The sequence below is a fragment of the Mastigoproctus giganteus genome, chromosome 6 (assembly GCF_048544385.1).
Source record: "Mastigoproctus giganteus isolate SK-2022 chromosome 6, ASM4854438v1, whole genome shotgun sequence".
Taxonomy (NCBI): Eukaryota; Metazoa; Arthropoda; class Arachnida; order Uropygi; family Thelyphonidae; genus Mastigoproctus; species Mastigoproctus giganteus.
Genome location: NC_143580.1, coordinates 12,976,500 through 13,120,678, shown reverse-complemented (window position 1 = coordinate 13,120,678; position 144,179 = coordinate 12,976,500). Strand labels below are relative to the sequence as shown.

General features: G+C 35.1%; 1 protein-coding gene across 1 annotated transcript; it reads left to right on the top strand.

Annotated features, from left to right (window-relative positions):
• Nucleotides 1-26,847: 26,847 nt before the first annotated feature.
• LOC150083925 (ras-specific guanine nucleotide-releasing factor RalGPS1-like) lies at nucleotides 26,848-129,908 on the top strand. Its single transcript, XM_090375622.1, has 16 exons — nucleotides 26,848-26,913; nucleotides 39,431-39,538; nucleotides 41,277-41,327; nucleotides 42,290-42,373; nucleotides 50,877-51,059; nucleotides 59,431-59,554; nucleotides 70,043-70,174; nucleotides 77,057-77,150; nucleotides 83,676-83,879; nucleotides 93,455-93,487; nucleotides 96,167-96,267; nucleotides 100,694-100,748; nucleotides 108,006-108,105; nucleotides 115,369-115,461; nucleotides 119,358-119,558; nucleotides 129,879-129,908. The coding sequence occupies exons 1-16, from the start codon at nucleotides 26,848-26,850 to the stop codon at nucleotides 129,906-129,908; spliced, it is 1,659 nt and encodes a 552-aa protein (XP_090231748.1).
• Nucleotides 129,909-144,179: the final 14,271 nt, after the last annotated feature.

Here is a 144,179-nt window from a genome sequence, read left to right as displayed (position 1 = left end):
ACATTTTACACTTTATATTCAAATTCTGCAACCCTTATGTCTGAGTGACACAATGTCTCTGTTATTCAGTGATAATAACATTAGTCCTCTTTGTGGACTAATGTTATTAGTGGACCCACTGTTGTTTTTATATATTTATCAATGATATTGATGAAGTTATGTCAGGCTTATTGACCAAGTTTGCAAATGATACAAAGGTTGGCAGAGTTGTTAATGACAGTAATGGCAGTGTGCTACTGCAACAGGATCTAAAAAATTTGGGCAGATGGGCTGAGAAGTGGCAACTGAAGTTTATTGACAAATGAAAAGTACTGCATATGGGTAAAAGTAACTCCAGAAGAAAGTACCAACATTGTGGTACTACACTTAGGGTGGTAGAAAACGAAAAAGACCTGGGAGTGATTGTGCAGTCAGATATGAAGTTTTCTGAGCAATGCAAACAGACTGCCAGAGCAGGTCATGCAGTATTGTCAATGATATACAGGAATTTTGCTAGCAGGGAAAAGGAGGTGATTATCCCTCTGTATAAGGCAATGGTCAGGCCACCCACACCTTGAGTACTGCGTACAGGTCTGGAGGCCTCATTTTAGGAAGGATGTAGAGTCTCTTGAACATGTACAGAGAAGGGGAACGGAGGGGTGGTCTTACCAAGAAAAGCTTAAGTTCTGCAAATTGCAGCGGCTGGAGACTAGACACCTGCGAGGTGATCTGATGGAGGTGTATAAGGCCTTGAATAGGTTGAGCACGCTGAATTCTGATGGGATTCTTCCGGTTGCTCAGATTACGAACCTGAGGGGCATAAACTGAAATTGGGGAAAGACAGTTGTAGAATAGATATGCAAAAATTTGCCTTTTGCCAGTGGGTGGCTAATTGCTGGAACAAACTTCCATCTGTCGTTGTGGAAGTTGATAGCTTAAATAAATTCAAGGAGGAACTGGACAAATTTTTAGAGGGAATGGTTGTGTGAAATTTTTTTTTTTTTTTTTTTTTAGCTGATGATACATAAGCTCATACTCTTGCTGCTTACTTGCATCACATGCCTCTATTACTACTACTATTCCCCCTCAGTATTTGCATTTAATGATTTAATCAGTACTTCCAAGTTCCATCAAATTTATTTACTATGCTCCTAGCATTAATGTACATGGAAGTATACGAGGACCTGTTTTTCTCTTAGTTGCCTTAACACAGCCCTTGTATTTGCTTGTTTCATGATGACTCATGAAAGGAATTTCAAACATGGTTTGAAATTCCTGACACTGATTTTCAGGCTGCAGCATCTTCTAAAGAAGCAGCTCAAGATTCATATTCCCTTCTGCCTGTGGTTTTTTTTTTTAATTTATTGGTCTGTGTATCTCTTCTCTCCCCCCCCCCCCCCAAACAATCATCTTTCTGACCCACTAACTGTGCCTTGATAGCATGAGCAAATATTCTTGCATCCCTTGTATTTAGTTGTATCCCATCCCTGTAAAAACATTCTCTGGTTAACAACCAAGCTGAAAAATATTCCACCGATGAGTCTTGCATAGGCTCTCTAGGGCTGAATTGATTGATAAAGCTCTCAACATGTAGTCCTTTTTATCATATCTTGACAGGGTTGTAGACACTTTCAAATTTAGTCCTAACTCACAACTTTTTTCCATCACTCTGTACTTGTTAATTCGGTGATTCCTTTCTACTTCTGACTCTTTTTTGCTTGCTCGCTCTCTCTCTCTCTCTCTCTCTCTCTCTCTCTCTCTCTCTCTCTCTCTCTCTCTCAGGGTAACTCGGAAATTTTGTTTTGGCTGGTGCAGCATAAGCCTTGGGCTTCCTTGCACCATATGGCTAATAATATCGGTATTGAGCATGTTCAATGCCGATGGGATTCTTCCTCTTGCTCAGAATAAGCACCTGAGAGGGCATAAATTCAGATTGAGGAGAGATAGATGTAGGATAGATGTACGGAAATTTGCCTTTAGCCACAGGGTAGTCTGTTGGTGGAACAGACTTCCATCCCTTGTTGTGGAAGTTGATAGCCTAAATAAATTTAAGTCTCAGCTGGACAGGTGTTTATTATTTATTTTTTTCTTTTTTTTTGACTGCTGCTGCATAAGCTTGCTTTCCTGCATCACATGCCTCTACTAATGCTAATGCTAATAATAAGTCCTCAGATCTAGATTAGGATGAGTGGGAGGGAAACTCAATGCAGAACAAAATTTTTGAATAAACTAGATTGTTATGATTTGTACTGGTGTCAGAAAAAATACTGTGGTAAGAGTATTCTAGACACCTCATCATTGCTCAGGAATCAGATGATATCACAGGGATTACAGTACAGAAACTATTGGCAGGTGGTAATCATGCTGTTGTTAGTTGGAAGATAGAGAAAGATGTTGCTGTAGTTAGAGATACAGGCACGGGTTTTAATTAAAAAAAAAGAGAAATATGGCAGTTTAAGATGCTATATGGTATCTTTTAATTAGGTAGATCACAGAGGGAAGGCAAATGCATTAGAATTATGGAATACCTTTTTAAAGCAATAATCACAGTAGCCATGAACACATATATTGTATTAAGAAAAAATAGCACAAGGAGGATGCTGAATGAGTATGGAGCTGACCAGTCTAATAGAGCAGGGAAAGATAGTATGGGAAAGTTTAGGAGCCAGAAATGTACTGACATCTACAACAGCTACAAGTATTGCCTAACCTTATCTGCAGTGGTATTGCAGATAAGGTTAGGAAGGTCAAGGCTGAGTATGAGAGAATACTGGCTAAGAGAGCAAAGAATGGGAACAAGGAGTTTTTCATGCATGTGAATATAAAGAAGAAAACAAATTAAATCAAACCCTCATGTACTACGTGTGGGAAAGACTTTGATAACCGAGCTGATGAATTGAATAGGTACTTTGCATCAGTCTCTACTGAGAAAAGACCCTTCATGCTGAGGAGAGGTGCAAGTTGGGCAGAGACACATAACATTAGTGAGTTAGAAAAAATTACAAGTGACTGTTTATTAGAAAAACTTTCACGCCTAAAGCAAGCACGGCTTCTGGAGGAGTGAACCTTAATGTTTCGATACCCAGTAATTTTGAGGCAGGTTGCCAGAGTGTATCGAATAATTGAGGTTAATTATGATGGCATCATTGGACTTGGGATAGATTCCTTTGGATTGGAGAAGTGACAACGTATCGCAAATACATAAAGACAGTTCTAAGAATGATGCCAGTAACTACAGACAAGTTAGTCTGACTTCAGTGATAGGGAAAATTTTAGAGGGAATGATTAAGAGAGCAATCCAGAGATATTTAGATAGAAATGGCATCCTGAAGGACAGCATGGTTTTGTTAAGAGAAAATCACTTGTAACTAACCTGGTAAGCTATTTTAAATAGTTACTTGTGAGCTGGATGTAGGGAACAGTTTTGACTAATTAATTTGGATTTTAGCAAGGCATTTAACTCAGTCCCTCATAAGAGGTTACTGTATAAGCTGGAACACATTGAAATTACTGGAAAGATTCTAAGGTGGATTGCAGTGTGGCTGCAGGGTATAAGGCAGAGAGTTGAGATTAATGGATATTCTTCAGATTGGTGTAAAGTTAGAAGTGGAGTCCCCCAAAAGATTGGTTCTTGCACCACTGTTGTTTCTGATTTCCATAAATGTCAATGCTATCACATTGACAAGAGTGATAGCAGGCATTATATCAAAATTTAGATGATAGTGAAAAGATTGATAAAGTCGTTAATGATCAGTGCCAAGCAGTGCTCCTTCAGGATGACTTGAAAGGGCTTCAACAATTTTCAGAAAAGCTGTGTTTTAATGCAACAAAATGGAAGATCTTATATTTGAGGAATTGCAACCCCAAAATAACTAATATGCTTGCTGGGGTCAAATTAAAAACATTCATATGGACACATGTGAAGTTCTCTGAGCAGTGTAAAGAGGCAGCCAGGAAAGCCAATGGTGTCCTCTTGATGATATCCTGTAGAGTTAGGGAGATCATAATCCTACTACATAAGGCAAATGTAAACCACATTCAAATGCTGTATTCAAGTATGTAGAAATCATCTGAAAAAAAAACAGCTTCTTGGAAGGGTCCAAAGGTGGGCAACTTGCATGGCGAGATTGGCAAAAGGTTGACTGTATGAGGTAAGACTTTGATTATGTGGGCTATAGAGCTTGGCAACATCTTAGAGGGGACCTGATTGAGGTTTATAATGCTCTTAGAAGAGTTAGTAAAATGAATGATAGCAGAATTTTCATTGTTATAAAGAATTTCAGAACTAAGAGCCATAAATTCAAACTACAGGGGGAAGAGGTTTAAGACTAATTTGTAGGAAGTTTTCTTTTAGCCATAAAGTTGTTGATTGCTATAACAAGTTGCCTCTGCAGGTAGTTGAGTCTGACAGTTTGAAGAAATTCAAAGGTTCACTGGATGGTCACCCACGTAAGCAGGGAAGTGTATAATTTGTACTTTATTATCTAGTTTTTTTTTAGGCCAAAGCAGCAAAAGCCTGTTGCTTTCTTGCACTTTATGACAAATACTTGTGCTACTTATACTTTTAAATCACTGGCCAGTGCCCAAATATTGATCTTGAGATAATTACTTGGGAATCTCTGGCAGAATGCGCTGGTCCCACAGGAACTAGTAGTTGTTGGTGACTCTATTGTCAGGGAAACGGGGAACATGCTTTGTAAAAAGGATAGGTGGAACAGGACCAGGGTATGTCTGCCAGGGGTAAAGGTTCATGACATTGTAGAGCAGATATCATCTTTTAAGGGCACAAAAGGTGATATAGTTGTACACGTTGGCACTAATGATATTAAGAGTAAGAGACCGGCGAAATTACTTAACAAGTACAGGTCACTGTTGAAAAAAAAGCCGTGAATTAGGGTTGAAATTGAAAGTGTCTGCAATTCTGCCCAGACACGATAGAAGGGAGTATATGATGAGAGCCTTGTCAATCAATTCAGCCCTGGAAAGATTGTGCAAGGCTCAAGGGATAGAATTTTTTTCAGCCTGGTCTGTACTTGTTAACAGGAGAGACTGCTTCTGCAGGGATGGGATACACTTAAATAGAAAGGGTACAAGAATATTTGCTGATGCTATCGAGGCAGTGTTAGGTGGGTCGAAAACTGACAGCTTGGGGAGGATACAAGGACTAATAGTTTAATAGTAGCCGCAGGCAGAGGTGAAGGTGATTCTTGCACAACTTCTATTATAATAAGTAGCAACCTGGAGCGAGGGGTGTTGGGGGTTACAGGGACGGATGGCAGTCATCGTGAAATAGGTGGGTATATGGGATGTTTTAGGGTAACTAGGAATAGAAATAGGAGCATGTATGATTGCATGTATACCAATGCTAGAAGTATAGTAAATAAATTTGATGAATTTGAAGTGTTGGTAATACATCAAAGGCAGATATTGTTGGGATAGCAGAGATGTGGTGTCACACAGATATAAGGAATGCAGAACTGGAATTCGGGGAGTACAGTGTGTACAGAAAGGATAGAAAGGGAGGTGGTGTTATGCTGTTAATTAAGAAAAACAAAATCAAAAGAAGTGCACCCAGTTGATATAGATGAACAGTGCACTGTTGAGTCACTTTGGTGTGACATAAGCACTGCGAAAGCAAAAATAAGAGTAGGAGTGTGTTATAGGCTGAATGAGTACAATGAACAATTGTACAGAGAAATAGTGGGCTAGTAAATTGGAATGTCTTGTAATGGGGGATTTTAACTTCCCAGATATTGACTGGAACTTTTGGATTGGTCACTCACACGCTAGTCAGACTTTTGTGGATTTATTGGATGATTGTTTTCTGCAGCAGCATGTTCAAGAGGCAACCAGAGAGAGAGTAATACTCTTGATCTGGTTATCAGCAGTGATCATTCGTGTATTAAGAATTTGCAGATAAAGGAACCACTAGGTGGCAGTGATCATAGTGTACTGATGTGCGATTTACTTAAAGATTTAATTATCAGGGGTAAAGGAAAGGGTTTTTGCTTCCGCAAAGGTGAGTACAGTGGTCTCAGAAAGTTTAAATTCTGTACAGTGGGAGCAACTGACAATGTTACCAACAGTAAATTCTAAGTGGGAAGCTTTCAAGGAATTAATTGTGGATGCTACTAAAAGTTTCATACTTATTAAGAAATATTGTTCAAGGTTTAGACCTAAATGGTTATCAAATGAACTGAGACTCGTAACAGAGAAGAAAAATGCATGGGATGCATATAAATTATCAAGTGACTCAGAAGCCTATGGCAGATGTAAGTTAGTCTATAATCAGGTGACAAAGGAGGTTAGGCAGGCGAATGCAGATTACGAGAAATCCTTGGCAAAAGATGCTAAGAAAAACAGCAAGGATTTCTTTACTTATATAAACTCCAAAAGGAAGGGGATGAATCTGATTGGTCCACTTGACATCGGTGGTTCAACTGTTGATGATCCTGCTCAGATAGCAAACAAACTGAATGAGTATTTTGCACCTACATTCACACATGAGGAATTATTAAGGTTTGAAAATGGCAGAAGGTTATCAAATTGTAGCAGGATACTTAATGATTTTGTAATAACTGAGAGCAAAGTGGAGGAGAAATTGTTGAAGTTAAACATAAGAAAAGCACCTGGGGTGGATGAGATCTATCCAGTTATATTAAAGGAGGCGGCAAAGCAACTAAGCAAACCCTTAGCCATAATTATGAGAGCATCCTTGGACTCAGGGGAGGTTCCCACGGACTGGAGATGTGCAAATGTATCCCCAATTCACAAAGGGGGATCGAAGGGTGACACGAGTAATTACAGACCAGTTTAACTTCTGTTCCGGGTAAAATAATGGATTCACTGGCTAAAGATGCATTGCAGGATCATCTAGACAAGACTGCAGCAATAATTCAGACACAGCATGGGTTTGTTAAGGGAAAGTCTTGTCTGACAAATTTGATTGGTTATTATGATGCAGTTACAAAGGAACTGGATGCAAAAAATAATTTTGATATCATATACTTTGATTTCAGGAAAGCCTTTGACACTGTTGTGCATGGAAGACTACTGTACAAATTGGAGCAGAATGGCATTAAAGGTAAGTTTCTACAATGGTTAAAAGGATGGTTGAGTGGGAGAAGACAGAGGGTGGTAATCAATGGGTCCTGCTCTTCGTGGACTAACGTTATTAGTAGAGTCCCACAGGGTTCGGTGTTGGGTCCACTGTTGTTTTGTATATTTATCAATGATACTGATGAAGGTATATCACGCTTAGTATCGAAGTTTGCAGATGATACAAAGGTTGGCAGGTTATTAATGGCTGTGTGTTACTGCAACAGGATCTAGAAAATTTGGGCAGATGGGCTGAGAAGTGGCAACTGAAGTTTAACATTGAAAAATGCAAAGTACTGCATATGGGTAGAAGTAACCCAGAGAAACGTAACAACTGTGTTGTACTACACTTAAGGTGGTAGAAAATGAAAAAGACCTGGGAGTAATTGTGCAGTCAGATATGAAGTTTTCTGAGCAATGCAGACAGGCTGCCAGGGCACGTCATGGGGTGTTGTCAATGATATACAGGAATTTTGCTAGCAGGGAAAAGGAGGTGATTGTCCCTCTGTATAAGGCAATGGTCAGGCCACACCTAGAGTACTGCATGCAGGTCTGGAGGTCTCATTTTAGGAAGGATGTAGATTTGCTTGAGCGTGTACAGAGAAGGGTAACAAGATTGGTGAGGGGGAATGAAGGAATCTTGTTACCAAGAGAGGTTTAAGTTCTGCAAATTGCAGTGGCTGGAGACTAGGCACCTGCATGGTGATCTGATTGAGGTGTATAAGGCCTTGAATGGGTTGAGAACGCTGAATTCTGATGGGATCCTTCCACTTGTTCAGATTACGAACCTAAGGGGGCATAAATTCAAATTAAGAAAGGACAGATGTAGAATAGATGTGTGGAAATTTGCCTTTAGCCAGCGGGTGGTTAATTGCTGGAACAAACTTCTATCTGTCGTTGTAGTTGAAAAGTTGAATAAATTTAAGGAGGAACTGGACAAGAACTGGTCATTTGGAGGGAATGGTGTGATTTTTTTTTTTTTTTTTTTTTTTTGGCTGATGCTGCATAAGCTCATACACTTGCTTTCTTGCATCACATGCCACTGCTACTACTATATCAAAACCAGCATTAGTTAAGTTTTCTGAGATATTGGTTTTTTTTTTTGTATTTAGTTTTATTTATCATATTGTTTTATGTTTGTTATTGGCATCATATGCATATAAATATATAAAGTATTTAGTAACCTCTAGAAAATCATATAAAAATACATTTGCAAAGTTATTGTGTTAAAACACAATACATTATGAATTGAAATCTTGCTTTTACACACCAGTTTGGTATGACAATTTAACTGCCATGCTGAAACTAAGTTCATAACCTGTTTTCAGCACACAGCTGAAAATGGAATGGAATGTAATGTATGTATAATTTCCAATGATTCAGTAGCCTTGTTAGTTGAAGTTTTGCTCAATATTTCTGTAGCCTTTACTTTGGCATATATCTACACAATGCAAAGTTAAACAACTCCACTGTAGCAAAAAATTGGTGATATTGCAAAGAGAGCTAATTTATTTATGACTTAACTGAAACTAAATAAGATTGGTGAGCTAACAGAACGAAACAAATGGGATTTTTCATTTTATACAAATTTCTTTATGCTAGAAGATATGTTAACAGTTATTGTGAAATTTTTTGTTTTGTTTTAAGGAAACTGTGTGGAAGCATCACATGCTAAGAGGTTTTTAAGCTATTACAGCATAACACAAAAGTTTGGAGGATGCAGAAAGGTCAGGGAATGACCACCGCATATCCCCGGAGCAATATGGCCTTAGTTGCTAATGCTCCTAAAAACCAAAACAACCAACCAACAAAAGTTTGGATATAAATTTTACCACAATTTTTTTTTTTTTTTTTTTTTAAGGCTGTACTCACTTTTTTTATTGCCTTTTATTTTTGTATTTTGCTACTGTTTTCATTTCATTCAAATTTTAGTTTTTAACATGTTAAGCAAGAAGCTCTCTAACACTTTTCACACCTGGAGAGAATCAGCACAAAATATCAGAAAGGCCAAGCACTAAAAATGGCACTGGCAGAAAAACAGGTGAAAATTACTTAATGAGCATCATACTTAAATCATTCAAAAATCGGATTGCCTGCAAACTATTAATGCTGCTTTGATGTGCCACAAAATAAAACAATTGCTTGACATGCCTCTTCAGTCTGAGCAGACTAGTCAAAAAACATCAAGAAACAGTACAGTGCTCTGATAAAAAGATGCCTTAGTTTGAGCTGTACGAGCTTAAAGAAAAGTGCATTTGCTTGTGAGTGCAGCCAAAAATATTGGTCACTGAGAAAGCTAATGAAAAATAAAATTCAGAAACAGTCTACCACATTGTAAAAAACATCTTTGGTTAAAGACTCACAAGCTCCAAAAAATGCACTGATGATGGATGCAGTAAAAGCGAATTGGCTGAAAAAATCAATGGCACTCTTTGTCTTCACTAGTTTAGCACATTTAAAATATATCTTTTTTATGACAAGATCTTTGAGATTGAGTAGGCTTTCAGTTCCCAAAATGATAGCATATGGTTGCCAACAATCAGAGTTGCAAATTAATTCTACAGAGTGTGTATAAATTATGCAAGCAATCATTACATGCCTATTTTTAGAATATAAAAATTTATACAATCATTTGATTATGACTTGCTGTTCTTTACAGGTTGAGTCAAATTACAAGTCTTAAATCAATGTTATTACTTACTTTACTTTATAATATATTGTGTGAATTGCATAGGCCATGTGTAGCTGAGTGGTATTGCACTCCTCTCATGTGTGAGAGTACAGTAATGCACATGCATTTGAGTGGACCCATGGTTCAATTCTGTGTGACTGCTGAATACAGCTGATTATTAACAAAATAATTAATTGTACACTACTCTGAGCTAGTGGTTGTTCTGGAGTATAAACAAGAATATATGTCTGACTGCAAGCTTCAAGCTTTCACTGTTTTTTGTTGCTGCAGGGATTGAGGTTGCCCAAGAAGTGCCATAAGCATATTTCAGACATTTACTTTTGTGGTTGTAGGATACTCTCCTGATCAACATTGTAACTTCCAACAAGACTTGGTTCTATCTTATAAGGCAAGAGTAACACACTATTGGTATTACAGACGGCGCCTCCGTAGCCAGGTGGGAAGGAGCAGCAGCAGTGTGTAGCACACGCTTCTTGATTAGACCGGGGTTCGAACCCATCACCACCAAATACGGAGGATGCTGAAAGGTCAGGGAATGACCATAGCATATTTTGGAGCAATATGGCCTTAGTTGCTAATGCTCCTAAAAACCAAATAACAAACAATATTGGTATTACAGAAATTTTCCCTTACATCAACACTGAAGATAACCTCAATATTTATATCAGAACATACTCTACTACTTTTTTGCAGAGCATATTGAGAGTTTGTGTTACTCACTGAAATTTGCACACTTCACTTTGGTTTGTGGCACCATTCTCCACTTTTCTTAGTACTTTAAGATTAAATTCTATTCGTAAAGAATGGTTGTAATGGTAACTATTGTACCTGTTGTGGGCACAAAGTTGTAGGTTCACTTCTTTATTCAAACAAAACTGTACTTTACCACATCATTGGGTGCTCCTGGCTGTTCATCCTCCACTTCCATTTTGTGCAATGAAGTTCTCTGAAATGATCATTGGAGTTGCATTGTTGTCCTCTACCATCAGTAAGGAGTTTTGTATAATTGATCTTATATAGATGGTACCAAAATTTCTTTCTCACCACTTTATGCATGGTGGATTTGGACCCTGCCAACAACTGCTGTACATCCCAGGCACCTTGTGCATGTGGCAGCTTTTTCCTCTGAAACATAAATGAGTTTCCTTATATTCACCAGTATTATTATTTTGTTTCGTACAAAATGTTTAAGCAGCCCAATCTTTAAATTCAAAAAATGTGGTAACAATTATATATGGGATTCAGCATTACTGATGAAAAGAGAGAAAACTACCTTTTTTATTTTGCTCTCTGCCTCTGCTTTAAAGTGTAATTTAAGGAAGGACATTGAACTTTTTGAAAGGTAAGCAACTCATTTAGTGTGAATAGCAAAAGGATGTCCATGTGAGGAAAAACTTTGAAGGCGAGTTACAGAAACTAGGCATCTTGGAAGGGAGATCTGATATTGAATGACTGGAATTTTCATATTGAAAAGGGACACAGAAACCTAGAGGCATCAAGTATTGGGAAAAAACTAATACATGAAATCTTAGGAAGTTTACATTTTGTCTTGTGTGTCATCAACTGGAATAAATTGCCTACCTGGGCAGCTGGATCAGTACCTTCAACTTGTGGGAAAATTATGCTAAGAGGAATTAGATTGTACAGACAAAAATTATTTATTTGTTATTGTTATTTTATTTTATTTTACTTTATTTTTTTGACTTAGATTCCTTGCATCTTTTGGACTTACTAATGCTATTGCAAATTTGACTTTGCATGTTATTCTAAATCATTCACCTACAAATATTTGTATACTCTTTTTACTTCTTGGTAACTAGCCCCCCCCCATTCACTTTCTTATATTTGAAACAAGTTATCAAACGTTGGTATTTAACATGTTAAAATGTTGTTACAGTACATTGTTGCATATTTTATTCTTCGGCATGTATTGGTGTGACTACCATGGAGTTTAATGACCTATGAGGTCATTAAACTGGTGCATTTTCAGGATTTTTTTGCATTCAGTAGAACCTCGTCAATTTGGACTAAAGGAGGGAAGGGACAGGCCAAATTAATGTTAGGTCTGAATTATAGAATATAATTAAATGTAAATATTTTCAAGTTATAGTTCATAAAAATAAGCAAATTAATTCACATTCCAGCAACGTGTTAATTGAGATGAAACTTTCTTTTTCCTTTCATCATATCTGTGTCCTGATGGATACAGATATGATGAAAGAAAAAAGAAAGTTTCAGAGTTTTAAGATAAAATAGGATACAAAGGATTCAAATAAAAGAGAACATAAATGATCTTTTAAACAATAAACTTTGTGTTAAACTTTAATAACTAATATATTTAATTAGATATAGATGGTCCATCCCCATTTTCACTGCCTTGTTTAAAAAAAAATTGCAATGTTGAGTAACGATCCTGTTGCATTCCTGTTTCATAACCAAATTGAGGCAACTTCTGCTTTTGTGTAATACTTTTCATTCTTCTTTTCTTTGCTTCCCTCTTCATACAGATTTTTTTTTCTCTTGAAATTCTGTTGTTTCATTCATCGTCTAAGCACATTTTATGTCTTCCAAATTAAATATCCTTTTAGAAGAATATTCAAAACAGTGGGTAAAATTTATTTATTTTACCTAATTGAACCATACCTTCTAATAATTAGTCCACTACTTTAATTTTTATTGGTCTGCATGGGTTGACACATGCTTGTGGATTAATTTTGAATTTAAAAGAATTACCCACATATGTTCTTCTAGATAAGGAATTTTGAAATTAGAAAGTTTCAAAATGCAACTTGCAGCTACCACTTTCTCAGGATAGTTTCTAGTTCATTCACAGAAGTTGGCCATTTTGGTCTGTCTTTGGTTAAGATCATGGATCTGGGCTGGCTAAGGCCAGTTCATAATACCATCCTCAAACCACTCTTATTATTTAAGCCAAGATAGTTCTCTGCACAACAACTAGCAGTCTAGGCATATATTGCATATGTCTGAGTTAGATGATTCCAATATGTACATAAGGCATGGTCAAATACAAATGATTTAAATACATAAAATAAAACCTATATTTTCCAACTAATATTTATAAAAACTTCAAGAAACAAAAAATTACTTAATCTTTACCAAACAAACAAGAAAAATAAGCCGATTTGCACTCTACTATAGAGCAGATCATCCATCATCCCAACCTAAAAAATGGTACAATTCCAAAGTTGTGACCTTGAGATATATGAGTTGGTTAGACAGTAACAGCAAACTTCATTGTGGGTATGATGCATCTACAGTAAACTATTCCTTGGGCATATGGTACATCCATCTGGTTTGTGACCTGTGTTATGATTTTTAACAATATAACTGTCTGCCACCTGTTGCAAGGTTCATGGTTTCTGCTCTTAATGCCATGACTGACAGTGGTTGGAGTTGAGATGTCAACTTGGACTAAGAGCATGATAGACATGGTGTCCATATCCCATGCTGTGCAGTATCTTTCTAATGGTAGTTGGTTAATTATTAATCTTTATGGAAACCATTAATGGTTATCTACAAGTAGGAGTGCATTTATAGATTTGCAGGTCTTTGGCAAAATATTGATGTGGACGTCCCTACAGAAAGCGCTCAATTTTTCAAATAATGATTCTTGAAAAATAATTTCAGGCATATATTTATACATATATATATATTTTTTTTAAATATGGTATAATGACTATATATGTACTCTAGACCACAGCCACCCACAGAACTCAGGGGGCCCAGTGCAAGAATTAAAATTTGTTCCATCTGGTCTTCCGTGCTTGGACTGCAGTGGGGAAAGCACTCTTTGTTGGAAATTAGGCTCTTTTCAGTTGCTGACCCAGATGTATTGCACTACTGCTCCCCCTCCCCCAAGCACCATCACCACCACTACCACAAAGATTGGCCCTGCTGTAGACTAAGGCTACCTTGCACTCTAATTTAAAAAGATAACCTAATTAATACAGATGAACATGAGCCAGAAGTTTTAATAGGCATGTCCAACTTAAATCCTAGACTAGCGATGGCAAACCTTTTCCAGCTTGTATGCCATGAATAAAAACTGACTGAAATTAGTAAATAGTCTTTACTGATTAAAGTTAAAGCCCAATGGCTGTTAGTACCCTGTCTTCTTAATTCTTGCTTGCTAACAAGAGCATCTTATTGACTCATCTCACTATCTGTTTGGTTAAATGATTATAGAGGTGAAAGAATTTAAAAACTCACGAGATGTTAAGTTTGTTTAAAAGAACAGAACTTACTCATTCTGAAATGCATTCCAGTTCAGGCCTGAGTACTTTTTAAAACCAAAAATAAAACTGATTGCGAACTGAACTTAAAAACCGAATTCCAGAAGAAGTTAACTTCTATGAAAATTATTAATCCTAGCAATAAGAAAGTTGTGTATTTTCAAGTTTTACTCATTTTCAATTGCCATTAATTTTTGGTTTTAAGAAATGGACACTTGAACTGGAATGCATTTTAGAATGAGTAAGGGTGATTTCTTTTTTTTTTAACTTGTTTTAATTTTTTTAAAATTTCTATTATGATTATTTAACTAAACAGATAGTGGGATGGGTCGCTTAATAAGGAGCTCTTGCTGTTTTTAATGCTGAATTAATATTAAATAATCTTTACTAATACTGTATTATAAAAACAGTAAGAATATGCAAAAGGTTCTAACAAGAACATTTGCACACAGACTTTGGTTTTCACTGTAAGATGTGGCTGCTGTGTGCCAGTAAATTTTCTGTATGTGCTGCTTTGTGGCACTTGTTCCATCGGTTTGCTATCACTGTTGTAGTTAATTAAGGCATAAATTTTTTGCCCTTCACCAGGCATTATTATGAAATCAGTTCATAGTAGATGCCTGGTAAATTAAAAAAAAAAAAAGTAATAAAACAAATATATATATATATATATATATATCGCATTAAGGTCGGTCAATTTGCCTGTTTTACTGGATGAAAAACGTGAGTTTCTAGTGGGAAAACCTTGCTGTCCTCACCTGTGACTGACTAACTCAGCCACAGAGTGGAAAAAAAAAAAAAACTTAAGTTCCTTGTGTCATTGATGGGATTCAAACCCAGGCCTTTTTCAGGTGGTGTTGGAAGGACAATGATTATAACCACTGCACTACACGAAGACCTGGTAAAGTATAAACCATAAATTTAGAATGGTCTATTCCAATTAGACAGTGGATGAATTTTCAACAGTCTTTTCAGCTGGAACTGTAGTAGTTAGCATCTCATTCAGAGGGAGTAGGGTTTTAACTGATTAGTTATTCCAGGCTTTTGAGCCCACAAAATATGCAAATACAGCCAATGAACACACTTATGCAGTAATTTGTAACAAAAACCACTGTATCATGTCGTTTGATTCAAACAAAAATCTGAATAGAAAATAATATAATTAATTATTAATAAGTTTAAAACTGGGGATAAAAGTAATTAGTCATGTGCACAAAATATTACCACACAATCTAGTTTTATATTTCAATCACATAAATAACTAAAAAATAGGTCACTGTATTGTGTTGTGAATAAAAAGTTATTCCATTTATAATAAACATAGAAATTTAAGTGAGAAAATTTGCAACTATAGTAATAGGAATAATAAACTGTAGCTCTCAGATACCAAACATTAATGCAGTTCTACTTCACATGTTACCACTGTAATACCTAACTTCCGAGTGAAGTGGCCAGTACAAACTGATCATATTGTTCATTGTTTAGAAACTAATAGAAACCTTTTTTGGAAAACAAAAGTGCCAGAAATACTGATCTGTTAAACCCACATTATCGAACCACCTGACCTTCCCTAAACAAATTTATTTATCACTTCAATACATACCTATACTTATGTAAGTGAAAATACTATACTTAAAAAAGTTTCATAAAAATTAAAATATTTTTCAATGCTCTACCAATATAACAAATACCTTAACCATCCTTAAATTCCTGTCCATAATTTGCTTACTGGAACTAAAGTTTGGAAGGGTCCCTTAGGAAACATCCCCAGTGCACCCACATTTGTATGGCCCTGGCTGTTAAGACAGTTCATGTAGGATAAGAACTTGGTCTTAGTGAGTCTGTCGTTAATATATTGGCCCACTTTAATAGGCAGCATACCACTGGATGACTGTGCTGCCCAGTGGTATGCTGCAGTTGTATTACTTGTTGCTAGATTGCTTTTCAACTCTTCTTTTTTTGCTTTATTACTTGTTTGAAAATCAACAAGAACATGCTCAGCATGTTCTTGTTCTCCTAGACACATTTAAAATTTATCCAAGAGTTGTTTGATGTGTGGCAGTTCCCAGAAAGATGAAGGAAACTGAGTGGTGTGATTAAAACCAACATATTAACTTGTGGTTCTTAAGAAGACCCATTCTGTTTTTGTTCATTCTTTGTTATGGTTATTTATGTAATTTTTTTGTATAGTATTTCAAATGCTTAGCATTTCCAAAATAGATCAGTGTTGAGTGATTTGGTTTTCAACTATTGAAGGACAAGAATCACAAGCTTAATTCATAATGTTGGCTATGTATTATGAAAGTTACTACCCAAAATTTTGAGAAGGTAGAGAAAGGTTGTTCTTTCAGGCTGATCCTGCCATGCAAAGTCTGTTAGCACTGTTGTAGACTTTTGAAGATTGTGCAGTGCATAACAATTAGAGAACTTTTAAAACTGCTGGACATCATAGAAAGTTTTCACTCCATTATTGAAGTTTGTTACTGTAACATTGCAGCACACTAGATTCAAAAGTTACTGAAACAATTTGTGAATGGGATTATCATTTGAAGATTGCTATCACAAAGAGGGTTATGAATTTTTGAATAAGATTGTAGAAGAGTCCCTGGTGACATCATTTTGAACTGGAGTTAAAAATGATGGCACCAGGTTTATAGATTGGTATCCATGCAAGAATTATTACCATGGAAAAGGACAGCAAGGAGGATCTCCCCCTTTATTGGGATTTTTGGGGCCTGGTTGCATTGCACTCCACCTACACCCATGGACCAGCTCTTGCTTATACAGTACTGTTACTGTGAGTTGGGTCTACCTTCCCAGAACTATGTAAATTAAGCATTCACCCAGTCCTTAAAAGCCATTTTCTCTGGGGCCTTTCCATAGGGTGTGGAGGGCTGTATTTTCTTTTTGCATCTCAAGGTCACTCACAGAACTTCCCACTCCGTATTAATGTTATGAAAGAGAAGGTTTAACAAGCAACTTTGAGCCACCTGTTATTTTTCTTTTTGCTATATCACGTATTTTTCGAGATTCTAATCTGTACCCCGCCAAAATAAAAATTATCTATTATTAATGATTCATTATGGCATAACATATCGGCTGCCATAAAACAGATTGAAGATAAGCACCTCTTCTCAAACGTGGGAGGTGGAGGAAGCAGTGCGCACACCCACTCACTTTTCTTCATAAACATTGAAGTCCAAATTTCAATTCTAATTATATTGCTGAGAAAACCGTTTTGCGGAAATTAAAAAAAAATATATAAATAAATAAAAAAGTAAGGTGAACAAGGGAAATGAAAGATATACGTTAGGCCGTTATCCGGGGACGTATTTTGTTATCTGACTTGATCTCCACGGCCCACGGAAGTCTAAGTCGGATAGCAAAAAAAAAAAAAAAAGAATATGTGGAATCCGTTACAGGTGTTGTTTGTTTACATTTTGTAATGTTCCTACCCTTTAATTTCTCAGAAACTTCGTTTTGCCACCTATGCTTTCTTCATACTAGCTCGCTCTCGCCATATTTCAGTAATCCTTGTTTTGCTATTGTATGGTTAATTTAACAGTCTTTTTCGATTTTTATATATATATATATATATCCGTGTGTATGTCTGTAAATATACATAAACACGAAAAAAGGTGCTCAAGTGTCAATTTTAATGAGTCCTTAATACATGGAAAACCAAGGAGATGACGTCTTGCTTACAAGTGATGTTTTCAAATTTGTGTAGTGTCATCGCAGGAAGGAAGGAAAACCAAAAAGTGAACTTCTTGTTTTGCTTTTTTATTTTTTTTTTCAAAAAATGATATGCAGTTAAATTTTATATTAATTTTATATTAAATCTTCTAACAGTGTACTTTTAATAATCTGAATATAAATAAATTTACGTCTTTGTGACATATGAGTCTTTCTTTCATTGCGTATTATCCGGGAAATTTTATTTCCCAATCGCCTCGTATAAATGGGAGTTCGTTGTATGCTGGATTCCCAAATTGTTTAATTTCTTTTTTACTATTATAACCTATAGAGGGGGGGGGGGGTTACGTGGTTCTCTCTTTCTCATAAGTAGCCAAAGCTCCATTATCGACAAGTTGTCGCTTATTGAACTATAAAAGAAAAACTATTCACCACAGTTGTTCCAATGGTATGTTGTCTCATCACAAAGCGGGTTGACAGTTGTTTCCACACTGACAAAACCGCTGATATCGCCCTATAAGAAATACTATGTTAAGGCCGAAATCGTTTCTTATGAAAGCTGAAAATCAAAAGCAAAAAAAAAAAATAAATAAATAAAATAATAATGCAACGTCCGGACCTAGGTGGAGACTAGGCACCTGCGAGGTGATTTGATTTAGCTGTATAAGGCCTTCTTCAATGGGTTGAGCAGGCTCAATTCTGATGGGTAGTCTTCCTCTTGCCCAGATTACGAACTTGATGGGGCATAAATTAAAATTGAGAAAAGACATTTGTAGAATAGATGTGCAGAAATTTGCCTTTAGCCAGCGGGTAGTTGATTGATAGAACAGCTTCTATCTTTCGTTGTGGAAGTTGATAGCTTAAATAAATTCAGAGGGAATGGATGCGTGAAAAATTTTTGGATGATGCTACATACGCTTGCTTTCTTGCATTATATGCCTCTACTACTACCTCCGTCCAGGAAGTTGTATTTCTTTTTTTTTTATCTGGCTCGAAACCTGTAAGAGAAAACGCAACCTATGGACTACTGACCGTAATTTCCGAATTGGAAAACAAAAGAAAATCCAAAATTTGTTGTTTAATGCTACCGGGGCATGACGATTACGATATCTCGTTACGCAAATCGGTGGTATGTGCGATGACTGTGTGATACTTCATTACCTTTGGAAAATAATGTCGTAAACATCACACTCCAGTTGAGTTTCTGAAGTTACTGGTACTTCGATCAAAAATAAGAAAATGCTGTAGTATAAACACGTTTCTTATAACGTTGAGATGTTGCGTTCTCAGTAAAATCTAAAATGAGTTTGAAAAATTCAAACAATTTCATGAAAAGAAACTGTGGCTTGTTTTGAAAAACAATTTTCTTTTACATAGGGAAAAAAAAAAAAAAAAAACCGACGACGTTTTTCAAGAAATATATCCAAAGTTCTTTGTAACAGAACTCAACTGTATTTACAGTAACAGATTCTCAGTTACTGTAAATTGTGAAAATTTTTTATGCCTTTAGCAAAACAAAAACTCGTAATCGAAAATGAAAATGTACTTTCTCCAATTTTCTATGTAGTGCTTTGTTCAAGGTGTTTACTTGAATTTGTTTGTTTACTAAATTCCACCGAGGTAGATGCATTGTATTTTTATGTTTACTGCTGCTGTCATTATACTTTTTAAATAGATTAGGATAACTTGGGTGTGGTTTTGTCTATTTTTTTTTTTTTCCACAACATGCTGTTTACTGCAGTATTCTGTATTGCTGTTTGAAATAACGGTAGTGGTTGAAAGATAGCGACCCGTGATTCATAATTGACACTATCTCTAGCTGTAGTCACTTGACAGGCACGCCCACAACCATTACGCTTTTCCCTTTATTTTTTTCTTGTTTTTTTTTTTTTTTTCGTATGCATAACAAGTAAATATACAGCATTATTTCCTTATGCATTGTTTTATTTCGGAGAAGTTTATTTTATTTTTAAATAAAAGCCTGGTAATTCATGCGTCCATTCATTCATTAATTAAATCTTTCTGGTGCGCATGTATACAGAAAAGGTAAACAAATTTCAATTGCTTAGCATGAAGTGCTCTTAATTTTTAAAGTGTTTTAAAGTGGCTTTGGTTTCATTATACGGAAGTATGTCATATCGGCAGACTCGCTTCGAAGAGAGCCTCAGAAATAATTTTTTTCGTCGTAGATTTTTCAGGTTAGCTTCTGATGATGTTTTAAATGTGACTGATTTTCTCGGTGTTGTTAAAAATAACACGCATGGGCGGGCCGTCCCGAGGGTGAAAGGGGTGCATTTCACCTGGGCGACAACGTTCAAGGGAACCTGAAACTTTCATACATATATGAAGAAAATTTTAAAGGGGCCGCCAGATTTCAATTGGCACCCAGATACCACATACCCTAGGAATGCCCCTGATAACCTGTTTTTATTCCCTCCCCCTTTTGTACATTACTATCAACCTAGCAGTTAATCTAGTTAGCTTTATAATTTTATATTATTGATTACCTGGTAGTGAAATGGTGCTTACTATCAATATTTTGAATTTGAAAATGCCACACACTGAATTAAAACAAAATTAGAGATCAAATGTGAACATGATCCATGTTTTGTCATCTTTGATCCTTATATTACACATGCTAAATTCCTCTTGAACATTTGTTTTTATATATGTATACGTATATATTATTATATGAGGTATATAGTATGTTGACAATTATTAATATACAGAATTTATGGGCTATTTCAGTGGCAATATATATACTACATCCTTAATGTAATTTATATACAGTATTAGTTTGCGGGGAAGAGTATCGTAAAAGATAGATAAAGCTATTGATGAAGGTTAAGTATAGACATAGTTAAACATAGACAGACACAAAGGATAATATACAAAAACTTATCAGTCACCCAAATTGTAGGTATACAATTTGGGCGACTTCCTATGGGGGCAATCACCCAAATTTAAAGGAAAAACAATGATAAGGGGTTCTCTGTTTCTGTAATGATCGATATACACCATGGCAAAATCAGTTTTGAGGTTATATAATATATACCAAATAACAGAATTTAGGATTATATAAAATATAATAGAAATTAAGAATTTTCAATTTTATATAATGCATAGTACACATTGATCATCATTAACCTGTCAGATCAACAATGGACCCCAGTAGGAGTCACCAAATTGTAGGTATACAACAATAACTTTTTGTATATTATCCTTTGTGTCTATGTAACATATTTTACCTATGTGTTCTCCATAGATTTACCTAGGTATATCTTTAATGATACTCTTCCCCATAAATCAATACATATATTTAACAAAATAATATTGTATATATTTATATATACATACATTGAATAGAAATATAAAAAAGTGGAAACAAGAAGGCAGATAAAAAAGTGGAATAAAGATGACAGAAAAATGGGACGTAGCTAGTGCAGTCAAAGGCAGCAAATGCTAAACCTATGCAGAGCATGGAACAATAAAGTGAGAGGAAAAAAAGAGGGAGATAGTGATAGAAGGTAACAAAAAAAAAATGTATAAAAGGGATAAATAATTACAATATTATAAAAAAAAAAAAACTCCTCAGGTTTTTTTACACATGCAAAGCAGAGGCATAACTACAAATTTTGACCCCTTCTCAAGCTCTTTAACAACTATAGCATACTAACTAGAACCCCACCCTTTTTTATCCTCCCTCCACACCATACCACCTAGAAGATCTCTTTCTTTCATAATGGTGGTTTTGCCACTTGACACCAAGTATACATTTTATTTAATCATGTTGAATTTATCATTATGAATTCAACATGATTAAATGCTATATCATATAATAATGTGCCAAACTAATATATTATAATTGAATTGTTAACATTGCTTGGTATGCCAACTCTGATTATTTTGCTTTCGTATGTATTTATTTTATTTTAACAAATGACTGATTGTATATAGAATATAAATCTTATATATATATACACACACACAGGGTGATTCAATACCAGTGCGACAAACTTGCAGGACAGGAGATGTAGGGGGCACAAAGACGAATCAGAATCGCATAGCATTGCAGGGCAGAAATGCCTTCGTCATGTGGTAGAGGACGTTGAACGGGAGGTCGCGTGAACAGCGATCCCGCTGGAAGTCAGCATTTACGAACCGGTTCCCGAGGCAGTAGGATAGACGAGTATTCAAACATTGAACTGGCCGACATGCACCTCTCGTATGGAGCTGCGGACTGTAACACAGTCCGCAGCTCCATACGCTTGTACCAGGAACGTTTCCCGCACAGGCATGCTCCTCATCATACGATTTTCGCACGTGTGCACAGAAGATTACGTGAGACTGGTTGTTTCACGAGAGGTACCATGAATCGAGAGCGAACGACGAGGATGCCAGACAACGAGGAGAATGTCCAACATCTTGCAGAAGGCAATCAGAGTACGAGTACTCGAGCGATAGGCCAACGATTGGGTATTTCCCAATCCACTGTATGGAGGATACTGTCAACAAACCAAATGAGTTCATACATCTGCAACGCGTCCAATCATTGGAGCCTGCGGATTATCCACTCCGGAGGACTTTTGCTACTTGGTTTCTTCAACAGAAATGGTTAGCAAATGCTGACTTCCAGCGGGATCGCTGTTCATGCAACCTCCCGTTCAACGTCCTCTACCACATGACGAAGGCATTTTGGACCCTGCAATGCTATGTGATTCCGATTCGTCTTTGTGCACCCTACACCTCCTGCACATTTGTCGCACTGGTAGTGAATCACCCTGTATATATATGGAATATAAACCAAAATAGAATAAAGTGAAATAAGGAATAATAAAACAAAAATATAAAAATCATCATAAACCATAGCACATACTATCTTTTCAAGAAACCACAGCACAATCTGGGTTTATGGGAGCAAAGTATTTCGATGGCCACACAGTTCAGTTTATGGATCAAATGATAATTTAATATATGTTAATTTCAATAAGAGTATTTTAGTACAACTGAATTGAATAGTAATGGTTTTGACACTTAATTGCGCTGGTGTACTGAAAACTGCAACTTTTACCCACCTGAACCCTTATAATCAATAACAAAAACTGAATAAAGCTTACTACCTTAACACATTCTCATTTAATTTCTGAACATCTGAAATAGGAGTGCTTATATATATAATTTATTTATTTATTTATTTATTTATTTATTTAGTGATATGAAGTTATGTCAGCTAGTCAAAGAATTATTTAAAAAAAAAAAAAAATATATATATATATATATATATATATATATAAAGTTTTATAAACATTGTAAAATGTGAAAGGGTTCATTACCCATTAAAATATAGTTTTAAAGTTAAAATTTTATATTTTAATAATTAATATATATGGGTAAAGAAAGTTGAGTAGTAGTATTAAAATAAATGAATGTAATCTTAGTTTATGATGGGATAAACAAAAAATTTTATAAAAAGTTTTATACACTGAGTGATCACTGAATTATGACCACCTACCTAATACTTCGTAGGTCCTCCTTTTGCCCTCAGTACAGTAACTATCCGACGTGGCATTGATTCAACAAGATGTCAGAAGCATTCAGGAGGTAGGGCCAACCAAGCTGTGTGTAATGCGGTCGGCAATGCAGGTGTGGAGGTGATTGGTGTATCCAGACCCCTGATATGCCTTTCCATAGTGTCCCACAAGTGCTCTATGGGATTGATATCAGTGGAGTTCAGAGGCCAATCGATATGCTGGAAGTCAGAACTGTGTTCCTCAAACCATTCCTGCACAACAAGTGCCCGATGGCTCGGCGCATTGTCATCTTGGAAGACAACATTGCCATTCGGGAAAAAGTGTAACATAGCAGGGTGTACACAGTCAGCAAGCAGTTAATGATAGCAGAGACCAGTGATACGTTGTCCCACATGCACCAGGGGTCCAAGTTCCTGCCAGTGAAACATGCCCCGCACCATACAACCACCTCCACCGGCCTGCACTTTTGATGCTATGCATGATGGATGAAGAGCCTTATGTTGTTGATGCCAAATCCGTACACGACCGTCCACGGTGTGGAGTAAATAACGTGACTCATCCACCCAGCACACCTTCTTCCAGTCTTCTAATGCCCAACTTGCATGCTCTTTGCACCAATCAAGTCTTTTACGGCGATGAACCTTGGGTAGGAGAGGATGCCGTAGGGGTCGTCTGCTGGTATAACCCATACGTGCAAGCATGCGATGCATGGTCATGCCAGATATTGTTCTGGGTTGCCCCATATTGTATTGGGTATTCAACTCTTCAACAGTGCTGCACCTGCACGAATTGTTGTACTCTGCACTCACCTCTAACATTAACCTTTCGCTGACCTTTGCAGTTTTGCCATCAGGTCATTCTTTGACCATTTTGATGCCAGTCCTGGTACACTTTAACAACGGCTGCTCTCGAACGTCCCACCAGTTCAGCAATTTGAGAAATCGAGGCACCAGCTCGTCGAAAAGCCACATTGTCTTTTATCAAAGTCCGATAAATTCTTCCTTTTACCCATGCTCAGAATTTTACTACCTACTGAACCACTGACACCTTATCTATGCTGTGTAGGTTGACTAACTCCGCACTCTTGTACCTCACATGGTCAACAGGTTGTATTCGGTTTTCATAGGGGTGGTCATAATTCAGTGATCACTCAGTGTATAGTGTCCACTAGTGATTCCATTTGACTCACTTTTTTTTTTGCTTCTCAAGTACAAAATATATATATATTGTACTGTTGTTTATTTTAATTCTGTGTGACATGATTTTTCTTCTTCCTTAATTCTGTTAACCTTCAAGATTTTCCCAGCTATGCGTGCGCACACACACACACACACACACACACACACACACACACACACACACACACACACACACACACACACACACTGTTTTCCTTCATTCTTTTTCCATTGATTACCATAAACTAACCAAGTGTTTCTTATCCTTTTGGCTTCAAAGGAATTCACCAAGGAGGTGGACCCTGAAACTTTATAATGTTTATAACTTTATATATATTATGAACTTTATATATATGGAGTAGTCTCCTTCAAAGTATGCACTAATTCCAACAACTTACGGAAGTTGCAGAAGTGTTGGCCCTTTCAAAGGCGTTTTAAGCTTGAGAAGCAAAAAAAAAAAAAAAATAATAATAATAAATAAAATAAATAAATAAATCAGAGGGAGCTGGATCCAGTGAGTGTGGGCAGGTGGGGGAGGGTCACTGTAATGGAGTGCTTTGAAAGAAATCCTTGAATGGAAAATACCAAAGGATATTGTCATGTTATGAGTGCCAATTCTCTGAAATCAACTTTTTTGGCCGTTTTCTCTTAACCTCATTGGCAATTACTGCAAAACTGGTTTGTAGTACTATGTTCCTAGTTCACTCTTTGACCATTGAAATAAATTCATAATGAATAATGCTCTGTAAGTCAAATTTGATAAGTGTGATCTACCCATTTCATTAAGTTTGTCTTGCTTTTTTCGGCCTTGGAGAAAATGTTGTCTTCCCATTGTAAGACTCCATCTGCTCCAGGGCCAAAAAAAACAAATGCCCAATCCTCTTATTAGAGGATAGGGCCTTTTTTCCCTGGTCATAGCCATATACCCAGTATTTATTATTAGTAATAATAGAAGAAACAAAGTGTGGTTCAGCAACAGCATGTTGTCAAAGATTCTGATATGAGAGACATCTCTGCTCTCTGTGATTATCATTGAAGATGCACATCACAAACTTGGCTGAAATGTGATGCATTCCTGAATCTTGTGTTAAAATTAATTGACATGTCCATAAGAAATGCCAATTTCACTAGTAACTTTGTGAATAGTTAAACATCTATCATTTGTGATCAGATCATAAACACAAGTGATTGAGTCATTGATTTTTGAAGCTGGACGGTAGAGCTATGATCATCATCTGACTGAATGGACAAGTGGCTCCTCTTTAAAATTTGAAAACCCATAAAAGTGTTAGAACAACACAATTTTCTTCAAATTTTTTTTTTTTTTTTTCCTAAAAATTTTTTTTAACATTTTATGGATTTTTCATTAATTTGAAACAAAATTTGTTGTAAATTCACTACAAAATAAAATGATTCATTTTAAAATGATTTAGAGTGTCTTCTATTCAACATGTTGTGACAAGTGGAAACTTGCTACAATGACACAGTTTTAAGATGCAAAGTTAGTCCCCGAACTTTTTTGCTTGCATTTCATGTGTGCACATATATATATATTTTTTTTTAACAAGAATATGTATACTGTGTCTGGATACTATATTTTATAGTTCAACCATAAGAAATTTGTTAAAGTTTGAGTGGGCCATTTTATTAAAAAGGTTGAGAAACAATCTAGCTCATTTCAATCCCATCCCATTGAAATTCACTATTTCCTGTATATTTTTAATACTATTACAGTATTAACACATGCATAAATAACCATACTTACACAGCATAATAATAAAAATAGCACAAAATGGACAGGAAGATATGAAAGTAATATAAATAACATGTTGGAAAATAATGGATAAGTGTAGCAATTCTACAATATAAGTGTACAAATTCTACTTTGGCTAGGAAGCTAGAAACCACCATGCCCAGATTCCCCCATTGACACTTGTCAAATGACCAGTTGTGTGTACACAGTGTTTTCCTTATTTGTAGGACATAAAGTGTGAGAGAAAATCCAGAATGTCACCTCAGTCTTGATTGGAAAGGGCATTAGACACTCTTCTACTCACATGATAAGATATCCTGTAGTAGTATTGGTTCAGATAGAACAAAGGGCTTTATGGATTTCTGTTTCCTTTTTCATTAATTTGAAACAAAATTTTTTGTGAATTCATTACATAGTAAAATGAATGGTTGAAATTAATAGTTGGACCATTGATCAAGGAGTAAATATTTTAAAGTTCTTGGTACTATTATCCATTTTTTGTTTATTTAAAAAAACAAAAACAGAATTATTTTTGAACATATTACATAGTGTTACTGAATATTTAAATAGAATATTTTTGTTTATAGGCACATGAAATTTGGCTGCTGCTGAGTAGGATGAATATAAATTACCCCAGGTATATTAAATTAAATAGTAAGTCAGCATAATGAAGTACACAGAGATGAATACAGGGGGCACCAACAGTGACAGGGTGTCTCTGCAGCTTAGAGAGGTGAGTTTCCATAGTGACGCTGTTCAATTAGGTAGGAGGTGGATTTTTATATGTGCTGTACTACATTAACGAAACACCAGCACTATTGATTATTATTTATTTGTTCAATTGCCACTATTATTTTAAATCTGCCTTTAGTCAAAGGTATAATCAAAATAATGACATTTATTCCAAAAGTAATTAACTGCTGGAATGAATTACAATCAATTACTTGCAGAGTGGAAAGATTTTTAAATTAAGGCATTTGTGAAACATTTTTAAATTTAAGGTGGGTGATGTGTTAACAAAAAAAAAAAAATTCAGAGGAATTGACATGATTATATTTATTTATTTTTTATTTTGTTGATGCTACATTTTCTCATTTTCATAAGTGACATTTAAGGTGTGATGTCAAAATTTTCAGATGTAAAGATTGGCAGGGTCGTTAATGATCAGTGCCAAGCATTGCTCCTTCGGGAACACTTGAACAGATTTCAGAGATAGTCAGAAAAGTGGCAGCTATGTTTTAATGCTGCTAAATGCAAGGTCTTACACTTGGGAATAGCAACCCAAAAATAAATTATACACTAACATATAGGTTAGTGCATGTTGTGACACTAACATATAGGTTAGTGTCACAACATATTGTGAAGATATTCACAATATATCTCATATTGTGTAAAATACTTTAGTATTAAAACGATGCCAATTTAACTACTTTTATAGATGGCTAAGAATTGAACTGATGCAATTGCACTAATCTATATGTTAGTCATTCTACCATGTAGCATGAGGCTGTTGCTGTAAAATACTTTATAGTATAAATTATACACTTGATGGGGTTGAATTAAAAACACAAAGAGGAAAGGGATCTGGGAGTTACGATACAGACAGATATGAAGTTTTTTGAGCAGTATAGACAGGTAGCCAGGAAAGCCCATCCTATCAATGATTTATTTAACATCATCCTGTAGAGATAGTGGGGTCGTAACCCCACTGTATAAGGCAATTTTAAGACTACATTTGGAATACTGTGTTCAAATATGGAGACTTCATGTGAAAAAAGACATTGAGCTGCTTGAAAGGGTCTAAAGACCAGCAACTTTAATGGTTAGATTGGCAAAAGGATGACTGTACGAGAAATGACTTCAATCACGTGGGCTAATCTGAACAAGCGGAAGTATCCCATCAGCATTGAGCCTGCTGAAACCATTCAAGGTCTTATACACCTCGATCAGATCGCCTTGCAGGTGCCTAGTCTCCAGATGCTGCAACTTGCAGAACTTAAGCCTTTCTTTGTAAGCACACCCCTTTGTTCCTCTCACCAATCTTGTTGCCCTTTTCTGTACTTATTCTAGCAACTCTACATCCTTCCTAAAATGAGGCCTCCAGACATGTATACAGTACTCAAGGTGTGGCCTTACCTGACCTGACCATTGCCTTATACAAAGGGATAATCACCTCCTTGTCTTCCATGTGCAACAGTATCAAAAGCTTTCCTGAAATCCATGTATATGATATCAAAATTATTTTTTGTATCCAGTTCCTTTGTGACCACATCATAGTATCCCATCAAATTGGTCAGACAAGACTTCCTTTTAACAAACTCATGCTTTGTCTGAACTATTGATGTCTTGTCTAGGTGATCCTGTATCACCTCTTTAACCAGTGACTACATTATTTTCCCTGGAACAGAAGTTAAACTAACAGGTCTACAATTATTTGCCAGTTCTAATTCTAAATCCCGGAGAGGCAAATGACGCAAAGAAGCAAGCTTATGCAGCATTAGCAAAGAAAAAAATTTCCACATCACCTGTTCATTCCCTCTGATAATTTATCTAATTCTTCCTTGAATTTGAAAATGGCACATCAGCAGTGAGGATTGAAGGAAGCAGTGGAAAATGGTTTAAAGTTAATTTAGAATGAGGAAGAGCTAGAGCTTATTTCTGCTTTTTACAATTTTCATGGGACCATTTATAAAAGAGCGTATGTTACCAACAAAGTTTAGCATGGGATATGTAAAAATTGGATTGTTATTATATGCAGATGATATTGTGCACTTAAATGGTAGCTTCAGAGATCTTAAAGACATCTGAATAAATTAGATATAGGTTGTATACAGTTTGGCATGAAAATTATGTAAAAACAAGAGTTGGAGGAGACAAAAAAATTTAAAAATCCTAAACCAAAAATTGGAACAAATTAGTAATTTTGCATATATCGAAGATGTTTTCAATGGAAGGTGGAAAAGAGCAATAAAATAAAGTAGCCCAGTTTCAGACCAAGACAAAATGGGGTTTGTTTGTTAAGATTGGCTTAAAATCTGTGTTACAAATGGCTATTTGTAACACAGATTTTTAAGCCCATTTTAACAAACAAATCAAAGAGCTACGTAAGAATGGATTTGATCAAGAATTAGAATATTCAGAAATGAGAAGTTAAATGCACTGCATTTAACTTGGCCTGGTTAAATGGAATACCAGAATCAAATATTTGCACAAGAAAAATTATTAGTAAAATAATAAGAGGAGTTTACCTCAATATAGTGCATAGAACACTTCTGTATGATACCCTCCAGAAATTAAAACGGAAAAAACGACAACTTACTGGTACATTAGAGTAAAATATAACGAATATTTTCATTAGATTCTTTTAATTGCGTTAATTTGATTTTTAATTGTTTTAAATTGATTTGAATTGTGTTAAATTGATTATTTATATTTTACTCTAATGTACCGGTAAGTTGTCGTTTTTTCCGTTTTAATTTCTGAAGGGTATCATACGGAAGTGTTCTACACACTATATTGAGGTAAACTCCTCTTATTATTTTACTAATATTATTATCAACGTAGAACATATTGAGTAGTACAGCTCTGATTTATACTATCTAAGAAAAATTATAGAAAAGTCATGGGAACATGAGGAGAAGAACCTGTTTGTTTGTTAAGAACATAAGGAGGAGGAGAACCTTTATTCAGGATTTGTTAATCAGTTCGTAATAAACATTTGTAAGCCACTTGACATTTCTTCAACATGATGATTACCCCAACTTGTGTTTACGACAACCAGTGTCCATTAAATGATGGACGACATCATATAATTGTGCATAAAATTCTTATTACTGACTAAACAGAGTAATAGTAAAATAAAAACTGTTTAATAAACATTCAAGACTTGAAATAGTGTTTCGTTGCACTGAAATTTCATGATCATGACATTTCAGTGCAACAAAATGAAATGTCATTATAATGAATATCACTGAAAACTTATTTCAAATAACCAAAAGCCTCAATAGGCTTCCTGGCATAATGAGGCTTTTTTATATAGTTTTATATAGGTTTTTTAATTTATAATTTTAATTTTTATTTCTACTCTTGTTTTCATTTAATTTCAAGTATACCATTGCAGCTTTTGAAGTGTGTTTTGTATTATCTACATATTAAACTTTTGCTGATTTATATTAATTAGTATATCTCACCAGGATTTATCTTACTGATAGCTGTGTCGGTATCATTTTTAAAGATTACATGGGGCTGTTGGGCAGGGAGCAGATTTATAGTTTTGCCTCTGGTTTTTAATTTGATATTTTTTTTTTTTTTTAGCTTGTTTACTTATAGGAAAGATTAAGCAAATCTGATATTTAATATTGCCTGTTTATATTCTTTCATTTTTGGGCAAACATTCGATGTTATGCAAAACAAAACTAAGGTCATGTTCAGAATCAGCAATTTTTGTTTCTTTTTGTGAAATTAGTATTGCTTTCTTCATGGTAACCTAGCATACAGAATGTTTTTTTTCCTAATTTTTACACATCAGTGTGAGTATTCACACTGATTTATGATTTACAGCATGATTTACTCATGATTTACAGCATGAATATTCCTGTGTCATTTTTTGCACAAATGACACAGGAAGCCAGGCTTTTGCTGCAATTTGTCAAAAACAAAAATAATAATAATAATTTTTTAAAAAATTGTCCTATCAGCTAACAGTAATTATCTGTTCGATTTCTCCTTAAATTTCCCCAAATTTTCTAAATGTTAATAGTCCTGGAAGATAATTTGTTTTAGTCATCTGTCATTATTACAACTGAGAGAGATGTCATAAAGGAAATTACATATAAATAATAACACAGATGGATGTTTAATATTATTATTATTATTATTAGCCATATGGTGCAAGGAAACCTGAGGCTTATGCTGCACCAGCCAAAAAAAAAAAAATTTTTTTTTCTGAATTACCCAGAGAGAGAGAAATAGAAGGGAATCACCAAGAAAAAGAAGAATAATGATATCCAGCTCAGGACCCTGGGTATGCCAAGCCCATACTCACCAGGTGTGAACCCCTGGGGTTGTGTATATATATATCATCAAATTTGCTGCCAAGTTATTGACAGGAGTTGACCTTAATATTTGGAATTTAGTTGAATGGCATATTCTTATTGATAAATGTACAACTTGCCAAGCCTGAGGAGTATTTTATATCAGCAAAAGAAATTTGAAAAGTTGTTACAGGGATGGGATACACTTAAATAGAAAGGTGCAAGAATATTTGCTGATGCTATCGAGACAGTGTTAGGTGGGTTGGAAAACTGCTGGCTTGGGGGGGAGACAAAGACTAATAGATTAACAGTAGCCACTGGCAGAGGTGAAAGAGATTCTTGCACTGCTTCTGTTGGAATGAGCAGAAGCCTGAAAAACAAGATGCAGGATATTTCAGAGACTGCTGGAAGTCATTGCGGTACAAGTAAACACATGGGTTGTGTTAGGGTAGCTAAGAATAGAAACAGGTGCATGTATACTTGCGTGTACACCAATGCTAGGAGTTTAGTAAATAAATTTTATGAATATTGCTCAAAACATCAAAGATATTGTTGGGATATCAGAGACGTGGTGTCACACAGATATAAGGAATGCAGAACTGGAATTTGGGGAGTACAACGTCTACAGAAAGGATAGGAAGGGAGGAGGGGTTATGCTATTAGTTAAGAAACACATAAAATCCAAGAAAGTGAAGCCAGTCGACATCGATGGACAGGGCAGTGTAGAGTCAGTTTGGTGTGACACAAGCATAGGTAAATCAAAATTGAGAGTAGGAGTGTGCTATAGGCCTAATGACTCTGATGAGTATAATAAGATACTGTACAGGGAAATAGAATGGGCCAGTAAATCAGAGAGTCTTATAATGGGGGATTTTAATTTCCCAGATATTGACTGGAATTTGTGGGTTGGTCACTCACACACTAGCAAGGCTTTTGTGGATTTATTGGATGATTGTTTTCTACACCAGCATGTTCGGGAGGCAACTAGAGGGAGTAATACTCTTGATCTGATTATCAGTAGTGATTCTTCATGCATTAAGAATCTGCAGATAAAGGAACCACTAGGTGGCAGTGATCACAGTATGCTGAAGTGGGATTTACTCAAGGAGGTAACTACCATCAGAGGTAAAGGGAAGGGTTTTTGCTTTCGTAAAGGCGACTATGATGGTCTGAGACAGTATTTAAATTCTATACAGTGGGACCAACTGATGATGTTACCAACAGCAAATTCAAAATGGGAAGCATTCAAGGAACTAATCTTGGAAGCTACCAGGCTTTACATACCAACCAAGAAATATTGTTCAAGGTTCAGGCTTAAATGGTTGTCAGATGAACTAATGAGACATATGGCAGAGAAGAAAAATGCATGGGGTACATACAAATTAATGGGTGACATGGAAGCCTGTGATAGATATAAGTTGGTCTGTAACCAAGTCACAAAGGAGATTAGGCAGGCAAAGGCAGATTATGAGAAATCCTTGGCAAAGGATGCAAAGAAAAACAGAAAAGAGTTCTTTACCTATTTAAACTCAAGAAGGAAAGGGATGAATCAGATTGGTCCACTGGATGTTGATGGTTCAACAGTTGAGGATCCTGCTCAGGTGGCTAACAATCTAAACGAGTATTTTGCATCTACATTCACACATGAGGAATTATTCAGGAAGGGGAATGTCGTAGGTGAAGTAAACATTGGCAGTGAGCTAGATGATTTTCTAATAACTGAGAGGAAAGTGTAGGAGAAATTGTTGAGGATAAACATAAAAAAGGCACCTGGGGTGGAATGGATCTATCCAGTTATATTAAAGGAGGCAGCAAAGGAAGTAAGGAAACCCCTAGCCATAATCATGAGAGCTTCTTTGGACTCAGGGGAGGTACCCATAGACTGGAGATGTGCAAATATGACCCCAATTCACAAAGGAGGATCAAAGGCTGACACAAATAATTATAGACCTGTTAGTTTCACTTCATTTCCAGGAAAATTAATGGAGGCACTGGTTAAAGAAGCACTGCAGGATCATCTAGACAAGAATTCAGACATAGCATGGTTTTGTTAAGGGCAGGTCTTGTCTGACCAATTTGATTGAATACTATGATGTAGTCACAAAAGAACTGGATGCAGGGAATAACTTTGATATTATATATTTGGATCTTAGAAAGGCTTTTGATACTGTTGCGCATGGAAGACTGCTGCACAAATTGGAGCAGTGTGGCATTGGAGGCAAATTGCTGCTATGGATAAAGGGATGGTTGAGTGGCAGAAGACAGAGAGTGGTAATCAATGGACACTGCTCAACGTGGACTAATGTTATTAGTGGAGTTCCTCAGGGTTCAGTGTTGAGTCCATTGTTTTCTGTATTTATAAATGATATTGATGATGGTATATCAAGCTTAATGTCCAAGTTTGCAGATGATACAAAGGTTGGCAGGGTTGTTAAGGACACTACTGATGCTATGCTGCTACAACAGGATCTGGAAAGGTTGAGCAGATGGGCTGAGAGGTGGCAAGTGAAGTTTAACATTGACAAATATAAAGTACTACATATGGGAAACAGTAACCCCAGATCAACGTATCAAATCTGTGGTACTACACTGACAGTGGTAGAGAATGAAAAGGACCTGGGGGTAATTGTGCAGGCAGATATGAAGTTCTCTGAGCAGTGCAGACGAGCTGCAAGAGTAGCTCATGGTGTCTTGTCAATGATATACAGGAATTTTTCTAGCAGGGATAGGGATGTGATTATTCCCTTGTATAAGGCATTGGTCAGACCACACCTTGAGTACTGTATACAGGTCTGGAGGCCTCATTTCAAGAAGGATGTAGAGCTGCTGGAACGAGTATGGAGAAGGGCAACAAGATTAGTGAATGGAACAAAGGGTTGCTCTTACGAAGAAAGGCTTAAGTTTTGTGAATTACAGAGTCTGGAGACTAGGCATCGGCAAGGTGATCTGATAGAGGTGTATAAGGCTTTGAATGGCTTGAGCATGCTCAATGCCGATGGGATTATTCCTCTTGCTCAGAATAATCACCTGAGTGGGCATAAATTCAAATTGAGGAAGGACGGATGTCGGATAGATGTTCGGAAATTTGTCTTTAGCCAGCGGGCAGTTGGTTTGTGGAATAGACTTCCATCACTTGTTGTTGAAGTTGATAGCCTAAACAAATTTAAGGCTCAGCTGGACAGGTATTTCGAACGAACGGAGGGGTGAAATGGGAGTAGTGGTTGTGTGTTTTTTTTTTTTTTTTTTTGGCTGATGCTGAATAAGCTTGCTTTCTTGCATCATATGCCTCTGCTAATGCTATATAGACAGCCTTTTGTTAGACTTTTATCTGTGGGTTAATAATATACAATATATGCGTAAAGGCAAATAAAATGTTATTTTGTAATTGTAAAGTTAAAGTGTTTCCTTTTGTTAATATGTTTGGTTTTGTAACTATGAACTCAGTAAGTGTTATGTAAAATCCCCCCCTCCCCCGCGCTTTGTCATTGAAGGATATTGCTTGTAATTTGTGTATTTTTTTTCTGTACATAAAGGAATCGTAATAATAAATATAAAGAAATACAATAATCTGACAATAAATCTGGCTATTGTCAGATTTCTGAATAACTTATCAGCAGTTATATCACCATGTCTAGCATTGCATAATAATACTTTGCTGCATTTGATTTTTACTGTGATGTACATACTCTCTGTTGTATAAAATGAAGTTAAGCTTGTGGGCAATAAAGAATCCATCTGATTTGTCGATGATATCATTATAAACTTGCAGAATTTTGTTTTTGACATATGGCCCCAGCTCCCATTATGTTGTGTGTATGGGAAAATTAGTGAGGAAATGATAAGCAGAAGACTTGAGGTCTAAGAGAAAATGTGACTAATGGAGTCTTGAGTAGGATTTTGTCAACAGACAAAATTTTTCAAAATAGATGTCAAAGACACAGAAACAATCAATTTTTATATTTCAATCTACACTAAGATCAAAGCTGTTGGGAAGAGAATTTATAAGCTTTAAGTTCACAGATGAACTTGAATATTTGAAAGATCATGGATGACAAGTGATGACATCCAATTGGTATTTTCATATTGGCTGATACAGGATAATGCTAATGGCAAAATCAGATGAAATCAAATCCAAAGTTTCAAGATAAGGCCAAGGAAGATATTGGAATGCAGCACTTGTCAAATTACTTAAGACAGAATACCATTATATTGTGAATGATGATATAAAAATATTTGCATATTTGATATGAGCATGCCATTATTACTGAAACTGTAAGGGAGTGATAATTGAGTATACTAAGTGCTGATGGCATCCTTACTCTTGTTTTACTCCAGACTCTGCACACAGCAGGGGAATAAATTTAAATTGATGAAGAATGGTTGCAGGTACAGAAATTTGCTTTTAGTGGGTAGTTGTTTGTTGAAACAGACACATCTGGTGTTTTGAAATTGGGTACTTTGAATAAATTTAAGGAAGAACTAGACAAATTATTAAAAGGGACAGGGGAGAGATGATATGGGAGTTCTTTTTTTTTTTCCCTGCAGCTGCCATAAGCTTGTTTCCTTGCATCATGTGCTAAACAACCAATTATAGAAGAGTTGTTCTATTTATACTGTAAATTTATTTTCTTTATTTTATTAGTTATACTCAAATTGATAGGTATTCATTGCTTAAGTATTGTTTTTATTTTGTTTTTAAACTTATTTGAACTTTCATAAACAAAATAATCAGTGTAAAGAGCAAGTTAGATGATAATAGAAATAAACTGAAAATAATAAAGAAAAAATCAAAAGAGAAAAATGAGTAACACAGTCAAAGGAATAGAAAAGAAAACTGAGTACTTTTAACCACCATTAGGAATATTACCAGAAATATCAACATGACAGATTAGGTCATTAAAAGGAGTTTAAGAGCACTGAAAACTCAAGATTAGCAGAATGGATGTCACCCAAAGCCATAACCAAAAATTAAGTGGCTTCTTTGCCTTGGCCTCCAAATTAACTAACATATTTATTGTGATCCCTCCTTTGAGTTTACTTTCATTATATTTGTACATGAAGGTGTACAAATGTTTATTTATCATAAAAATTAAATTTGTGCAAGGAAGCAAGCTTATATAGAATCAGCCAAAAAAAAAAAAAAAAAAAAGTACCAACCCCATCTGTCCATTTCCTCTATTTGTCTAATTCTTCCTTAAATTTATACAAACTATCCACTACAATATCATTTGGAGGTTTACTCCAATAATCAGTTACTCTCTGGCTGAAGACAATTTTTGCACATCTATTCTGCTGCCATCTTTTATGTCCTCTTATGTGTGTTGCCTGAGAAAGAGTAAGGATATATCAGAATTTAGGCTACACAATCCATTTAAAACTTTAAACACTTCAATTAGGTTGCCCCTCAAGTGCCTGGGTTTCCATACACTGCAATTTTCAAAAGTGAAGTCTTTCATGCAAGGAATGCCCTTCCTTTTCGTGTCCTTGAATAATCTTGTTGCTCTTCTTTGCACCCATTCCAGCAGTTGCCACATCCTTCTTAAAATAAGATTTCCTGTTGCCTAACTATTATATTGTATGGTGGGATAGTCACCTCCTTGTCCCTGCTGGAAAAATTCCAATATATTATTGACAAAACCCTGAGCTGTCCTAGCAGCCTGTCTGCACTGCTCAGAGAACTTCGTGTCATACTGTGCAATTAATTTCAGGTCATTTTTTTTCTCCACTAACTTGAGTGTGGTACCACTGAGTTGATATGCTATTCTAGGATTACTGCTACCTATATGTGCAGGATCTTGCATTTATCAGTGTTAAACCTTAAATACTACTTCTCAGCCCATTTAATTTTCCTAGACATTTTTGACAGAAAGAGCAATTGAACACCATCAGAACCTATTTGTCTGTTTCATTGACTTTAACAAAGCATTTGATTTCTTGAAACATGATATCCTCTTCCAGCTCTTGAACAAATTAAACATCAATCCCAAGGAACTATGGTTACTTTACCTTGAGCAAGAAGTGGCAATCTCTGTAGAGGGAGAAAAGACTGGGTACAAATCCAGAAAGGAGTGAAGCAAGGATGTGCATTGTCTCCTATGCCGAAACCATTATAGATCTAATACAAGATTCTAAAGAAGGAATTACTGTTAATGGTTCAGTTATCAGTACAATACTGCCCTCATTGCAACATCAGAGGAAAAAAGCTTTAAACACTCCTCAACAAAGTGGTATCAGCCAGTGAACAGATAGGCTTAACAGTTAATGCCAAAAAAGACCTTGATTATAATCAAAATACACTGTGGCAACTCCCCCATTGAACAAGTGAGTAGATTTAAATATCTAGGGAAGATCTTTATAAATAATAATGACCAAGACAGAAATAAGAAGCAAAAATGGTATGGCTAAAGAGCTATTTAAGAATCTTAAAAACTTCCTCTGTGATACGAAACTGGATTTTCAGAAAAGATATCAAATGGCCAAATGCTACACATGGAGCACTTTCCTATACAGATGCGAGACCTGGGTTATGCAGAAGGTGGAAATCAGGAAACTGGAAGCCTTTGAGAAGTTGATGCTCAGAAGAATGCTCAAAATTCCATAGACAGATCGGGTCACCAATGAGTGGGTCCTTAAGATGGCCAGGACCACAAGAACACTACTAACTACAGTTGCAAAGAGAAAGACTACCTACCTTGGGAATATTATAAGAGGCCCATAATATGACCTGCAAGGAAAGGTTAAAGGCAAAAGAGCAAAAGGAAGACAAAGAAAAAAGTGACTTGATAACATCAAAGAATGGACTGGTGGTCTTAGACAAAAGAACTATTTTACAAAGCAAGCGACAGTTGGTTGGAAAATGTTGCTCTCCAATGTTCAAATTGAACATGGGATCTGAAGAAGACCTTTTTGCAGTAGCATACTATGATCACTGTCATTAATCACCCTTCCAATCTTTGTGTCATCTGCAAACGTAGACATTTAACTTGATATGCCTTTATCAATATCACTAATAAATATTGAAAACAGTAAAGTAGTCTATTACTGAATCTTGAAGAATGCCACCAATAACATTAGCCCAAGAAGAGCCCACTAGTAAACCCTCCTCTATCTTCTGCCATTCAAATTCCTTTATCTGCATTAGTTACTCCCTATCAATTAATCATGTTCTTTTATTTCTTTTGCATTAAAATGTTGTACTATCATATCAATGTTAGGTAATATAAATACTATTTATTTAATGAAAACATAAATTAAAACTCTGTGTTCTTTCTATTCTCGACAGAATTTTTTTCACTATTTGGTAGGTGCACTAATTTTCTCCTTTCACTTACATTTTATTTATACTATCTAATTGTAAATAATGGGAGAACTGTGCTGGCAAACATATTTTTCCCCCAATTCCTGAACAGTATCCGTTGACCCCAACCTTTTGTTGTATTTGTTGACCCACAACCTAAAAGAGTAGAATGCTATAAGCAAAGAAAGTGTTGGGAAGTCATTTTGGAATTTCTCTCTCTCTTTTTTTTTTTTATGGTCATAAAATTTTTTTGTTTCTAAAATATATCTATATAATGTCGGTGTAGATACACCATAGATAACTCTTAAGAAACTACAGTGGTAGTGTGGGAGGCATCATTTGCTCTGTATCTCATATTGTGCTCTTCCTTCACAACGAGTTGCCATGGTATTGCACTACCTTGAACAAGTAAGTCTTCACTAATAGAGAAGACTATTGTTACTTATTCTCAGTGAGTACCACCACCGAGATGGCACAGTTTCAAAGCTATTGGCCTATCATTGGTGGGTGGGCAGATACCCTGGTATTGCAGACATAACAACCCAGTTGTGACGGTAATCACACAATATGAGAGATGCCATGGCAACTCGTAGGAAGAGCACAATATGAGATACAGAGCAAATGATGCCTCCCACACTACCATCGTAGTTTCTTAAGAGTTATCTATGGTGTATCTACACCAATATTATATAGATATTAAAGTCTTACTCTTAACGTATTATGCCTTGTTGCATTTAGTTATTTTAAATTCTTATATATATTATTTTTTTTTTTGGCACATTTAATTGTGACTGATTTTCTTATAATTTAATAGTATATTTTAGTGACATGTATCTTAGCAATGTTATATCTTTTGAAAACTTCAGTAATGGAAAATAGTTTTGCACTAAACGTTTTTTTTTTCCCCCCCTTTAATATAGAAAATTGAAGATCTGTTAGATTCATCCAGAAATAGCTTCAGTTCTCAAACTAGTGGTGATGAGGGAGCCGTGTTTGATATCTTGCAAGTGGCACCTGATGACTTAGCAGTAAATATATTTTATTTTTGGAATGTTAAATGCTGCTTATCATTAATTACCACACTTTCTATATAGAATTATAATAAGTCTTAATAAATTATTTCTTTGCTGCACGTATATTAAGTTATGCTATTTAAATAGCTATATACAAAGGGTACTAGGAAAGTTCTGCAATACAGCTTTGTTTATTTAATTTTTTCAAAGTAATATCCTCTACATTCAATACACCTCTCCATCCTCCGAAACCAATCTTTAAACCAGTTCTGCCAAGTTTCACTAGGGAGTAAAGCACACTCGTTGTCCCAAGCCCGTAGAAGGTCCTCATCACTGGAAAACCGCCTCCCTTTTAGCTTCATTTTCACATGCGGGAACAGTGCAAAGTCGCAGGGAGAAAGGTCTGGCCTGTAGGGAGGGTGCTCGAGAAGTTTCAGTCCTGTTGTAGTCAAATATTCGGTGCAGGCTTTGGCGCGGTGAGCTGCAGCATTATTGTGCTGGAGGTACCAGGTGTCCATTCTTGACTTTGGCCGCAGGTTCTTCATAGATCCAATGACTTTAGGCAGGCATTGTTCAGTATACCACTTAGCTGTGACTGTCTTGTGCGTGTCCAAAACGACACGTTCCACAATTCCACTCGATTTGAAAAATACAGCTATCATTTTCTTCTTTACAGATCGGGATTTTCTGACAATTACATGTGTGTCGTCATCATCAAAGACCCAAACTTTGTTTTGAGCCTTGGTCGGCAGATCGTAATAGTACAGCCAAGTCTCGTCACCTGTCACGATGTTGTTCACATACCGAGATTGTCCCTTATCAAACTTTTTTAACATCTCCCGGCACCAAGTCACACGTCGTGTCATCTGCTCTTCAGTCAGTTGATGCGGCACCCAGAGAGAACAAAGTTTCTTCACGTGCAAATGATCTTGCAGAATCGAACGAATTGCTGGTGCATTTAGGCCCAAAGTATCCTCTATCTGTTGGTAGGTCACTCGCCTGTTTTCGTCAAGCATTTTCCTCACAGCAGTAACGTTTTCCTCCGTAACTGACGTTCGTGGTCTTCCCGGCCTCTCAGAATCCTCCAGAGTGAAATTTCCCCTTTGGAATTCTCTATACCACCTGAATATCGTTGTACGATGTGGACAATCATCATCTAGTGCAAGAGTCATTTCTTCTAAGCACTGGTCTATGGTTAAACCACGCACGAAATTATACCGCAAAACTGTCCTTATCTCATTTCGTGACCACGATGCCATCGCAAGCACTTTACACTCTCACTACTAATGAATAACTGAGCCCATCGACTTGGCGCGGCGGCTACTATACACGTATGAACATGTCTCAACATGAAGCAACAAGCAGCTTCCGGTGATTCGTTGTTGAGTCATATTGCAAAACTTTCCTAGTACCCTTTGTACTAATAAATAGCTATGAAATACATTCCGATGTATATAAACAAATTGTTTATATAAAAAAAAAGGAAATTTTGGTTTTAAGTTCAATTATGTATTTTCTTGTGATATTTAAATAGTGTAGCAAGTATATTGTTATTACAGTAAGTAATATCATAGTTTGTTTTGTTGTTTTTTTCATTATTATTTTCTAAATCAGTAAAAATAGTTTCCTGTTATTTGAAAAAAAATAAAGTAAATCTTCTTTGTATTTCTGCAATAAACATTTTTGAATTTATAAATGAACGATGTTCTGTATGTACATCAGCATTAGTAATTTTATATAATTTCCTTTATAGAGTCAACTGACACTACTGGATTTGCCTATTTTTAAATCCATTAGGCCAGAAGTAAGTTGATTCCTTCCTTTTTTTATGCATTAAACACAATATAAATTGTTAATCTAAATATTACTATAAGTTTTTAATTTAAATTTGTTTTAAAGAGAGGAAGTAATTTAATTTTTGATATGGTTATAACATTTTTATTGATTTTTACTGATTTTATTGGAGTGCATCAGTTTTATGAATAATAATTACTTCTTTTCACATAGTATTGTTTTTAAAACAATATATTATATGCAGTATATCTCACACCATTATCCATAGAGACTGAAAAATAAACCAAAAACCTTGCTAATTCTGGAAATCACCACCAGCTGTTGTTAAGTGCCAGTTAAGAGGGGGGAAAAAATTGAAAAAAGAAGAATCTATGGGAATGTGACATGAACACGTTCATAGATTTGTAGGGTAAAAAAAGAGTTAATATATGAGGAGAGATATTGAAAAAAATGCCTCAGAATTTTTATTTTGGAAACTTTGACAGAAGTCAGAGAGACAATCCAAGTTCACAAGAGAACAGTTTCTACACCCTTCTACTTATCGGGAGGGGGGGGAAGAGAGAGAGAGAGAGAGAGTTTCTGCACCTTTCTGCTTACCTATTTTTGTAGGTAGGTAGAAGGGTGCAGTTGGCTTCAGAATCACTAAACTGTGCTTTTCAGCCACATTGCTGTTAGTTTTTAATAAATACAAAAAAGCTGTTAATTTTTAGGAAGAGATATTGTGGGACAATGTATATGTTAGATTAATATTGGATGGTTAATGAAATTATTCAGAGCTTAGGTAGTAAACAGTGAAACCACACACACCTTATGTAGTGTTGCATTGTGGAGTCTATATGTTCTTATTTGTATATAAAGTATATATATATATATATATATGCTTTTTTTTTTTTTTGTTTCACAAATAAATCCTTTAATATAATTTTGGAAACGAAAACAAAACTGCATTTTCTGCTATTTGTTTAATAATAGGAGCTTACAAGTTGTGCGTGGAACAGAAGAGAGAAAATGACTTTGGCCCCAAATGTTGTTACCTTTACTCGCAGGTTCAATCAAGTAAGTTTTTTTTTTTTTTTTTTAATAGATAGCCAACTTTGTACACTAGATTTACCGTTTCATTTCCCAAGTTATGTTGCCTTTCTTTTGTCAGCTCTATTATTACTATTGATTTTCAAAATGATGACATCCCCAAAATGATAAATAATTTCTGAAGTAAGGGTTAGCCCATCTCTCAGATGTCTTTGGAGATATTGGACTACTTGGCAAGTAGTAATTTTTGCAGTCCTTGTGGAAAGTAGGTTAATAGAGGCAATTTGCTGTGATGAGTTTTCTCTTGAAATGCTCACCATTTCACCACACTGAGAGTTTGTACTGTTGTAAAATGTTTACTGTTCTTGTTCTAATAGTGATGGCACAGTTGTTTAGATATAGAACTAACATTGTTGGAGACATGAAAGTGGCAGTGATGTGAGGTTTACTTTGGCTGAAGGTATCAGCCAAGATAGAGTACAGTGTTTTGTTATATTTTAAAGATAAATTTTAGGAACATAATGTATTAGAAAGTTAAAAAATTTGCTTACGCACAGATTCCAGATTTGAAAAAAATAATAATAATAAAAAAAAAAACATAAATCAGAGTCAGAATGGTTGATCATATAAGAAAATTAAAATAGGTTTTCTATGTAATGTGAAAAATTCACAAACCTTTTAAGCAAATGATTGTTCAGTTAATATATTAACAATATAGTATTTTTAGCCATGAAAGTTTGCTATGATTTGGAAAACTTTATAGAAAATAATTTAGTGTAAAATAAATCTTTATACTTAATGCCCACATTTAATGGCTTTTGGTAGCTTTAGACTTAATAAAAGTTGTATGCTTGCCAACTTTACTAGTTCTTCGTATTATAATTTTCCCGATAGTGTACTTTTTCTTCCCGATTTTATTCAAATAACTTTTTTTTTTTTTTTTTTTTCCCCTCATTTATGCAGATATGTGCTACGTTTTATGTATTGATGTCAACTTCAAAGCTGCCATTAAGCAGCTCTAGTTCAGCTCTTGTTAAGTGCAAAAAAAATCAACCATTTGTGTAGTATATGGTATGCTTTTATTTTTTCTATTTTGGATAGTAGTGATTTGTGCCAATTTTGTATGATTGTTCACGTGCAAATAATTGTTGCGCTCGCGCGCGCGCACACACACACACACACGCACACACACACACAAATTAGTATAATGCAGTTATATTGTGCAAAATAAAATTTAAGTCACTTGAATCCACATTGCCTGCAATTATGGCTTATCGAGTCCCAAAAGGGGGCTCAATAGATCATCACTACAAATTTTTAAAACTTTTCTAATGTTCAATATAATAAATAAAATACAAGAAAATTTATAAATAAAGATGAACCACCTATTATTAACTGCATAAACTATGTGTGTATGATTTTTTTTTTTTTTTATTCATTCAGATATCTATTGCACCATAGGATAAAAAATATAATGCAGTGATTTACTACTAAATGTATTAGTTCTAATATAAGGAAACATATCACTATAGGTGTGGCCAATGAACTGAAGTGGAAAGAAGAAAATATTAACTAGGGAAAGACGGGAACATAATTAGATATGCAATGAGCCAATCTGGAACGAAGCACACAGATTAAACAACTAACCAATAAAAATATAAAGAACCCTGATTCTGTTAAGAGGAAGTAAATTGTATATAAATGTCAAAATATTAGCATTCGCAAGGGCACATGATGCAAGAAATCAAAGGCGCCTCCGTAGTCAGGTGGGCAGGAGAACCAGTGCTTAGCACACACTTCTTGATTAGACCGGGTTTAGAGCCCATGACCACCAAATATGGGGGATGCGGAAAAGTCAGGGAATGACCACCGCATATCCCCAGAGCAATATGGCCTTAGTTGCTAATGCTCCTAAAAACCAAACAACAACCAGCAAGAAAGCAAGCTTATATAGCATCAGCCAAAAAAAAAAAAAAAGCGTACACACACACACACACACACACACACACACACACACACACACACACACACACTTCTTATTTCACCCATCCACGCACTCCAAATGTTTGTCTAGTTCTGCCTTGAATCTGTTTAAGCTATCAAGCTCTACAAAGACAGATGGAAGTTTGTTCCAGCAATCAACCACCTGCTGGCTAAAGGCAAACTTCCACACATCTATCTTTCCTCAGTTTGAATTTATGCTCTCTCAGGCGATTATTCTCAATGCTGATGGGAAGAATCCCATCGGCATTGAGCATGCTCAAACCATTCAAGCCTTTATACATCTCAATCAGATCACCTCGCAGGTGCCAGTCTCCAGAAGAGACTGTAATTTGCAAAACTTAAGCCCTTTGTTCCATTCACTAATCTTGTTGCCCTTCTCTTTACTCGTTCCAACAGCTCTACATCCTTCTTAAAATGAGGCCTCCAGACCTGTATACAGTACTCAAGGTGTGGCCTGACCATTGCCTTGTACAAGGCAATAAACACCTCCTTATCCCTGTTAGAAATATTCCTGTATATCATTGACAAGACACCATGAGCTACTCAGCTGCCCACATCAATGGTAGAGTTTGCACTTGAACATCACGCAATACCGCGGCAACTCCCAAGGCAGAATGCGCTGGTCCCAAAGGAACTAGTTGTTTTAGGTGACTCTATTGTCAGGGAAACAGGGAACATATTGTGCAAAAAAGATGGATGGGACAGGACAGGGTATGTCTGCCAGGGGCAAAGGTTGATAATGTTGTAGGGCATATATCATTCTTTAATGGCACAAAGGGTGGCATTAGCAAAGGCACATGATGCAAGAAAGCAAACTTATATAGCATCAGCCAAAAAAAAAAAAAACACCCTTATTTCACCCATCCACTTGCCCCAAATTTTGTCAAGTTCTGCCTTGAATCTATTTAAGCTATTAACTTCTACAATGACAGATGTAAGTTTGTTCCAGCAATCAACCACACGCTGGCTAAAGGCAAACTTCTGCACATCTATCCTACAACCATCTTTCCTCAATCAGATCACCTCATAGGTGCCTAGTCTCCAGACAATGTAATTTGCAAAACTTAAGCATTTCTTTGTAAGAGCAATCCTTTGTTCCATTCACTAAATTTGTTGCCCTTCTCTGTACTCTTTCCAACAGCTCTACATCCTTCTTAAAATGAGACCTCCAGACCTCTATACAGCACTCAAGGTGTGGCCTGACCATTGCCTTATACAAGGGGATAATCACCTCCTTATCCCTGCTAGAAATATTCCTGTATATCATCGACAAGACACCATGAGCTACTCTTGCAGACCGTCTGCACTACTCAGAAAACTTCATATCTGCCTGCACAATTACCCCCAGGTCCTTTTCATTCTCTACCACTGTCATGGTGGTACCACAGAGTTGATACGTTACTCTGGATTACTGCTACCCATATGTGGTACTTAACATTTGTCAATGTTAAACTTCATTTGCTGCCTCTCAGCCCATCTGCTCAACTTTTCTAGATCCTGTTGCAGCAGTGTACTGTCTTTAATGTCATTAACAACCCTGCCAACCTTTGTATCGTCTGCAAACTTGGACATTAAGCCTGATATACCATCATCAATATCATTTATAAATACAGAAAACAACAATGGACCCAACACTGAACCCTGAGGAACTCCACTAATAACATTAGTCCACGAAGAACAGTGTCCATTGATTACCACTGTCTGTCTTCTGCCACTCAACCATCCCTTTATCCATAGCAGCAATTTGCCTCCAATGCCACACTGCTCCAATTTGTGCAGCAGTCTTCCATGTGCAACAGTATCAAAGGCTTTTCTAAGATCCAAATATATGATATCAAAGTTATTCTTTGCATCCAGTTCCTTTGTGACTACATCATAGTATCCCATCAAATTAGTCAGACAAGACTTCCCCTTAACAAACCCATGCTGTGTCCGAGCTATAACTGAAGTCTTGTCTAGATGATCCTGCAAAAATATTGTTGTACACGTTGGCACTAATGATATTAAGAGTAGGAGACTGGCAGAATTACTTAACAAATACAAGACAATGCTGAAAAAAAGCCCTGAGTTAGGGTTGAATTTGAAAGTGTCTGCAATTCTGCCCAGACACGTTAGGAGGGAGTATATGATGAGAGCCTTGTCGATCAGTTCGGCCCTGGAGAGATTGTGCAAGGCTCAAGGGGTAGAATTTTTCTCAGCCTGGTCTGTGCTTGTTAACAGGAGAGACTGCTTCTACAGGGATGGGATACACTTAAATAGAAAGGGTGCAAGAATATTTGCTGATGCTATTGAGGCAAAGTGAGGTGGGTCGGAAAACTGCTGGCTTGGGATGATACACGGACTAATAGATTAACAGTAGCCGCTGGCAGAGGTAAAAGTGATTCTTGCACTATTTCTATTGAAATGCAATTGAGCAGCAGCCTGGAAAGCAAGGCAATGGGAATTTCCAGGACTGCTGGGAGTCATAATGGAACAAGTAAATACACAGGGGCTGTGTTAATGTAACTAAGAGTAGAAACAGGTGCATGTATATTTGTATGTACACCAATGCTAGGAGTATAATTAATAAATTCGATGAGCTTGAAGTGCTAGTCAAGACATCAAAGGCAGATATTGTTGGGATATCAGAAACATGGTGTCACACAGACAAGCAGTGCAAAACTGGAATTTGGGGAGTACAATGTGTACAGAAAGGATAGACAGCACAGGAAGGGAGGAGGGGTTATGCTGTTAATTAAGGAACACAAAATCTAAGGAAGTGCATCCAATTGAGGTGGGTGGACAATGAAATATTGAGTCTGTTTGGTGTAACATAGGCACTGCGAAAGGAAAAATGAGAGTAGGTGTGTGTTTTAGGCCTAATGAATCTGATGAGTATAATGAGCAATTGTGCAGAGAAATAGTGGGCCAGTAAATTAGTCTTAAATTGGGGGATTTTAATTTAATATCCAGGGATATTAACTGGAATTTGTGGGTTGGTCACTCACAAACTAGCAAGGCTTTTGTGGATTTATTGGATGATTGTTTTCTACAGCAGCATGTTCCGGAGGCAACTAGAGGGAGTAATACTCTTGATCTGATTTATCAGTAGTGATTCTTCATGGATCAAGAATCTGCAGATAAAGGAACCACTAGGTTGCAGTGATCACAGTGTGCTGAAGTGGGATTTTCTCAAATTGGTAACTACCATCAAGGGTAAACGGAAGGTTTTTTGCTTTCGTAAAGGTGACTACGGTGGTCTGAGACAGTATTTAAATGCAATGCAGTGGGACCAACTGATGATGTTACCAACAGCAAACTCAAAATGGGTTGTTTGTTGTTGTTTTGGTTTTTTTTAGGAGCATTAGCAACTAAGGCCATATTGCTTCAGGGATATGTGGCGGTCATTCCCTGACCTTTCCGCATCCTCCTTATTTGGTGGGCACGGTCTCGAACCCCAGTCTAATCAAGAAGTGTGTGCTACGCACTGCTGCTCCTGCCAACCTGGCTACGGAGGCGCCCTCAAAATGGGAAGCATTCGAAGAATTTAATCTTGAAAGCTACTAGGCTTTTCATACCAACAAGGAAATATTGTTCAAGATTTAGGCCTAAATGGATGTCAGATGAACTAATGAGACATGTGGCAGAGAAGAAAAATGCATGGGATACATATAAATTAATGAGTGACATGGAAGTCTATGATAGATATAAGCTGGTCTGTAACCAAATCACAAAGGAGATTAGGCAGGCGAAAGCAGATTACGAAAAATCTTTGGCAAAGGATGCAAAGAAAAACAGCAAAGAGTTCTTTACTTATGTAAACTCTAGAAGGAAGAGGATGAATCAGATTGGTCCACTTGATATCGATGGTTCAACTGTTGATGATCCTGCTCAGGTAGCTAACAAACTAAATGAATGTTTTGCATCTACATTCACACATGAGGAGTTATTCAGGGAGGGGAATGCCACAGGTGTATTCAACTCTGACAGTAAGCTAGATAATCTTGTAATAACTGAGAGTAAAGTGGAGGAGAAATTGTAGAAGATAAACATAAGAAAGGCACCTGGGGTGGATGGAATCTATCCAGTTATATTAAAGGAGGCAGCAAAGGAAGTAAGCAAACCCTTAGCCATAATTATGAGAGCTTCCCTGGACTCAGGGGAGGTACCCGTGGACTGGAGTTGTCCAAATGTGACCCCAATCCACAAAGGAGAATCAAAGGGGAAGACAGGTAATTACAGACCTGTTGTTAGTTTAACTTCTGTTCCAGGGAAATTAATAGAGGCACTGGTTAAAGAAGCATTGCAGGATCATCTAGACAAGACTTCAGTTTGGACACAGCATGGGTTTGTTAAGGGAAAGTCTCATCTGACAAATATGATTGGATACTATGATATAGTCACAAAGGAACTGGATGCAAAGAATAACTTTGATATCATATATTTGGATCTTAGAGAGGCCTTTTTTACTGTTGCACATGGAAGACTGCTGCACAAATTGGAGCAGTGTGGCATTATAGGCAAATTGCTGCTATTGATAAAGGGATGGTTGAGTGGGAGAAGACAGAGTGGTAATCAATGAACACTGCTCTTCGTGGACTAATATTATTAGTGGAGTCCCTCAGGGTTCAGTTTTGGGTCCATTGTTGTTTTCTGTATTTATAAATGATATTGATGATGGTATATCAGGCTTTATGTCCAAGTTTGCAGACGATACAAAAGTTGACAGGGTTGTTAATGACACTAAAGACAGTACACTGCTGCAACAGGATCTAGAAAAGTTGAGCAGATGGGCTGAGAGGCGGCAAATGAAGTTTAACATTGACAAATGTAAAGTACTACATATGGGTAGCATTAATCCCAGAGTAATGTATCAACTCTGTGGTACCACACTGACAGTGGTAGAGAATGAAAAGGACCTGGGAGTAATTGTGCAGGCAGATATGAAGTTTTCTGAGTAATGCAGCCAGTCTGAAAAGTATACCGTCTGCACTGCTCAGAAAGCGAGGTGATCTGATTGAAGTTTATAAAGCCTTGAATGGTTTGAGCATGCTCAGTGCAGATGGGATTGCTCAGAATAATTGCCTCTTCCTCTTGCTCAGAATAATTGCCTGAGAGGGCATAAACTCAAATTGAGGAAAGACGGTTGTAGGATAGATGTGCAGCAGTTTTCCTTTAGCCAACGGGTGGTTGATTGCTGGAACAAACTTCCATCTGTCGTTGGAGGAAGTGGATGCGTGAAAGGGTGGTGTTTTTTTTTTTTTTTTTTTTTTTTTTTTGGATGATGTTATATAAGCTTGCTTTCTTGCATCATGTGCCTTTGCTAATGCTAAGTTGAAATTTTCACTATATAACTCTCTAAAAGGTTGTTTTTATAGTTTAAATTGTATTAGTTACCGATTCAAATCATTAAAATGCACTACACTTTAATCGTTATCATATGTTCTGTTATAAGAACCAATTTTGAACTTTGTGATATTTTCTAAAGCACATTTCTGGAGGTCACTACCATAAAACAATAAAAGTTTGTACTTTCCGGTTTATTGGGCTTTTCTGTTACTGCAAGCAGTTATTGCATTTGCGAAAGTACCGATAGCTGGAATTGTGTGGTTTTTTACGTTATTATGGCGAAATGTGCTTCCCCTTTACTGAAATCTTCAATTGTGTAAAAAACATGAATAAATTTTCAGAATCTTCTCTTCATTCTTTTTTTTTTTTTTTTTAAGCTTTGTAAACTTGTTACTCCGCGCAAATCACATTAGTTGCAATTTGTGTGTTCCGTTAAAAAATGCTTATGCATGCTATTAAAATTTATAAAGAAAAGTGAAGATTATCTTGGAAATAAAAGCCTCTTGAAGCATTTCTGAAGAAGACTACTCCTTGTGCAACAAATCAACGAGTGCCGAGCCAATAATGAGTGAAAAACGAGTGTGCATTTAGTCAATGGTGATGGTGAAGAATAAACATTCTTTAACATTTGTCTTTCTATTTTTTTTTTTTTTTTTCCTATCTTTTTTCTATTTCTCTATTTTCATTTCTTTGGATAAATCAATCATTGTTTAAACATAAACTAATTATCTAACTAATTTTATTGTATGACGTAACCCGTATTTTTAACATTATGTCTATGGGAAATAAATTCCCGCTTTATGAGTGCGTGCTAGGAACGAGTAAAGTCGGGAACTACCTGTACTAAGGGGGAAGGACTATTTGAGAGGATCACAGGGTAGGAAACTAAATTATTCTATTAGAAGTATAATAATGAGAATACAAAGTTACAAAAACATGTTTTTATGACATCTGAAGAGTCTTATTCTATTAATTTAGCTTCTGAGGAAATACTGTTTGGTTCCTTAGTGTTCTCATTGACCTCCCACCATTCTGTTTAGCTGATTATGAAATTTATGATTCAGTTCCTATTATAGCCATTCTACTTGTATTGCTACTTGTATTTATCATGTATTCCTTAGAAAGTTAATATAATGATATTTTGCTTTCCACCTTTAAACATGACTTTCTCTCTCTCTCTTTTTTTCTCTCTTTACAGATAAGTTTTTGGGTAGTTCAAGAAATCCTCATAGGCCAGTCTCCTAAACAGCGAGCAGAAATGATAACGCATTTCATTAAGATTGTTAGGCGGCTTCACGAGTTGAACAACATTCATTCTGAATTTGCAGTTATTTCAGCATTAAAAAGTGCTCCTATATTTCGGCTAGAGAAAACTTGGGCAGTAAGTTTAATTTTATTTTCATCTTATAATTATTACTTGAAAAGAAGAGCTTCATTCCACAACTTTAGACTAGGAATTGTAATGCTCAGAAATGGATATATCACTTTTGTTAGTCCACCATTATTTTTTATATTATATTTACTCCAAACTTTTCACTCATTGTTGAATCCTCTTTCCAAGAACTATATTTTTACTATAATTTCCATGTTTATCCTTTAAGCATGTGAATTCTTCTGGGAATAATGTCTGCAATACACTGATCCTTGAATATTAAAAAAAATTTCCGTGCTTCCATATTGTATGTTCTTGACTTTTATCCTCTCTCTATTAAAACACACTATTGTCATTGTTATTTAATTATCTATCTTGTGTTGTTACCTATCACTTCAGAGGACTGATTTCTCGTACCATGCCAGTCAGTGGTGTGCATTTGTTTTGTTTTCAAAAATTTGAGTTACAGAAAGTTAATGGCAGCTGTCTTAAGTATTGTGGAAATACTTACAGGTTTGCCCGTGGCCACTTTCTGCTCCTGGTAACCAGCCAATCTCAATGCTCAGTAGATCCAGCCAGTAAGTATTTCATGCCTGCAAGGTCATTACTTTGGCCTTGGTGTTTCCCCCTCTGGACTTCCATTTCTTCAGCACATGCCAAAGGTAGACTCTGGAATGTTTAATTCCAGAAGAGTAGCATGCACAAACATTTTCCCCATGTAATATTCAACTATCATTCCCATCTAAAACTCTGTTCTTTTTTTTCTGCTCATCATTTGTCATACATGTTTTCAATGAATTCCAAGCTAATTACTGGCTAACTTTATAGGCCAAAATATCAACGCATGTCTTAGGCACATGCATACATATAGTACATCCAGCTTACATGAGTTGTCAGTCTGGTGTGACATGAACATTGGGAAAACAAAAATGAGGGTGGGAGTATGGTATAAGCAAATGACTGTGATGGATATAATGAACAATTGTACAGACAGATAAAGTGGGCCAGTAAAACAGAATATTTCTGCATGGGGGATTTGAACTTTCCAGATATTGATTGGAATTTTTGGGATAGTTGTTGCTTTCTCAGTAACAGAACATTTCTGAATATTCTGAATGACTATTTTCTGTACCACCATGATAGAGAGGTAACAAGTTTATTGCCTTCTCAGCAGTTTACTCTCATTTTGGTTGTCAGCAGTGTGCTCTTTGCCTGTAGCCACTTGCTCTTCCCATTGCAGATTCTTTAAGGTCATATGATGAGGTGAGGTAACTAGTCATCTCAATGCTCAATAAGAATCTTTGGGTAAGAGAAATGCTTGGTGGCAATGATCATAGCTTATTGACATGAGATTTATTTAAAGATATTGTTGAGGGTAAAGGGAAGGGGTTTTGCTATCACAAAGATGATTAAAGTGGTAGTTTTTTAAATTGTCATCAGTGAAACTTAAGTGATGCTGTTACCAAATAAAAATGCTAAATAGCGAATATTTGGGGAAGTAATTGTAGAAACTACTAAACTTTTTATACCAACAGAGATATTGTTCAAGGTTTAAATAAAAATGGATGTCAGCTGAACTAATCAAACTGGTTGCAAAAAAGAAAAATGCAGGGATGATTATAAATTAACAGGGGTCACAGAAGCCTATGGTAAGTATAAATGAGTCTGCAATCAAGTTACTAAGGAGGTTAGGCAATCTAAAGATGATTATGAAAAGTCTTTGCAGAAACCACAAAGATTTCTTTGCTTATGTTAACACTAGAAGAAAAGAAATAGACCGTATTGGTCTAACTCTTGATGATCCTGTTTGGGTTTTAGACAAGCTGAATCTACATTCACATGTGAAATTTTAGGGAAGGGGATACCAGAAGTAGAAGTATACTTGATTTTATCTGGGAGTTTAAATAATTTTATAATAACTGAAAGGAAGATGGAAGAGAAATTGTTGAAACTTAAAGTAAATAAGACAATTGGGACCAATGGAATCTTTCCAGTAATATTTAAAAAAAAAAAAAAGTAAAAGAGATAAGCAAATTGTGAGAATATGAAAGCACCCTTGGATTCAGAGGATGTCCCCACATACTGTGCAAATATCTCTTCTATACACATAGGCAGAGGACAAAATGAGTGGTTACAGATCTACAAGCTTGGCTTTGGGATTGAGTCACACCAATTGTAAATGTTTCCTGTGGAAACAAGGAAATGCCAACAGTATTTGCTGAAAAAAAAAAAAAAATCAACTTTTTATAAGTGTTTAATGAATTCAGTCCCTCACCTCTGTATTTTCCACATTTATGAATGTTCATACTCAAATCCAGTGCTTTTTTCCTTCCTCTGGTATTAAATGGTAATATGCACTGATACCTTTTTATTTTAAAAGCATAAAAAAATAAATAATTGAATGACATGTGTGTGAGATGATAAATTTTCTCTACCACCCCTAAATAAATATAAAAAAGAAAAAAAAAAAAAAAAAATATATATATATATATATATATATATATATATATATATATATATATATATATACTAAGGTCAAAGAATCATTACCATTAGCAGTCCACTCATTTGGCAAAAGAAATGTTAGAATTAGTGATCTTTATTCAACTTTAGCACACAACCTGAAATCCCATATTTCTTATTACATGAAATCGAAAATTTTTTGTATTATTATAACTTATTATATTAATAAGTTGGCTACTATACTGTACTTTACTCTATTTCTCAATTTGATTTTTTAAAATTTTGTATAGTACTGTATTTCTTATAAATTAAATATGCTTTTGGAATGATAATCCCTGTAAAAGTATATTTTTGTAGTACTTCCTGCAATTTTATTTGTTTACATATTTAAGTAAAATAAAGTGCAAGTTACTACTTCAATGTGTATTATTTAGAAGTGTCAAGAGCATTTGTTTGAGTTTCCCTAAACTTTTGAATTCATCCAGAGAAACATAAGCCAATTATTGCTAGTAGACCAGAAGTAGACTCCGTATCGACAAACATTAACTAGATGGAAAGTTTCAACAGGGTATAATAGTTGGTGATTACTTTAGAAATATAAGCACAATAAGATAATTTGTAGGGAGGGATTTGCTACCCATTTTAAGAGTTAATTGGATATGAGCAAATTTCCATACAGAAGTAACTCTAACATTGGAATAATTGTAAAAAGATAACAGGAGTTAGCAGTGGAGCAAAGGTTTTAAGAATAAGTAGAGAAATGCTGTTGGGATCTGGGAACTTCTTGTTATTGAGATTGCCCAGGATTCTTCTGAGAGGCATTGCATTCTGGGAGAGACATTGAATGGAATGTTTTAATTATAGTAGAGATTTACCAAGTTCATCAGTGCAGGAGGTAAAGTAGGACCTTAATGAGTCAGCATTTATCTTAGAAAAAATGCAATAAAACCATCAATGTGTACCAAAGGTCGATGGATAGAAGGTTTGGCCACTGGCTTTGGCAAGATAGCAGGAACACCAACTGCCATATATAAGAGGCAAAGTTTCTTGCTCAGGCTTTTCATAGTTGAGTTTAGATTTAGTAATAACTTGTTTACAACTGCTGCAAACTTTAATATAGGCAGAAAATGAAGCTGAAGATTTTGATACAAAGGTAGAATGGAGAATACAGGATTTCATTCCTAAAATAACAGTTTTCTCTGACATCATCTGAGCAAGGATTAGATTATATGAAATATTAGATGATATAAAATAGTACAAAATAATTTGTGGCTATCCCATATACTACTGCCAGATGATGAGGCTCAGTATGGCTATGAAACAGTCTCTATTAGAGAAAACCATTGCTAATTTGTGATCCAAGTTAACTAGAGACAACTAAAATTAGTTGTGTATCTTGGAGTTATGAGAGGGGGGTGTAGATCAAGAGTGTTTAAGTGGTTCTGTGGTTAGGATTTGCTGTTATTCTATTAGATAATAATCAAATTGCAGGACTTGCAAATGATCCTGTTTTTCCTTATTGTTCCTTTTTCACCCTTATTTTTTAAGATAAAAGCTTAAAAAAAGAAAATTTATCTTTTGGAAAAGCTTAAGATAAAAGCTTTAAAATACAAGTGCTTAAGTCTTTTTTTTTTTTGTTTTTTGAAGCTAGGAGTCACAGGAAATGAATTTCAAACTTCTGCCTTTATATTTTACTAATTGTTGTTTAAATTACTATTAAAGATAATGCATTTTTATATTGTAATAATTATGAGTGGAAAACTGAGTAGCTTACATTTTACTTGGTGATGGTAAACTGAGAGATGCAAAGTTGTGGTAGCCCTCCTTTAAAAAAAAATCTGTTTTAGTCTCTTTATTTTCTGTTATTTATACTTATTCTCTGTCTCTTTATCCTTTTTCCTAAATGAATAATTTTTCTTAATCTTAACCTTGTTTTAAGTTGGGTGTTTCGTTTGGGACATTTGGTGGGATTTAGTTTTCTTTTTAGTTAGGTGTGGCTGAACAGGCCATTCAGTCGTCCAAAAGTTGTTTTAGAATTTTTGAGTAACTTTCTGATGATTAATAGTCAATCTGAATCCTAAATTTTTGTCAACATAATTTGATTTTGTATCTTCTTATTGCAGGATTCGTAAAGATTTCAACATTGGTTGTGAAGTCCTGCATATAATTGACTTGCCATCTCCTTTCAGGACTTCCTGAAAATTTCAGTATGGGATAAATATAGTTTTAAAAGTGAATGGCTGAATAAAAGAAACAGTAGGGGATGTCACATTTCATCATGTTCACAGAAGCAGTGTCGTTTAGATATTACTAGACGACTTTTTGATGTAAAGTATTTTGATTCAGAAAAGTCCAAAAACAATAGCCAGATAAATCTAGGTGGCCTTCAGCTTTATTTGACTGGTACAAAGAATGAAGTGCAAAATATTCTGGAACTTCAAATAGTTGTATTGAAACTGTGTGCATTTGCAGTGTTTGAAATGCAGCTCATACAGCTAAAAAGCCATTTGGATGAGAGATATGGCTTTAAACATATTTAGAGATGCATATCTATCTCTATACATGTTTGAGAATGTTTTAAAAGCAATATCTCCTGCACAGGTACAACCTCAGAAGGATTTTCACTTAATCCAGTGAGTGAGTTAGTTTACCTTATTAGTGCTGAATTGGCACCATACTTTAAGAGGCTTTTATTAGAAGCCAAATTCTTGTACTATACATTGCAGTATGATGAAACAGCTAAGAGTGCTAACAAAAATAAATTACCAACTATAAAATACTGGTCCAAATCAAACTATAGAAGCTGTAGTTTCATACCATGGCATGTAATCTGACAGGTGACACTCAGAAATGTTCCTCATTAACTGCTAACCAAAATCTGAAATTTTTTCTATCTTCCTAAATATGGGCAAACTTTTACTGTAGTGATTTCTGAAGTGTTTTTTTTTTTTTTTTTATATTTGTATAGAAATTGCATGTAAGAATCTGAAATGACCTGCCACAGTATTTAAACTATTTGGCTTTTTTTGCTTGAAGAGTAAAGTGGTACTGGACAGGCCAGTGCTTTGTTTGTTTTAAAGTGTCACTCTCTTTCCTTCTCCTACTAGTTCAATAAACATTTATTGTTTTACCCTAGTTGTTTTTCAAAGATTTATTATTGTTTTCACAGAATAAAGGTGAGAGAATGAAACTCAGTGTTCTCTCCAAATGCCACTACACTGTCAGAAGCATGAGACATAGTTTTAAATTTCGAAATAAGCCTGAAAGTAACTAATAGTGTTGAATATATATAATGTTTTTAATTTTTTAATAATATTTATGTATGTAATAAGCAGAAATATATGTGCATGCTTAAAATTTCACACACTTAATATTCTTTTGAACTAAAAAATGTAAGAGACCATTTCTGTTTTATGTCTAAAACATTTTTTGATATTTTCAGAATTAATATTTTTGTTTTGAAAATAATGTTTTACGTAAAACACACAGCTTGTTTTAAAATTTTTTATTAAAACTTAAAAGTACATGCAAAAGTGCTGCAATCCATTAGGGAAAAAAGGAATAGTTGTAATGTTTAAGCAGAATTCAAAGAACCTTAAACATTTTACAAAAATTAAAAAGAAAGTTGGGCATCTGAGAGGTGCCAAAAAAAAACATTTTAGATGGCACCAAAAATGTTTTTGCTTTATTGTATGTGCCACTGCTGTCAGATTAAAATTAGGCTTCACTTTGCCAGTAATTATTGAAGCAGTTCACAGGGTGCCTCCGTGGCCAGGTGGGCAGGAGCAGTAGTGCGTAGCACACGCTTCTTGATTTATACTGGGGTTTGAGCCTGTGACCACCAAATACGGAGAATGCGGAAGGTCAGGGAATGACCCCGCATATCCCCAGCCTGGATAAAGGGGTGAGGGTTGGTGTCTGGAAGGGCATCCGGCCATAAAAATTGCAGGCCAAAACAATAAAAAAACGCTGACCCCATATATAATGGGAAAGGGCGAGGACAAAAAAAAAATTGAAGCAGTTCACTGATGGCTGATTGGAAGCTTCTCCACTTAAAGAGTGAAGGTATAATGAAATGTAAAAGAATTGATTGGCCTTTTTTTCTCTAAGTAAAAGTAGGCTGTTCAACAGTTGCAGAAACTGTGAAAGCAACGTTGTGCTCTGCATGGTTTATAATGCAGGCATAGAATGGAGTTTTTCTTGTTCTGGCAGAGTTATGACTTGTACTTAAACTATAGCAAAAGTTAGAAATTTAAACGCAAAACTAATAGTTAGTGATGCTCTCAAACAATATAACAAACCAGAATTACTATCTTTATTACTAGGAAATTGCTAAGTTTTGCATACAAATAATATAACTATCCCTAAAAAAAAGTAAGTTAATTAAAAAAAAAAAAAAAAAAACCAGCAAGAAAAGTGATGGAATTGAAGCAATTGAAATATAAAATGAGGAAATAGGAGGAAGTAGAAATTGAAAAAAAACAAGGATTCAATGGAATTTCTTGTTAGACACCAAGAACTGATATGATTGAACTACCAAGTTCAACCAGGTTGAATCTGATATGTTTGAACTATCATATCAGATAAACTTTCTGATGAGGCTAATAACATATTAAAAAAAAAAAAAAAAAAAAGCAGCATTGCAGAAGATTTTGAAGGAGCTAAATTGGTAAAGAAATCATCAAAAAGAAAAAAGCTACTGGTGTGCTACAGAAGAAACTGGCAAAAAAAGGAAAGAGTGTAATTACTGGCTACTTTGGCTACTTTACTAAAAAAACAAAAGTTAGGCTTGTAAGGAATTGAATTATTTTTTGTATATTTTTTATGTATGTAACTAAAGTGCTTTGTATTCTATTAATTAATGAGGCATTAAAAATTGGTACCATACTCCATCCATGCAAAATTCTCATAATTATATTCTTTTTAGTACAAAAATATTTTGTACTAAGAAATTTTTATTTATTCTGCTTGACTGATATTTGTTAGGATTCTCTAATATTTAATCTTTTTTTTTTTACTCAAATATCTAAGGGCATTAATAATAGCAGCCTCTGCATATGTACCCTACAGAGCCCATACAACTAGAAAATTAAAACCTGGAATTGTGAGTATTACTGTCACCAAGGAACATTACTTTGCTGTTAGGAAAGTTAGATTATGTAAGGTAGAGCCTCAAAGAAAGTCTGAATGATTTGTCAAGTTGGAAGAATAATATATACATAAAATGAATGTGATAGAATGTAGTAAAACAATTTTGAGCAAAGGATATCAAAAAGAGGAGATTCTAAATTAAAAAGTCTGATAAGGCATATCAGAGTGGATATGCACCCTGATACCATCTTTAAAATGGAAGGAATCATAGAGCATTTAATTAGGGCAAATGGTATGAGTGCTGATTGAAGAAACTGATAGTTGAAATTCTCTTAAGTGGTGCTTAGAAGATTGTAAATGGACATAATTGAGATTAGAATTGTGACTATGTTTTCTGAAACGAATTTGTTAGCTTTTGAGTGATGAAGTCTAGATACACTAATTTCTTAATGGGAAATACACTAATTTCTTAATGTAGTGTAGTCTTGGTAGTGTCATCCATATATATATATATATATACTACTTAGTCTCCCTCCGGTCACAGCTGGTAAAATTAGAATCACTAAGATTATTTGTTAACTGAACTAGGTTCCTCCTAGAGTATTACTCTGATGGAGTATCTATAGCTGACCTGAAAAAATTTTGAAATCTACCCTCAAAATTATAAAAGGTTAATATTGGGTCTTTTCACGATGCTGGTTGTAACTTTAGTATCTTATGATTTAAATGTTTTCTGTACCAACACATTGCCATTTTCTTAGCATTGTATTTATTGTTATATATTTCAGAATATAACTGCAGATTAAAATTTCATGTTTTTTTAAAGCATGTACCAAAAAAAGAAAAAAGCAGCTATCAAAAACTAGCTGAATTAATATCTGAAGATAACAACTTTGAAAGGCTAAGGGACTATATGGGAAATGCAAAACTTCCTTGCATACCATACTTAGGTAAGTATCTATAGAATAATCTGCATTTTGTTAAAAAAAGTTTCTATTCATTAAAATTGTTATTATTGAAGTTGAGAAAAATTATCTCTCCAATCCATGTCCAACAATTCTGCCATTTATACATCACCTAGGACAGAGATCAGCAACCTACAGCACCAGTGCCAAAGCCAGAAAACAAAATTACCTCAAAAAAGGCAGTATAAGGAAATTTAATTTTATTGAACAAAGCATTTCCATGAAAATTATCAGAAAGAAAAGCTAGCATTCTTGTGTTCCAGTTTAATTTTAAATTTGAAGTACCTTAGCCCTTTTAAGAGTACATTTACTGATCTTGTGTGCCCCAGAGGAGTGAATTTTATGATATAAAATGGGCTCAAAGTAGTGAGGTTATAAGCTTTGTTAAAATGAAAACTATGTATATAATTGCTTTTTAATATAAATTTGTCCAAGTATAAAGTTATAGAATTCTTATAGTACCGTGATAGACTAAATATAAAAATAGCGAAATGCTTAAAGTGCAGTACTCACCTTGAATATAATCTGCAATAGTTTTATGAAAAGACTGATGGTTAAATATAAGGTGGAATGGTTAAGTTAAGGCATTAAGGTGGGATGAGATTTAATTTAATGGAATTTTAAAATAAGTGCAAGGAAGAAGAAGTGCACTACTCAGTCCCTGGTTGTCATAAAGTAGAAAATAAGAAAATAGTTAATCTGGAACATAAAAGAATTGATATTGCCAATAGTCATGACGACAGACTTTCATTAAGTTATAACGTCTTCGGTTGGCGGTGTTAAATGAGAAGTGACGCGTGCTGTATTTTAAGGAATTTTCTATACTCTCGTGATGCTCTTTGGGACACTTGGGAATCTCAGATGTGAGAGATTCCAAGCCGAGGAAAGGTGAAAGGGAAGTTTTGCATTTAGGATGTTGAGATTAGTATTGTGGCGAAACCATTCGATAATGAGGGCTTCATATCGAAGAATTTTGTGGCTGGTTTTTAAGTCTTATAATGGTGATAGCGGAGTCAATTAAAGGAGTGTGATTGTGGGTTTGGGCATGAATTGTGAGTTCTGTACTAGCTTGTCCCGATCTAAGACTATTATAGTGGTAGTACGCGCGAGTGTTGGAGGTTTTGGTAGAACCAAATTTGGTAGTAGTACTACCAATATAACAGGCATCACAGTTTGGTTGACATTTAATCAAATAAATTATATTGTTCAAATCGTTGGTTGGGTATTTGTGTGTATCTTTGTAAGTGTTGAATAAGGATCTGAGTTTATTATAAGCTGAAAAAATAAGGGAGATATCAGTACCTGTAAACACACGGCGGAATTGTCCGGCAAGTTCATTATGGTGTGGGAGGATGATGCATATATTTGTTGGTGGTGGGTTTTGGTGGATTGTTAATTTTACTTTTGGCGGTGGAAATAGGGTGTTGAATGAGTTGGGTTGGGTAGTTCTGAGCTGTAAATTTTTCTGTGAGGTATTGAAGTTCATTGGTTAAGTCATTTTGTGAGGTGCTATATTTGAGGGCATTATGTATTTGGTTGTATAAAACCGCTTTTTTTGTGCGGGGGGGGGGGGGGGGGTTCAAAGCAAAATGTAGGTATTTGCCTGTATGTGTATTTGTTCTGAAAATCTTTATGCCTAGTTAATAATACACCAAACCAATAACATTATAAACTCCAAACTTTCCTCCCAATCTAATATTAAAAAGCAACAACTTCTAAATATACAAAAATTAAGCAAAATTTCAGATGTTATTATACAAAAAGCAGATAAAGGTGACACGATTGTCATCATAGACAAAAATACTTACACTCAGAAAATGGAACAAATTTTAGCTGACCAAAACACATAAAATTGATAACGATCATAATATCACCAAACTTAAAAATAAACTAAATTTAATCTTAAGAAAAACTCAGACAAAATAAAGAAATCAATTTATACACACTGCAACAGATAGGAATCCGCAACAACATCCTTCCTCACATGTTTGGCATTACCAAACTACACAAACCTGGCCACCCATTAAGACCAATTATCTCTTTCAGTAAGTCAGCTTTTGCAAATCTATCCACCTACTTAGTTAAAATTATATCCCCTCTTACCAGATTCTCAGAATTCAAAATCAGCAACACCAATCAGGCCTTTCAGAAAATAAGCAATACTACAATTTCTGATGGAGATATCCTAGCTTCATTTGACATAATATCTCTATATACTAACGTGCATATCCCATACACTTTACGGAAATTCTTAACAGCAGATAACACTCTGACTAAACGTAACTCTCTTTCTCTTAATAACATCCTTGAACTCACTTCACTTTTACTAGACGCCCGATATTTCAGATTCAATAATAAAATTTTCCAACAAATATTCGGTTTACCCAAGGGTTTAGGTATCTCTGCTCCCCCTGTCAGAAATTTACCTAGCCACAATAGAGAACCAAATCCTACAGCCCTTCTCCCCAGAAATAAAATTATAGACCCGTTACGCTGATGACATACTCATAATTGGCAATAGGTCCACTATAGACAATCTCTTTTTAAAATTTAATTCAATACATGATATGTTAAAACTCACTCTTGAAATTGAAACCAACAACCAAATTAATTTTCTCAACCTCACTGTTTTCAAAACAGGTACCAAACTAGGCACAAAGATTTTCAGAAAAAATACCTACATTTTGCTTCGCACCCCCCCCCCCCGCACAAAAAAAGCTGTTTTATACAACCAAATACATAATGCCCTCAAATATAGCACCTCACAAAATGACTTAACCAATGAACTTCAATACCTCACAGAAAAATTTACAGCTCAGAACTACCCAACCCAACTCATTCAACACCCTATTTCCACCGCCAAAAGTAAAATTAACAATCCACCAAAACCCACCACCAACATAAATATATGCATCATCCTCCCACACCATAATGAACTTGCCGGACAATTCCGCCGTGTGTTTACAGGTACTGATATCTCCCTTATTTTTTCAGCTTATAATAAACTCGGATCCTTATTCAACACTTACAAAGATACACACAAATACCCAACCAACGATTTGAACAATATAATTTACTTGATTAAATGTCAACCAAACTGTGATGCCTGTTATATTGGTAGTACTACTACCAAATTTGGTTCTACCAAAACCTCCAACACTCGCGCGTACTACCACTATAATAGTCTTAGATCGGGACAAGCTAGTACAGAACTCACAATTCATGCCCAAACCCACAATCACACTCCTTTAATTGACTCCGCTATCACCATTATAAGACTTAAAACTAGCCACAAAATGCTTCGATATGAAGCCCTCATTATCGAATGATTTCGACACAATACTAATCTCAACATCCTAAATGCAAAACTTCCCTTTCACCTTTCCTCAGCTTGGAATCTCTCACATCTGAGATTCCCATGTGTCCCAAAGAGCATCACGAGTGTATAGAAAATTCCTTAAAATACAGCACACATCACTTCTCATTTAACACCGCCAACCGAAGGCGTTATAACTTAATGAAAGTCTGTCGTCCACGACTATTGGCAATATCGATTCTTATGTTCCAGATTGACTATTTTCTACTTTATGACGACCAGGGACTGAGTAGTGCACTTCTGTTTCCTTGCGCTTATTTTAAAATTCCGTTAAATTAAATCTCATCCCACCTTAATGCATTAACTTAACCATCCACCTTATATTTAGCCATCAGTCTTTTCATAAAACTATTGCAGATTATATTCAAGGTGAGTACCGCACTTTAAGTATTTTGCTATTTTTATATTTAGTATAAATTTGTCCTTATTTTGACTTTATAGCCCAATATTAGAGCAACATTACCATCCAATATCAAATCAAATATCAAAAATTTTTTTATCACTTAATTCAGTTTTGTCAACTTCTGGTTATAAATTCCAGAGAATTTCTTCAGTGTCAGCTTTTGCAAGCTCAAATCAGCCAGCTGAGACTAATAGATATCCTCCTCCTCCTATTTTCAAAACTTTTTGTGCTGGCATCTATTATTAACTGTATATTATTACTTGAAAATACAGATAACACTGTGTACTGGAAGATTTCAAGATGGTTTATGTATAAATTGTGGGAGCGAAGTTAAAAAATATGTAATTAATGATATTGAAATTTCGCAAGATTATTTAATGAAAAAACTTTCAAGCCTACAGACCAGTAAGGCTCCTGGAGTTGATGGAATATACCCTATAATCTTGAGAGAGGCGGCAAGCGAGTGCATTGAACCACTGAGGCTGGTTATGCGAGCATCACTAGACTCTGGGGAGATTCCCTTGGATTGGAAAAGTGCAAATGTATCTCCCATACATAAGGGTGGCTCTAAAAGTGAAGTGGGAAATTATCGACCTGTCAGTCTGACTTCAGTAGTAGGGAAAATCATGGAGGCAATGATCAAGGGTGGAATTCAGGATCATTTGGATCGAATTGAAATTCTTAAGGATACTCAGCATGGTTTTGTAAAGGGAAAATCATGTTTAACAAATCTGGTTCGCTATTTCGAAAGGGTCACTCACGAGCTGGATTTAGGGAATAATTTCGACATTGTTTATTTAGATTTCAGCAAAGCTTTTGACTCAGTCCCACATGAGCAGTTGCTTTATAAGCTGGAACAGGTTGGAATCACTGGGAAAATCCTTAGATGGATAGAAGGATGGCTTCGGGGCAGGAGGCAGAGGGTTGTGATAAATGGCTACTCCTCAGATTGGGTTAATGTAAGAAGTGGGGTTCCCCAAGGATCAGTATTAGGACCACTATTGTTTTTAATTTTCATAAACGACATTGATGAAGGGATAGAGGGCGTGATGTCTAAATTTGCAGATGATGTTAAAATTGGTAGGGTAGTTAATGATCACTGTCAAGCTGAGCTTCTTCAGAGAGACCTAGATAGACTTCAAGAATGGTCAGAAAAATGGCAGCTGTGCTTTAATCCAACAAAGTGTAAGGTATTACACCTGGGAAACAGTAATCCCAAAATAACTTATTCACTTGGTGGAGTTCAACTAAACCCAGTACTGGAGGAAAGGGACTTGGGTGTTACGATACGGTCAGACATGAAATTCTCTGAGCATTGTAAACAGGTTGCAAGGAAGGCCCATGGTGTCCTATCGATGATCTATCGAACTTTTGCAAGTAGAGATAGGGACATGATAATCCCATTATATAAGGCTTATGTTAGACCACACTTGGAATACTGTGTTCAAGTATGGAGACCGCACCTAAAGAAAGACATCGAGCTTCTTGAAAGGGTGCAAAGAAGGCTAACTCGCCTGGTGAGATCGGCTAAAGGGCGTCCTTATGAAGAAAGACTTCGAATATGTGGGTTGCAGAGTTTGGAAACTAGACACCTTAGAGGAGATTTGATTGAGGTGTTTAAGGCTCTGAGAGGCATCAGTAAAATGAATGAGGACAAAATTTTCAAGATTATAAATGATGCTAGAACTAGGGGACATAAATTCAAGTTACGGGGGGAAATGTTTAGATTGGACTGCAGGAAGTTTTATTTTAGCCAGCGAGTTATAAATTACTGGAATAAGTTGCCTTCATGGGTGGTAGAGGCCGACAGTTTGGGGAAATTCAAAGGTCATCTGGATAGTACTTTCGGGTAAGGGAAGCGCATAGGATGATAGGATTAATTTCCTTTTTATTTATTTTTTATTTCATTTTATTATTTTTATTTATTTATTAATTATTATTATTTATTTATTTATTTAATTTTTGTTTTTATCATTGTTTTGTTCGGATTTTTTTTTTTTTTTTTTTTGGCTGGTGCAGCATAAGCCATAGGCTTTTTTGCACCATACGGCCGTTACTAATACTAAATACTAAATGGACTCGTTATTTAGAACATCCTTGAAAACAAATTTATATAAGTACTGCCACAGGCTTGCACATGAAAAAAGTTTATGCACATGTTCATGAAAGGGTTAAATGCATTCCATATACCCCAATTCACTCTGCACCTATTTTTGAAAAAAAACAGTAGAAAGCTTCTTTACATATAATCCCCTGCTTTCAAAAATTTACCATTGGTGCTTAATTAAGCCTACCCAGCCAGAGTGAACTTGGCACAAGATTCCTGAAATGTTATCCACTCTTAACCTAGATGCTTATTATAAATTCTAAAAACAAGAAGTACCATATTTTACTGACATATAATGTAAAATATCAGGCTGTTTGCATATGTGTGCAATCCACCAATTTTGGATGCAGTTTAAATAGTATTTTTGTAAAATTTCTTGCTATATAAACAATAGTAAATAGCAATACATTTAACTCGGCCTCTATTTTTCAAGAAGTCATACTGAATAATAAAAGTATAATGATGCTCTTTAAATACAAGGAGTTATCCATTGCAATTCTATATAAGGCATTAGTAAGTTATTTCTCATAACTTTTTCACATTGCCTGTATTAACTCAGAACATCATAACTGTTGCCACAGACCATATATTGTTTAACCTTATTACTTTGTGAAATTAAATATTTTCTTTTACAGCATAACAGCAAGGCTTATCTTCCATTATTCTTTAGGTTCTTCACACAAAATTATCCAATCAAGTTTCCCTTTTGATGTTCTTAATATATAGGTTCAAATGCAAATTCAGGTTTAATGTAGACTGGTCGTGTAGCTGATAATTTAGATGTAGAAATTTTGTATAACTTTTGCCAAGAGTGCTTTGATACAAAATAAATTTCAGAACAGCTTAAGAGAAAATGACTCACTAGTATTAATATACAAAACTACAAGAAATGACATATGTACATTAAGGATTATAGCATTCTTTCCTTTAAGCATCTTGATAACAGATCAGGTAATACCACTGCAAATAGATATATTAAAATAGCTACAATGTAAATATTCCTTTGCATTTCTAAGTAAAAAAGATAGGATCAAAACATTGATCCTGCGTTGAACAGTTCAATGTATAATTAATCTATATAATGACTTTTTAGCAGTTTGGACATATTTTCCATCAGCTATATAAGTATAATTGCAAAAAAAAACTTCTTTGGAGTTCTTATTTGAAAGTTACTTGATCCATTTGACATAACTGCCAAACCTCCTGCTTTACTGGAAAACCATCTGTTTTATGAAATTTTTAGTTGAGGGGGGAAAAAAATAAAAATCACCTGATGTCAGGTCAGATGAATAAGAGGATGTTAGACACAATTTGAAAAGGCATTCAGAAATTGTCGTATGACGAGCAGGAGATTGCCATAGCATAATTTCAAAGTTTTCCATGCCCAAAGGTTTTGTTTTTTCTGACTTATGGCATCTCTCGTGCATTAATGAATTTAGTGTTATCTGTTAAGTAGGGTCTCCCACTATTATTTCATAATAAATTACACATGTATAGTTAAAAAAAATTCTTAGATTTGCCCTAATTCCATTTCTTCTTGTAAAACATGGTAGACTTCTATTCATAGGATTGAATATTTGTCTGTGGATTATGAATATAATGCTACATCTCCTATCCTGTCACTATTTATTTTAGAAACCCTGGTTGATAATCACACATGTTAAATAGTTCTTTCATAAGTTTGGCACTTGTTTTCATCTGATTTACTGTTAAAAACTTGAATGAAAGTTCCTCTTTTTTTTTTTTTTTTTTATGTTTGAAATATCAGATTTGATGACTTGGCAACTACCATGTGATATCCCAACAAATATTCCAAGAGGCTACGTCTTCAGTGTAGGAGACAAATTCACTATTTGTGGATGTGTTTCCTTAGTGATATTGCATCTATCCTAGAATTTCTTATTCCTTTCAAATATCTTATCTATTGATAAAGTTTTTTTATTGTAGCAATTATTTATTTCTGCATTCTCGGAGGATGATTTCTTCAATAAAATGCAGAATCTTATAGATTTTTGATTGAAATAGGACAGTACAAAATTGTACTGTCATATTTCAAAATTGACAGTACTTAATTAAACAACAGATAAATATAAACCTTTGTACATATGCAACCCAGGGACTAATTATGTGCCAGTACATTTTTTAAAAATGTACCTCTCTCCTCTCCCCTTAGCTATTGCCTTATTATGTTTTGTGTACTTGAGCCTTTCACCTGAATGCCTCCTCTGCAGTAATGTTTTTCTTATTCACTATTAAAATATTTTTAACAAATTCAACCCCTAGGATTTTTGATCAGCCTTGTGTGCAAAATAAGCTTTCACATCCAAACAGCCTCTGTTTTATTTTTTCTGAAGCAAATTCCTTTATTAATGAGAAATTAGATCAATATCACCATTTGCAACTAGATTATGAAATCACAGAAAAATTTCATCATTGTGCGTGTGCATTTTTATTATTTTTTTTTTAAATATTTTTTTTTTTTTTTTTTTGCCAATAAATGTGGGTATTTTGTTCATACAGTTTCATGCTTCTTTCTACTTATGAATTATACATGCATTGGTGCATACAAAATAAACATAATGACATCAAAAATAAATAAAACCAAAATTATTCCAGTTTTTTGCCATTTCATAAATGCTTTTTCTGTCCTGCAATCAATAGTCAGTTATTTTTGCAATAGTTGAAAATGGAACTTTAAAAATTTGTTATTGATTCTGACACACTATATTAAATAAGATAAAAAAATATTGAGTAACAAGTCTTGTTATCTAAAAAAAAAAAAATTCTCCAAATACTTTATGGCTAAATATTACAGTAGCAAAATGGACAAAAATTGGAGGAAAATCAAAACTCTGGAAAATTAACAGACAAGTGGATTCATGGTTCACTTTTTTGGAATATGCAATATGATGCCAGAAAATTCTTTGATGGCAATACTTTCAATTAAAAGGAAAATTATGCATATTGAAAGTGAATGCCATACTGGTGGGATACTAAAATTCTCATTGCATAATTTTGATAGATATTTAAATTTCTAAGTTTTTCTGTTTTTAGTGTACTCTGTACACCACAAACATGCTTGCTCTTGGTTAAAAGGAGGGTTAAACTGTGGTGTCTCTGCAATGAAATAACCTCTTACAAAACATGCAGTATCCTCTAATTCAGTGATCTCAAAAGTTGGATGGGCACACCCCTAGGGGTGGCGCCTCCGTAGCCAGGTGGGAAGGAGCAGCAGTGCGTAGCATACGCTTCTTGAGTTAGACCGGGGTTCGAGCCCATCACCACCAAATACGGAGGATGCGGAAAGGTCAGGGAATGACCACCGCATATCCCCGGAGCAATATGGCCTTAGTTGCTAATGCTCCTAAAAACCAAATAACAAACAAACACCCCTAGGGGTGCATGAGATTATCCATGGGGTGCACAAGATAATCTGCAATAAATCAATATTTATTAATTATGAAAGCTTTAGTTTTTCGAAATGTAATTGAAAATAAAAATTATAAATGTTTTTTATACTTCAATTACGTGGCTTTGTTTTTTCACACGGATTTATTTGATCATGCCGTTGGTTTCGCCCATGTCCGAAACAAAGTAGCCACGTGCTTTCTTCTGACTCAGAGTATATCTTCCATCCTTTTTAACTTACAGAACAAATGTAGATCAAGAAAGGATAGATTCTGCTTGTAATCTTTTGTGATCTTTTCAGATTATATGTTATTCTAGGTATAATGCATACCATGTAAGTTATTTATAAATAAAACAAATAGTTTAAATAAATACGTATGTCCAATAAAAAATTTTTAATACACATTTAATTACAAATGGTTTTTAGCTTTTGAAGCTAAACGGACCTCTTCATCAGTAAATACTAACAGAATGGAGACAAAATTTTAAAGGATACAGTTGTGCGCACAATGATGCATGCATGGGCATGAGGTTGACCATTCTGATGATTTGCTGACGAAGAGGCCCGTTTAACCTCGAAAGCTAAAATCCATTTGTAATTAAATGTGTATTAAAATTTTTTTTACTGGACATATGTATTTATTTAAGCAATGGATCCCAGTACTACAGGCCCATTTACTCTCAAAACAAATCATATTACATTACATTTACTACATTTGTTACATTAATGATTTCATATCATTTTGTACTTTAACTTCGATTTAATTTTATTTTGTATTTTTTTATTTGTGATCTTTTAAAATTATATGTGATTTTAGATATAATGCCTTACATGTAAATGATTTATAAATTTTAAAAATATATTAAACTTGTATATTTAATTTTTTATTCTGGGGTGTACGCTAGTCCTTTTAAGTAAAATAAGGGTGCACAACCAAAAAAAGTTTGGAGACCACTGCTCTAACTAAAGAAATTATTCAACGTTTGTGCATTTTATACCTCTTAGTGTTCATTAAGAGTTTTAATTAAGCTTTTCATTAACAAGTCACTAAATTTTACATGCAAAATATGGTATAAAAAGATTTTTATTAGTAATTATATATATATGTGTGTGTATATATATATATATATATATATATATATATATATATATATTTTTTTTTTTTTTTTCCCCACCAGGGTTGTTTTTAACAGACCTGATACATATTGATGTTGCTCATCCTCAATCTCAAGGCTTAGAAAATTATCAGAGGCAGATGCAGATGAATAACATTTTAAGAATTATTTCAGATCTTCAGCATTCAACATATGGTGAGACTTTTTCAAGCAGTTATTCTATTAGAAGCTACTAAAATAGCATTGTCATATGAGGCTGTAGGTCTCATTTCAAAGAGCATGATTTTAAAATTGCTTAGACTCTTATTAAAAATTTAAAAAATACTTTGTATATAAGTGAATATATATTTCAGATGCATTTAAGTCTATTTTATTATAAGTAGTGTTTAAATTAAAGGCATCCAACCTTTTGTAGTGTGGGCTGCATTTAAGAAATCTTATTTAATTTTGTGCCACATTCATTCATTCAGTAAGATCAGAAAATCCAGTGATTTTAAAATGATTTTCTACAAAAAATAAATCAATAGATAAATAATATTCCTGTCCTGCTGAAACCTTCACAACCTTTCAGGAAACAGTATGCATTTGTGTTAGCAACAGTAAAATATTGTAATGGTCATCTCATATCAACTAAACATATCATTTGATGTGATCAATAATAAATTTAGTGAAATTTGCTATAACAATAAATACATATAAGAAGAAAAGTTCTGAAGTTAAAAAAATTAACATTTTTGATATGCTTTGCAGTCTTTGAATAGTAATATGTTCACTTCTGATTAAGACAGGAATTTAAAGCAGGTGTTGTTTTTAACTCTTTTATAAGCATTAATTAAACATGTAATGTGTGTAAATAAATAGGTATTAATTTCAAGGTCATGCAAATTGACTATTGCTCATAAATTAAAAAAAGAAAAAGAAGAAATTTCTTGAAAACTGAAAAAAATAGAATTACTACCCCTTTTTTTGTGCAATAGGAAAGTTTTATGTTGGGACATTAGTGGGTTCTTGAATACATAATGTTACCTGTAAATCACCTCATTGGGACCAAAGGCTCATTGAGCTATTGCGTATACAATTGAACTTTATAAATGCAGCAATATTAGGGCTTTACACTTTGCTGGTCTTTTAGTGACTAGACTGCATTGTTGGGAAAAGTAGATCTTGAAATTTCCTTCTCTATTCCAACTTTTATCTTCATGTTCATTATCAAACATTCTTTTTTAGATGGCAGTTGTTTGCTCAAATTCGGGTTCAGTTTGAAATTTATTGACCTTTTAGATAAACATTTGGCTCAGAATGTTATTCCAAATGGTGAAGAAGTAGATAAATTTGCATCCTTATTTTCTGTATAGAATTCTTTTCTTTAAACCATTCACTTGTTTGTTTATAGTGATATTTTTTTTTTTTTTTCCTTTGCTGCTCTTTTGATTTTTGCATGCTCCCATAAACTTTGACACCATAAGCCAATCCACATTTACTCGCCACTTAAGCTGGCCTTGCACATTGGTAATATTATCCAACAAAATATTCTATGGGCAAATTATAGCTAATTGCTAATTTATAGTTGAACTGTAAGAAACCATAATATAATTCCTTTCTTATTTTATATATGGGTTATTTTAGTAATTAGGTTTAAATTTAAGCCTAATATGTCTCCTCAGGCTTCTTATTTTTTCATCTTCTGCTTTATCCAGGTTGCCCATGATGATGTCTTGTCCATGGTGTTCATTAATGAATCTTTCACATCCAATATTGCTGTTCTGTTATCAGATCCCTTCCTACTTATAGGTACATTACTGATATCAGGTTTTATAGGTGGTAGTAAATTCTCATGTTTTTGAAATAATTCCAACTTATATCAAATCTTTTATCCTGGGATTTTATATTTCAGTATTCGCTGGTTTTATTAAATTATCTCTGTTCTTTCAATATCGTTAATGAGATGTAACACATGCATGTTTTTAAATTTATATATGCTAATAAAAATTTTACTAAGGCTTTAAGTATATTATTTTCGATGTCAAAAAGTTCTTTTTAATTTAGTTGATTTAGTATGAATAATTTCTTGATCTCAGTTTTGTGGTAGATGATTAAAATCAATAAATGTGGTTCTATTTTTCTGATTGCCACATTTTCTCTGTGAAAATGTGGCAATCCTCTCTGCTTTTGATCATATTAATGCTATTTGAAAATATCTGTAATTGGTGATTTTCACTGCAAGTAGATTAAAAATCCACTTGGAGCAAAAATCACCTTGCTTTTAGAGCTATTTCTTCCAATTTGGCAAAAGAAAACTAATAATTTTGTCAAGCAAACTTCACCAGAGGCTGATTAGTTATAGTAAGACAAAAGTCCAAAAAAAAAGTCTCTGCCCTTTCCATTTCAGATTGACTCAGTCAGTTGGTTTCAATCCCAGGTCAAAAAGGTCACCAGAAAAGCCAGCAGCAAAAGTGCTAAAAACCTTTAAAATTACCTAGACAAAACTCACTAAAAAAAAAAAAAAAAAAAAAAATTAGTTTGTTTATTTATCAAATAAACTCAAAATTTACAATTACAAAAAAAAAAAAAAAAAAAATTCAATTTTAGCACAATGTAACACAATTATGGCAACTGTTTACTATATTTCTTATATTAAACAGTACAGCGGCCCCAATAAATAAACTTAATATTAATAATGCAAGCAAGATCAATATTGTTAAGCTTAAATGACATATTATTTTTTTGAAACCTATCTTTAGTATTAACCCAGAGTTCAACGTTCGTTAAGTACTGTTAACAGAACATAGTACTTGCATCTTTATTACCAAGAAAGCAGTTCTTACGTGATCTAATATCTTCGGCATTAACAAAGCATCTTGATTTGGCCACATTTTGAACATAAAATTTCTACATTTCTTTTATTTCAATGGTTCGTAGTAGGTGAATTTCCAAAAGAATAACAAAACGTCTTACCTTTAGCATTAGTAGAGGCATTTGATGCAAGAAAGCAAGCTTATGCAGCATCAGCCAAAAAAAAAAACCCACTTCCACTTCACCCCTCTGTTCGTTCAAAATACCTGTCCAGCTGAGCCTTAAACTTATTTAGGCTATCAACCTCCACCACAAGGGATGGAAGTCTGTTCCACCAACCAACCACCCGCTGGCTAAAGGCAAATTTTGGCACGTCTATCCTACATCTGTCTTTCCTCAATTTGAATTTATGCCCTCTCGGGTGATTTTTCTGAGCTAGAGGAAGAATCCCATCAGCATTGAGCATGCTTAAACCATTCAAGGCTTTATACACCTCTGTCAGATCACCTCGCTGGTGCCTAGTCTCCAGACACTGTAATTTGCAAAACTTAAGCCTTTCTTCGTAAGAGCACCCCTTTGTTCCATTCACTAATCTTGTTGCCCTTATCTGTACTCGTTCCAGCAGTTCTACATCCTTCTTGAAATGAGGCCTCCAGACCTGTATACAGTACTCTAGGTGTGGCCTGACCATTGCCTTATACAATGGAATAATCACCTCCTTATCCCTGCTGGAAAAATTCCTGTATATCATTGACAATACTCCATGAGCTACTCTTGCAGCCCATCTGCACTGCTCAGAGAACTTCATATCTGCCTGCACAACCACCCCCAAGTCCCTTTCATTCTCTACCACTGTCAGTGTAGTACCACAGAGTTGATACGTTGCTCTGGGGTTGCTGTTTCCCATGTGTAGTACTTTACATTTGTCAATGTTAAACTTCATTTGCCACCTCTCAGCCCATCTGCTCAACCTTTCCAGATCCTGTTGCAGCAGCATAGTTTCAGTAGTGTCCTTGACAACCCTGCCAACCTTTGTATCGTCTGCAAACTTGGACATTAAGCTTGATATACCATCATCAATATCATTTATAAATACAGAAAACAATAATGGACCCAACACTGAGCCCTGAGGGACTCCACTAATAACATTAGTCCACGATGAGCAGTGTCCATTGATTACCACTCTCTGTCTTCTCCCCCTCAACCACCCCTTTATCCATAGCAGCAATTTGCCTCCAATGTCACACTGCTCCAATTTGTGTAGCAGTCTTCCATGTGCAACAGTATCAAAAGCCTTTCTAAGATCCAAGTATATAATATCAAAGTTATTCCCTGCATCCAGTTCTTTTGTGACTGCATCATAGTATCCAATCAAGTTGGTCAGGAAGACTTCCCCTTAACAAAACCATGCTGTATCTGAGCTATAACTGAAGTCTTGTCTAAATGATCCTGCAGTGCTTCTTTAACAAGTGCCTCCATTAATTTTCCTGGAACAGAAGTTAAGCTCACAGGTCTATAATTACTTGTGTCAGCCTTTGATCCTCCTTTGTGAATTGGGGTCACATTTGCACATTTCCAGTCTATGGGTACCTCCCCTGAGTCCAAGGAAGCTCTCATAATTATGGCTAAGGGTTTGCTTATTTCCTTTGCTGCCTCCTTTAATATAACTGGATAGATCCCATCCACACCGGGTGCCTTTCTTGTGTTTATCTTCAACAGTTTCTCCTCCACTTTACTCCCAGTTATTTCAAGATTCTGTAGCTTACTGCTAGAGTTGAATACACCTCTGGCATTCCCCTTGCTGAATAACTCCTCATGTGTGAATGTCGATGCAAACTATTCATTTAGTTTGTTAGCTACCTGAGCAGGATCATCAACAGTTGACCCATCAATATCAAGTGGACCAATCTGATTCATCCTCTTCCTTCTAGAGTTTACGTAAGTAAAGAACTCTTTGCTGTTTTTCTTTGCATCCCTTGCCAAGGATTTCTCGTAATCTGCCTTCGCCTGCCTAACCTCCTTTGTAACGTGGTTGCATATCAACTTGTATCTATCATAGGCTTCTGTGTCATGTGTTAATCTGTAAGTATCCCATGCATTTTTCTTCTCTGCCATATGCCTCATTAGTTCATCTGACATCCATTTTGGCCTAAACCTTGAACAATATTTCTTAGTTGGTATGTAAAGCCTAGTAGCTTCCAAGATAAGTTCTTTGAATGCTTCCCATTTTGAATTTGCTGTTGGTAACATCATCAGTTGGTCCCACTGTATAGAATTTAAATACTGTCTCAGTCCATCGTAGTTGCCTTTACGGAAGCAATAACCCTTCCCTTTACCCCTAATGGTAGTTACCTCTTTGAGTAAATCCCACTTCAGCACACTGTGATCACTGTCACCTAGTGGTTCATTTATCTGCAGATTCTTAATGCATGAAGAATCACTGCTGATAATCAAATCAAGAGTATTACTCCCTCTAGTCGCCTCCTGAACATGCTGATGTAGAAAACAATCATCCAAAAAATCCACAAAAGCCCTGCTAGTGTGTGAGTAACCAGCCCCCAAATTCCAGTCAATATCTGGGAAATTAAAATCTCCCATTATAAGACTCTCTGATTTACTGGCCCACTCTATTTCCCTGTACAGTTCCTTATTATACTCATCAGAGTCATTAGGCCTATAGCACACTCCTACTCTCAATTTTGATCTCCCAATGCTTATGTCACACCAAACTGACTCAACACTGCACTGTCCAGCGATGTCGAATGGCTACACTTCCTTGGATTTTATGTTTCTCAACTAATAGCATAACCCCTCCCCCCTTCCTATCCTGTCTATCCTTTCTGTAGACGTACTCCCCAAATTGCAGTTCTGCATCCCTTATACCTGTGTGACACCACATCTCTGATATCCCAACAATATCTGCCTTTGATGTTTTGAGCAATACCTCAAATTCATCAAATTTATTTTCTAAACTCTTAGCATTGGTGTACACGCAAGTATACCTGCACCTGTTTCTATTCTTAGCTACCCTAACACAACCCATGTGTTTACTTGTACCGCAATGGCTCCCAGCAATCTCTGAAATACCATGCATCTTGTTTTTCAGGCTTCTGCTCATTCTAATAGAAGCAGTGCAAGAATCTCTTTCACCTCTGCCAGTGGCTACTGTCACTGTGACTACTGTACCTTAAATGAACATCCTTCAACCTTAAACCACTTCTATTTTTTCTCATTAAAAAAAAATTTTTTTTTGAAATAGAACTGCCGCTTTATATGTTTAACACTAATTTTCTTCAGATACTGTAGTGTATCTCAAGTTGCCAATTATTAATATTAGCAGAGTTTTTTTTTTGGTTTTTTTTTTTTTTTTTTTTATCATTAATTTTTACTCTCAAAAATTAATGATAAAAAAAAACAACAATTGTACTGTAGAACAGTAAAGAGACTAACAAATATTGAAAACAAGTGATCGATAATAGATAAACAAATTCCAATGAATAATTAAGTCAGAGTATCTCTAATAATAATTCTTTTTTATCAATAAATAAGCAATATAATTCAATAAATTGAATTAGCAGACACAAGTAACAAAGTTCATCATTATCATTCTTTCTAACTTATGTTCTTTAACATTGATTTTTGATAAGTTCACTTGGCTGAAGATTGTGTTTTGCAATCATGGTAATAAGGGTTGAGTACTTTTTATTACCAAAATTGTGACTATTATGCAGGAATTCTTAATTTAATGAAGTTGCCTTGATGAATTTTGAAATGATGCCTAACTAATTAGCTAGGCATCATTTATGAGTTTGTGTGTGTTCATTTCTATATTAAGTACCTAAATTTCTCTCACATTTCAAGTGTAAGGGTTAATATAGTTTGAATGGTAATAGCTGTCCTTTTTGATTAAGAACAACCAGCGAGAGACATCAGTAAACTATCTAATCATATAGCAAGAGTTTTTCATTAATTTCTTGTGATCATTATATAATTATAATTGACAGTATAGAAGTTTTTTTTCCCAACTTAAAGTTTAGAATGTGATTGCTGAGAAAAGTTTCTCAGGGTTTAGAGATATACTGAGTTATAGTAATAGTTTGCTTCTATGTTAGAATATTATATTATCTTAATACAGTACTTGATTATTTTTGCATTTTATTAACAGCAGTTGTTTTCATTCATTATGAGGTTTTAAAAACCTGGCAAGGGCTAAGGCCCAGTTTCTGCTGTACTGTATTTTCTTAATATATTTTTAATTTTTTTTTTTTTCCCTCTCCTTGTAAGACCATCTTCCTGTATCACCTAACATACAAAACTACCTCAGATCTGTGCGATACATAGAAGAACTTCAAAAATTTGTAGAAGAAGAGAATTATAAGTAGGTTTTATTTTATTTTAGTTCTTTTTATTATAATCACATTATTATATTATGATATTAAGCATTGAATCCTTTTATTAAAGTAAAATGTGGTGATTTAAAGCTGTAATAAAGTCAGTTGACTAATTCTAAAGACCTGCCTGGAGTCGGGAATATATGGTATTCATTGGTTCCAAAGTTGGTGCATGCACCCAACTTTGGAGACCACTGATTCATCTTGGTTCATACCGCACCCTTAGGGGTGCACAAGATGAACCATGGGGTGCACGAGATAATCCACAATAAATCAATATTTATTAATTATGAAAACTTCAGTTTTTCGAAACATAATTGAAAATAAAAATTATAATTTTTTTTAATACTTCAATATGCAACTTTATTTGATCATGCCATCAATCATGCATGTTCAAGTACATGCATTTTGTACTCAAACTTCAATTTAATTTTGTTTTGTATATTTTTATTTGTGATCTTTTAAAATTATATGTGATTTTAGATATAATTTCATCCATGTAAATGATTTATAAATAAAAAAATATATTAAACTTATATATTTAATTTTTTTATTCCAGGATGCATGCTAGTCCTTTTAAGTAAAATAAGGGTGCGTGACCAAAAAAAGTTGAGACCGCTGGCCTAAGTAACAAAAATTTTATCCCAAAAAAGAAAAATAAATAAGAGTTAACTTTCTATAAGTGGGAGGGATTACAGATTTATTGTGCCATATAGGTGGAAGAACAGCATACTTGATTGTTAAGGAAGATTATAAAGGACTGTACTTAAAGGAATTTTTTTGAAGTATTCTAAAGCCAAGATAGTGTAGTAGTAGTTGTATGTTTTTTTTTGTTTTTTTAATCTGAATAAGAATGACAAATAGCTAAACTAATGCATTACTGACTTCAGCATACTTTAACACAGTTGTTTGTCTGAAGGAGATTGCAACAAATTTAAGTTTTAACATAACTAAACCTTAATATGTTTTTACTGATATTAACATTCTTTTTATTTTAGCACATATCACAAACAATAGAAAAAGTCCAGAAAATGTCAGAAACTATAGCTTTTATTTATTTTCCCAGTTTTCTCAGAAATAACTAGAAAGAAGCTAAGCTATTTAAAAATAAAATGATTATATAATTTACTAGTAGGTATTACCAGATTTAATGGCCTCCGTGGCCAAGTGGTCAGGAGCGGGAGTGCAGTGGCACACGCTCTTTGAGTAGACCGGGGTTCAAGCCCCTGACTGCTAAATACGGTCGATCTGCCAACTCGCACTAGACCAGCATGGCAGATTATGGTCCATTTCCCTCAGCATGAATTGTTGAGGAGGCTTCCATCCTGCAGTAGGTTGATAATGGCTGCAATTTGCTTTTTTTTTTTTTTTTTTATTACCAGATTTAATGAGTACAAACAGAATTCATAAGACATGCTGTTACTGTCAGGAGTATTCTGCCACCTAAGATATTTCATTCAATAATCCACAAAAAGGTACATTCAATAATCCACAAAAAGGTACTCCATTTCTGGTCATTTAATAACTATTAGTGCAGTATGTAAGGCAGGTATATTTTCTAAATTGCATTTTTTTTTTTTTTTTTTTTTTTAATACTCTAAAGGACAATTCAAACTCCATTTCAATTCAGTAGAAGGAACTTTTTATATTTTTCTTATTGATCACTACAGGATTCATAATAGTCCTAGTTTTGCATTTTAAGAGAATTTTGAGAGACTTCTAAACATGATGACAAAGAGGTGTTTTTTTTTTTTTTTTAATGATTGGGCTGATTGAAGTGTGTTTTTAAATATACAGTTTAAAGTTTATTTCAGTGGGTATGCCCATACATGTAAGAATTGTCATGAAATGTTAAAATTTTTGATATGCATGATATAAATTTTTTGAGTGTTGCACCTATATGCAAATAGTGATGGTGACTTACTTTTGCTTCTGTGTTGGAAGAAAATTTGTGTCTTGTGGCACACTTTGAACTGCTGGAAATAGCCAGAAATCATAATGGAAAAGGTTGGGGCTGTAGGTTTGGAGGGATTGCAGATTTATTGTAATATATAGGTGGAACATCATATATACACAGTCAGTTCTGCTATAATGTGGTACATGTGTTCCTAAAAATCTCCGCGTTATGATATTTTGCGCATTAAAAACAATAGGACTTATGGGAAAAATAAGGATAGGGCAGAGCACTCAAAAAAAAAGAAGAAAAAAAAAAAAAAGAAAAGTTCAGTCAGGTAAGTAAAACAGTAAAAAAAAAAAAAAGTTAGAAACCCAATAATATTGCAGGTTTAAACGTTTTAAATTTCCAATAAATATTACAGTAAATATAGCACTTTATCTTGACAAGTTTGAAGTTTGTTTGATTGATATTTCTGTTTACTGACTTTTTTTTTTTTTTTTTTTGGATTGTAAAATTTAAAACAGTAAAAAAGATGAGCAGTCAATAACAACGAACATGGCAAGCACAAAAGAGAAGATTCTGAAAAATATGTTTTTTATATGATTGAAGAGGAAGGGGAAACACATCTCACCATTACATAAAAACCCACAGAATTCCAGCTATTGGTATTATTGCAAATGCAATAAGATCGAGTTTGCTACCCATTTATAATTAGACTGTACTAACAGAAAGCCCAATAAATCAGGAACTGCAAATTGTTTTTATTGTTTTATGGTAGTGACCTCCTCATCCTCCATTCATCCCTTCCTTTTCCTTAACAATTTTTTAGAAAAAACAAATTTGAGCTTACTAAAATGTTCTATTTTTTCTCTTATTATATTTGAGTTCATCCCATACCCACCAGACTTCATACCAGGTGACTTCTGGTTGTCTCTAATGATGAGAGACTTACTTTGTAGCAGAATATTTTTAAGCTAATCAGCAACACCTTTCACATTTTCTTTAAAATTATCTTTAACAAAAGCTCTGCACAGCTTTTGCATTTTTTCTCAAGTTATAACGGCCGTAGTGAAGCATTTATTTAGGAATGTGTTTTTTATATAATTCATTTATAAACCAACAGTAGCTATATGGAACTTCTTAGGTACTGTTTAGAAAAAGATTTAAATTTCATCGCTTCATTGTGTATTGTTTCTCTTAAATAAATTAGACCTTATTTTTGAATTCATTCAAACTTTACTTCAATTCATTTTAATTATAAATTAAAAACACCAAACATTCTCAGAGTAGAAGATTAAGAAGCACCATAGGATATTTCAATGCCACACATTCTCTGCTTCTGTTTGTGTTAGAAAGTCCTGTGTAAAGGCTAATCAGGTTTCAAATTACCAGTGAGAAGCTAGTGTGAACGGTGCTCTCTAGATATTCAAGAATTTTTCTTGACATTGTTGAAGCACATTTCTTACTGCTTTATGCACAGTTGCTTTAGCAACAGCAGATGTCATACTATAGCTTGAGCACTACTACTTCTACTATAGGCATTGACCACTTCATTCAGTATGGTGGATAATCCCCTCAACTTTAGGAGCAGTGCATTTTCTTCTAAACTGCTTCAAATGCTTAGGCTTTTCATATGTCTATATGGCAACTTAGTCAACATGATATACCACCATCTGCCACTCATTTGGAGTGGTTTGAATCCTGTCAACAAGTGGAGGAATTTCTAAAGTTTGCTTCATTTGAGTCTGTTTGTTTGTTATTTGGTTTTTAGGAGCATTAGCAACTAAGGTCATATTGCTCCGGGGATATGCGATGGTCATTCCCTGACCTTTCCGCATCCTCCGTATTTTTTTGGTTACAGGCTCGAACCCCAGTCTAATCAAGAAGCTTGTGCTACGCACTGCTGCTCCTACCCCCCTGGCTATGGAGGCACCCTTTGAGTCTGTAGTTATAAACAATCTCAGGCAGAGGGAGTAGGATTCCCTGTGAGTTATTCCAGGTTTTTCAACCTGTGTAACATTCAAATTGAATGCGTGCTTCTAAAGACAATATGCAAAACAGATGTGATGAACTATAATGCCTTTTTTTTTTCATTAATACTCCAAAATAACCTGAACCTTACAGGAGGAAAATAACTAATAATAATACAGATACGTTTACAAACAATAAATAAATAGACTATAATACAGCATATATTACAAGAAGAGATTTGCATTTAGAAAAAAGCACAAAGATGAAAAAGATGTTTTACCAACATATCCTTTTTCATTTAATTTTATTGTTTAATCTTAATTAATAATTAACTATGAATGGTTAGCATTTTTTGTTTTATTTTTTTTGTTTATTTATTTTTTAATTATTTTTTTTTCTTCTCATTCTAGAAGGAAATCCACATTAAATAACTACATTTTGACTTCATGGTCATTTCTGTAGACCAGTATTTGAGTTAGGGATTACCTTAGTTTTGAATATAAAACCCTGTTATTTCTCTTTTAATATTGATACATTCAGATAGAATATCAATATTAGATTCATTTAGCAATCTAGCAGTTCTATTGAAATAGTTAAATTTTAAGTTATTAGTTCTGAATAGCTCTAATGCAAGCAAATCACGTCTTCTCAAAGCTCTTTGAGGGCAGCTAAAATTGAACAAGCAGAGAAGCTCGGGCATCTGACTTTCCATTCATGAGATGCATAAGGAACTTGCAATCAGCAACAGCCCTTCTTTGATAAAGTGGTACCATCTCGAAATGAGTACACCATTCATTATAAGACTTTGCATCAATTTCCAATCTAGACTTGTACACTTATTATGGATTTCTAAATACGTTCCATTTGGTTGATGAGTATTTTAGTATGAAGATTCCAAATCTGTGAGGCATATTCAAGTATCGGGTTGATAATCATTGTACATGCAGATTTTATTAGTTGTCTGTTGGAAAAATTGAAACATGCTCTCTTTAGTAATCCAAGAGACCCGGAAGCTTTTGCAATAATCTTATTGATGTGTGTATTAAAGGTTCCTTTGGCAGAAAAGCATAATCTCAAGTCCGAAATCTCTTGAACATTTTTTTTATTATCTGATTATTGATTTTGTAGGGATATTTTATTTTATGTTTTTTGTGATAGTCTGCAATATAAATGTTGTAGAATTTGTCTAAATTCACTGTTAGCTCATTATTTGCAATCCACAATGTGTTGGTGGCTAATCCTTCCAATAATTCACAATCTTGAATTGATTTAATATCTGCTTATTGAGAACAATCTTGGATGTAATTAATGTAGATTGCAAACAGTAAAAGACCAAGAGGAGAACCCTGAGGAATCCCCCCTTTGGATAGGAAAAGTGGAGGAATATGTTCCTTCATATAGAACACTGCTTCTCCCATTATTAAAAAAAGTGTCCCATTAGTGAAAAAGCATTACTTAATATCCCAAAATTATTCAATTTAAGACAGAGTAAGTTGTGTGGGACAATCAAAGGCTGTTTGCAAGTCCAGATCATATCTGGTTTGTCAAGTGCATATTTAATATCATGCTCTAAGAGAGTAAGTTGGTCACTGTTGATCTGCCCATAAGGAAGCCATGATGAATGTGGCTGAATTTGTTCTTAACAAAACAACATAACTGAATATACATTAATATTTTCAGTGACCTTACTTAATGAATTTGCTTTGTGTATGGGCCTAAAAGAGGCTGTGCTAGCTTTTGAACCCTTTTTAAATAATGGAGCGATAGTGGTTTCATTTAATCTTGATGGGAATAAACCCTTTTTGAAGATAGCATTTATAAGAAATAAGAGTTGTTATTGCAGGACCACAAAGTAGTTTTTCAAAGGCCATGGGAATATAATCAGTGTTTGTATCATAGTTTAATTTAAACTTATTTAGTGTATCCAATAGTATATCAGGATTAACTTCAAAGTGTGTCAAAATATTACTAATTTATGCAGGAGTTGTTGTCCAACTTACTATTATAATCAGATTTTTTATATATAAATCACAGTAATATTTAGCAAAGCCATCTAAGTTTCCAATGCTTCCACAATGGTCTCACATCTGTTCAGCACTTCATTTTGTAAATTGGATAAATAATTCTAGTAAGCCAGATTGATATTGTGCTTTATCTGTCTTCTAAAGTTGGAGAACTAGATATAAAAGTCATGTCTCTGTGTATTTTATATTTAATGAACATTTGCCCACCCCCCCTAAATAATTGAATTATTCTTTTAGAACCACACAGGAAATTTATTACTGTTAGACTTAAAAAGGCTAATTGGTATGTTATTTTTGATAATCAAATCTGGGTTGTCATAAAGCGCATCCAAAATCACATTAGGATCTTGAATACTAAAGAAAGTTTGCCGGTTAGTGTTTGTAATTTATTTTCTAAGTTTCTATTAAAATAATAATTTTAATTTTTATTCTCAGCATCATCCTTTTCTGTTATTATTCTTGGAGACAAATTCACAAATAAATACATATACCAATGGATTAAAATGTGATATTTGCTAAGTTTTTATCTTTAAGAAAGATTTCTCTCTACATAATAATATTGTAGAAATATGAGATTTTTATGAATATGATGTTTTAAATGATTACATTTACTATGTTAGGAGATCTTTGATGCTAGAGCCACCAACACCAAATCTTAGTAGGTCAAGAGATGATTTAACATCCAGTAAGATATATGAATCTCATTATGGAAACACACTCCATGTCCCTGGCCAATTTAGCTCATCAGATTGGAGCTCAGGATCTGGGTATAGTGGGCAAAAGTTTGTGCCTTGCCATCGTAAAGCTCGCAGTTTAGGAACTAAGTAAGAAATTTTGAATTCATTACATTTCTTAAATTCCTTTTTTTTTAAAAAAAATCACTAGAACTTACCTTACTATGAACCCGTATTGGTTTAGGCTGATTTACTGTTTAATAACTATTTGGATGTTATCAGAACCTTTAATTTTTTCACCCTTTATAAATTTTGCATTTAGTAATTTATAAAAATAAAAATTAACTACCTTCTCAATTTTCCATTTCATTCTACTTTCTGCCTCACTTTTTCTTTTTATGCCTATAATTAAAGGACTCATCTTATTTGTGTGAGCTGTATTTATTTCCTTTTTCTTTTCTGTTTTTAAAATAGATGAAAATATTTATTTTTGCTTCTGAAAATTAAAATAAAAAAAAAATTGTTGTTGTTAATAATTTTCAGTTTATATGTATATCTGTTGCTATATTAACATAGCACTAGGAATTCAAAAAAGTGTTAGTGAATGAAAAGGCATTTTTGTCTGTTGAGAATGCCTTCTCTCTTCTACAAACATGCCTTTCAATAGTTAGAGAGAGAGAGAGAGAGAGAGAGAGATTCCCCAAATCAGAAGGAAATGTTGAGCTAAATGTAAATTCACAAAATATTTATAATACAGTGGATTCCAGTTATTTGGGCCACCGGTTAATCGAGGCAGGAGACCGCAGCACTGGAGATTACCCTACAATCGTTTCCAACCATACCACGTGGTTTGGTCCGATTTTGGGAGGTCGCAACCATAAAACAATTAGCAGTCACCTGTTTATTGGGCTTTTCTGTTAGTGTGCAATCTAATGGATAGTAAACTCGATCTTATTAAATATGCGATAGTACTGACAGCTGGAATTCTGTGGGTTATTATGGTGAAATGTGTTTACACTTCCATGAAATTCTTCAATCATATAAAAAAATTAATTTTCGGCTCTTCATTTCTATTTTTAAAGCTTCGTAACTTGTCTCCGTTCTCACTTGTACGTATCGAGTTACTTGCAATTTGTGTGTGCCGTGTTCTTTGTTATTGATTGCTTATCTTTTACTGTTTTAAATTTTAACCCCCACCAACAAATAAATGTCAGTGAACAGAAATGTCAACTAGTTAGTATGTATGTACATATTACAGTACGTATTAATTATTATGATTATCACGTATCATTTAATTTTTTTAATTGGTAAGGTAATAAAGGGTAAATTTGTGCTTAATATCTTTACTTTTATAGCCTGTGGATAATATTCCTCCTATTTTCGCTAATTAGAATCGCTGTTTAATAGAATTAAAATTCAGTTCACAAATGAGATCACAATGACCAGCGTTTACTACACATCATATAGTGAACGGTACTTTACTATGGCGACTCCATCGTAACGTGCTTTGATTGTGCAGTGAACCAATTGTAAAGTGGGGGTACATTGTGTTTTTAACTATTTACTTGAAACTTCGGATAATTGGGGCAGCCGCTTAATTGGGCCAAAATGTACTAGTCCCGATGTGTCCCAAATAACCGGAATTGACTGTATAATAATTTCGTCACTTGGGCCCATCTTGTCAGCAACCACAAGGCCTCAGTGAATGAAAGGAAGAACATATCATTTCAATGACCCCTAAACCCCACCATCGAGCTGTTTTATCAGTCACAGTTTCACTTTACATATTTTCCATATCTATAATATAAAAGCACTTTTACCAATCATGTCTTTAAAACAGACTTCTTCATTGGTTATTTACTTTATATTTAAAATAACTTCAGAATTAATTGTACAAGTACTCCATGATAAAAGTTCATTTTGGAGTACTTGTGTAATTAATATTGAGATTAGCTTGTATTACTTTAACTTTTTACTTAGCTTTTTATTCCATTATATAAATAAGAAGAGAAGAATGAATAAAAAAGTTTAGTATTCCAGAGACTATTACTTGGTATAAGTTTCCTTGAAGAAGAAGAAAACGTTGAGACTACAGATTTAAGCACATTGTATGCTTCTTATACAAATGTCTCTTTTGTGATTAGTATAACTGCCAAACGTAACCTATCCTAGCCTTTCCACATTTACAATGGAGACCCTTTCCCTGTGTCACCATTGTAACATAGTTCCCCAGTTAAAACTTTATTCATGGCATTTAATTTTTTTAATATGGTCCAAAGCTAATTAACAGTGTCCTTCAAGAAAGATGCCAAAGTGTCACATAATATTTAAGAAAACAAGACTTTCGTGTTGTTATAAAATCCAGAAAAGGTAACACATTTGCTTTGTGTACTCTAGGTAGATGTGATTTTTCATTTTAAACTGACAGGGAATACAAAGTGATTGTATGAATACAGAAACAAACTATGAATCAAGATTTCTGCAGTGATATATCGCAGCTTCTGTAGCATAATGTACGGCAAAAATGTCCCAAGAAATAGCACAATAAAGATTGCTTTCTCCATCACGACAATACAAAAATTTCTGACCAAATATATTTGGAAAATACCTGACATTCTCTATTGTACTTCAGAGGTTGTGCAAGAACCAGTGAATGCCCCCCTCCTCTCTCTCTCTCTCACGCACACTACCTAATATAGGTAAAACCATTGTTTCGTTCAAACCTACCAGCCATTGTTTTCGTATAGTGATAGAGAATTCAAATTTTTAATTGTGGTAACTAGGTAGCTGTAGCGTAAAATTATATAGCGTATTACGCATCACTGCATTTAGGATTCTATTAGATAGTGTAGTATTGACAATTAATTAATTTAATTAATTAACTTTATTGATCTTATTAATTTTAAATATCATGCCCCAGACTAGAGCAGCAAAGCAATGGGCACAAAGTAGCAGGAGTGCTGTGACTCGGGGGAGAACTGAGGGGAGCAATTCTCCAACGCATCACAGCCTAAAAAAATGTGCAATTTGTGGAATGTTTGCTGAACTCTCTGGAACAGAACATGATCTAGCTAAGGAGGAGTCTTTGTGTGTGCCAGGTGCAGAGTGTCTAGAAATTAGGCGTCAACTCAGCACTCTGATGGGTGTCTATGACAGCTTGAGTTGTAGGGTAGATGCCCTCGAAGAAATTAATAAGAGGGCTCATCAAGCTCGCAGCTGCCCAGCTCAACACCAGAGCTCACTCTTGTGCATCAGGCAACACAGCGGCAATCTCCAAGGCAGAATGCGCTGGTCCCACAGGAGTTAGTTATCGTCGGTGACTATTGTCAGGGAGACGGGGAATATATTGTGTAAAAAGGATAGATGGAATAGGACCACAGTATGTCTGCCAATTGATGATGTTGTAGAGCAGATATCATCTTTTAAGGGCACAAACGGTGATATAGTTGTACACGTTGGGACTAATGACATTAATAAGAGTAGGATATCTGCAGATATACTTAACAAGTACGGGTCAGTGTTGAAAAAAAAGTCATGAGTTAGGGTTAAATTTGAAAGTGTTTGCAATTCAGCCCAGACACGATAGGAGGGAGTATATGATGAGAGCCTTGTCAATCAATGTAGCCCTGGAGGGATTGTGCAAGGCTCATGGGGTAGAAATTTTTTCAGTGTGGTCTGCTTGTTAACAGGAGAGACTCCTTCTACAGCGATGGGATACACTTAAATACAAAGGGTACAAGAGTGTTTGCTGATACTATCGAGGCAGCATTAGGTGGGTCGGAAAACTGCTAGCTTGGGGGGATTCACAGACTAAAAGGCTAAAAGTAGCCGCAAGAAGGTGATTCTTGCACTACTTCTAGTAGTGCAAGAATCACCTTCAAAGGGTGACACGAGTAATTACAGACCAGTTAGTTTAACTTCTGTTCCGGGTAAAATAATGGAGTCACTGGTTAAAGATGCATTGTAGGATCATCTAGACAAGACTGCAGCAATAATTCAGACACAGTATGGGTTTGTTAAGGGAAAGTCTTGTCTGACAATGATTGGATACTATGGTGTAGTTACAAAGCAACTGGATGCAAAAAATAATTTTGATATCATATACTTAGATTTCAGGAAAGCTTTGACACTTGTGCATGGAGACTACTGTACAAATTGGAGCAGAATGGTATTAAAGGTAAGTTGCTGCAATTGATAAACGGATGGTTGAGTGGGAGAAGACAGAGGGTGGTAATCAATGGACCCTGCTCTTCATGGACTAATGTTATTAGTGGAGTCCCACCAGCTTTGGGCCCACTGTTGTTTTGTATATTTATCAATGATATTGATGAAGGTATATCAGGCTTAGTGTCGAAGTTCGCAGATGATACAAAGGTTGGCAGGGTTGTTAATGACAGTGTGCAGTGATGTAATGGCAGTGTGCTACTGCAACAGGATCTAGAAAATTTGTGAAGATGGGATGAGAAGTGGCAACTGAAGTTTAACATTGACAAATGCAAAGTACTGCATTGGGTAGAAGTAACCGCAGAGGAACGTACAAACTGTATGGTACTACACTTAGGGTGGTAGAAAATGAAAAAGACCTGGGAGTAATTGTGCAGTCAGATATGAAGTTTTCTGAGCAGTGCAGACAGGCTGCAAGAGCAGGTCATGGGTTATGTCAATGATATACAGGAATTTTGCTAGCAGGGAAAAAAAGGTAATTATCCTTTTGTATAAGGTAATGGTCAGGCCACACCTTGAGTATGGCATACAGGTCTGGAGGCCTAATTTTAGGAAGGATGTAGATTTGCTTGAGCATGTACAGAGAAGGGCAACAAGATTGGTGAGGGGAATGAAGGGGATCCTCTTACCAAGAGAGGCTTAAGTTCTGCAAATTGAGGTGTATAAGATGGGATTCTTCCACTTGCTCAGATTACGAACCTAAGGGGGTATAAATTCAAATTGAGGAAAGACAGTTGTAGAATAGATGTGTGAAATTTGGCTTTCGCCAGCGGGTGGTTAATTGCTGGAACAAACTTCCATCTGTCATTGTGGAAGTTGATAGCTTAAATAAATTCAAAGAGGAACCTGGACAAACTTTTAGAGGGAATGATTGTGTGAATTTTTTTTTTTTTGGAAGGATTTAGGAAGCTTTAGTCCTTGAGGTTGTCACAGACATTCTCTCAGATATGCCAGACAAGCTGTACTTGCTACCTGGGAGTCTAAAACACCGATGGAACTGGTATTCGGGTGACACTAAAGTCAAGTGGACCCAATTTCGGCGAAGGGACAGTCTGTGACAGCCAAATCCTCTGCTTGCACCTTCACGATGGTGGGACTGTTAGTAATCCTGGGTATAACCTCCATGCACAAGTACATCGTGGGTGACCACCCAGGTGTGAACCAACGTAAGCAGATTTCGAGGTGTGGCGCTCACACCACATGGAGGAACGCTACCCATCTATCGTACCAGGCAGTACTAGGTGGTTCTGATGTCACTTCAGCCAAGGATAAAGCTGACCTGCTAGCATCCCATTTTTCTTCCAGTACTAGGTGGTAGATGACTCTCATCAACCGGTGAAATACCACCACTTTGCTTATTGGAGACTTGAAGTTGTTGTTTGTTGTTTTGGTTTTTAGGAGCATTAGCAACTAAGCCATATTGCTCTGGGATATGCGGTGGTCATTCCATGACCTTTCCGCATCCTCCGTATTTGGGGGTAACTGGCTCGAACCCCGCGTCTAATCAAGAAGCGTGTGCTATGCACTGTTGCTCCTTCCCACCTGGCTATGGAGGTGCCAGGCTTGAAGTGGTAGAACCCATGTTTAGTCTCTAGAGCTAAGTTCCAGACAACCCTTCCCTATCTCTTCCATCATGCAGTATGATTGATGACTTTTGAGGTTATGATGAACGTCGTGGCGAGATCCAATATTCCTTACATTTTGAGGGTACAACTCTAAAACAGTGTCTGCAGGCTGGCCGCTAGTTAGTACACCGGACCGAACCTATTGGTAACTCTCTAGGAGACTTCCGGATCAGCTAGTGTATAATCTAGCTACCTCTATTCTGCCAGATAGTGACTGGAGGGAGTCAGAGTAGTGTGTATGCGGGGAGCATTGTCGAGGCCATGTTATGTCAAGGATCTGGGTATATTCTTACCACGTGTACGCCATATCCAAAAATTTCATTACTTCATACAGCATGTCCCACCCAATTTTTCTTACTAATGAATACACAATGAATTGTCATACTAATAGAGAAAGCTTACTAGCGAAAAGATCTAAACCTCCCAAGCACTTACTAATTCATTTCACAAATATACATGGTCTCAATTCTAATCTCAACGATGTCCATTTCCACTTGCAGTCTGCCAAACCCCATGTACTTTTTCTGACAGAATCTCAGTTATCGGTTGATTCAACTATTGCTCATATCAGATACCCAAATTATTTGCTGTATGATTCCTTTCGCCTCGAAGGTGGTACTTGTGCATATGTCCGTTCTGATATTCCCTGTCAGAGAATTGGCAATTTGGAATCTCCTCTCTTTGATCTTCTCTGGCTTAAAATCTCTCTACCTCATTGTATCAAATTCATCTGTTGTCTGTACCGTTCTCCCAACTCCACTAATCACTTGGAGCTCTTTGACTTCCTCTCTTTGTAGCTTGACTTTCTACAGTCCAATTTTCCTAACAGTGAGGTAATTTTCCTTTGCGATTTTAATGTTCACAACTCCAGCTGGCTTCTGTTTTCTAGTCACACCGACCCAGCTGGTCGGGATGCTGAGGCTTTTGCAATTACTAATGACATAGAACAGATTGTTCATTTACCTAGAAGAATATCAAACAATCCTAATCATACAGCCAATACGCTTGATCTTTTTCTCACAATCAACCCTTCTAAGTACACAGTCGTAGCGAAGCGAGAGGTCCTTTAGGCACTTCAGATCACAACTTGGTGATTGTCTCTTCTCCAATGGAACCTTTATCTCATGGATATTCCCAACCTCGTGTTGTTTGGCATTACAAGAATGCAAAATGGGATGACCTGAGAGACTTCTTTTCTTCTTTTCCTTGGTCGGATTACTGTTTCAAAACTCCTGATGTCAACGTTTGCTCAGATCGTGTCAGTGAAATTATTCCTGCAGGAATGGAATCCTTTATCCCACACTCCACTTTAAAATCTCATCCTTTATCTAAACCTTGGTTTTCCAATAAATGTGCTAAGGCTGTTCAAGAGAAGAATGTTGCATATCGTAATTGGCTTGTTTCTAATTCTTCAGTTTCATTTTCTGCCTACACGAAAGCTCGCAACAATTGTAAAGCAGTTATTAATCAGTCCAAACTAGAGTTTGAACAGGCTAAGAGTAGAAAACTTGCTTCTTGCGCTAACGTTAGCCGAGCATTCTGGTCTCTTGCCAAAGCTATTGGCTGCAATTTTTGCCCATCTCTGCTCCCACCTCTGTCCAAACTAGATTGTTCTGTTGTCACTTCAGCCAAGGATAAAGCTGACCTGCTAGCATCCCATTTTTCTTCCAGCTCATGTATTAATGATCTTGGTAAAACACCCCCCCCCCCACCATTCCCAACACGCTCCATTCAATGCCTCCTGTGGTCTTCCGTCAAAAGGATATCAGAAGGATTTTGATGAATCTTGATGCTAAGAAAACTCCAGGTCTTGATGGTATTTCTCCACTTGTTCTCAAAACCTGTGCTCCTGAACTTATTCTTTGCCGTCTTTTTTCACTTTCTTATTCCAAAGGTGTTTTTCCTTCTGCTTGGAAATTTGCTCATATCCAGCCAGTTCCTAAAAAGGGTGACAAATCCCTTCCATCCGGTTATCGTCCCATTGCAATTACTTCTACTCTTTCCAAAGTAATGGAGAAATCAATTAACCGCCAGCTCCTAAACTACCTAGAAACCTTCCGTCTGATCAACGATCGCCAGTATGGATTCCGTCAGTGTCGATCCACTGGTGATATTTTGGCTTATGTTACCCATTTATGGACCAATTCAATGGAAAGGTTCGGTGAAACACAAGTAGTTGCTCTTGACTTCTCAAAGGCTTTTGATCATGTTTGGCATAAAGGTCTTCTAAACAAGCTTCCATCTTATGGTTTGCCAACTGTTTTTAGTAATTGGTTATCCAGTTTTCTCTCTGATCGCTCACTGAAGGTGATGGTAGATGGCTCTCTGTCTTCTAACTTCTCCACTAATGCCGGTGGCCCCCAAGGTTCAGTTCTTTCCCCCACTCTTTTCCTCTTGTATATTATGACCCTCTTCCATTGACTGGAAATCCTATGCATAGTCTTGCCAATGATAGCACATTGCATTCCACTTTCCATTTTAAGAAACCTTGTCCTGCTCAATCAGCTTCAACTTCTCGAAAATCTGCTACCAATTCCTTAAATGCCGATCTTCAAGTAATTCTCCAGTGGGGCAAAGACAACTTAGTTGATTTCAACCCTTTTAAAACTCAGTCTTGTCTTATATTTTTCCAAAAGGATTCTTCTCCTCCTATGCTTATCTTTAGTGACACTCCGATTTCTAGGCAAAATGATATCTCTTTTGGGGATTACCCTGACTTCTAATCTCTCTTGGCACAAGCATATTACAAATATTGCTTCCTCTGCATCTAAAAAACTTGGTTTTCTGTTTCGCTCTCGGCATTACTTTTCTTCCAAACAGGTTCTCACTCTGTATAAATCGCAAATCCGCCCTGCCATGGAATATTGTTCCCAGATCTGGGGTGGTGCCCCCAAAACCTCTCTCTCAGGCTTCTTGATTCCATTCAGAAGAGGGCAGCTAGGTTAATTAATGATTCATCTCTAACAGAGTCTCTCCACAGAAACAGTACGTCTTTCTCATAGATGTACTGTTTCTGCTGCATGCCTCCTCTACAGATACTTCCATGGGCACTGTTCTCCTGAATTGACTTCTATAATTCCCACTCTCTCCTTCAAAACAGTCCGAACACGTGCCACCACCAGCCAACATCCATTTACTGTCCAACTTCAAACCCACAGAACCAACTTTTCATCTTCCTCATTTATTCATTCAACTGCCGTTTTCTATAACAACTCTCCTTCATACGTATTTCCTGAAAATTACAATCTACAGAAGTTCAAGTCGAATGTTAACAAATATCTTCTTTTGTCTTCTCAACCTCCAACCCAAGCACAGTACTAAGTTACTATAGGTTCTAATACCTCTCGTGTTTGGGGTTCACATAAAAAAAAAAAAAAAAAACTCATACGCTTGCTTTCTTGCATCACATGCCTCTATTACACACAAATTGTAAATGAAATATCTTTTTTGAATTTTTACATTTCTAGTATAAAATTTATATATATAAAAAAAGAACATGTTCAAAGTTAATATTTGAATCAATTATCATTTGTCAATGATAATAGTACTCAAATAACCACAATTAAAGAAATTACTTTTGCACATGAACCATAAACAGTAGTGAATATTGTAGGGTTAATGAAATTCAGTGAAACTGAAGGAATCATGTGACCTCACAGGCAGAAACTGAATGTAGAAATGCATTAATTTATAAATTATCTTTGTACCTATGTTTCCTGAGTTATTTATATTCCTCTTGTGTTTGATCTTGGTTTAGTGATTAAAACATTTTTATTAATAAAGTGTAATTTTATTTCATTACAACTAATCTTAGTCCCTATGTTTTTTGAATTTTAAAAGGAATAAATATTTATTTTTCCTTTTTTTTTTCTGTAGCATTTTTACTTCTTGGGCTCCAGATACACCAAGGTATGTCTCATTTAACAAGTAATATAATAGTGGCATAAGATATTTTATACTTAATAGTTTTTTTATTTTCTATACTTAATAGTTATTTTCTTTAACTGCATCTGTTAAAATTATAATTACTTTATTCATCAGAAATGAAATATTTTAACTGATAATGTAATACTTTCCAAGCTTTTTAGGTGCCAACACACTGTATATGTGCCAAAAACAATTTAACATCCCACTCTTTTCGTTCCCTATCTAACTTGGTGGTAAATGCAGTGTTATACAACTTCCTTTGTTTTTGGGCCAAAAACATGTAGACAAGAGTGAAAGAGAGAAGATGTGTTGTACTAAGTGCAAGCTTATCCAAGGCCATCTGAAATCAGCTACGTTAGTTATTAGCTTCAAAGAGAAATAGCATGCTCAGCTCTTTGGCCACTAAGTGTGAAGAACATGACGAACATAGTTACATCATATTATATTTTAATCAGTTAGTTACACCAATATATGCAGTGAAAGGAAATCAGAATGATTTAATGGAGACTGTCTTTTTTAACAGTATTGATATGATGCCAAAATTTGGTGATATCCTTGGGGCACAACACTTTGGGGTGCCGCAACATCAATTTTGGAAAGCATTGTAATTAATAAAAGGAGTAAACTCAGGAGATGAATCATATTTCATCTTTGCAGATGAAATATGTAAAAAGGGCAAGCTGCAGCCATTATCAACCCACTGCAGGATGGAAGCCTCTTCAAGCGTAATCTGCCATGCTGGTCCAATACGGGTTGTCAGATCAACCGTATTTAGCAGTCAGGGACTTGAACCCCAATTTACTTAAAGAGAGTGTGCTACTGCACTCCCATTCCTGACTACTTGGCTACGGAGGCCTCAGTGAAGATGAAACATGTATTTAAGCTAAAACTTTGCCAACTCCAAAATACATTGCTAAATATGTGAAAAAAATGGATGAGAAGATATATTCATTTATAATTCAAAAAAAGTTAGCATTATTAGCATACAAAACTTTTTCTGTAAATTTATTAATTATGTACCTTATTTAAATCTAAGGCAACTATGAATGTAAACTGAGATGATGGGAGAAAAGACCTTTCCTTTTGTTCCACCCCAGCATAATGTCTGTGCTATGATTTGTCCAGGCCATGTGCACACTAAAGATGACACTGTGTGTGTGTGTGTGTGTGTGTGTGTGTGTGTGTGTGTGTGTGTGTGTGTGTGTGTGTGTGTGTGTGTGTGTGTGTGTGTGTCAAGACAAAAAAAAACATAAACATAAAATGAACAGTGTCTCAACTGGCAGACCATGTTTATTTATACAAAACTGTAAACAAAAGTAACTCAGACAGTGGCATGTTGTAAGTTGAATCTTTTCCAAGTATAATTCTTAGTAAATAGATAATTGAGACATTAAGAGTTATGAAAAAGAAAACACTAATCCATTTAATGAATACAGAAAAAAAAATTCCTGTTGCAGTTAAGGTTGAATTAAACAAGTTGCAATTCTGCTCCTTCTTGTACCATGTCTCAGTGATAGCTCTGCATTGGTCGCAAATATTATAATATGCAAAATAAAAGAAAATATAAATATGAAAAGACAAAGCAGCACTCACCTTTAGTGGTGCAAATGCACAAACCCTCCTGCACACCCTAAAGGGTGCCCACACCCACCAAAGAATAAGTGCCACTTTTATAATAAATAGATTATTAGATAATATAAACCAGGAAAGCTTGATGTCTCTTTGAAAAGGGACATCAGCTTTCCTCTTGGGAGTTTCAAGTTTCCATTTCCTAATTATCTGTTTATTATAAAATTGGTGCTCATTCTTTGGTGGATGTGCATTTCCTTGGGCAGGGAGGGTCATGCTTTTGCCTTGCTGAAGATGGTTGCTGCTTTGTCATCTCTAATTTATATTTATTTTTTAGTTTATTTTATTTTATTTTGAATATTTGGTAGCTTGTTACAAAAAGTGAAGAATCTTGCCTAGTTCAACCATAATACAAAGTTTTTTTGGGGGGGGGGAATTGAAGGAAGTTTTCTGTTAGCAAGCAAGCTGTTGATTACTGGAATCAGTTGCCTCATGGGTGGCTGAGGCTGACATTTTGGACAGATTCAAAGGTCGGTTGTGTTGGTTATTTATTTCTTCTTTTAGTTTATTTTATTTTTTATTTTATTTTATTATTTTTATATTTTAATATATTTATTTATTATTTTTAAATTTTATTTTATTATTTATGTATTTATTATTTTTATATTTTATTTTTTTGGCTGATGCACCAAAAGTCTCATGCTTCATTGCACCATATAGCTAATAATAATGTTAACTGCATCAGGAATTTGCTGTATTTATTACATGATTTTTAGTGTTTTCTTTTTCACATTTCTCAGTGATAGCACTGCATTGGTTGCTGTAATAAATGTTAACCGAGATTGTGCCATATATACCAAAAAATAAGTATACTTATGTATAGAATAGGGCAAAAAGTTATGCTAATTGCATCTTAAACTTGAGAATACTTAGTTATAATATGTATAAAATAGAACCTTAACAACTATCCACAAGCTTCTAAGAAAAAAAGTAAATGATACTGAGGCAAGGCAAAAAAAAGTAGAAATGTATATTTGTCTTTCCTGTAATTTTCAAGATTAACTGTATGATAAAATTATATCCCAATTCTAGTTCTTTGCAGATTACTTTACCTCCAGGGAGACATTTGCTGGATGATAGTGTCCTTGAAGACTTGCCGGTACCTGTCAAATCTGCCACCATTTCAGCAGGAGGTAGGTTTTATGAATTTATTCTATTTTTATTTTATTGTTATGCAAAAACTAATTGGACAATTGATTTTACTTTTTGCATGTGTTTTGCATATATTAATACATAATGCTAACACGTTACCTAGCACTTTTGTTATTTGGTTTTTAGGAGCATTAGCAACTAAGCCCATATTGCTCCAGGGATATGCAGTGGTCATTCTCTGACCTTTCTGAATTCTCCGTATTTGGTGGTCATTGGGCTCGAACCCCGGTCTAATCAAGAAGCGTGTGCTATGCACTGCTGCACCTGGCTACGGAGGTGCCTTATAAAACTGTAACTTCTGGTTGGAGAGACTAGCACATTTCTCTCTCTCTCTCTCTCTCTATTCTGATGGATTTGTGACTCTATTTGGGAGGGGGTCCAAAAGTACCTACTAGTGTGGCACTACCGGATGTGAAACAGAATTACACAATCAGTAAAAAATTATAAATTTTTTTTTGCATGAACAAAACATTTCGTGCTGTGTAATATTTTTTGTTATCAACAGTTTAACTCAATGGTAAATGTATCCCTTATTGATAATTCAAAAGTAGCACATAACTTTTTTTGCCTGTAACTGCATACTTTAACCTTAGTAAAACATACCTAACACTTCAAGAAGGCCATGGTATTGAAGGTTTTATTGGGGACTGTAACATCTCAGTGAGCCCACCAAATCATATGCCATACATCCTAATGAAAGCAAATGTCTGTACTCACTCTACCAAACATTCATGATTAATAGCAACTGTGATTCCTTCAGTTTGTGTAAGTTTGATGTTAATGATTACTGATAAACCCGATTCATGATGAAGATCCAAAAATAAAAAAAAATCTATTGATTTTGAAACTTGCAGGTCATGTTGCCACTGAATTAGATCGAAAGACTAACTATGCACGTTGTGATCCACTGAACATTGCTATTTTTATTATTTATATTACATGTGCACCAACTACTGAAAGTACCAGTCACCAGCAAAAACTCCAAGGCCACTGATGTTACTCAGTGCTTCATGTGTAGCAAAATCCTGTTTTGCAGGCACTTATGAAGCCTACAAATAAGTTTTCAATTACTTGTGTAAAGAACCTTGTTTTATTATCAGTAAAATTTTAATGCCAGATAACTACTTTAACCCTTACTTGTGCAGTATGTATGCCTCCTGGAGTGAGACTTTTCGTTGAATTTGGAAGTTTGAAAAATTGAAAACTATGTACATAAATGCTTTTACATATTAATTTTTTTACTATTTTGACTTTATAAGCGGCATTATTGTCAAAAATGAAGCCAAAAGTCAAATTTAAAAAAAAAAAGATGCCTTTAAGACAGCTTAAAATATAAAAAAATAATAATAATTTGCCATTGTTTATTTATTATTATTTTTTTATGCAGTAATATTGTTTTCATTAGCACTTGCAGTGGAAAAGATGTAAGAAACCAAGCTTATACAACATCATCCAAAAAAAACTACACCTCCCATTTTACCTATTCATTCCGTCCAATAGTTTGTCTGGTTTGTCCTGGAATTTATTTAAACTATGTACTGAGTACTGTACAGGTCTGGAGGCCTCAATTTAGGAAGAATGTAGAGTTACTTGAGCGAGTTCAGAGAAGGGCAACAAGATTGGCGAGGGGAACGAAAGGGTAGTCTTACAAAGAAAGGCTTAAGTTCTGCAAATTGCAGCATCTGGAGACTAGGTATCTGCGAGCTGATCTGATTGAGGTGTATAAAGCCTTGCATGGGTTGAGCAGGCTCAATTCTGATGAGATTCTTCCCCTTTCTCAGATTACAAACCCGAGGGAGCATAAATTCAAATTAAGGAAAGCCAGTTATAGAATAGATGTGCGGGAGCATAAATTCAAATTAAGGAAAGACAGTTATAGAATAGATGTGCGGAAATTTGCCTTTAGCCAGCAGGTAGGTGATTGCTGGAACAAACATCCATCTGTCGTGGAAGTTGATAGCTTAAATAAATTCAAGGAGGAACTGGACAAGCATTTAGAGGCAATGAATTTGTGAAATTTTTTTTTTTTTTGATTGATGCTACATAAGCTTGCTTTCTTGCATCTCGATTACTACTATCAACTTCTACAACAACATATGGAAGTTTCTTCTAGCAATCAACCACCCACTGGCTAAAGGCAAATTTCTGTATATCTATTCTGCAACCTTCCTTTGTCAATTTGAATTTGTGTCCCTTCGTGTGTGGCCTGAGCAAGAGGAAGAATCCCGTCAGCATTGAGTTTGCTTAATTCAGTCAAAGTCTTAAACACTTCAATCAGATTACCTTGCAGGTGCCTAGCCTCCACGCTCTGCAATTTGCAGAACTGAAGCCTTTCTTGGTAAGAGCACTCCTTTGTTCCACTCGCCAATCTCATTTCTCTTCTCTGTACTCGTTTCAGGCAGCACCACATCCTTCCTAAAATGAGGCCTCCAGACCTCTGTGCAGTACTCAAGATGTGGTCCCACCATTGCCTTATGCAATGGGATAATCACCTCCTTATCCCTGCTGGAAAAATTCCTGTATACCATTGACAAAACCCCATGAGCTGCTCTGGCAGCCCGTTTGCACTACTCTGAAAACTTCATATTTGACAGCACAAATACTGCCAAGTCTTTCATTTTCTACCACCCAGAGTAATATACCACACAGTTGGTACGTTACTCTGGGATTACAGCTACCCATATACAGTACTTTGCATTTATCAATGTTAAACTTCAGTTAACTTTTCTAGATCCTGTTGCAGTGGCATATCGTCATTACTGTCATTGACCACCCTGCCAACCTTTGTATCATCTGCAAACTTTGACATTAAGCCTGATATACCTTCATCAATATTGATAAATGTAAAAAATGAACACTGAACCCTGGAGGATTCCATTGATAACATTAGTCCATGAAAAGCAATGTCCATTGATTACCACTCTTATCTTTTGCCACTCAACCATCCCTTTATCCATAGCAGCAATTTGCCCTTAATGCCACGCTGCTCCAATTTGTACAGCAGGCTTTTAAGTGCAACAGTAGCAAAAGCTTTCTTGAAAGGATATGATATGAAATTTTTTTTTTTTTTTTTTGCATCAGTTCCTTTGTGATCCCATCATAGTAACTAATCAAATTTCCCCTTAATAAACCCATGCTATATCTAAACTATAACTGCAGTCTTGCCTAGATTATCCTGCAGTGCTTGTTTAACTAGTGAATTCATTATTTTCCCCGGGAACAGAAATGAAACTGACAGGTCTGTAATTACTTGTGTCACCGCCGACCGGGCTAGCTGAGTGGGTAAAGTACCTGCCCGGCAACCCAAAGGTCGCGGGTTCGATTCCCGCCTCGGGCTTGGATCAAATTACTGCAAAAACCTTGGGAGGTGCAATATGGCCACAGAAGCCGATGCGCCAACAACTACCAAATCAAAAAAAAAAAAAAAAAAACTTGTGTCACCCTTTCATTCCCCATTTGTGAAATGGGTATACATTTGCACATATCCAGTCTGCGTGACTTCCCCTGAATTCAAGGATGCTCTCATAATTATGGTTAAGGGTTTGCTTACTTCCTTTTCTGCCTCCCTTAATATAATTGGATAGATCCCATCCACCCCAGGTGCCTTTCTTATGTTTAACTTCAATGATTTATCTTCCACTCTCCTATCGGTTATTACAAAATCATTTAGCTCCCTGTTAGATTTTGATAAACTTACGGCATCCCCTTCCGTAAAGAATTCCATTCACACACTTATTATTGATTCAGTTTCACCATCTTCTGGAATCACATTTAATTTCAGCTTTTGTAAGACTCATATCATCTTGAATTTTGTTGAAAGGTTGTGCCTTCTTATTCCAATTTTTTAAACTATTTTAAATATTAAAATGGTTACTATTATTTGTAAACACAGTTAATAGATGGCAGGTTGCCCTCGTTAAGATTTAAGACAGTATATGTATACGGATGTAATTTATTGATACTGTGTTGAAACAACCTTCAAAACATGTATCATACATTCATAATCCTTCAGTCCCTCAAACACAAAATATTCATACACATTTTTTTAAAATTAAATGTGTCCTCACAAAAGATTTAATATACATACAGTTGTTGCAATATTTAACATGGTTTTCTGAATGCCTAGCATTGTTTTTAAGTGTAGTCACAATTCTTTAAGACCCAAATAAATATGTAGTTTTGTTATCATTAAAGGGATAACTAGGTAATAAAATCTGTTGAATTATTCTAATAGTTTTAATATTTTGATTATAAATATTTTCACTGAATTTACTTTAAACACGACAAAAGTATTGGAAAGAAATGCTGAAATACTAGAAAGTAATTTAATATTATAGAAGGTGCAAATTTTACTTTACTAACAAGGGATTTACTATTTTGAATGTTTCATTTTAATTTTTCTGGTAGAGATAAATGATGCAGCTGACATCACGGAAGATATTCTGCTTCCTGTTGTAACAAGGTACGTCTCTTAAGTGTTAAAAACTATGAAATTTTAAATAGACAATGGGAAGAAGTGTAGTTTGACAGAAAACATTCTCACTTTCTAATTGAATGGGATGATATTTGGAAAGATTAAACCCTAAGACTGAAATAAAATTTTAAATTTATGTTAAAAATAGCCTAATTTCTATGCTCAGATACTGCTTTCATACCATATAACCATATCTGATTGGTTTGTCAATCATTCTCCCACAAGATGCACCTTCTGATTCATCCACAAAAATTTTTTTCTTGAGAAAATACTTTGTTTCAATGTTTTTTATTATTATTTTTTTTTTAACTGGTGAAGTGTAAATGAAAACTGTTAAACTTTGTTTGATCACTATGAACCTCTTCAACTCCGCTTTCAAATTTTTAAGAAACTAAGTGAATATACTTCTCTTCAAAGGTAATTGTGAATTACAGCTGAGTAAAACCAGTGAGAATTACCCTGGTTTTAGAGTGGGGGAGGGGAGTTAAAAAGCCAAACAGGTTTCAGCAGGTTAATGTTTTATTGACTGCCATGTCAAAGGAATGCAGCTGAGAAGTCTTACTTTTAAGAATGAACAAGTGATTTTGCTTTATTTGAGCATTCTAGCACAAGTACTCTTATTGATAATCAGCAGATAACCAATTGTCATCCTGGCCTAGACATCCTTTAGCTCTAGATAGATCATCTGCAGTATATTTTTCTTACTTGCATAACAAATGGCAATTTCCTTCTATCATATTGACAACATATTAACCTTTTGTCAGTAACTGTATTATAGGCATGTATAAAAATACAGGTATAGTAATTTCTTCCAAAGAGCAATTTTTGATAGTGATATTTAAACAAATTTTTCATAATTTGTTGAAGAGCTTTGTGCCAGTGCTGGTATGCCCAGCCATGTTATTGTCAGTGATAGTGGTTTATCCATATTTTCCATGTAATAAGTGGTCTACATCCTAGATTTTACACACAAAAATAACAGTGGCTTTTCACTTAGAATTTGTCCATTTCAGATTTATTTTTCCTTGTCACACATTCGCTTCTGTAATTACTTGATAAATCTTTGTGCTGCACAATTTTTTTTTTTTTTACAGCTCATGAGTTTAAAATTCAAAATGTAATTGGCATGCATTTAATTTCTTACTCATAACTATACCATATTATCTAACAAGTCTCAATAATCTTGCTTGTTTTTTTGTATTTTTTGTGTGGGAAAACATCTTTGGCAGCACCTACTAAATTTTTGGACTGAAGAAAAACCAATTGGTAATGAAAATGGGAGACGCAAATGACATCACTTCCTAAATGAGGCTAACTCAGTCACTAATGTTAATTCGGTTGAGTAAGTAGCGGACATGAGCATAAAGCATTACATTGTTCATAACTTCAGTTCTAGCTGTTCGATTTTAAAAATTTAAACAGTTGATTTTCTTTTATCATCTACTATTGAATTGTGAAAAGTGTTGGAAATAAAATCTGAAATGTATTTTTCCTAAGGATGTTTTCACATAGTGTAAAACATCTTTTATATATACAGGGTACACATGCTGTTTTTTTTTTATATATATATATATATAGAAGCAACCCCTGTATAACACGGTACTTCTACAACACGGTTTCACTCTAACACAATCAATAAATTGTAGCAATCCTCGCACAACACGGTACTTATATAACACAGTTTCGCTCTAGCATGGTTAGAAAGTTATGGAAAACCTCGCATAACACGACATTTTTTAGCTTTTTTTTTTTTTTTTTTGTCAGGAAAAACCCTGCTATGTTGGATGTAATTTTTCAACATTCCCATCCTTTTTTGTGAATTCCCGCTGTTGACTCACTGGCGGCTATGCAAAAAAAAAAAAAAAAAAAAAAAAAAATTGGAAAATCTCTATATTTTATTTTGTTGGGAAATCCCTGTGCTATTGAATTCATGCTTGTTTGAGATCACAAAAAATTGACTTCAAAGCATGCATGCATTTGGAGCCTTTTAAGATTTTTGTAAGGTTATTTTGGCTTTTATTTGATCATTTATAAATTTTTCCAGGTATGTATTACTAAATTTTCTTAAGAACCACGTTGTGAATTAAATTCCAGCCCTAAATTATGCCTAAGGAAAGTAAAAAAGCACCCCTCAAAAGACATTTTTCAATTGTGGACTGTATCGGAATCATAGCTTTATCTCTCAGAGAAGTAAAAGTTTATTGAAAAATGTATGCCCAGAGTCAGTTCATTCAAGAAATATGGTCAAACCGACAGAAAATGGAATTGGTGCGATAGTAGAACTTGCTAAGTCATTAGGAGGAGAAGGTTTTGATGACATGACTACTGAAGATGTTCAAGGATTACTAGTAGAAAAAGAAGCTGGCAAAGCGAATTTGGTGGAAATGGCATCGGAGATAAACCAAATGAATTCAGAGGATGATAGCATAGATAAATTATGAAGTTCTAAATTTTACACTGAAAAACATACGGGAAAGCATGAACTTAGCCGCACAATTAGTCTTTTTTAATGCAGCTCCTTCGACTGAAAGGAACACAAAGGAAGCTTAAAACATGCTTAGCTCCTTACCAAGAAATTTGCAAAGATCTATCAAGCAAAAGCAAAGAAAGCCAGATTGGTGACTGCTTAAAGAGAGCAGAAGATACACGAAATCTAGATGATACAGAAGAAAGTTCAGAAGGTGAAGATATTCTGCAATAGAGAAAATGTTCTGGTTTGATTGTGCTTAGCAGCGTTGAAGAGGAAGAAAATTAAATGAAGATACATTAGTTGACATATATGTATCATAGTTTGTAAGACGTTTGTTCAGATTACTATTTTTAATAAAAATTAAGTTTCCGATAGTTTTAAAAAATTGTATATTTTTTAGCTTTTGGAACGTTAACCCCCTTTTTGTATTTGTTCTTAGTCCCATATAACACAGTTTTGCACTACACGAGATTTTATAGGAACCTAACTACTGTGTTGTACATGGATTACCTGTATAGCAATACCTCACTTAGCACGGCTTCAAACAGCATCATATGCCTCTACTAAATAAGCACTGGGAAAACAAAATTGAGAGTAGGAGTGCGGGCCTGATGATTGTGATGAGTATACCAAACAGCTATACAGAGACTGTTGACTGGAATTTGTGGGTTGGTTACTTACACACTAGCAAGACATTTGTGGACGTTTGTTTTCTACAGCAGCATGTTAGAGAGGCAACAAGAGAAAGCAGTGCTGTTGATATGGTTATCATCAGTAATTCTTCATGCATTAAGAATTTGCAGATAAAAGCCCCACTGGGTGGCAGCAATCAGTGTACTACTGTGGAATTTAATTAAACACAACTGCTGTCAAGAGTAAAGGAAAAGGCTTTTGTATGGATGACTACAGTGGTCTCATAGTTTTTAATTTCTGTGCAGAGTGACCAACTGCATAGATTGTTACCAGCAACAAATTCTAAATGGTAAGTATTCAGGTAAATAATCAAAGCTACTAGGCTTTTCATACCAACAAAGAAATACTGTTCAAGGCTTAGACCTAAATAGATGTCAGATGAACTATTGAGACATGTGGCAGAGAAGAAAAATGCATGTATATAAATTATCACGTGATACAGAAGCCTATGGTAGAGGCACCTCCGTAGCCAGGTGGGTAGGAGCGGCAGTGCATAGCACACGCTTCTTGATTAGACTGGGATTCGAGGTCCGGGGATATGCGATGGTCTTGATTAGACCATCGCATATCCCCGGAGCAATATGGCCTTAGTTGCTAATGCTCCTAAAAACCAAATAACAAACAAACATTACTCATGTCACCTTTAAATCCTCTTTTATGAATTGAGGATATATTCGCACATCTCCAATCCATAGGGACCTCCCCTGAATCTAAGGATGCTCTCATAATTATGGCCAAGGGTTTGCTTGCTTACTTTGCTGCCTCCCTTAATATAACTGGATAAATCCCATCTACCCCAGGTGCCTTTTTTATGTCCATCTTCAACAAATTTCTCCTCCACTCTCCTTTCAGTATCACAATGTCATTTAGCTTCTCAAGTTTAATAAACTTCTGGCATCCCCTTCTCTAAAGAATTCCTCATGTATGAATGTAGATGCAAAATACCTATTCAATTTGTCTGCAACCTGAGCAGGGTCATCAACAGTTAAACCATAGATATCAAATAGTCCAATGTGATTCAACCCACTCCTTCTACTGTTAATATAAGCATAGAGGTCTCTGCTGTTTTTCTTTGCATTCTTTGCCGGAGACATTCTCATAATGTGCTTTAGCTTGCCTAACTTCCTTTGTCACTTCATTACAGAGTAATTTACATCTACCATAGGCTGGTGTTGTTGTTATTTTGGTTTTTAGGAGCATTAGCAACTAAGGCCATATTGCTCCTGGGATATGCGGTCGTCATTCCCTGACCTTTCCACATCCTCCGTATTTGGTGGTCACGGGCTCGAACCCCGGTCTAATCAAGAAGCGTGTGCTACGCACTGCTGCTCCTGCCCACCTGGCTACGGAGGCGCCGACATGAGTAATTACAGACCTGTTAGCTTAATTTATGTTCCAGGGAAAATAATGGAATCACTGGTTTTAAAAGTAATGCAGAACCATCTGGACAGGCATGCAATTATACTACAATCACAGCATGGATTTGTTAAGGGGCAGTGTTGTTTAACCAATCTGATAGGTTACTATGATGCAGTGACCAAAGAACTGAATGCAACAAGTAATTTTGATATTTTATACTTATATTTCAGGAAGGCTTTTGATACTGTTGCACATAAAAGACTTCTGTACTAAACTGGAGCAATGTGAAATTAAGGGCAAATTATTGCTATGGATGATTAAGTGGAAGAAGACAGAGATTAGTTATCAGGTATATCAGGATTAATGTCTAAGTTTGCAGATGATACAAAGGTTGGCAGGGTGGTTAACGACAGTCATCAGAGTGATCAACTGCAACAAGATCCAGGAATATTGGGTCAGTGGGCTGAGAAATAGCATTTGAAGCTTAACATTGATGAACACAAGGCACTGCATATGGGTGACAGTAATCCCAGAGTAATTTATCAACTGTGGTACTGCACTCAGTGTAGTGGAGAATGAAACAGACCTGGAGGTAATTGTGAAGTTATACATGAAATTCTCTGACCAGTGAAGATATGCTGCTATGACAGCTTGTAAGGTTTTGTCAATGATATACAGAAACTTTGCAATCAGAATTAAGGAGGTGATCATTCCTTTGTATAAGGCCATGGTTAGGCCACATCTTGAATACTGTATACAGGTCTGGAGGCCTTACTTTAGGAAGGATATAGATCTGCTGGAACGGGTGCAGAGAAGGCAACCAGACTGGTGAAGTGAACAAAAGGGTGCTCTTATCTAGAAAGGCTTCATGTCTGCAAATTACAGACTTGAGACCAGGCACCTGTAAGGAGATCTGATTGTGGTGTTTAAAGCCTTGAATGGATTGAGTAAGCTTAATGTTGATGGCATTCTTCCACTTGGCTTATATTACACATGAGGGAGCATAAATCCAAGTTGAGGAAGAATGGTTGCAGGATAGATATAGACAAATTCTTGGAGGATACGAATGGGTAAACTTTTTTTTTTTTTTTTTTGATTGATGCTATATAAATTTTATTTTTTTGCATCCTTTGCCATTCCTACTACTACTACAAAGTATTTCACATTTTCATTGCAGTCCCCCAAAAAAAATATGCTTCCTCCCTGCAATCTGATAAATTTATATCTCTCTATACATTAAAAAAGTTTTTTCCCTCCTAGTGATATTTATTCGAGCCTATGGGAGAAGCAATGAGTGAGGCAGTTATGTCAGTACAAATGCAATTAATTATTGTCAACTGCCTCCATAATGCTCACCGACCTCGTGCACATGCTTCACTGTCTAACATTTGATGTTAGAGGTGTATAAAGCCTTGAATGGTTTGAGCATGCTCAATGCTGATGGGATTCTTCCTCTAGCTCAGAATAATCACCTGAGAGGGCATAAATTCAAATTGAGGAAAGACATGTAGGATAGACGTGCGGAAATTTGCCTTTAGCCAGCGGGTGGTTGGTTGGTGGAACAGCCTTCCATCCCTAGTCGTGGAGGTTGATAGCCTAAATAAGTTTAAGGCTCAGCTGGACAGGTATTTTAAACGAACAGAGGGGTGAAGTGGAAGTGGGTTTTTTTTTTTTTTTTTGCTGATGCTGCATAAGCTTGCTTTCTTGCATCAAATGCCTCTACTAATGCTAATGTTCCATTGTAATGTTTTTTTGTATATTAATGAATATTGTATATTTGTAAATAGTTTAGTATTTTGTAAATATTTTAATATATTTGTATAGTTTGTAAATATTTCAGTCCTGCTCTTTCGGATGCAACAATATTCCTCATGCATTATGGAACCTGAAGCAAAAGGCATATGCCCAAAATCTATTATTTGGGTACCACTTTTCTCCACACAGTGGACGTGGTCGTAGAATGGAGTAATTGTATGGTCAAGTTCTGTGATTGAGTTATTATTGTGAATTCATTTTGTTTCTGATTGTTTTGTGTCATCGAGGAGTGTGCTTATCTTAGGTAGGGTATTTATTCCCCCATCCCGCTGTTTTAAAATCGGAAAACAAGTTCTCGATTTTAAAACAGTGCCAAGTGAGGGGATAAACATCCTAGGCATGTCAGCCTGGGAGATAAGGGGGGTGAGACTAAACAGTGAGTGGCACCTGTCAATCACTGTCTTCCCCTGACTTTTAGTCAAAGTGTAGAGCCAAGATCTGAATTTTTACCAGGCCTTTTCCTAAGTGACCTATGTAAACACAGGTAAATAATTACATAGTGATATTTATTCGACCTCGAGAATGCCACGCACTACAAATGCACAGGTAAATAATTATATAGGTCATTTCATGATTAGATATCGATCAGTGCATTTTTACAGGAAATTCTTTACATAGACAAGATTTGGTTTACTCCATCATACCTCTACATACTATGCAGAAAAGCGTGTGCAGAGGTTGGCGAGCAAAGGAAGCAGGGGGTAGAGTCCCTAGTAGTAATAAAAATACTTTCTTTCAAAATTATAAAGATTTAGCTAAGGAGTGTATGAATAAACAAAAGATATAGTTAATCAATTTCTGTTATCTGGTATGCATAAAGTATAATAATCTAATGCTTATAAGATAAATAAATAAAATTATTTATTTATTTATCTTATTGTTTGTTTGTTAAATTTGATGTATTCCAGTAATGCAGAAGAGGTACCCTTAGATGGTACAGATAAACCAGCCACATATCAAAGTTGTCTGAGACGTAAAACAATTCTAAAAGAAGGAAAGAGACCAGCTGTAAGTATTCATGTTTCCTGGAAAATTTTATTACAAGCACTGACAGTTCCTCAGTAACATAACACAGCCATTTAACCTAATTTTTGCTCCTGATAGCAGTTTTACAAGTTGATCTAGATTTTCCTATAAAATGCCATCCATCTTTGTTTCTCAATAAACAGATACCATGACTTTTATCAATTTTAGTAAGAATGACTGATCACTTAGTAATTTCATTATAAAAGTGTGTTCTTATTATAATATTACAGTATACATTACTTTTAGATGTCAGTGTACAATGAAATAGAACAAGTAATGAAATAAATAGAAAATCCAGTGCTTAAAATAAAAATAAAACTTTTAAATTTGGTATATTCCAGTGCATCTCATTATGCCAAAATACATACATTTATTGTATTTTAATGAATATTTAGGAAAATATTTATACAAAAATTCCTCAGTTTATTGATAAATTTGCATGTGATTATGAATACAAAAATTTAAGGCAAAGTGATTGTTGAATGCCACTGATATGAAATGTCAGCAGCATTCTTGTATTAATATAGGCAATCCTTATGTGTCATTTTCAATTACTAACATAAAGTCCAGACCTGTAGTAATTATAAGAAGTTCAACATAAGATCAAGGGCTATTTCAAAAGAATGGTAACACATGTTAGTCCTTGTAAAGGAATGGAAAAATCAGAAGCTTTCCAAATATAAGTTTATATTGTAAGCAGTGTTTTATTCCAGTTCAAAACCACAAAGAATCAAATGCTAGATTAAATGAGGGAGATTTACAGTCTCTCTCTCTCTCTCTCTCTCTCGCTCACCAAAAAAATAGCATCAACACTGCTCACAGCAGCATTATTGATTGTTCATATCCTCTTCCAAAAAACAAAGTATGAACATAGAAGACAGACAGCAACAACCATTTGCAGAGAACAATTAGAAAAATCTGCAGGTTCTAGCAAATGACTGCATTCTTAAATCTGGAAAAGGTTATTTCAGATTGATAAACAATGGACATAACCATTAGGTAATGGTTGTAGACAGTGTGATATGAAAAAAAAACAAAGTAGTAAGAAGAAAAATTTTAGAATGTAGACTAAATAACCAAATTTTCAAGTTAAATTTTCTATATCTAGGAACACCCTTTAATGAAGTTGGAAGGTTAGACATGAAAATTAATAACAAAATAAGTAAAACTTGTCAAAAGAGATATAAAGATAATATGCTCCTGGCCGTGTTGCTGTGATGAGTATTACTGTTCCTAGCACTCGTATACTTATCAGCAATAAAGAGATTTAATTTAGAAATACTTTTTTATTATAAAAACCTACATTAGCATTAGAATGTTTGTTTATTTACAGTTGTAATTAAACAGATATTCTTACATATTTTATGTAACAGTGAAGTAGAATGACAACGATTACTGATGAAGTGAAAAGAATATACCATATCTGATTGCCAACTGGAAATAAGCAGATATTCTGACATAGGTTGTGAAGTGTTTTAATTCTCTTTTGACAAGTTTTGCATTGCTTATTCACCATGCCATTCAAGCAACATCTAAAGAATAAAGCAGGAAGTATACGAAGCCAGTAAAATTCATTTACAGCAAAACAGAAATTAGCCAAAAGATAAAAATTTCTTTCTATGACAGTTTTTAAACCTATTTTAACCTAGGGAGCTGAGAGTTAGGTTAGGTTAGCTTGATCAAAAATTGAGTCTTCAGAAATAAGAATTTTTAACAAAATAAGTGTCATTTTCAGTTGCTAACTGGGATCAACAGATGGAAACAGTGACAAGACCATGCCACCAATGAGAAAATAATAGAAAAAATTCTTGGGGTAACTAATCAGTCAAAAGAAAGTGGAGCAAACTTAAGATAACTTAAAGTTAGCTAAACAGATATTCAGAGCAAAAAAATCGTGTGTACCATGTACGCACGAAAGATGTTTTTTGTGTAAACACCTTTGATGACACCTACTAAATTTCAAACAGCTAGAACCGAAAACATGAATGATGTAATTTATGCTCACGCCCGCTACTTACTCTACCGAATCAATGTTAGTGATAAATAGGATACACATGTCCGTTGCTTACTCTACTGAATCAACATTTGAAAGAGGTTAGCCCAATAGCCTAATTACCCATTTGATCATAGCCATTTGTTGATTAGTTTGATTGCAATAATACAAGTATTTGTAACAATACAAGTATTTGTATTGTTACAATCATACTATCTTATTGGATCATGTTACTCTGTCATGCTTTGTCGCAAATTACACATGCAGCACTAATGAGGTCTACAAGAAACGACAGTATTCACACATTATATGCTATCGAAACTATGAATTGGCTTAGGATCTCAATGAGTACAAGTGTGAGATGGTAACGCTGCACATTCCATTTCTCAATGAGAAACAGATGCTGTCAGAGATGAAATATGTCAAGATCTATGACGACAATGAAGAACTCATACCAGATCGTAAATTGTATGAATCGTACTTGGACATTCGCAAAATGATTTGAAATATGCAAGATGATGTGTCAAGACAACGACGACAGTGACTCTGATGAAGTATGCGATAATGACCTGCATAGCCTTGTAATGCAACTGTGAGAAGAAGACCCCTTTCAAAATTTTTACAATCATCCAAACAGTGAGATGAATGAGGATCTAAAGCTTGCCACAATCAACCGGCTCAGCCCAATTGCAAAGAAACACGAAAACTTGATGACCAATGAGGACTTCTGCAACTTTTTTTTTTTTTTTTTTATGAAAACCCCAAACACGAGAGGTATTAGAACCTATAGTACTTTGTACCGTGCTTGGGTAGGAAGTTGAGAAGACGAAAGAAGATATTTGTTGACATTAGACTTGAACTTCTGTAGACGTATATTTTTCAGGAAATACGTATGAAGGAAGGTTGTTCCAGAAAATGGCAGTAGAATGAATAAATGAGGAAGATGAAAAGTTGGTGGCCAATGACAAGCAAAATATTTTGCTCATACATGTAATTTGGAGTCTGTTATCTCCCAATTGCGAACCAACTCAAATATTCTTGACCGGCTCAGCTGGTTGTGGAAAAACATTTATGATTCATCTCTTGATGGAAATATATAACTGCTTCAGTAATACAGATGGGTACTCAGAGATGGATGTGCTCAGAGCTGGTTTATGCCAGCTCTGAGCACATCCAAGATCACTGCCCTCAAGATATCCATTTCTCTGTTTACCAAAAGGTTTCTGCCATGGGTGGCAGTGGTTAGCCCAAAGCTATCTAAGTGATATGCCCCAAATCATAAACATTTTTCCGCAACCAGCTGGTTTATGCCAGCTCTGAGCACATCCAAGATCACCTCCCATGATACTTTGCATGATCTCCTCTCCTGATTCTGTTCTTTTGTCTTTCCCACAATGCTTTGCACTGGTTGAAGCATGTTATTTGGGTTTTTTTTTTTTTTTTTTTAAATTTTGCAAGATATCCATTTCTGTGGTTACCAAAAGGTTTCTGTCATGGGTGGCAATGGTTAGCCCAAAGCCACCTAAGTGGTATGCCCCAAATCAAAAAACATTTTTCTGCAACCAGCTGGTTTATGCCTGCTCTGAGCACATACAAGATCACCTATAATCCTTTGCACAATCTCCTCTCTCAACTCCACTTTTCTTTGTTATGAATTGGAAATGGCATCATTTCCACGTCGCAAAATCATGACAAATTGATTTACTGCTGTCCAAAATTTAGTAGGTGTCGCCAAAGATGTTTACACATCAAAAATGAATGGTATTAGGCCCAAAGATACACCAAGAGGAAGGAGAATCATTGATATCGTACAAGTATTAGATGATGTGGCTAGGGTTAAAGATCTAACAGAGAACAGGATGGGATGAGAAAAAATAGCAAATGGAATGCTGATAGTCCAGGACTGATTTGTACTGTCATAGTGCCCAGTATGCCCATTGAGTATAATTTGCCCACAGATTTAGGTGACAGTGATGAATCCATAAGAAAGTTCATCATTTAGCATTAATATGATTCTTGAATCAGACCATATGATTCAAGGAAGCAAAGCTTTTACAGTATCAGTGAAAAGTAAATAAACCACTACCTATGTGTTTTGCACTGCACTTCCCATAGATACCAATCCATGGCCCTTTGAATTTCTCTAAGCCACTAGCATGAATTACCCACAGACTACTACTTATTACAGTGACCAGCCGCTAAAAGAAACTTTGTGCAGTCTAATCTGTAATTTGTCACCCTCGGTTTGAATTAATGTCTTCTAGTTCCAGTGTTATTTAATGCTATAAAAGTTTTATTATTATTTTTTTTTTTTAGTTAAATCAATTCAAGACATACATGCACCTCATCCTAGAAATGGCCTACATTGCCAGAGGGTTTCTATTTGAACAGAAGGCACATAAGCAGATTCCTTTACTTAAATTTTATATATAATTTAAGTAAAGGAACTTGTATATAATTTAAGTAAATAATATATATATATAAAACTTAAGTGAGAATAATGTTTAAAAAATAAAAATAAATAAATAAAAATGCCAGCAGCATGGCAAGACAGAAGAGCGAAAATTGTGAAATTATACGTAATGATCAAATCAACAGGGAGGGAAGAGAATAAAATTATTGCAGCAGAAACTCTTGTAGATAATTTAGAAAGTCTAATTACAAAGATAATAAAATATAATCAATTAAATTTTGAATAGCCAATTAAATGAAATTTAACGGCGCCCCCCTCTGACGGGTATCAGGTCCAAATTTATGTGAAATATCACAAGCAGAGATGTGAACAGCTACAATAAAATAAAATAAAACAGAAATAGACTGACCATTATGCCCCATCTCAACAGAGGACCACAAGGCCAATAATGGTCGGGGGGGGGGGGAAATCGCTGCATTTAGATTGCTAGACAAATTGCCACAAAGGTGAATCAATCAAAAGATCAGTCCACCAGCCGATCCCCAGATCGAACCGACAATGCAGAGGACTTAAATAGCAGTGGTCCTGATGCAGCAAAAATTAAAAATAGGACAGATACAAGCACTCAAATGCAAAGCCACACCACTCCACTGACAAAAGTAATCTTAACCAGATTATATAGGCAAATCATGTATCTGTCCCTTTTTAATTTTTGCTGCATCAGGACCACCGCTATTCAAGTCCTCTGCATTGGCGGTTCGATCTGGGGATCAGATGGTGGACTGATCTTTTGATCGATTCGCCTTTGCGGCGATTTGTCTAGCAATCAAAATGCAGCAATTCTCTGACCATTATTGGCCTTGTGGTCCTCTGTTGAGATGGGGCATAATGTCAGTCTATTTCTGTTTTGTTTTATTTTATTGTAGTTGTTCACATCTCTGCTCGTGATATTTCACATAAATTTGAACCTGGTGCCCGTCAGAGGGGGTGCCGTTAAATTTCATTTAATTGGCTATTCAAAATTTAATTGATTATATTTTATTATCTTTGTATTTAGATTTTCTAAATTATCTTCGAGTTGTTGTTATTTTGGTTTTTAGGAGCATTAGCAACTAAGGCCATATTGCTTCGGGGATATGCAGTGGTCATTCCCTGACCTTTCCGCATCCTCCGTATAGTCATGGTCTCGAATCCCGGTCTAATCAAGAAGCATGTGTGCTATGCACTGCTGCTCCTGCCCACCTGGCTACGGAGGTGCCTTTATCTTCGAGAGTTTCTGCTGCAATAATTTTATTCTCTTCCCCCCCCCGTTGGTTCGATCATTACGTATAATTTTTTTTATTTTTTAATCATTATTCTCACTTAAGTTTATATCTCAAGTGTCATGTAGAGGAAAGTGCTTTTTGCTGCCTCTGATGTATGCTTTACCCCTTTTTTATGTAATATTCAGTTTTCAATTATTTCAAACATTATTCAAATATAAGTGTGTGTGTGTGTGTGTTTATATTAATATGCATACATAAACAGATAACATTAATTATAATTTAAAAGAAAATACACATGTTTACTTAATAGGTAGCTCATTTCTTGTGCCCATTGTAAATATGGTATGTGCCGAGCAGGAGTATATACCTTGATACAATAACTCAGACTGTCAAGCCTTTGTGAAACTACTCAGTCTATTGAGAATAAGGAACATTCCAAAAGTATTGGAAGGGATCATCCAATCAAGGTTATTTATTGGCTTGCTGCAAAGTGGTTTGCTGGTGGTCATGTGTGGAGAAGAGTCTTGCTGAGATTTGTTCTTCATCTTGGAATTTCATTCCTTAATGGGAAGAACTTCTATAGAATGGATATGTTCAGTTTGATTATGGTTAGTTGTCAGAATCCAATTCAGGTTAGTGTGAAAATACTTCTAGTGGTAGTAATCAGCTTTTCTATGTAGCAGTTGAGCCATCTCAGAATCTAGTATTCCACAGATTGGAATCTCCTGAGATTAACAGGATGGGAGGCAGAGGCCCATACATGAGAGCCATATAGAGGATACACATCTCACTATATAGCATGTTATGAGAGATGGAACACCATATCCCATTTATTCCTTGTCTAACAGACCACATGTCCCAAGGTTTTTTTTTTTTTTTTTTTTTTTGCATGTGCAAGGTGAGGGGCAAATGTGAGTTTGTAATCGCATTTGTTTGGGTTAAAGGCAAGACCAGTGTGATTGAGATAGGAGACATCCTTAGAAATCAGTTGGGCATTTAGATTATCACTGGAGTGAATGAAGATCTGAAGCTTGCCGACATGAAAGGAAATTCTCATACAGTGAGAGAAAGAGGGTCAGTGGTAAAAAAAAGGTTAAGAGGGGGTCAGTGGTAACAGAAGCAAAGCAAAGAGGATTGCACTGTACAAGGTGTAGATTGGAACTATGTCCTGAGGTACTTTTGTTTGCGTACTGGTTAGAAGCAATTTGTGGCAAGAAGTGGTACCCTGATCAGATGGTAATCATTCAGTAATTTAGAAGAGCTTTTACAGTCTGTTAAATGCCAATTCAGTATCAAAAAAATTCATACATTCATTCATTTTGCTCACCCTTCTCAGAGCTATATAAACTCCAGTCATATTTCCCTAAGGGCCTAGTTATTTATTTTATTTTGTTGGATACCTGGACATATGAGTGCATTATCACAGTTCATTTATATAGAAATTATAACATTTCTGTTGCTGCAAGCAATTGTTCAATAAAATAAATCTGAATATTTAATAAACATCCACACAACTTTTATTAATTTATTATTTTTAATTTTTCAACACATTTCATCTTCCGATTTTTTAACAGGTCTCTTCTTGGATGAGATATTGGGTTTCATTATGGGGAACTTCACTGCTATATTACCCGCCAAAATCATTAAGAGGTCATGACAGGAGTGATGTAAGTATTCATCGCTTGAAGTATCAGATTATTATCAATAAATATCTGTTTTTACCAAGTCCTACATAATAAATTAAATGTTAGTTAAAATGATATACTGGCATACCCATTCCAGAAAATGAAACTGCATATATTAGTAATGGTAATAGTATAAATTATTGTTAAGCAAAAGTTTTTTTGTGTTTTGGTATATATTTTACTGGAAAATTGCTGGAGAGGCCTTCATCCTGCAGTGGATTGAAAATGACTGATGATGATGATATATTTTACATCACAACATTCCTTAGAGGATTAATGAAGATGGAAATAAGCAATAGAATAAATAAAGCACGAAGTTTAGGAAGCCAGCTAAACAAATTTATTTGAAATAAAAGAGAAATTAACCACAAGATGACAAAATTATAAAAATAAATGGAGCTAACAGATGGAAGTAATGCCAAGACCATATTACAAACAAGTAAATGAGGAAAGTTTTGGAGCAACAAAGATCTAGTCAAAGGTAGCATAAATATCTAAAAAAGATGGAAGAAGGGAGATTAGCTAAATAGATATTTGAATCAAAAATGAATGATAATTAGGACACCAAAAGGAAGGTAGATCTGTTGTGCCAAGTGAGTATAAAAAAAAAAAAATCAGGTTTACTCTAGCTGAGGGTACAGATCTAACAGGAAATAGTGTGGAGAAAAACTAATGAATAGGAAGCTGATAGTTAAGGTGGACTAATTTGTGCTGTGTTAGTGACCTGTAGAAGATTGGATATTTTAAAATATATAAATAATAAATAAATTTCCATTTATTCTCAATATGGCTGAGGCCAGAAGAGTTTACATATTAATTGTGACTTCAAGCATACTGAATTGATTAAGGGCAGCCAGGCTTCCAATGCCACAGTTAATAATGGGCTGTGCATTTTTCAAGGCAGCAGACAGGTTTGAACCCACAGCCTCCTTACTTGTGGCCACTTACACTAATCACTAGACCATGGCAGAATTGTTTCCCCATTTCTGTATTAATCCTTAAATAGTTTATTTTTGTGATGTTTTGTTATTGACTGGTTATAAAACAACACTGTAACAGTGATAAGCTATTGTGCCACTGGGTTTTTACTTCAAATGAGAAAAATAAGGGGACAGATCTAATAGGAATTGTGACTGCAAATGGCTGAGGCCACAAGAGTTTAAATGTTCACGCTGTCTGCAAATCTACTGAATTGAGGGCAGCTGGTGCTACAGTTCATTCACATGTACTGTGCATTTTTTTGAGATGGCAGACAGGATTGAACCCACAGTGGATGGGGTTGCTAACAGGAAATTAGACTCAAATATAGAGTGAGTTGAATTTGTATTAAAAACTAAATAAACTTCTTTTTTTACATGCTGTTTTGCAAGGTAATGATTATTGCGACTATTAGTTGTGTATCATCGAATTGAAAAATATGTTTTTTTGTACTTGCTGGATACCAAAGAGTAGAAAAACAGTTTAATTCAAAAACGGTTACTACTGTGGGTCCTCTCTAGTGTTGAAAGGTTACACTTATATTTAATAAAGATTTTGTATCTTATTACATTGTTTCCTTTCAGAATACCAAACAGAAGGTAAGATGAGATTTTTATTTGAGTATATGTGTGAGTGAAAGATCTGTGTATTTGTTGTTATGCATGCAGTGATATGAATGGTTTTAAATGCTAGTGTACTTTGTTACTAACATAAAGCAAGTATGATACCTTTGATTTTATTCAGTTCCATCAAAAAGAGAATTCAGTTCCATCAAAAAGAGAACTTTCAGTGTTTGATAAGTTAACATAAGAATGATTTTTAAAGTCATATCTTTAAAAACTGATGCATTTCACCTTAATATTTCAGTGATTGTTATGCACAAAAAATTTTTCTTTCAGATTTTTCACTAAGTACTTTTAATATTATAATGGTGGCCATGTAGTATTAATATGAGGTTTCCCAAAATTAAGGTAACAAATTTTTTTTTTTTTTTTTTTTTTAATAATGGTGAAAGGGAATGAGATGAAACGCGGTAGACAGATAGACCCATTAATAACGTTCAAAAAGACCGCCAGTGCAGTGTTGCAGTATTGTTGCCTCACGGCAGATGCCAGTTGAAAAATGGCAGATACCATTGCGAGTGTGGTCCAAACAGGTATTCATGAGGTTATTCCCTTTTTTGAAAGCAAAAGGATTTTCACCAAGTGACATTCACCGTGAACTGGTTGCTGTGTATGGTGAAAAGGTGATGACAAAGAAGCAGGTGTTTTTGGTGCAATGATTTTAAAGTGGGCTGTTGAGCAAGACAACATTTCGCACATTAAGGGCATCATTCTTGAAAACAGGCGAGTGAAATTGCACAAATAGTGAACATGAGTAAGTCGACTGTTCATGAAATTGTTCATGATGTCCTTGGCTTTCGAAAGGTGTGCTGCCGCTGGGTCCCTCGACAATTGTCAGAGGAGGACAAAGCAAAATGCATGGGGATGTGTCTGGAGAACCTGTTGTGATACAGCGACGAAGGAGGGGATTTTCTTGCTGGCATAGTCACAGCAGACAAAACATGGGTTCATCGCTTTACCCCCGGAGAGCAAACAAGACTCCATGACCTGGAAACATCCACAATCTCCTGTGCACAAAAAATTCAAAACTGTTCCCAGTGTTCAAAAAGTCATGGCCACAGTGTTCTGGGATCGCCAAGGTGTTCTGTTGGTGGATTTCTTTCCGAAGGGAGGAACAATCAATGCAACATTGGAAAAACTGAAAGCCAACATTCGACGCAAATGACCAGGACTCCTGACATGCGGTGTGATTTTGTTGCACGACAACGCAATTCCACGCACTGTCCACACCACTCGTGAGTGGTTGCGCTGTAATTGTTGGGAAACCGTCACATCCCCCCCCCCCCCCCCACTACAGCCTAGACTTAGTGCCTTCAGACTTCCATTTGTTTGGCCCTCTGAAAAAACACCTTTCAGGAAAGCATTTCACCATGGATGAGGAAGTTCATCAGGCAGTGCAATGTTATGTTGGTTTACTGCGTGTGGGCACAGACTTCTTCAGTACTGGTATCGATAAACTGATCCGTTGTTGGGACAAGTGCATCAATAAAACTGGAGACTTTGTGGAGAAATAGTGCATGTTCACTTATTTCTTTGTGTGTAATTTCAACTTTATATTATTAAACATCATCGAGAGAGAAAATATGTTACCTTATTTTTCAGACACACCCCGTACATTAACAGATAATACAGACTTTTAGTGGATGTTCTGCCCATAACTGAATTGTTGGTCGATCTGTATAATTTTTGTTTTGTCATCAGTATTCAAATTCCAGTTGCAGTCTCATTTCATGCTTTCATTATAAATTGTTGTAAAATGTTACAGAAAGACTTTTGCTTCTAAGTGTAAGTCTTATGTAAGAACCCTCACTTAGCAAAGTATGTTTGAACCTAGAAATACCTTTCCCTTATCATGACTTTAAACAAGTTGTTTCTTTTGTGGATTATTTCCATTAAGAAGACTATAATTTAAATCACTGTTACAGTGGTTTAAACTGTAATTTCTTAATAGAAATACCTGATCATAAAATTTTGGATGTAATCGATAGCTGTAAAATTTTGGCTTGGGATTCAAAAATTTCAAGACTGCAAATATTCTCTGAATATTTTCATTTTAATTAAATTAAAGGGGTAGATTATAGACAGATGCATGTAATACATTAAATTGGCTAATGCTTGCTTAAATAGGGTTTTTAATTATTTAAATTCATTCTAGATCTTAATATTTCCATAACTGTTTCAGTGATTCTTGTACACAATGTTTCTTTTCAGATTTTTCAAAATTACATCTGCTTTTAAAATTATTATATGAAATAATTAATAATATACATTTTTCAGTTCAAAACAAATCCTAGCAAAATAACATCAGTTGTAGGATGGACAGTAATAAGAAGTGAAAATCCCCTTCAACCTGATGCCTTTCAGCTCTCTGATCCAGTGAAGCATAATGCATATAAATTTAGGGCTGGAACACAAACCAGGGCAATAGAATGGTGTACATACTTACATGATGCCACAAAGCAATATCATCAGACAAATGTGAGTGTTAAATTTATTGCTTTTGTATTTGTTATTTTTTTGTAACTAGAGTTTGAAGTAACACATCAACAAATTTGGAGTGTGTTGGTATGTGAGGTGTACGATCACAGGGAACTTTCTGCTTTCACAAAAGATTGTTAGTGCCAAGAACTCAGCACCAAGGCTTGGTCTTTTGTCCAACATGGAGACAAATGCCATTAGCCAAACAGGCTAATCTGCTATACATTTGCCGCCTCCGTAGCCAGATGGGCAGGAGCAGCAGTGCATAGCACACACTTCTTGATTAGACCGGGGTTTGATCCCGTGACCACCAAATACGGATGCGGAAAGATCAGGGAATGACCACCACATATCCCCGGAGCAATATGTCCTTAGTTGCTAATGCTCCTAAAAACCAAATAAACAACAACAAGCTATACATTTAAAAATCTGAGGCACTGCCAATACAACTGTTTCAAAGCTAATTGGCTTCTCATGAGCTGGCAAGTGACCTCTATTAGTGAATGTATGCTGAACTATATGATTAATGCATTTCTAAGCAAACAGCCAAGTGGTCAATGAAAGAAAAACTTCCATTTAAACGCAATAATCATGTATATCTCCATGAAAAGTTTCCACTATTTAACATATCTGAGATTTCAAACTTCTGTATTGAGTTTCCCCCACATTCATATATCATTGTATTTTCTGGGTTAACCAGTTCTAGGAGAAATGCACACATAATGATTGTGTTTAAATGGAAATTTTCTTCTGTACATTACTTGACAAAATACGTTATTCACACAGTTTGGCATATGTCTACTGGTAGAAGCCACCTTTTGGCTGATGAGAAGTCATTAAGTGTTGAAACAGCTGTCTTGGTGAGGTGTGTTTTTTTTTTTTTTTTTTTTGTATGAAAAGCCCAAACATGAAAGGTATTAGAACCTATAGTACTTAGCACCATGCATGGGTTAAAGGTTGAGAAGATGAAAGAAGATATGTGTTGACATTAAACTTGAATTTCTGTAGATTGTAATTTTCAGAAAATACATGTGAAGGGAGGCTGTCCAGAAAACAGAAGTTGAAGGAATAAATGAGGAAGAAGAAAAAGTTAATTCTCTGGGTTTGAAGTTGAACAGTAAAAGGATGCTGACTGGTTGTGGCACATATTCTAACTGGTTTGGAAGAGAGAGTGGGGGAGCAGAATTATAGAAGCCAATTTGGAAGAACAATTCCCATAGAAGTATCTATAGAAAAGTCATGCAACAGAAACAGAGAATGGAGATACTTTGTAAGAGATGGGTCAGTAATTAACCTAACTGCCCTATTTGAATGGAGTTTAGAAGCCTACAAAAGGTTATGGGGGCCACTGCCCCAGATGAAGGACCAATATTCCAATTGGTAGGGCAGATTTGAAATTTATACAGAGTGAATAGTTGTTTAGAAGAAAAGTAACACCAATAGCAAAAGAGAACCCAGTTTTTTAGATGTAGGGGTAGCAATATTTGTGATGTGCTTATGCGAAGAGAGATGAGAAGTTGGAGATATCCCCTAACTTCTGAGTTTTAGACGGATTGAAATCAACTAAGTTATCTCACCCAATCTAAGTTACCTTTGCCCTACCAGAAAATTATGTGGAGATCAGCATTTTAAAGAATTGGTAGTGGATATTTGAGAAGTTGAAGCTGTTTGTGCAGAGCAAGTTTTCTCAAACCGGGAGGTGGAATGTAATGTTCCATCATCAGCAAAATTATAAATAGGATTTCTGATCAATGGAAGAAGGTCATTAATATACAAGAGGAAAAGAGTAGGAGAAAGAACTTAACCTTAGGGAACACCAGCATTATTACAAAAATTAGAAGACTCTGCCATCACCCACAGTGAGAAAACTGGATACTCATTTACAAAAAACAGTTGGCAAACCATAAGATGGAAGCTTATGTAGAAGACCTTTATGCTAAACACAATCAAAAGCCTTTGAAATGTCAAGAGCAACTGCTTGAGTTTCACCACTTTTCCATTTAATTTGTCAATAGATGGGTCATTCAAGGTAACTTAGCCAGTTCATCACCAGCAGACTGACAGAATCCATACTGTTGATCAGATCAGATGGAAGGTTTCTAGATAGTTTAGGAGTTGCAGTTAATGGATTTCTCATTAATTTAGAACATGTAGATATAAGCAAATGGGACAATAATTGGATCAGAAGGACTTGTCACCCTTTTTTGGGACTGGCTGGATATGAGCAAATTTTCAAGGAGAAGAAAAACTCCACTGACACAACCCATATTAGTGATAATTGATCAGATGAAAGGTTTTCAGATAGTTTTGAGTTCATGGTCAACGGATTTTTCCATTACTTTGGGAAAAGTGGGGGTACGTTCAGTGGGGCAATAATTGTACAGAGGGTTTGTCACCACCAGGAACTAACTGGATTTGAGCAAATTTTCAAGCAGAAGGAAAAATACCAGTGGAGTAAGAAAGTATAAAAAGGTGACATAAAACAGGAGCACAGTATTTGAATACAACAGAAATGCCATCAGAATCTGTCACTTTCTTGGCTCAAGGTCATTCAGAATTCTTCTAACATCATTCTCTTGTTTTTAGTTCTTGTTTCCATTTCAGTTGGGTAAGTAATCCTTGCCCAGGTAAATTGTACACACTTACTTGACTCACCCAAATAGTCCATCTACTCAAATCAGAACATCCACAAAAGACTGCTGAATATAACTCTCCATCCACCAAATACTCCTTGGCTTCCCATTTTTAACAAGAAAATATTGGACAGCTTTCTCCTTACAATAATTTTAGGTTATTAGCATTAGTAGAAGCATACAATGCAAGAAAGCAAGCTTATGCTGCATCAGCACAAAAAAAAATTTTTTTTTTACCCCTCTGTTCATTCCAAATACCTGTACAGCTCTGCCTTACATTTATTTAGGCTATCAACTTCCACAACAAAAGATGAAAGTCTGTTCCACCAATCAACTACCCACTGGCTAAAGGCAAACTTCTGCACATCTATCCTACAACTGTCTTTCCTCAATTTGAATTTATACCCTCTCAGGTGATTATTCTGAGCAAGAGGAAAAATCCCATCACCATTGAGCATGCTCAAACCATTCAAGGCTTTATACACCTCAGTCAGATCACCTCGCAAGTGCCTAGTCTCCAGACACTGTAATCTGCAAAACTTAAGCCTTTCTTCGTAAGAGCAACCCTTCGTTCCATTCACTAATCTTGTTGCCCTTCTCTATACTCCTTCCAACAGCTCTACATCCTTCTTGAAATGAGGCCTCCAGACCTGCATACAGTACTCAAGGTGTGGCCTGACCATTGCCTTATACAAGGGGATAATCACCTCCTTATCCCAGCTAGAAAAATTCCTGTATATCATTGACAAGACACCATGAGCTACTCTTGCAGACCGTCTGCACTGCTCAGAAAACTTCATATCTGCCTGCACAATTACCCCCATGTCCTTTTCATTCTCTACCACTGTCAGTGTAGTACCACAGAGTTGATATGTTATTCTAGCGTTACTACTTCCCATATGTAGTAATTGACATTTTGTCAATGTTAAACTTCATTTGCCACCTCTCATCCCATCTGCTCAACCTTTCTAGATCCTGTTGCAGCAGTGTACTGTCATTAGTGTCCTTAACAACTCTGCCAAACTTCTTATCGTCTGAAAACTTGGACATTAAACCTGATATACCATCATCAATATCATTTATAAATACAGAAAACAACAATGGACCCAACACTGAACCCTGGGGTACTCCACTAATAACATTAGTTCACGAAGAGCAGTGTCCATTGATTACCACTGTCTGTCTTCTCCCACTCAACCATTCCTTTATCCATAGCAGCAATTTGCCTCCAATGCCATGTGCTCCAATTTGGGCAGCAGTCTTCCATGTGCAGCAGTATCAAAAGCCTTCTAAGATCCATATATATAATATCAAAGTTTTTCCCTGCATCCAGTTCCTTTGTGACCACATCATAGTATCCAATCAGATTGGTCAGACAAGACTTCCCCTTAAAAAACCATGCTGTGTCCGAGCTATAACTGAAGTCTTGTCTAGATGATTCTGCAGTGCTTCTTTAACCAGTGCCTCCTTTAATTTCCCTGGAACAGAAGTTAAACTAACAGGTCTATAATTACTTGTGTTGCCCTTTGATCCTTCTTTGTGAATTGGAGTAACATTTGCACATCTCCAGTCCATGGGTAACTCCCCTGAGTCCAAGGAAGCTCTCATAATTATGGCTAAGGGTTTGCTTACTTCCTTTGCTGCTTTAATATAACTGGACAGATCCCATCCATCCCGAGTGCCTTTTTTATGTTTATCTTCAACAATTTCTCCTCCACTTTCCTCTCAGTTATTACAAAATCATCTAGCTCCTCACTGCCAGAGTTTAATTCACCTCTGGCATTCCCCTCCCCGAATAACTCCTTGTGTGTGAATGTAGATGCAAAATACTCATTTAGTTTGTTAGCCACCTCAGCAGGATCATCAACAGTTGAACCATCAATATTCAGTGGACCAATCTGATTCATCCCTTTCCTTCTGGAGTTTACACAGGAAAGAACTCTTTGCTGTTTTTCTTTGCATCCTTTGCTAAAAATTTCTCATAATCTGCCTAATCTCCTTTGTGGCTTGGTTACAGACCAGCTTATATCTATCATAGGCTTCCATGTCACCCATTAATTTATATGTATCCCATGCATTTTAATTCTCTGCCACATGTTTCATCTGACATCCATTTTGGCCTAAACCTTGAACAATATTTCTTAGTTGGTACGAAAAGCATAGTAGCTTCCAAGATTAATTCTTTGAATGCTTCCCATTTTGAGTTTGCTGTTGGTAACATCATCAGTTGGTCCCACCGTATAGAATTTAAATACTGTCTCAGACCTCGTAGTCACCTTTACGAAAGCAAAAACCCTTCCCTTTACCCCTGATGGTAGTTACCTCTTTGAGTAATTCCCACTTCACCACACTGTGATCACTGCCACCTAGTGGTTTCTTTATCTGCAGATTCTTAATGCCTGAAGAATTACTAATCAGATCAAGAGTATTCCTACCTCTAGTTGCCTCCTGAACATGCTGATGTAGAAAACAATCATCCAGTAAATCCACAAAAGCCTTGCTAGTGTGTGAGTGACCAACTCACAAATTCCAGTCAATCTCTGGGAAATTAAAATCCCCCATTAAAAGACTCTCTGATTTACTGGCCCATTCTATTTCCCTGTACAGTATCTTATTTTACTCATCAGAGTCATTAGGCCTATAACACACTCCTACTCTCAATTTTGATCTCCCATTGCTTATGTCACACCAAACTGACTCAACACTTCACTGTCCAGCGATGTCGAATGGCTACACTTCCTTGGATTTTATGTTTCTTAACTAATAACATAGCCACTCCTCCCTTCCTATCCTGTCTATCCTGCCTGTACACATTGTACTCCCCAAATTCCAATTCTGCATTCCTTATATCTGTGTGACACAACATCTCTGATATCCCAACAATATCTGCCTTTGATGTTTTGACCAACACCTCAAATTCATCAAATTTATTTACCAAACTAGCATTGGTGTATATGCAAGTATACATGCACCTGTTCCTATTCTTAGCTACCCTAACACAACCCATGTGTTTGCTTGTGATGCAATGACTCCCAGCAGTCTCTGAAATACCCTGCATCTCATTTTCCAGGCTCCTGCTCATTCCAATAGAAGCAGTGCAAGAATCACTTTCACCTCTGCCAGCAGCTACTGTTAATCTATTAGTTCGTTTATCCCCCTCAAACTAGCAGTTTTCTCACCACCTAATACTGCCTTAATAGCATCAGCAAATATTCTTGCGCCCTTTCTATTTAAGTGTATACCATCCCTGTAGAAGCAGTCTCTCTTGTTAACAAGCACAGACCAGGCTGGTAAAAATTGTACCCTCAGCCTTGCACAATCTCTCCAAGGTTGAATTGATCGACAAGGCTCTCATCATATACTCCCTCCTATTGTGTCTGGGCAGAATTGCAGACACTTCCAGATTCAACCCTAATTCACGGCTTTTTTTTCAACAGTGACCTGTACTTGTTAAGTAATTCCGCCTTTCTCCTACGCTTAATATCATTAGTGCCAATGTGTAAAACAATATCACCTTTTGTGCCCTTAAAAGATGATATCTGCTCTACAACGTCATCAAACCTTTGCCTCTGGCAGACCTAACCTGGTCCTGTTCCACCTATCCTTTTTACACAACGTTTCCCATTTCCCTGACAATACAGTCACCGACAAGTACTAGTTCCTGTGGGACCAGCACATTCTGCCTTGGGGGTTGCCGCTGTGTTGCATGATGATCAAGTGCAAGCTCTGGCGTTGATGTGAGCAGCTGAGAATTTAATGGGCCCCTCAATTTAGATCCTTCAAGCTCTCATATAGGCCCATAACAATGCTGAGTTGTCGCCTGATTGCTTCTCACTCCCTACATCATGCGCACACAAAGACATTCCCCTTGGCAATATCATGTCCCGTATCTGATTGCTCCACAAACATCAAACAAGCAGTGCATTTTAAAAGGGGCAGTTGCCCTCTGTGATTCGGAGGGCAACTGCCCCCTCAGTTCTCCCCTGAGCCACAGCACTCATTAGCTTGACCCTTTTGCTTTGTTGCTCTGGTCTGAGTCATGATTTCGATTCAATTTCAATTTGATTACAAAATTTTAACCCTAAACTTATATCCCAATGCCGTTATAACACTATATGTATATATTTTTTCAGTATCGAGTATTATCTCCAAGTTTCGTTATATAACTTCCGTACAAGTTATGTATTAATAATAATGTTATGTTTATAAAATCTAAATCGTTATATGTATTTAGTTAAAAAAGTACAATTTAATTGACAATGATAATTGTCAATTAAATTGTACCCTTTCCATTAATAAATTTTACTGATTAATTGATAATATTATACAGGGTGATTCACTACCAGTGCGACAAACTTGCAGGAGGTGTAGGGGGAACAAAGACGAATCGGAATCACATAGCATTGCAGGGTCCGAAATGCCTTCGTCATGCAGTAGAGGACATTGAACGGGAGGTCGTGTGAACAGCGATCCCGCTGGAAGTCAGCATTTGTGAACTGTTTCTGTTGAAGAAACCAAGTAGCAAAAGTCCTCCGGAGTGGATAATCCGCAGGCTCCAATGATTGGACATGTTGCAGATGTTATGAACTCATTTGTTTGTTGACAGTATCCTCCATACAGCGGATTGGGAAATACTCAATCGTTGGCCGATCACTCAAGTACTCGTACTCGGATTGCCTTCTGCAAGACGTAGGACATTCTCCTCATTGTCTGGCGTCCTCGTCGTTCGCCCTTGATTCGTGGTACCTCTCGTGAAACAACCAGTCTCATAACCATCTGTGCACCCATGCGAAAATCGTATGATGAGGAGCACGTCTGTGCGGGAAACGTTCCTAGTACAAGCGCAGAGCGGCACGCCCGTTACAGTTCGCAGCTCCATATGTGAGGTGCGTGTCGGCCAGTTCAACGTTTGAATACTCGTCCATCCTACTGCCTCGGGAACCCGTTCGCAAATGCTGACTTCCAGCGGGATCACTGTTCACACGACCTCCCATTCAACGTCCTCTACCACATGACAAAGGCATTTCGGACCCTGCAATGTTATGTGATTCCGATTCGTCTTTGTGCCCCGTACACCTCCTGCAAGTTTGCCGCACTGGTAGTGAATCACCCTGTATACTATATTATACTAAGCTAACCTTGTCTAGTATTGGATATAACATTGTATTGTATAACAATGTTGGCAAGTTATGAATGGTAAATCTACGGACACTAAGCATTAAATAACTTCCAAAATCTCGCTATCTAAATTCAGAATAAACCAAGGATCTCGACTAGGTCTGTAAGCTACTTATAGAAAATAATTTAATATAACAATTAAGTCAATAAAGCGGCTAAATATAGCTAAAAACTTTGTTCGCCGGAGCTGCAAAACTTGTAATGCACATGGATTGGATACCCTTTCTGATACTAAGTAATAACCTACCAATCTCTATCGAAGTTAAAAATTAAACTAAGTATCATAACTAGGAATATAAAGCCTACTCTAAAAAATAAATTAATATGCCAATTTAAGTTAATAAAACAGAAAAAATTTAAAAAAAACTTCTTCTCTATTAGCCGGTACCATAAAAACTTCGCCTGCACAAGGGTACTCTTGTTCTCAAAACCCAAAATGCTCCCACAATATACCTAACAGTTATGGAATAACATAGCTAACAGTTTCTTTTCTAAAATTGATAAATAGCTATAATCAAATATTATGTTGGAACACACCAGAAGAAATGGACTTTAAATGGAAATGGTATTTCTTGATGAAGTAGTGAACAGATAACTGCCAAGAATATACTCGACCATAACAGGCATCAATGTGTAAACCAATGGTAGCCAACCCTTTCCAGCAAAATGCCACATATATTGGAAAATGTGTCACATGCACTTAGGAGCAGGACCAGAAGTCACCCAAAATTTTGGAAGAGAGAGAGAGAGAGAAGGAAAAAAAGAAAAAAATTTAAGAATTTGCTTTCCACTTTTCTATTTAAAAAAAAATGCCATTCAAAAATGGCAAAACAAGATCAGTTTTTCAAAACCCGCTGAACCATGCCCAGTGACACCTTTTTTTTTTTTTTTTTTTTTTTGCCAAGTATGTAAAGGAATTTTATGTTAGGCACTCAAAACGAAAAATAAAAAAAATGAAAGTAGTTTTATGTTTTTAAAATAAATTTAATATAGGTTAACAAAAGGATGTTTATTCTTACAGAATTGATGTCACAAGAAACTTACTAGTGGCCCTACCTACCTGCACTAAACTAATGGTGAAATGTGGTAAATGTGAACTATTGGTTCTTGCCACATTGAAACACTGGTCATAATATCCAACAATAAAAGTGCAATTTAAATTGCATCTATGCATGTGTGTGCCTTCATTTCTGATTTTTCAAATATCAATTATATAACTTGTTATTTTTTACAAATTGATGTGTATCCCACTGATAAGAACTGCATGTGTTTCCGTAGGTTAGCTATTCCTGATTTTAGCCACATATGATTGGCACTGTATAGCCCCAGCAGCTTTTGCCCTAACAATTTTCACTTAAGGGTTGTTTACTAAGTTTCTGGAGAACAACATTAGGTTAAGATTACCAGCTACGAAGAAAAAAAAATAAAACATTGGATTTGTTGTGTGATGATAGTACATTTGCTATGATAACTTTTATACTTTTGTCCCATTATTTAGTTAAACTGGCCAGAGTTTTTATGATAAATAAAACTAAACTTGTTTATACTCCAGCATGACCAGCAAATCAGAAGAGTTTACAATAAGTCACAAATACAGTCATTAATAATCATGTTCAGTAGTCATGGACTTGGACCATGGTCCACTCAAAGAGCATATACTTCTGCATTCTTGTTCCTGACTACTCCGCTACTTCAAGCCTAGCTTTGTTTTCAGAATTTCTGAATCTATATGATTTTCTTATGCCCTCTGTCCAGAACACTCTTTAAACTTGAATAATCAAAGGCTAAACAAACTTTTGACCTGGTTCCTTTTGCAGTAGGTTTTATTTAGCAGTAAAATTAAGAAAGGAAAAAAAAATTTCCTGACCGATTTTCAAATCCCAAGAACTGATTTATCTCCCAGTGAAACTAACTTTAAGAGAAGTCAATTTCTTAGCTTTTGTCATCACAATCAACAAATCTAAAGGTCATACTTTCAACAAACTTGCCATTTTTGCTCATGGACAACTTTACCCAAGTCCATCCCACTGACACCTTAGCTAGCAGTGAAGGGAGCCGAGAGAAACGTTTTTGTAATTACTTTGATATTAATCTTATTTCTTCTCTGAAACAGTTTTGGCAAAATATTCTCAACAAGTATTCTAGTTGTAATATGAAAATGCTAAAAGCTTAAACATAATATAAAAGCTTATATTACAGCAGTCTCTCTCTCTCTCTCCCCCTCCCTCCCTCCCACATATAGAATCTTTAAATTATACACCAAAGCTACTTCAAACAGTGCTAAAATGTAACCATTTCTTGTATATCATTCAGAATAATGTTTAATGACATCTTTCTAATGTTTGTTAAAATTGTATAATTTAAGTACATAAATTTTTCTCAAGCTGTATTTTTATCGTGAAATTCTTAAATTTTATTTTTTTATATTTCGAATATCACTGAATTTCCTAAGCTAAAAATGTGATGTTATTTTTTTCCCACCTCTCCATTTCCTTTCTCTTTCATTTAGCCTCCAGGAAATCTGATGTCATTTGAATAGGCATCTCAAAATGGGGAGAGTGTAAAAATCCTTAATATAAGGATTACCGTTTCTTTTTAATAAAATATATATAAAACTGCCACAGCTCAAATGTGAAAAACTAAGAAGAAGAATTGCATGTGTCACTGGAAATATCCCACCTCTGTGCTGTGCTGTGCTGTGCTTGTATAAATACCACATTGGTGGAAATATTGTGAACTTGCTACAAAACTGGGGAAAAGCAGCTTGGAAATACTTAAATATTTTTATAATTGTCTTTCTACTAGAATTCATCTAGAGTCCTGGACTTGCTCATCATTTAATTTGTTCCTGACCTGATGTCATATTCACTCATTGAGAACCATGACATTACTTAAATCCAGTTAATGGAAAATATCAAAAAATTAAAACAAAAATGCTCATAATTACTGTTATTACCAAAGATAACCATGTGCTCACTTTTACAAGTACTAATGTAATTGTTTCTCTAGGTGTTTATAATCTAAGGGGTGCTTTTATACCAGTTAATTATTATTGCAAAAAGAAAAAATGGTTTCTTTAGTGCTAGTCTCTTGGTAATTATATATACTATTTACCTGTATTTTCATTTTCTGTGTGTGTATGTGTGTGTATATACACACACATACACACACTTTAGACTAAACAAGTGCATTTGAAAAAAAAAGGAGTATGAAAAGTGAAAAAGAAATTCTCTTTTCTAAAGTAAGATTTTGTTGTTCTGCTGATCATCAACACAATTTAGGCAAGTATATTAAGTGTGTGTGTGGGTGTGTATATATATATATATGTAATAATGTAAAGTATGACGATGAGATTTTTTTTTATCTAGGCTAGTAAACAAAACTAAAAATGAAAAATAAAAAAAAATGGTGACACCGAATGCCATTTTTTTAAAACAAATGTCCTCCAGAAAAATGTTATGTACAAATAAGTTGTGAACAATTAATGTTACAGCTCATTGCATGTATGTCCCTCACTTTTGAACTCTGACATCTGCACATTTAAAATTTGAACAACCTGCTTAACACTAAACAGGAAATAATACAATGTAGCTAGCTTCTTGCAGTTAAAGGGCTTAAGAATTACCATAAAGCAAATAGAATAGGAAACTAATACACATTTGTGATTTTTCTTGTATGCATATATATGTATGTATGCACATATTGCTACCAGTTTTACTACTAAATTATTGGAATTCTTGTAGTTAGTATTATTTGTCATGTGTAGTCCCATACTTGTCAAGGTACAGTATAGCCTTAATTTTATTTTCAAGATATCTGATCCATTTTGATGATGCCTCAATTTTTATGCAGTAGTATTGTGCATTTGACAATGCATATATTTATTATTAAAGTTTTATAATAATTGTGCCCCGGTTATCTTTCTATGAATATTGTGAAAAGCCAAATGATCACATAGACTAAAATGATATTGCAGTTTAATACACTTATTTGGATGCTGTACCTTACAAATATCCCATGGAATTTCTAATTGACAGACATACATTCATCTTTTTATTTGACAAAATGGTTATTGCCATTATATAGGAGGTCGGTAGTTCTGTATATTAAATGATAATTTTATATTAAAATATTATTTTAAACATAGTTATCTTTTATCTTTATCATGTTTATCCTTTTAGCTTTCTTTTATTTTTCAAATTTTATTATAACCCCTTTTTGCAAGTGGTTCATGTGTTCAATCTGAAGTGAATTTTTTGAGGAATTTGAAAGTTTGTTAAAATTGATAAACTGCGTACATAAAACGCTTTTAAATATTAATTTATCCAATTGTGACTTTATAGTCAAACATTACAGTGGGATTATTGTCAAAAATTAAAATTTAATTAAAAATAAAACTTCATCATCACTTACTTTTTTCTTTGCAGTAATATTCTTTAAATTTATATGTGTATTATTTGATTCAGTTTCATCAACTTCTGGATCTGAATTCCAAAATTAAATTCTGAAACTACATTCCTTCAAAACCTGTAAATCCACATTATCCTGAAAGATTCGGGTCCTATGCTGATTTTCGAAACTCTCATAAATATAAAAACAGCTACTAAACACAATTGATAAATGGCACATGTCTCTATAGAGTTTCAAGAGAATTTGTGTACATATGTGTGCATATACAGGGTGATTCACTACCAGTGCGACAAACTTGCAGGAGGTATAGGGGGCACAAAGACGAATCAGAATCACATAGCATTGCACGGTCCGAAATGCCTTCGTCATGCGGTAGAGGACGTTGAACGGGAGGTCGTGTGAACAGCGATCCCGCTGGAAGTCAGCATTTGCGAACCGGTTCCCGAGGCAGTACGATGGACGAGTATTCAAACATTGAACTGGCCGACATGCACCTCTCGTATGGAGCTGCGGTCCGTAACGCAGTCCGCAGCTCCATACGCTTGTACCAGGAACGTTTCCTGCACAGGCATGCTCCTCATCATACGATTTTCGCACGTGTGCACAGAAGATTACGTGAGACTGGTTGTTTCACGAGAGGTACCATGAATCGAGAGCGAACGACGAGGACGCCAGACAATGAGGAGAATGTCCGTCTTGCAGAAGGCAATCAGAGTACGAGTACTCGAGCGATAGGCCAACGATTGGGTATTTCCCAATCCACTGTATGGAGGATACTGTCAACAAACCAAATGAGTTCATACCATCTGCAACGCGTCCAATCATTGGAGGATTATCCACTCCGGAGGACTTTTGCTACTTGGTTTCTTCAACAGAAAGGTTCGCAAATGCTGACTTCCAGCGGGATCGCTGTTCACGCGACCTCCCGTTCAATGTCCTCTACTGCATGACGAAGGCATTTCAGACCCTGCAATGCTATGTGATTCCGATTTGTCTTTGTGCCCCCCTACACCTCCTGCAAGTTTGTCGCACTGGTAGTGAATCACCCTGTATAGATATAATTTGTTATTGCTGCATTGATAGAACATTCAAAACATATATATATTCATACTCTCAAAAGAGTTAATGACTAAATGCTACAAGTTGTTACTTTTTTTAAAATTGTTTAATGAAAGCTTATCATTACATTAATTTGAAACATGCATGTTTTTTTTTTCTCTGTTTCAGTAGTGTAGTGGACAGTTATCCTGTTTTATAAGTCAAATGGGTTTATGGCAAAAGCCCTATATTACAAGAGCTATATAATTCCACCGTACATGAAAGGCCTCATTCTGTTTGCTGGTTAATGCATTGGTCTCATATTGTGAAGGCACTCTGTCATGGGCTTCTTTGGTATTGCACTGCTCCAGTGGAGAAGTATATTCCTGTTTTATTTAAAGTGTGTGCTGTTACCCAGGTTTTGCTCCTTCAAGGGTTGAAACCCAGGATATATGGGAGCATTATCCAAAACTATTAAAATTTTGAGAGGAATTTCCTTTGCACAATTTGCACAATAACTCTTCAATTCTTTTGGAACAGAGTGTTTGTAGAACCATTCTTTCAATGATTTCATCACTAGCAAAGATTCTTTAGTTAGATTTTCTTTTAATGCACAAAAGGGATCTCACAAGTATTAGTAAGCAGTGTTGTGAGTTTTAAATCACTTGGCACCATTTTAAAATTCTTTTTTCATCTTTCTTTGCTGGTGTAAGTTTATTCTGAAATTTTTTTTTTAAAAAACAGTCCTGTTTCATCAGCATTAAATATTTCATAAGAACTATATAAACCATCTCCTTCATGCAAATATTTTTACAAATTCTGCTGCTGCTTTTTCATCAGTACTGGTCCTCATCTTTCATTTTTATGTTATTCAAATGCACGCTGTCTTTAAACTACATAATCCATCTACAACTTGTTGGAAAACCAGTATAATATCATGTTCAAATTCATTTGCTTTTAAATGTTCATATAGTTTCCTAGCTTTCTCTTGGATGAAGCTTAAGCTTAGGACAATGCCTAATTCCGATCTTCAGTCCATATTACCAGCAATTTTCTTTTCTTTCTTTCTTTTTTTTTTTTCCCCAACAACAGTCTCTCTCTCTCTCTCTCTCTCTCTCTCTCTCTCTCTCTCTCTCTCTGTAATTACTGTAGATTGCATTGGTGTGGAAACTTTTGCATGTTCCTTTCTTTAATAATTGTTCCAGTAATGGAACCGTTATAATGCCAAGAGTATTAACAATGTGAGAGAGACGGAGTTTCACTTTTTTTTTTTTTTTTGTCTTTTTAGTAACTAGAAATGCCCAGTGATGTTAATGTTTACAAACCCATATGCAAATTGAGTTAGAGAATTACCAGTTTCAAAGAGTTGACTATCCTTTGCAGTATTATCAAGTTACTTCCTTTCATTCAGAATATATTCATTATCTTGCTATGAAAAATCGCAAATCATTTCTTAATCAAGTTAATTCAAGCTTGAAATAGTGAAAATGTGGAAAAAAAAAAAAACTGGGTTAATTAGTATTCTCATTTCAAAATATCTTCATTTTTTTTAGATAGGAAGTAACATAATTAAAAGAATTTAAAATGATTATAACAAATACATTGCTTTTTTTTTTTTTTTTTCTTTCACATATTGTCTGTTTTAAATTTAAATGGTCTTATAGCTGTAAAAAAAAAAAAAAAAAAAAAATCACTTAGCATTACAGGCCAATTTAATTATACTTTGTATATCTCCTAAAATCCATATGAAAAGGAGATAAGCAAATTAAACTGCAATTTCATGTCCATATCCAGTTGGCTCTTTGTACATAAATTGAAGAAATATGAAGTTGAGATGGATTCACTAGTAATTAAAAGATGCATAAGATTTATATTATGCATAAATAGTAATTGGAATGAAGTTTGTCTTCTCCAATTGATTGTAAAATGTTTTTGGATGTAGTTCCTTATTAGCAAAGTAATTCAGTCTTTTTCCACTGTAATTTTTGATATATTTTATGCTGCAGTCATGTAAACACTTCTCCGTTTTGGGAGGTACACACTTTATTGTGTATTAAGTGTTGTTGTTGTGTACAGTACAGATATATTACCCTACAAAATACTATGGTAATATATCCATTAGAACTAGCCATAATCAGCTAGTTTATATTAGAAAGTTGCCTATACACAATCACATACCCAACAAGTTATATGGTCACATGAGCTTGGGCAGAGCCCCAATTTTTAAATATTTAAAGCACATATATTTATAAATTTTTCTTGCTATTTTTCCCCATTCAAAAATGCTATTATGCTTAAAATAAAATATGCTATTCACAATGTGTTAGTAAATAATATTATTCTTATTTTATTTTATAATATCTACATGGTTGCACAGGGTGGTATTTGAACCTTTAGAAGCTTATATATTGCCAGAAATAAATATCTCTTTTTTTTATCAGTAATTCTAAAAGCACTAAAAATATATTCATGAAGCCATTTTTTTTAAGCTTCATAAATTTTCAGAATTAAAATAAGCATATAGGGTATTTATTTCACTCTAGCTTCAAGAGGTTTATAATGCTGCACCTGTATATGAATATTTTTCACTTTTTTTCTCTTGTAGTTAATATTGTATGCACTTTAAAAATGAAATATTTCTATAATGGCAATAGTTTTTAATTTTATAAATCTAGTGATTGTCACTGCAACTTTTCTACATTTCAACTGTGCATCAATTTTTCTTTTTCTAAAGATTTATTCAGTAAAGTGAATTTTACATCTCAACTTTTAGAAACATATTGGATAATCACTTATGCATATTTCCCATTTGATTTTTCCCCAATCAGCAATGCTATAATAATTACACAAATAAAATACTGTATTCACAGTAACAGCAGTTAATTGGGGGGGAGGGAAGGGATATATAATATATATTGTAACCTAATTCTCTGCCAAAAAGACTGATTTTGTTCCGGAATACTATAAAAATATTTTCAAAAAACTTATAAAGTGAGTTTAAAAAAGTAAGCGGTTTTTTTTTATTCTTGTTTGCAGTATAATTGAAAGAGTTTTAGGCTTAGTCTCATCTAGGCCTGTAAATTAATTAAAACTTGAAAACATAAATGCATTATGTTCAAACAATAAGGCAGCATGATTAGTTGACACTTTGAGGGCATTCATTCATTTTCCCTCTCCCTTCAGTGGTGAAACTTTAAAATTAAAATACCAAATGAACTGTTTTTTCTCAGTGTAGATGGTGTTAAGTCTCATTATTGATTAGCTACTCAATTAGCTACAAAGTTTTGGAGCAGTAACAGTGGGATTTTTTGTGGGCTTTGAAACTGAACCAAATCTGTTATTTAAAAAAAAAATAAAAATAAAGAAGTTGTGAATGAAAGTTCAGTTGTTTTCTATTGAAAAGTACTGAAGGTATCAGCATGTCTATCCGTTCTGTTTAGATACAGGAAATGGTTTCAAAGCTTTTCAACAAACTGCATTTCTGGCAACTGCATTATAAGCTACTCATTTCATATATTATGCAATTCTTAATGTCTTTAGTTCCTTCAGCACAAATTAAAAATACATGCCTTATGTGACTGTAAATTAAAAAAAAAAAAAAAAAAAAATTAAGGCATCTTTTGAGATACTACTGGCACTGGAATATTTTTTTTTTGTGTTTCCAAGATAGTGTTTCTGTACTATGTCATGTATATTAAGTAATTTAAAAATTTATTCATCTAATGTTATAAAGCCACGTGCTGCAGAATTAATGCAGTGATTATCCATCATTGTGCATTATCATAAACCAATAAATATATTCTCAGCCCCTACCACCCACCCAACTATCCACGATGATTATGAAGTAAATTCACCTGTTGCACACTGTTCTAATAGAATTTTACTTCATTTTCAAAAAGTAAGGGTTACACATAGACTCAGTGTATGTCAGTCAGACATATTTAGAATAGTACTCCTTATAATCTATAATTTATAGAGCAAGACTAACACATACAATAATTTTTGGTGATATGAACTATTGATATTGGGAATAAAATGTACTATCCTTAAACTTCAAATGTCACATTTAAGTGTCCATGTCAGTTCATTTGCATGATAGTTTGGTGCATAACAATTCACTGGAAGGATTCGCTGCATGACAGTTCAGTATATGAGACAATTGGGTGAAAGACAACCGGTGACTAGTTCTCGTGGTTAACACAGTTAGTAGAATTGCTGTCCTCCCCACACTGGATGTAAAAGACCTGAGTTTGAGTCGTGTTGATGAAGAGAGGAATTTTTATGGGCCATTTTCATAACATGGTTGAATTAGTTGTCTCAGGCGAGAGTAACATGATTTTTTCTCTCAGAAACTTAGGTTTTTCATCCAGCAAACAGAAAATTTACCACAAAACATGTGCAATTTACAGACAGTATATGTAGAGAAGTATGGCCTTAATTACTGACGCTCCTAAAAATCCCTAATATAACAACTGGTGGCTATGACAATTCAGTGAATTCTTTGTTTTGACAAAGCAAGACTGAAAATACAAACTTTTAATATGCTGTACTGTAAATGGTTAGTTGAATGATTACAGTATAGTTTGTAATTTTCATAGAGTGCACTACCACCATTGTTTTCAGGAGCATTAGCATATATGCGTAAAGCACATATTGTCTTTACCATGCCCATTCATCTCTGTCTGTCTTCATCCACTCATAATAAGTTGACTCCTATGGTTGGATTTTCCTAAAATTTTATATTTGGTTTTTTTAGAAAGATATTTCAGCCCTCCCAAATTTCATTAAAATTGGAGCAATAGAAATCTGCAATTTTTATTTCTTTGTTCATCCAGCCACATGTAATAACACAACTTCCACTGGATGGATTTTCATGAAATTTTATATTTGGTTCTTTCCAAAAGAGCCAAATATAAAATTTTGTTAAAATTGAGCCACTATAAGTCATCTGGGAGCCCCCAGAAACTAACCATGCATCCTCCCACAGATATTATTGCACAATCCTGGAATAGCAGCATGAATTGTTCATCCGTATTGTAAAGTTATTATCATATGGACAGACATTCATGCTTTGAAGGTGATGTGACTTTTTGTTGGCCTTTACATATTTAACTTTTATATCATTGTGTTTTTGAACATTTTTTTTTTTTTTTTGAAAGGCTGATAAATCTAATATAAGCTTAATTTTGATAAATATAGTATTCATTATAATGTAATACATATTAATATAACTCTGAGTAAAATCATTAAGAAAAGTTATATTAGGTGTACACTATGCTTTTATGTTATCAACTAATAGGTCATGATAGTGATGGAGCTTTTTATATAGTGAATCCTCAGTATTTAACTTGTTGGAGAATCCTGATCTGTAATCTTCTCTAGCAGTAACAGTAGATAATATGATAGAATCTTAATGTCAGAAAAAATGATGCAGTAGTAACATTGTGACTTTAAGTTAGTCATTTTTTTTTGTAAATTTCACAAATATATGTGGTCTCAGTTCCAATTCTTGCAAACTGTAAGTGATGTTCACTCACTCAGTCTGCCAAGTCCTACTTACTTTTTCTGATAGAGATTAAATATAAGAAATTCTTATTTGTGAAATATTTTCACAAATAAAAAAATTTAATAACATTTCAGGTTTTCAGCTATAACAACTTCAAACATACAAGTATACCCTGCTTGGCACTCTTAATTAGAGCCATAAAAACAGAGCATTAAGTGAATCTGTATTAAAGGGAAATTTACCAATAGAATATAATGTATTTATTTTAACTGGTGTTGGCATGACCAGAGTTTCTGGCTGGCTTTAAGGCACCATTTCTCTATATAACAATATTAAATGTTGCTAAGTATTATTTGTTTGACATAAAAGTTAGTGCAATGCATCAGTTCTGTACATAGAAAAATGTAAGAAATGACATTGTTATCATTACATCTCATAGTGTGAATACCTTCTCAACGAGTTGCCTCTCATTATGCTGCTTTGAATAAGTGACACCTCCCCTTACAGAAGACTATTGTGATATATTCTCAGTAAATACTACCACCCCGATGGCACTTCCGTAGCCAGGTGGACAGGAGCTGCAGTGCATAGCACACGCTTCTTGATTAGACCGGGGTTAGAGCCCGTTACTACCAAATACGGAGGATGCGGAAAGGTCAGGGAATGACCACCGCATATCCCCGGAGCAATATGGCCTTAGTTGCTAATGCTCCTAAAAACCAAATAACAACAACAACCACCCAGATGACCATTTCAAGGCTATTTGACCCTTATCAGTGAGTGGGTAGGTACCCATTGGTATAATGACTGACAACCCAGTTATGAAGTCAGTTGTTATACCACTGGGTACCTACCCACCCACCAGTGAAGGGCAAATAGCCCAGAAATGGCCATATGGGTGGTGGTATCCATAAGAAATAGCTACCACCTTATGGATAAGGTGGTACCACTCGGATACCACCTTATCCATAAGGTGGTATCTGAGAATAAGAAACAAGTCTTCTCTAATGGGGAAGTGTTACTTATTCAAAGTAGTACAATGACAGGCAACTCCTTGTGAAAGGTATTCACCGTATGAGATGTAATGAAAACAATGCCATTTCACCAACTTTGGTGATTTACTATGTACAGAACTGATGCATTGCATTAACTTGTATGTCTAGTAAATTCTGTGGTTTGAGGCTTTTTATCCCTGAGTTTTATTTTAGTATTTGTTTATATTTAAAGCTTTAATTGAAAACATTAAATACATAAATTGTGCAATAAAACATACAGTATATGTTCAATAAAATGCAAGTCTTACTTGCATTTTATCGAACATATAAAATTATGAAATCATTTATTTATAATGTATTTACATTATCTGTAATAACAGTTTGTGATACTATTCAAATCACTCAAAACCACTAAATGTAGTGTAAATCTAGTACGTGCCCAAATCCAGCTTTTTAGGTTAATTTAGTTTCAGTGAAAGTTTTCCAGTACCTTTTCACCCACCTTCATGTTATTAGCATTAGCTGACTCACTTGATCTCTTTGAGGCTATTTAAGAAACACACACACACGGAAGATAAAAATCATTCAGACACAAAATGCATGTAAACAATACATAAACCAGAACTAAACTGAAAACAGCATTGCTGAGGGATTGCTACTGAGTGGTAAAAGCAACTCCCTCTCAAGAAACAATAGTTCCCAACAAGAAGTTTTATAAACAGTACTTTAGTAAACTTCGGCTAATTAGAACCCCCCCAATGGGTGCTCTCTTTTCAGTAACATTGCTGGATGGGATGGTGTATAAATTGTACATTTTTGAAAAATGTAAGAAATGATGCAGTGACCACTTTCGTATATTTTCGACCTATAGCATTGAATGACCAGCTGTGGATACAGGGAACTTGTGGCAGTACAAATAGCTACAGAAAATTGATGTAACGGATGTAAATTACTGATGAACATGAAAAATAACTTTTGGGACAATAAACAGACAGTTTTTAACATTTCTTCTTGTCAGAAATTTAGAAATACTTTGCTTCCAATTTATGACAAGGAGAAATTATTGGCTGGCAATTTTACCAATAGCAATTTTCTCATAGTTACAGTATTGGTTAAAAGTCGATTTAAATCAAAGCACACCCCTTTGAAGCATAATTGGAAAATTTAATTGATCATTAAAAAATTTTTTTGAAAATGTTTACTGATAAGGCTTTAACGTGGCCTCTTAGGCACTAAAACATCTCATAATGGGTAACTCCTATCAAAGCATATGGAGTGAATAGCACTATTCCAGGGGAAACAGAGCACAACTCTGGGAGAGGGTATATCAAAACATTTACGGAGTGAATCATGCTACAGCTGGGAACAACTGTTCCAATAAGCCTTTTTTTTTTTTTGTTTGTTTGCTTTTATTATTTCTTGGGAAAAAAAAAAAGTAAAAATTTAAGAAAAATTAAGCCTTTAAAATATTTTACTGATAAGGCTTATGATCTAGGTTACTTTTTTTTGCTTAAAAGAAATCTTACCAAATTTTTGTTGCCACATTGATTTCTTGGATTTAGAAATTCAGCCACTTAAGAATGTCCTTCCTAGAAACTCCACAACAGTTTGTTTGTTCTTGAGATAACATGCTATGGTTCAGAATAGTCAGTCTTAAACAAACTGTCAAGACTCTGACTATTCTGAACCATAGAATGTTATCTCAAGAACATACAAAAATAGTAGTTAGAATTTGAGACTTACTAAGTTATTCTTCCTACACATACTTCTAAATAAGAAAATCTCATCCTGAAATTAAAAGCTATGGGGGAGAAAAAACATAATTGTGGTTTTAAAACAAAACAAAATGATTAAGAGAAAATCTCTTCTGGAGAAAATAATTCTGCAAGAGAGAAAGAGTTGATAACTAAAAATTTTAATTAATTAACAGTTATATAGGTTAGTATAAGCATGACAGAATACATATAATATGCCAGGATAAAACTTATATAATAAAAATGCAGATAAATATTTTTGAATCATTATTATTGAACTACTTTCTTTTTGATTTTTCATTCCAAATTTCAGAATATCCATCATTTCAATTGTCTATGCAATACTCAATAATTAATCACTTTATGTACGAAGTACAATGTAAATAAATGTTTTATTCTGTACAAATTATTATAAATCCACTATAAGTGATTCAGTTTCATTCTTAAATGGTGGTGTTGGTGTGAAATTTTTCTTATTAGTGTGGAAAAAAAAAACTTGTTTCTGGATCAGGTATTCTTTGGTAGTTAATGTTAAGTGTTATCAAATTTTCATTAAAGTCTTACTTAGAATGTATTTATCTTAAGTTTTTCTGCATGATATTGCAAAATGATGGTGATCAAAACTGCACGCCTAAAATTATATTGTAATATAATTTGTGGTGTAACTGGTTAAAAAAAAAAAAAAAAAAAAAAGCTACATAACATATGGAGGCATTTTAAACACACACACACACACATACGTTTATTTATTTATCTTTTTTGTTATTATAGTAACCATAATGATAAGTTTCAATTTATTTTTTAAGAAAAAAATGAAACATTCTAGTTCTGTTGTTTTTTTTTGTTTTTTTTTAAAGCACTGTTTTAAGCAGGTAAGGGAAAGAAAGGAGTTATGTTATCCATAGGCAATTTTATTAGTTATCTGCCAATTGTAAGCAGCCAATATGAATCCTAAAAAAAAAAAAAAATAATAATAATAATCTTAAATAATTTGTGTCCATGTTAAGAAAATCAATGAATGAATTTTTATGCATACTTTTGCACTTTTGTTTTGATTCTTAAATTATTGATAAAAAAATATATTTGGAAGGTTTAAATGATAAGTACTCAGTTGCTAATTGCTTGAAAGTTTCATTCACCAAAGACCTCTTTCTCCTAATATGATTCTTTTGCATTTTTCTTTGTATCTAATATACAATAAGATGTTGACTGTTTGGAAACTGAGGTAACAAATTTTCTTTTTTTTTTTTTTTTTTATTGCAGAACAGTGAAATGACACATAAATAAAGACACTTGTCCCAATCTGTCACAAGTGCAGTCACACATGTATCATAAAATTAATTTCCTTTTCAATGTAGTTTAAATGCATTTTTTAAAACTACATTGTCATCACTCAATGGGACTGGGTTGTCTAAAGGACAAGCACCTCCTATCCATAATGTTGTAACCACAGTTGTTTTACAGGTGTACTTCTTTTTCATACAACTGCTGAACTATGCACAGCTTGCAGTTGATGAATTTCTCTGTATTTGGCCCGTTGAGCATGCAGAAATCACATAATGTAATCACACCTCTTCATTTGCTCCAATTTCAATTAGGGCAGCCATTATGATGTAATCACCAAATGTCAACAACAGTATACAAAAAGAAAAGAAACATTATAAAATGTGCCTTTATTGATATGACATTTCACCAATTGGAGAAGGGGCAATTTCTCCTCCAGCACGTTATGTTACCTTACTTTTCAAATAGCCCTCCTTATATTTGAAATGGGCAGAATGAGTAAACAGGTCTCTAATATATGTATTTGATTTTAGTTATTTGAAAATTGCATCAAGATTTTAATATGAACATGTTTAATATTGTATATTCATAAAAAAAAAAACCCACTAGTGTTGTTTATACTTTAATGTAACAGCAAAAAAAAGTAAATATTATTTTTTTTCATTGCATTTAAAATTTATTTTTAATTGACTAGAACTGCAGCTGTATTTATAATTACTTTTGAATTAAGGTATTTAATTCCACTAAGAGATTTAAACTACATTTTAAATCATGAACTTGTATCTTGTGAATAAGTCTTATCAGTTCAATTTTTTTTTTTTTTTTTCATTGCATCATCTGTGTTTCATTATACTTTTTGTCATGTTTGGTGTAAATAGAAAATGTAACATATTCAATCTTTATTAATATTTACTATGCAATAACTGTAAATATATTGATTTATGTGTACAATTCGGTTTTATAATACACAAGGCAAAGATATTTGTAAAGAACACTTTCTTTACAGTAAATAAAAAAAATAAAAAAAAACAATTTTTAAATTTAATTACAGTAAAGATTACCCTTTGTTGTTTGTAGTATACTAATAAATTAAAATGTTGCCTGATATTTTTGTTTTTTGTTTTTTTTCCCCCATCCGTCCCCTCTCTCAGAGAATTAAAAATAAAAAAAATAATAAAAAACAGTGTGCTGCTTATTTAGTTCCTTTGTCTGTACCCAACTCATTAAATTAAGAGATCTGGAAACAGATGCAAATTGCTGTAAATTTCTACTCTTATAAATAAGTGTATAAATAGAATATTTCTGAGCATGTAAAATAATTATTGTGTGTATATTTAAGGTTATTTATTAAAATGTAAACTTTTTACATTTTAATAATAAGTATTTTTGTAAAATCCTTAAATATAGGATTTTATAAAAATCCTGTTCAGCAGTAATAAAGTCAAGGGTTGCCTGTATATGTTCTGGCTATTATTTACAGTTCAAAAGGGTCACGCTTTTCCTGAGTGCAATGTAAAACACAAAAGATTGGATGAGTTTTTCATACTCATTATAATACTAAGTAGGGGGAAATGCAAATATTTTTTTTTTTTTTTTTCTTTATGAAAACCTCAAGTTTGAAATTTAAGTTTGCTGATGACACAAAGGTGGGCACAGTGGTTAATGACAGTAAACAGAGTATGCTGCTTCAAGGGGATCTGGGTAAATTAAATAGCTGGGCTGTAAATGGCAATTAACAGTGATAAATGCAAAGTACTGTATTTGGGTAACAGTAATCTCAGAATATTTGTGTGGTACCAAATCAAAGTAGGTAGAGTATGAAA

What these genes read in the sequence shown, in the direction of transcription:
- LOC150083925 (XM_090375622.1), top strand. Translation starts at nt 26,848, where the DNA reads ATGAAGTACACAGAGATGAATACAGGGGGCACCAACAGTGACAGGGTG. An exon ending in TGGCACCTGATGACTTAGCA is followed by an intron (nt 39,539 to 41,276) that starts GTAAATATATTT and finishes TTTCCTTTATAG; the next exon opens with AGTCAACTGACACTACTGGA. An exon ending in TCTTCAGCATTCAACATATG is followed by an intron (nt 70,175 to 77,056) that starts GTGAGACTTTTT and finishes TCTCCTTGTAAG; the next exon opens with ACCATCTTCCTGTATCACCT.